This window comes from Oncorhynchus mykiss, chromosome 8 (assembly GCF_013265735.2).
Source record: "Oncorhynchus mykiss isolate Arlee chromosome 8, USDA_OmykA_1.1, whole genome shotgun sequence".
Classification (NCBI taxonomy): Eukaryota; Metazoa; Chordata; class Actinopteri; order Salmoniformes; family Salmonidae; genus Oncorhynchus; species Oncorhynchus mykiss.
In genome coordinates, this window is record NC_048572.1 from 15,665,159 (window position 1) to 15,809,337 (window position 144,179).

The 144,179-nt window shown below is 42.3% G+C and overlaps 2 protein-coding genes across 9 annotated transcripts; both read right to left on the reverse strand.

Moving 5' to 3' along the window:
* Nucleotides 1–17,413: 17,413 nt before the first annotated feature.
* Nucleotides 17,414–119,419, reverse strand: LOC110529470 (collagen alpha-1(XII) chain). Of its 8 annotated transcripts, none has more exons than XM_036984854.1 (82): nucleotides 119,220–119,419; nucleotides 118,227–118,340; nucleotides 112,306–112,422; nucleotides 111,904–112,047; nucleotides 111,189–111,248; nucleotides 109,193–109,453; nucleotides 108,843–109,007; nucleotides 107,805–107,978; nucleotides 107,351–107,641; nucleotides 106,625–107,227; nucleotides 102,968–103,246; nucleotides 102,589–102,864; nucleotides 101,354–101,626; nucleotides 89,032–89,301; nucleotides 87,309–87,575; nucleotides 86,687–86,879; nucleotides 86,446–86,570; nucleotides 81,129–81,278; nucleotides 80,838–80,957; nucleotides 80,418–80,582; nucleotides 78,923–79,069; nucleotides 77,828–77,970; nucleotides 76,597–76,729; nucleotides 73,588–73,724; nucleotides 70,121–70,250; nucleotides 69,314–69,453; nucleotides 68,458–68,590; nucleotides 68,291–68,311; nucleotides 67,543–67,682; nucleotides 63,171–63,300; nucleotides 57,799–57,938; nucleotides 57,448–57,577; nucleotides 56,866–57,005; nucleotides 56,515–56,644; nucleotides 55,943–56,082; nucleotides 55,652–55,775; nucleotides 55,226–55,368; nucleotides 54,971–55,100; nucleotides 54,462–54,604; nucleotides 54,215–54,344; nucleotides 53,910–54,049; nucleotides 52,991–53,120; nucleotides 52,424–52,563; nucleotides 50,679–50,808; nucleotides 50,198–50,337; nucleotides 49,949–50,078; nucleotides 49,560–49,699; nucleotides 49,260–49,389; nucleotides 49,018–49,157; nucleotides 48,683–48,812; nucleotides 47,211–47,353; nucleotides 45,634–45,763; nucleotides 44,490–44,632; nucleotides 43,667–43,796; nucleotides 42,915–43,034; nucleotides 42,411–42,563; nucleotides 42,117–42,233; nucleotides 40,766–40,918; nucleotides 40,595–40,669; nucleotides 39,307–39,446; nucleotides 39,002–39,125; nucleotides 38,526–38,669; nucleotides 37,976–38,140; nucleotides 37,803–37,841; nucleotides 37,470–37,608; nucleotides 35,978–36,120; nucleotides 35,260–35,369; nucleotides 29,736–29,894; nucleotides 29,365–29,442; nucleotides 27,443–27,529; nucleotides 26,948–27,001; nucleotides 26,460–26,555; nucleotides 25,938–25,991; nucleotides 24,336–24,389; nucleotides 24,164–24,217; nucleotides 23,670–23,741; nucleotides 23,508–23,543; nucleotides 23,338–23,404; nucleotides 22,990–23,175; nucleotides 21,595–21,663; nucleotides 19,931–20,101; nucleotides 17,414–18,292 (listed from the first exon to the last, which is right to left on the reverse strand). In XM_036984854.1, the coding sequence occupies exons 2-82, from the start codon at nucleotides 118,294–118,296 to the stop codon at nucleotides 18,216–18,218; spliced, it is 11,439 nt and encodes a 3,812-aa protein (XP_036840749.1). In that variant the 5' UTR covers nucleotides 118,297–118,340; nucleotides 119,220–119,419; the 3' UTR covers nucleotides 17,414–18,215. The 8 variants fall into 8 exon arrangements, with proteins under 8 accessions (XP_036840749.1, XP_036840751.1, XP_036840750.1 ...); XM_036984856.1 differs by having other exon boundaries at nucleotides 17,414–19,575; XM_036984855.1 differs by lacking the exon at nucleotides 68,291–68,311.
* Nucleotides 119,420–132,287: 12,868 nt separating this feature from the next.
* On the reverse strand, nucleotides 132,288–136,520 carry LOC110529472 (cell cycle control protein 50A). The gene is made up of 7 exons (XM_021611654.2): nucleotides 136,048–136,520; nucleotides 134,900–135,019; nucleotides 134,677–134,784; nucleotides 134,428–134,515; nucleotides 134,200–134,343; nucleotides 133,884–134,090; nucleotides 132,288–133,487 (listed from the first exon to the last, which is right to left on the reverse strand). Exons 1-7 carry the CDS (start codon nucleotides 136,279–136,281, stop codon nucleotides 133,294–133,296), a joined length of 1,095 nt encoding a protein of 364 aa, XP_021467329.1. The 5' UTR covers nucleotides 136,282–136,520; the 3' UTR covers nucleotides 132,288–133,293.
* Nucleotides 136,521–144,179: the final 7,659 nt, after the last annotated feature.

Here is a 144,179-nt window from a genome sequence, read left to right on the forward strand (position 1 = left end):
TGATTCCCATAATAAAAAAAAATCCCTGTTCAATCACAGCTGGGCCTTGCATGATGTTACTGTATTAGCATCAGGAAGCTGCCACAGAGTCAATGTGAACTTGTTAAGGCGTTCGGAGTGTAATGATCCACAGGAGACCATTGCATAATGGACATTACATGAGCCCTGCAATGGATGAGGAATTGCTCAGAACCCCCTCAAGTCTCTCATCATGTTGTGGAGAGCCTTGGAATCAATGACCTTTCACTAGTAAAACGCATAGCGGGTCGTTCATAGCCCTTAGAGGTTGCGCAAGAAGATGATAATCGAATGTGGCACTGTATCCCTGCTAGGGGCTGCATTATGTCATACCTTTGACCAAATACATTATTTATGAATGGCCATTATATGTCAAAACATCAACATTGTGAGGGCAGGAAAACAAAAGGCCTTCAACTAGCATTTAATCATGTTGTAAACGTAGTCCTTTATAGCACTGGTTCTCAATCCTGGTCCTGGGGACCATTTTTTTTGCCCTAGCACTACACACCTGATTCAAATCATCAAAGCCTTATGATGCGTTGATAATTTGAATCAGCTGTCTAGAGCTAGGGCAAAAACTAAAATGTGCACCCCTTTTGGGTTCCCAGCACCAGGTGTAGGAACCAGTCCTTTATGGGGCGATGCTTAGCCTACAACTTGGAAGTGGGGACGTTTAAATGTTTTTAAATCTCCTTTATTTAACCAGGTAGGCTAGTAGAGAACAAGTTCTCATTTACAACTGCGACCTGACCTTGATGAGCTCTTCCGCAATTCTATGCGGTGAAAATTATTATTTGGGTGAAAAATTATTCTTTACAAATGATTAATCTACATTCAGTGTCATTAATTGTAATGTGGTTATGCCAGTCTAAATGCAGATTATAATGTATGAAATACCTTGGGAAATACAGAAGAATACTCATGCCAAACATGATTTCCTTGTTTTTATTAGCATTTTGGGGGCATTAATCTGCTTCCATAGGTCCATAGGTTCAATGTACAAGAAATGAGTCAACAGAGGCGTCTCAAACTGTTTTCCTAAACAGAGGACTAAATTTGTTTGCTTAGAAGTGGCGATTAGTGAAATGGGGAGCAGACCCTTCTAGTTGGGGCAATCTGCCAATGCCCCATCTGTGCCCCAGCCCACTGAGGGCACAGTCTCAGGGCACCATGGAGGGGGAATGGCTCACACACAGGGGCAGGAATGAGTCAACAAAGACAACATAAACATTCAGAATGCCTGTCCCTAAAGAAACACCTTTTGTTTCTCACAGGGGTGTTGTTCTGAATATTTTACAGACACTCTTATCCAGAGCAACTTAACTTAACAAGCATACTGTATACATTTCTGTACTTTTTTTGTATTGGTCCCCCATAGGAATTGAACCCACAACCTTGACATTGCAAGCACCATGCTTTACCAAATGAGCCACACAGGACTTAGTCACCGATGGCGGCTTCTTGTACCAAACCAACCCAGTCTGTGACATATACAGAGCATTCGGTAAGTATTCAGACCCCTTGACTTTTTCCACATTTTTTTCCATGGCAGCCTTATTCTAAAATGGGTTAAATAGTTTTTTCCCCCCTCATCACCCTACCCCATACCCCATAATGACAAAGCAAAAACTGTTTTTTGCATATTTATGACAAATAAAAAACTAAAAAATGGACATTTACATAAGTATTCAGACACTTTACTCAGTACTTTGTTGAAGCACCTTAGGCAACGATTATAGCGTCGAATCTTCTTGGATATGATGCTACAAGCTTGGCACCCCGGTATTTGGGAAGATTCTCCCATTCTTCTCTGCAGATCCTCTCAAGCTCTGCCAGGTTGGACGGGAAGCGTCGCTCCACAGCTATTTCCAGGTCTCTCCAGAGATGTTCAATCAGGTTTAAGTCCGGGCTCTGGCTGGGCCACTCAAGGACATTCAGAGACTTGCCCCGAAGCCACCCCTTCGTTGTCTTGGCTGTGTGCTTAGGGTCGTTGTCCTGTTGGAAGGTGAACCTTCACCCTAGTCTTAGCATTCTGGAGCAGGTTTTCATCAAGGATCTCTTCGTACTTTGCTCCTTTCATCTTCCCTCGATCCTGACTAGTCTCCCAGTCCCTGCCGCTGAAAAGCATTCCCACAGCATGATGATGCCACCAACATGCTTCACTGCAGGAATGGTGCCAGGTTTCCTCCAGACGTGACGCTTGGCACTCAGGCTTAAGAGTTCAATATTGGTTTCATCAGACCAGAGAGTCTTGTTTCTCATGGTCTGAGTCTTTATCTGCCTTTTGGCAAACTCCAAGCGGGCTGTCCTGTGCCTTTTACTAAGGAGTGACTTCTGTCATTAAGGCCTGAATGGTGGAGTGCTGCAAAGTTAATTTTCCTCCTGCAAGGTTCTCCCATCTCCACAGAGGAACTCTGGAGCTCTGTCAGAGTGACCATTGAGTTCTTCCTGACCAAGGCCCTTCTCCCCCGATTACTCAGTTTGGCAGGGCGGCCAGCCCTAGGAAGAGTCTTGGTGGTTCCAAACTTCTTCCATTTAAGAATGATGGAGGCCACTGTGTTCTTGGGGACGTTCAATGCTGCAGAATTTCTTTGGTACCCTTCCCCAGATCTGTGCCTCGACACAATCCTGTCTCGGAGCTCTACAGGCAATTCCTTCGACCTCATGGCTTGGTTTTTGCTCTGACATGCACTGTCAACTGTGGGACCTTATATAGACAGGTGTGTACCTTTCCAAATCATGTCCAATGTCCATGTCAATTGAATTTACCACAGGTGAAGTCCAATACAGTTGTAGAAACATCTCAAGGATGATCAATGGAAACAGGATGCACCGAGTCTCATAACAAAGGTCTGAATACTTATGTAAATAAGGTATTTCTGTTTTTTAATATTTATACATTTGCACAAAAAAAACTGTTTTTGCTTTGTCATTATGGGGTATTGTTGAGGAAAAGCTCAAATGTTTATTTACTTACCACAGGAGGTTGGTGGCACATTAATTGGGCAGGAAGGGCTTGTGGGAATGACTGGAGCGGAATAAGTGGAATGGTATCAAATATAGCAAACACATGGTTTCCATGTGTTTGATGCCATTCCATTTGCTCTGTTCCATTTCAGCCGTACTCCCCTCAGCAGCCTCCACTGTCATTTACTCTGATGTGGTAACCCTGATGAGTCCTTATTTAGAATTATTTCTCTCATAGAGGAAGAAATCAAGAGATTTGTCCCAAATGGCACGATGTAGTGGACTACTTTTGACCAGGGCCCATATAGCTCTGGTGTACAGCCGTGGCCAAAGGTTTTGAGAATGACACAAATATTAATTTTCACAAAGTTTGCTGCCTCAGTTTGTATGATGGAAATTTGCATATACTCCAGAATGTTATGAAGAGTGATCAGATGAATTGCAATTAATTGCAAAGTCCCCCTTTGCCATGCAAATGAACTGAAAACATTTCCCATGCATTTAACACAGGTGTGAGTGTTGACGAGGACAAGGCTGGCGATCACTCTGTCATGCTGATTGAGTTCGAAAAACAGACTGGAAGCTTCAAAAGGAGGGTGGTGCTTGGAATCATTGTTCTTCCTCTGTCAACCATGGTTACCTGCAAGGAAACACGCCGTCATTGCTTTGCACAAAAGGGCTACACAGGCAAGGATATTGCTGCCAGTAAGATTGTACCTAAATCAACCATTTATCAGATCATCAAGAACTTCAAGGAGAGCGGTTCAATTGTTGTGAAGAAGTGCCATTTCGGACGCAGACGCTGTTGTGACCTGGAGATAATTATAAAGTTTAAAACTAACCGACGTTGCTGTTAAAACAAATTGCTCTGATCAATAAACATGTTCCATTTCTCTGAGGATAAATCTCAAGACTTTTAAGAGGGACAGGCACAATGAACTGTGTTGCACTGATCCTTATAATGAGAAGAGATTCAAGTATCCCCTGGTTGTGTACTGCAGTAAAGTAAGAAACACCTGTATTATTGGAAATGAGGACATTCTAACCTATATCAATCATTGTATTTCCTATTTCCTTTGAAGACCAGTATCCATAGCCGCGGGAATCCTTTTTTTGCCCGTGCTACAGACAACTATTGCGGTCCGCTAATACAGGACTAGTACAGGCCCAGTGCAATATTTTCATATTTGTTTCATTCAGATTTTTCAGGGGGTGTTGCAGCACCCTCAGCACCCCTACTTCTCACAGCTATGCCAGTATCAATGACCAGTAATCATGATTGACTTTACCATCACTCGTTCATTGGTGCCATCATTCACGGTGTGTAATCAAATAAATAAAAAATATTGGTCACATACACATGGTTAGCAGATGTTAATGCGAGTGTAGCGAAATACTTGTGCATCTAGTTCCGACAATGCAGTAATATCTAACAAGTATTCTAACAAATTCACAACAACTACCTTATACACACAAATGGGTGAATAAGAATATGTACAGTGGGGCAAAAAAGTATTTAGTCAGCCACCAATTGTGCAAGTTCTCCCACTTAAAAATATGAGAGAGGCCTGTAATTTTCATCATAGGTACACTTCAACTATGACAGACAAAATGAGGAAAAAAAATCCAGAAAATCACATTGTAGAAGTTTTAATGAATTTATTTGCAAATTATGGTGGAAAATAAGTATTTGGTCACCTACAAACAAGCAAGATTTCTGGCTCTCACAAACATTTACTTTGACATTTACTTTCTTTGCTTTGGTTCTGTTCAGACCCTTTTCCCCAAATTTACCGTGTGAAGGAATAAATTCCCTGTAAACTGTAAATTATCTGCCTTTTGTCATCCTAACTCGCACCTACAGTCCAAGTCATCTTTCACTCTACGGGGAGTTGAGTTGTAGCAGGGTGTTGTGTTCCCTCTTCCTAGAGGCGTTCGTAACAGTCGCAAATGGGTCTTCCGAATGGACAATGACCCCAAGCATACTTCCAAAGTTGTGGCAAAATAGCTTAAGGACAGCCAAGTCAAGGTATTGGAGTGGCCATCACAAAGCCCTGACCTCAAGCCTATAGAAAATCTGTGGGCAGAACTGAAAAAGCATGTGCGAGTGTAACCGGTGCTGTGCTGCACCGTTGTAACTCTGCGTTGTGTGTGGTTGATTGAGACTATAGACGTGGACTTTGGAGATCAGGTTGTTTTAATTAAGCAGAACTCACTCTCTGCATCCTGCATCTGCATCCAAAATAAAATAAAACATTTGTAGAGCCACATATGTTCCGCGAATCGTCGCCTCTTTCTACAACAGATGCACAATACAAGGGACTGGGATCATTCGAGGAGCTAGCCATCGTTCACAGATACCATAATACCCTAGCTAGCTATTAACCACATGTTGAATTCAGAATTTTGATATCATCCTAAAAGGTACAATTACAAGTGCATCTTAACAATACCATCCACTTATGAGTAACCTCTAAATATACAAAATAATTCATGAACAAAACACTGTGTGTATGACTTTGTGCTTAAAATAATCTAACTTTTCTGAAGACAACCGAAAAAGCGTGCCTACCTCTCTCAGTGCATCAAAATGATTTGAGCACAAGCACGCAGGGCAAAACATAAGTACTCACTCTCCTTCTCCCAGGATGCAGGCATGCATAACAAATCAACACAACATATTGATTATATGAACCTGGTGAAATTCACACAGTACTTTAACAACTGTTACACGAGCAAGGAGGCCTACAAACATGACTCAGTTACATCAGCTCTGTCAGGAGGAATGGGCCAAAATTCACCCAATTTATTGTGGGAAGCTTGTGGAAGGCTACCGATACATTTGACCCAAGGTAAACAATGTAAAGGCAATGGTACCAAATACTAATTGAGTGTATGTAAACTTCTGACCCACTGGGAATGTGATGAAAGAAATAAAAGCTGAAATAAATAATTCTCTCTACTATTATTCTGAAATTTCACGTCCTTAAAATAAAGTGGGGATCCTAACTGACCTAAGACAGGGAACTTTTACTAGGATTAAATGTCAGGAATTGTGAAAAACTGAGTTTAAATGTATTTGGCTAAGGTGTATGTAAACTTCTGACTTCAACTGTATATATACAGGGAGTACCAGTACCAGATCAATGTGCAGGTATACAAGGTATTTGAGGTAGATATGTACATGAAGGCATGGTAAAGTGACGAGGCCACAGGATAGCTAATAATAAGAGTACATTTATGAACAGAGTAGCAGCAGAAAAAAATTATGAGTGTAAAGTGTGTGTTTGTGTTGAATCAGTATGTGTGTGTGTGTGTGTGTGTGTGTGTGTGTGTGTGTGTGTGTGTGTGTGTGTGTGTGTGTGTGTGTGTGTGTGTGTGTGTGTGTGTGTGTGAATGTAGTGAATGTGGGTGGGTTTTTGTGTGTGTGGGTTTTGTGTGGGAGTGTCAATGTAGTGTGTGTTAGTGAGTCTGTAATGAGTGCGTGTAGGGTCAGTGCAGATTGAATGATACATTTACTATTTAGCAGTCTGGCTATTTAACAGTCTTATGACTTGGGGGTAGAAGCTGTCTCGGAGCCTGTTGGTCGAGAGCCGACGCTTCGGTACCGTTTGCCAAATGGCTTGGGTGGTTGGTGTCTTTAGCAATTTTTCGGGCCTTCCTCTGACACCACCTGATATAGCGGTCCTGGATGGCAGGGGGCTCAGCCCCAGTGATGTACTGGGCTGTCCACATCACCCTCTGTAGTGCTTTGTGGTCAAAGGCAGTTAATTTGCCATGCCAAGCGGTGATGCAGCCAGACAAGATGCTCTCGATGGTGCAGCTGTAAAACTTTTTGAGGATCGACGGGCCTAGCGGTTAAGAGTGTTGGGTCAATACCCAAAAGGTTGCTGGTTTCAATGCCCGAGCCGACTAGCTGATAAATATGTTGTTGTGCCCTTGAGAAAGGCACTTAACCCTAATTGCTCATGTAAGTCGATCTGGATAAGAGCGTCTGTTAAATGACAAAAAAATGTAAATGTCAAATTGTTTACACCTCCTGAGGGGAAAAGGCCGCTGCCGAGCCCTCTTCGCAACTGTGCGGGTGTGTGGACCAAGTCTTTAGTGATGTAGACGCCAAGGAACTTGAAGCTGTGTATTTGTGACCTGTCTGTAGACTTCACACATTGCATTCCATTTGAACACGCAAAGACTGGGCAGTCTAGTTATCTACGGTATCCATTTTAGGACATCATCAACTGAGGATGTCCTAAATGTAATGCCTTCATTTCGTAGGACAATGAGGTCACTTGAATGACCAAACACATGAGCATGGTCCAAACCTTTGATGACATGGGCTGGATGATGCTCAATTACCTTTTATTGCAATTGATTGAAGCTTTTTAGAGAGAAAATGTTAGCATGGCACTTATTCCAGCAGATGTGCTTAAACACAGCTGAGGTGCGTTCTTGTCACGCAATGAACATTACAATTGTGTTACACACTAGAGAGAATGATGTCCCATTTGTTTATTTCACAGAAATGAACAGAGCTGAAGGAAAGCTTGCATGAAAAAAATATATGTTGTTTTTATATTGTCGATAAGTGAAAGGTAGGCCTATACTTAGATCATTTGCTTTCACCTATGTTTGAACATGTAACACGAGAATATGATGCAGCAGAACATTGCTCCCGTAGGACCTAGTCAAAGACAGGGTTTGATCTCCATGCGTGATGAATTCTTTACTGTGACAGTGACATAATTAACAGGCTAGAAATGGTTCTTGTTAAACTCACACTGGGCTTATGAAGCGACTGGGACTTGAAATATGTCCCAAATGGCACCCTATTCCCTAAATAGTGCACTACTTTTGACCAGAGCGCTATAGGCCCTGGTCAAAAGTAGTGAACTTTAAAGGGAATAGGGTGACATTTGGGAAGTAGCCTTGATCTTCACACAGAGCCACAGAGGAGTGGAGATTGACACATGCTTTGCTTGCACTGAGACATTTTGATATGTCCTCTGCACATCTTGAGGTTAAGAGGCAGACAGTGAAACAGCAGCAAACTTAACTTATCCCCATAATTAACATAGACGGGACTCCACTTCAAAGACACATGGGTGGCGTCCCAAATGGTACCCTATTTTATACTTTTAACCAGGGTCCATAGGACTCTGGTCAAAAGTAGTTCAGTATAAGGAATAGGGTGCCATTTGGGACACAACCATACTAATAGCCATTCCTAACCAGCAACAGGGATTACTACTGCTGTGTATAAGTTAAAGCTGTTCTCAATAATCAAACAGACAATAAATAATAATTACATTTCTTACTGCTTGTTAGCTGTTTGTTATTTTTCTCCTGCCCATCTCTGACAGGTCCAGATTTCAGACTTCTTAACATAAAAGCTGTTCTATGTACATTCAATTATCAGATGAGGACCCTTACATTGTTAGTATCCATAAGAAATATATGACCAATGTAGTTAAGTAAAGAAGTACGTCTCTATATGTGATTGAAAGGAGGTAGGTCTCTCTTTAATCCAATGTCTGTGGATGTCATAGCAAGTTTTTTTTAAATCTTTCAAAAAAACCAATGAATATCAGGATTTTAATATAGATGATTTGAAATCTGTTCGGACTTCTGAGTCTTTCCAGTTGAATTCCTCCTATCAGAGACATCCTCACTGCATCCATCACACAGCTTAACTTTGAGATAATCACTGTTCTCATGGCTAAAATGATCAACTTTTCTCAGTAGCAACAGTCCTTGTCTAAAAACCCATGATATAAGTATACTGCCAATGGAATGTTTGCTAATGATCTCAGTGACCATTGTTCCATTGCCTGCATAAGAGATGCTAAGCGACTTAAATCCTGCCCACGCATTTTTACAAAGAGACATTTTGGAAATTTTAATAAGCAACAGTTCATGTCTGATCTGGGGATGTGTGACTGGGAGATTGTGTCATCTATATCTGACTCTGATCATTCCCTAAATTGTTTTACTTCTCTGTTTAACACTGTTGCAGATAAACATGTGCCGTATAAAAACTAAAAGTAAAGGATCAAACCCTTGGTTCACACATGAATTGTCTGAAAAATTACTGGAAAGAAATTCAGCTTGGGCTACATTGACTGATTTTCCATCGGACTGGCAGTCCTTCAAACATTTCAGAAATAGAAAAGCAAAGTCAACATACTTCTTGAACCGTGTATCTAAGAATGATGGGAATCGAGCAATTTTCTAGAAAGTGATCAAATATCTGAAACAAAACTCTGATGGCGTCAAGTCTAGTTTACTGGATATTACAGAATGTGTACCACAAGGGTCCATCTTGGGACCTGTTCTCTTTACTATTTATACAATTCATATTGGTCTATCTGTTAAAATGTTCATCTGTATGCAGACGACACTGTTATCTACTTAAATTGTTCTATTTTTTATTTAACTAGGCAAGTCAGTTAAGAACAAATTCTTATTTACAATGAAGGCCTAGCCTGGCCAAACCCAGACGACGCTGGGTCACTTGTGCGCCGCCTTATGAGACTCCCAATCCCGGCCAGATGTGATGTAGCCTGAATTCAAACCAGGTACTGCAGTGACGCCTCTTTCACTGAGATAAAGTGTCTTGGACCACTGCGCCGCTCGGGAGACCCTCTATGACATTTCCCCAACTGTTGACCAGGCTATGTTAGAGATGCAATCTAACCTTGTTGCCTTACAGAAAGCACTTGTTGGTTTAAAATGTGTACTTAATGCAGCCAAGACTAAATATATGTTGTTCTCTAATTCTCACAAATGTTTTTTAGATGGACTACATATTTATTCATTGAACAGTTCTCCCATCGATTGGGTTCCCGCCTATAAATATCTGGGCATTTGGATTGATTTGGATAGATCTTGCCTCTCAACTTTCCTGCCAGTTCATCACTATGGTGACTATGGTGACACCATCCAGTATCAAAAAGTTGTCTGGTTAAAGTCCTGCAGATCACTTCATTATTCCCTTTTTGTTCACAAAGCTCTACTACACAACTTCCACCTTACCTTACTTTGCCGTTAAAATGTAAAAACATGACATGCCAAACCGTTCACAAGGTTGGTTAAAGCTTGAGGTTCCTCGGGTCTCCACTGAACTAGATAAATCCGCTTTTAGTTTTAAAATACCTTATTGCCGGAACCAACTACAAAATACATTACATATTAGATTTTTTCTTTTTTTCTTATTAAATTGCATATACAGGACTCCCTTGTGAAAGGGTCTCAATGGTGGCCTATCCTGCGCATGCGTTTCCTACGCACTTCTTAGTTGTTGGTACTCAGACTTACCTTATGGAGGTGCGTCATAGGCTTTGCAGAGGTGGTTCCCTTGCGCACGCTGAATACATTGAATTAAACCACTGAAAACCCTCACACTTGCTGGCCAACAGATTTTCTTGTGGAGTTTTCATTCATTAGGGTTTTCAGAACAGTTATCTAAAGCCATCCCTTTAAATTTGGTGTACCATTAGTTAGAATTTTCTCAACACTCACAAGAATATATAGAGAGAATGGTTCAGAATATTATGGATCAATGAAAGCCATGTAAATACACACATATTCGTCTTATTTTTAGCACCAATTGGTAGATTTAAAAATACTCTAGTCTTGTATATTATTTAGGGCTAGGAAAGTATATACGAATAATAAAAAATATATACATATATTTTGGGGAATCAAAAATACAGTGTTTTGATTCATCCTGAAAGTTGTCATATTCAATTGTTGAAATATGAAATATTGGAAGGTGAGAAAAGTGTACAATAGGGGTTAAACAGTAGTCCTATAAATCTACCCTACTAATCCTCACTAATCATGGATCTGTGATGACAATAGCCCAGTCATTGTGAACCATGTGCCAGGCTCCAGGTTTAAACTGCTACATATGCTCTGTGTTCCATTTTGATTCAAATAGGCTACATGTCCCTTGTAATATGTTAGCATAATATGATCCACTATTTATAGTGGACTACTACATAAACGTGACAGAGGAAAGAACAGTAAACTAACGATGCAATGGAAGGATACAAAATGTAAGGAATCTAACGCTAAAGTCAGTGACAGTTATAAATGTATTTGGTTATAACTGATGGTGGCTACCAATAGTGGCTAATATTTAACACAATACACATTTTTGGGCATATAATTGAAACGTTCTAGAAATCATAAATCAACTCGGTAGGTTTGGCGCTATAGTGTCATTTGCACATTGCTACAGAAGCCTATAACTTGGGTCTCCAAATTTCATCCCAAGTTATAAGGCTAGAATTTCATCAACTTCACTGTGAAAAAGGTGATACAGTATATTGATATGCTTCAGTTTGCTGGCATATGACTGGTTTCACATTTGTCTAGAGCAATCATAAAGTAAAATATTTCTAAATGAATAATAATTTATATTTACAATCTATAGCGTCAGGTAAGACCCAAGCGCAGACTGTGTTGAAGTAACAATGTTTATTACAGCAACAGGGGCAGGCAAACAACAGGTCAAGGCAGGCAGGGGTCGATAATCCAGAGTGGTGGGGCAAAGGTACAGGACGGCAGGCAGGCTCAGGGGCAGGCAGAGTGGTCAGGCATTCACCAATATATATATTCACCAATATATAGAGTCCAGACAGGCAAGGGTCAGAGTCCAGACAGGCAAGGGTCAGAGTCCAGACAGGCAAGGGTCAAAACCAGGAGGGCGAGAAAAGAGAGACTGGAGAAAAGCAGGAGCTAAGAAAACCGCAGGTTGACTTGACATACAAGACAAACTGGTAACAGACAAACAGGGAACACAGGTATAAATACACAGGGGATAATGGGGAAGATGGGCGACACCTGGAGGGGGGTGGAGACAATCACAAGGACAGGTGAAACCAATCAGGGCGTGACACAATCCTCTTGTCCTAACGGCTTACTCATTTACTTAGCGCTTATCAATAGCTTTTATCAATTTCAAATGACAGACCATATTTATTGTGACATTGCGTGTAAGGGTGGTGGAATTATGAGGGAATAAATTGAAGGTAGGAAATACGGTATATCTGTAGACACCTCCGCCACACCTTCATTTATTTGATCTCCACCCCAAACGAATAAGTTCAATGTCAGAATACGCATAGAGAGAAAAGAGCATAAAAATGGAATTACGTTCCATTTACGCTTAACTCAGGTAGGAATTCACCCCAACCTGCATACTAAAATATTTTTAGCCTGGTTGCTCATGGTAACAGAGTAGCTCAGCATATGTCTCCTACATTGATGACCAGTAATTGTTGCTATTTGTACTAACAGCTTCTTCTCAGTGACTCATCATGAACAAAATAGCTATTTATTTGACATACATAAGTGATTGTCATGCACTTATAACACCTATTCAATCATACTTTTCAACTCAAGAAAACTACCAACAAGACAATCATAGGTGAGCAACAGCTTAATATTTGCATATTTGGACATGTGTGGGGCACGGAATTTTCCCAGATATAGAAGAAATCTGTGTTTTGAGCATCACAAAAATACATGTTTTAGAGAACTGGTCATCATTTGTTAATTAATAAATGTGACTGTTTATTGCTTCGCTCCTAAAGAACATTGACATGCACTGAGTGTACAAAACATTAGGAACACCTTCCTAATATTGAGTTGCACACCCTTTTGCCCTCAGAACAGTCTAAATTTGTTGGGGCATGGACTCCATAAGGTGTCGAAAGCATTCCACAGAGATGCTGGCCCATGTTGACTCAATGCTTCCCACAGTTGGGTCAAGTTTTTTGGATGTCATTTGGGTGGTGGACCATTCTTGATAAACACGGGAAACTGTTGAGCGTGAAAAACCCAGCAGCGCTGCAGTTCTTGATACACTCAAACCGGTGCGCCTGGCACCTACTACCATACACCGTTCAAAGGCACTTAAATATTTTGTCTTGCCCATTTTCCCTCTGAACTGCACACATATACAGTCCATGTCTCAATTGTCTAAAGGCTTAAAAATCCATCTTTAACCTCTCCTCCCTTCATCTACATTGACACACATGCACAATATTTAAGTGCCTTTGAACGGGGTATGGTAGTAGGTGCCAGGCACACCGGTTTGAGAAGCATCGCTGTGGAATGCTTTCTACACCTTGTAGAGTGTGGGCCCGACTAAATGAGGCTGTTCTGAGGGAATATGTTCCTAATGTTTTGTACACTCGGTATATATTGCCCTATAAAGTACTGGCTATAATACTTCTATATGAAAAGTGGGATTGTTATTTACTTTTTCTCTCTTTCAAAGCAAAACTCACACACAATCCCTTCTTTGAGGAACATGATAAATGTAACCATGTAGTAATGGAACAATGATCTCATCGACCTAGTGAGACACTAGAGATTATCTTCGGGTGTAACGCCAGACAAGGGGCTGTATAAATATCATGCCTAACTAGAACGTCTTAATTGAAGCCCTCTCTCTTCTTGAATATTTGCGGTCTGTTGTAATGTTGACTGAATGCTAAACGACTGAGCCTTACTAAGCATCTACTGTAAAACTGTGAGAAAATTTGACTGCTTAGCCATGTAATTCTGTACTTTATTTGTCAACAAGAAGCATCTAGAGACTTTTTATTGTAGAGGAGAAATGTGCAGTCAGTCAGGAGATTGTTACGAGTCCTTTTCATTCATCCCACTGAGAACTTGTGCCATAAAATGTCATATTTAAAACCAAATTTGGAGTCTTACTGTACGTTTTTGGCACTCCAACAGTGCATGAACAGTTATGTCATCATCATCATATGTGGAGACCGTGAATACATGAGGTATTTAAACTACAATGACGGCATGCAAGCTTATATATAATCACAATGACCCTGAGAGGGATTATTAAAGTAAACACAAAAAGGTTAAGCATAGTTTCTCTCAGATTCTCTTTTCCAAGTATACATTATCTTGCATGTGTACTCTGAATACGCTAAAACATCCCCTTGTCCATAAACAGTATTTAAAGCTTAATTGAGACTTAACTTTGATCTAGACTTGTTCATGGTGTATAATCAATACAACGACACAGTATATCATAATTTACCATCTTGTCTTGCTCTGCCATTTTACATTGTAATTTAGTATGCTCCCATACTATGATGGTCTAAAGACCAGTTTGATGGCACTGCACAGTGTATTGCTGTGTAAACGTATGATTTACTGTATGGGTAATTGCACAATTGACATACATTTTCACTTGACTTTCTCTGGAAAAGAACTGTGGCTGCATGTTTTGAATATCACATCTTAAACCCTCATATTTGCTCTCTCTCTCTCTCCTCTCTCTCTCTCTCTTTATGTGATGATGTATGTATGGATTCTGTCAGCAATTCCAATTGAACTGAGGTGACACCATGTAATTTGGAGAAAGAGCCAATGCTCCAGAACCAAGTTGAGTTATTCTGTTACTTTGAACTCCAGGTGCTCATCCGCTCTCTGATTCTGCATGAGGACTGCATGAGGAGAAGGAAACCTCGTCATAACAGGTATATGATCATCTCTGTGCTATCAGGAAATGGAGTTGCTGCTCAAGGAACACCTCATGTTGTGCAGACCAGCCCCTCTGCCAGACTCACATCTCCTAGCTGCTGCTGCCTCTTTCCATGAGGTCATTCTTGGCCAGGGAGATTCTGTGAGTTTATAGTTCTGCTAAGTGCCTCCAAAAGCCAGACAGAAGATGAGTTTTTATTCCACTTCACAGTAACGTATAAACAATGGTCTGCACCATGTTGAAAGCTGCTCTCCTTGGACTCTTTATGGTTTGTCCCAAAATGTTAGCTTCTTTGCTAAAAGAAGTTCAAATCGTATGGATACAATATTGTTTTTCACACATGACCAGGTGAAGGACGATAACGCAATGCTTTTGTTCATTCCTCTGTCCACACACTCGGGCCATGTGATACGAAAGTATTCATCACTTTGAAACTGATTCATCTGCTCGAGCCCTGTGTATGCACCACTAAAGTGCCCAAGTGCCATTAATCAGAGAAGTCCACACTGACAAATGAGGCTTCACATTAAAGTGTTTGATTATATTCTGCAGATGTGAGAGGTATGTGCGCCAACTCAAATGTGAGCCCCAGTTGCAGACCCCACAGTCCACCAGACACTGGATTGCATCCCAAAAGGCACCATATTCCCTATATAGTGCACTACTTTCCACCAGAGCCATATGGGCCCTGTTTAAAAGTAATGCACCAGAAAGGAAATAGGGTGCCATTTGGGATGCATACAGTGCACCAGGAATGGTTTGCAAATGTGCAAAAGGCTGCTATTTCATCTGGCCTGGCGTCTTTGAGACAACGTGCTGCACTCAGCCAGAGCACCTGTGCCAATAGTATCGTCTCTGACCCCAAGAGGTGAGTCACCTCTGGCTTTGAGAGGTGGACTACTTTTTATAGGCAGTAATCTTATGCCTCTATAACATAACATGCATCAAAACACGACAATGATGACACCTTCTTTTCCAATCATGTAGAACGTACAGTGTAATGACAGAACGACCATCATTCACAACTACTTCAAGGATCAAGGATACTGATACTGTTTAAACTATTTGAATTTGCCGTCCAGTCGTCCCTTTGATGAACTTTTTGTTGGGCGGGTTCAAGAAGAGTTCACATGATATTGGTTTTATACTCAGAGAAAATGGCGACTTGAGACTATTTCTGCTGGAAATCTGTTTTTAATTTTACCACCATCAAAGAGCAGCATCTTAATCTCCATGCCTCTCTAGGGAAAATCATGGATTCACTTCAAAGGCTCATTATTGATAAGAGTGGTACGCTGAGGAGCAAGGACATTCCTCCTCCCTCCCTGCTCATCCCTTTTCAATTAAATACCAGAACTGTGCTGATGAAAAACGCCAGAGCTGCATATAGACGTAGTGAACTTCCTTAAATCTTTTCATTGTACCCTTAGGAACGTGTTTTTTAGTAAAAAAAAATGGCTCCATCTGATTGAACTGAATCTAATTTAATGTCATTTCTTTGGGTAAAAGACATACAACAAAATGTACAATGTGGATCCAGAGGATAGCGCTTAAAATAATTAATGAAAACACTTGGTCCTCAATGGGAAAACAATAACACATAGGACTAATGGATTTGTACACCTCTGTGTATTCTCTAAAATCTGAACTCTTCATTGTCAGCACTCATCCATGTCGTCTAACCATCAGATATACAGTTGAAGTTGGAAGTTTACATACACCTTAGCCAAATACATTTAAACTCAGTTTTCACAATTCCTGACATTTAATCCTAGTAAAAATTCCCTGTCTTAGGTCAGTTAGGATCACCACTTTATTTTAAGAATGTGAAATGTCAGAATAATAGTACAGAGAATGATTTATTTCAGCTTTTATTTCTTTCGTCACATTCCAAGTGGGTCAGAAGTTGCATACACTAAATTAGTACTTGGTAGCATTGTCTTTAAATTGCTTAATGTGGGTCAAACGTTTTGGGTAGCCTTCCACAAGATCTCACAATAAGTTGGGTGAATTTTGGCCCATTCCTCCTGACAGAGCTGGTGTAACTCAGGTTTGTAGGCCTCCTTGCTCGCACAGGCTTTTTCAGTTCTGCCCACACATTTTCTATGGGATTGAGGTCAGGGCTTTGTGATGGCCACTCCAATACCTTGACTTTGTTGTCCTTAAGCCATTTTGCCAAAACTTTGGAAGTATGCTTGTCGTCATTGTCCATTTGGAAGACCCATTTGCGACCAAGCTTTAACTTCCTGACTGATGTCTTGAGATGTTGCTTCAATATATCAACATAATTTTCCTTCCTCATGATGCCATCTATTTTGTGAAGTGCAGCAAAGCACCCCCACAACATGATGCTGCCACTGTAACAGTATAGCTTCCATCCCTCTCCTCACCCCTACCTGGGCTCGAACCAGGGACCCTCTGCACACATCAACAACTGACACCCACGAAGCATCGTTACCCATCGTTCCACAAAAGCAGCGGCCTTTGCAGAGCAAGGGGAACAACTACTTCAAGGTCTCTGAGCGAGTGACGTCACCGACTGAAACGCTATTAGCGTGCACCACCGCTAAATAGCTAGCCATTTCACATTGGTTACACCACCCCTGTGCTTCACTGTTGGGATGGTGTTCTCCGGCTTGCAAGCCCTCCCCCTTTTTCCTCCAAACATAACAATGGTCATTATGGCCAAGCAGTTTTACTTTTGTTTCATCAGACCAGTGGACATTTCTCCAAAAAGTAGGATCTTTGTCCCCATGTGCAGTTGCAAACCGTAGTCTGGCTTTTTTATGGCAGTGGCTTCTTTCTTGATTTGATTGTTGTGAATGTGTTAAATCATATCCCTGAAAAACAATCCATTTCCAAATCCTATATTAAGCTGCAGTGAAATCATGATTGACACGAGAGCACATTTTCAGTAGTTTTATTGAAAAATGCCTCTTCTGTTTCAGAAATAAATAAGAAAATAAGGCTGTGGAATTCACAATTTGAAGTTAAAACATGAAGCAGCAATACCATATTCATAGTCTTGCACACAAATTCCAACTGCATTCGATATTAATAAAACAACAATGATAACAACTATATTCTGATTAAAAAACATACTAAATATACACCACAGACATGCAACCTTTGGTAAAATCAGCTGTGATTTGATATAAGAAAACTGATAAACATTTAGTCTAAAGATACAAAATGGAAGCCATGTTAAACTGCAGTACTGAAGATGAAAACTTTAGGTAGATGGTGAACAGATGGCCATCTTTCAAGTGAAAAACAGAGCAAAAGTATAAAATAGGAATAAGACATAATTTGATAATCAGACATTTTGAATGAACCGTGATTGGAAAGAGAAGTGTTTTTCATTGGATGCTCAACACTGTGTGAACAAACATTTGCATTGTCCAACACTGCAATTCGATGAACACTTAATGCAGATATGTTACAAGCAAAAGATACAATAGGAAAAAACAGCAAGCTCACAGATTGTCATGGAAAAATGTATAGGATTTTGTTTTTGTTTCTGAATTCACATATGATTTAAGGTACTTCCAAAAATAGATGAGGTATCAAACCTCTTTTTAGTGAAATGTGCATAGCCCTTAATGACACCATATGTGAACAAAACAAAAACAAACACAAGAAGAACAAAAAATAACCTATTTTATGACGCTATCCTTTTGGATTCCTTTCTTGATAGTGACCTCTCTCAACGCTCGTTTTGTGAGTCATCTTCTTCTTCAGGTGTTGGGACTACGTAGGTTTCAGGCTCAGGTGAATATGGCTCTGGTTGGAAATAGTGTTTTATGCCGATTGAACATGAGTGTAATTTGCAGAGTATGTCTCAACATGCACAAACTGTTGTGTTACAGTATGTTTTATTTTCAGGCTTGGACATGCAGTATACTGGTGAAATGACACAATTGAGTGGGCGTGGCCATATTCAGATAGGTTGTGATTTTGAAGGGCACTGATAGAAAGGGTTTGTAAACAATTCAGTGCATTTTCTAAATCTGTGTGATGTTAGCATTTCAATGTTAGTCCAGCTTGAGTGGTTGTGGGTGGGTTCAGTCATTTAACAGAATCATCATTGCCATTTTCTGCAGCTCATTCATTTACAAAATATCAAAAATCAAGTCATTCTAGCACCAGCCTAATCATACATTTTGTGATGTTATTCCTCATAACATAACAGAGGTAATCAGCTGGTAGTGGTAGAATATCCATTAATACTACAGCAAAATAAAGAAATGAGAACCAGAGAATGTATGAATGACGATTCTTAGAATGTGTACGTAGAGAGAAACACTACCTCCAGGAGAACATGGTAGAATATGAGCCTGAGCAGTCGGTGTGTGTGTGTAGGCTACAGAAACATCACTTGTGGGGACGTGGTACAATATGAGCCTGAGCAGTCGGTGTGTGTGTGTAGGCTACAGAAACATCACTTGTGGGGACGTGGTACAATATGAGCCTGAGCAGTCGGTGTGTGTGTGTGTAGGCTACAGAAACATCACTTGTGGGGACATAGAAAAAGAGGCATTCATGTTGGCATTCAGCAAGCAGCAGGTTACAAGGCAAAAGTGTAACTACAGGTGTTAAAACTACATTTTGTGGATGTGATTCAAACATCATTTAGTTTATTTACAGATAACACCTCAAGAGTAACAATATTAATATTGTTGAAGTTGTTGATTCTCTCTGTTACAAAATACAACCTGGTTAGTGTTTTTGTTTGTTTTTGTTTGTTTGTTTGTTTGTTTGTTTGTTTGTGTATGGTCCTCCACCCGATAGGTTTCTCTGTTCGTTCTTTGGCTTCAAGATGCAAACAGACCACTACGTTGTTGCCATCACCGATGCTTGTTTGTTCTAGTTGCTCTACAATGTTGTTAGTACCAGTCCACGTTGTTGTTCTTGTCTTTCTCAACATAGTTTGTTAATGTTATCCTTTGGTGGTTATCCTCAAACAGCTCTAGAGCGCGTGAGCAAGTATCTCAGTAAGAGGAATTTTTTTCAGGAATTCAAAGTGAAAGCAGCACAGGCGATTTAGAAAGTTTACTATGGTGAACCTGAAATAAGGTCAAACAGGGTGTTAGTCTTCAGTTGGTATGGGAATATTAACTTTCTCTCCTAATGTTAACAAATCAATTATCACAATTTATATATAGTCGTTTCTGGAATATATCCATTTGTCATCAGTCTGTACTGTACTTATATTACGTAGCAACTATGAAGCAACTATGTAGTAACTATGAAGCAACTATGAAGCAACTATGTAGTAACTTTGAAGCAACTATGAAGCATCTATGTAGTAACTATGTAGTAACTATGTAGTAACTACTCATGCTTGTAACTCACGTTTCATGCTGCGGCTTCATGCAATCATTGAGGATGTCATGCCATCTACCTTTCCAGTTTACATACCTCGGTATCCTTGTCCATTGTAAGGAATGCCGACACACTGGGAAGAGTCACAGTAGCCAGGAGTGCCAGGTTGGCCCCTAATACCTGCGAACCCTTGGCGCCCAGGAGGACCGCGGGGCCCGGTGGAGCCTGCGGGGCCTGGAGGGCCGGTCCGTGTCTCGCCTGCTGGGCCTGAAAGAAAGAAAATCACAACCAACCAATCAGAACCCATCTGAGTGTCGTCACCCTGTGACATCAGTGGGAACTCTAAGAGTAGTAACTGTTTCTGCCACAACAGCTTGGAACATTCAATTTAAAAAAAGGACAAACTGAAGCTGAAGGAAAAACCTGGATTTCTTCGTTGAACCTTTTTCCTTCCTCTGTTTCGTCTAGACGTTTATAAAAGCCTAAGCTTGGAATTTTCACCTTAACTCCTTCAGCCTTTCATTCATGCTCCTCCAAGTCCTTTAAACATGTGTTGTGAATGAGGCCACAAGAAGACCTCAGCATGTCCATCTGATTAGCCCATGAACAATCACTCACCATCAGCTAGCTTCCCCAGTAATCTGGGAAATTCCTTTCCCCCCGATTCAAGACCACTTTCCACAAGTCTTGACCTTGTAGACCTTAAGTAAATTGCATGTTTTTTTTCCAAGCTCCTCTTGTTGAAGATCAGGCTTCTGGAAGCCCAGTGCTTTATAGTTAAACATGCTGTATGGAAGTGGAAGACTGGATGGCTGTATTAGCTACACCTGTATTGTTACTCTACAGCCCCTGGCAGGATGAGCTCATGTTATTGTTGGATGTCTTGGTAGGCAGTTTGTCTGGAATCTAATGATTCTGCATTACAGGGTTAAACCAAAGGGAATCCTTGGTTTCAGTACACAAACGGTGACCTCTGTCAGCACACTGGGCCTATCAGTAACAGTGTGTAATGACTGTGGTACTGCTCAAGCCATTTGAACGGATTCTGAAATCAACTCAGGTGACTATATCCAGACAGTTTGATGTCATGTATCCGTTTGGTACAGATAAGTCACACACATAAACCTCTCTCACTCTTTTGGTTTTCACATTTGCAACTGTAACTGCTTTCCCATTGCTTTCACTCTGAACGGGCAGTTTTCTAACCATGAGGTGTCATAGGTTTCGGATGGGTCCTATCTTCAGGTGCGGTAATTAATGTTTACCCCAGTGTGAACGGAGAATTTATTTCAACATCTGTGCATTCGAGCACCTCACACACAAAGGCAACATAAATCCCCTAGAATGCAGTGTTTAACTGGGAAAACACTGGACAGCAGCGTTGATAATTTATTAAGCACATCTGGCCCAGCACAGCTTCAGGCAACACCTCTGAGCTGATCTGTAGCCTGTAGTTACTGCAAGGCACATTTTAACTGGGAGGAATGGTTCAATTCACAGTGACACACCCAGCTTACAATGAGAGATGTGGTGAGAAATGACTCCCATTACTGTAGCTAAAGTAAAGTAATGATTGATTTCCCCAGATTCAAACAAAAGAATATGATGCCATGAGAATCACATGGAGAGATTAAGTTTGCTGAATGAGCACCCTCGTGGAAGGAGATGGGTGTTGCTATTGAGACTCAGATACGATGCTATACAGGACAAAGGAGGAATGGATAGTTGTGGACCTGGAGCGGAAATGTTGTGAAACTAACCAGGTGGTCCTCTTTGTCCTCTCTGTCCGACTCCTGGTGTTCCTTGATCACCTTTCTCTCCTGCCGGGCCTGAGAAACAAACAACCAGAATCACTGACAGCAGACAAAGACAAGGACACACTCAAAGAGAAAAGCCTAATGAAACCATTATGACCACACAGGAAGTTAAATATTAATAAAGCTTGTAGGGGGAAAAATAGATGGACATTTCCCAAGCCACTGAAAACAGTCTGAGACAGGCCTACGGAAAGACACACAGAAATACAGACAGAACTACTGAGACAAATGGAATATGTTGTGAAGATGAGACTTTGGAAAAGTCCCTGAAGGCTTCATTCCATTGCTAAGACAGTAGTAAGACAAAATGTCTCGTCTATGGAAAAATGTCCAGTCTTTGTTCCAACTGTGATATGATTGATTATCTTCTGATTCCACACAGCAAGACACTCTAGCTAGGCCTACTGATATTGAACAGCTCGGTCAGCGGTGGAGGGCTGTGTGTCTGCTGGTTTAGTTTTTTCCTTTGATATTTCCTTAGTTATTTCCCTTCAATGTGTGTCCACTTAAGACCTAGACAACCAGGTGAGGAGTTCCTAACTACAAGGGAGGAGCAAAAACCAGCAGGCACACAGCCTTCCAGAAATGGAGTTTGACCCTCCTGAGCTAGACCTATTGACATAAAAAAATATTAGTCAACATATAGACCTATTGACAAATAGCTTTATTAGTCAACGTAGAGACCTATTGAGAAACAGCTTTATTAGTCAACATAGAGACCTATTGACAAACAGCTTTATTAGTCAACGTAGAGACCTATTGACAAATAGCTTTATTAGTCAACATAGAGACCTATTGACAAACAGCTTTATTAGTCAACGTAGAGACCTATTGACAAACAGCTTTATTAGTCAACATAGAGACCTATTGACAAACAGCTTTATTAGTCAACGTAGAGACCTATTGACAAACAGCTTTATTAGTCAACATAGAGACCTATTGACAAACAGCTTTATTAGTCAACGTAGAGACCTATTGACGAACAGCTTTATTAGTCAACATAGAGACCTATTGACAAACAGCTTTATTAGTCAACGTAGAGACCTATTGAGAAACAGCTTTATTAGTCAACATAGAGACCTATTGACAAACAGCTTTATTAGTCAACATAGAGACCTATTGACAAACAGCTTTATTAGTCAACGTAGAGACCTATTGACAAACAGCTTTATTAGTCAACATAGAGACCTATTGACAAACAGCTTTATTAGTCAACATAGAGCCCTATTGACAAACAGCTTTATTAGTCAACGTAGAGACCTATTGACAACAGCTTTATTAGTCAACATAGGGGAATTCTTGGGCTCCTGACACAAATGGGCATGCGGGACAACGTACCTCTCTCTCCTTGTGGGCCAGGTTGTCCAGGACTTCCTGGGAATCCGTTCCTGCCTGTCTGTCCGGGCTCTCCACGGGGACCCTGGTTACCGCTGGGCCCTGGGGATCCGGGGGGACCTGGGTTGTTGCTGCTACGGTAACCGCTGGGAATCTGGTTCAGCATTGAATTGACTCGACTCATTTGTCCTAAAAGTCGACATTGAAAAGGTAACAGACATTTAATGAAATGCAGACTCTGTTAGGATTTGATTTCAGACATTTAATGAAATGCAGACTCTGTTACGACTTTGATTTCACTGTAGTGGCAGAACTCCTTCTGAATGTAGTGCTAAAAAAAGTCCCACTCACCGCTAACTATCTGCTCGCACACTTGTCTGGCTATGGATCGCATCATGTTCTGAGGAGCAAAGTCACCCTAGAAGCAAATAAGGAATAAGGCTTGGTGATGAATATACATGACTTACTGAGATTAACTGAGGTTAAAAACTTGAAGATAGACCCTTGGGGATGTTACTCACTCTCTCTCCTCTGTCCCCTTTCATACCATTGGCTCCCTGAATTAACAGAAGAATACAAGGCCCTTACATTTCACTGTATGATGCAATAATTTTGCATTTCTGTGGTTTGCATAACATGGAGAACTGGATTATGAAATTTGGTATAATTTGATATATGCTTACCGAAACACCTCTTTCACCAGACTTTCCTGGTTTTCCTGAAGCACCAGGCATTCCAGGAGATCCGGGAGGTCCCTGAACAGTGACAAGCACAAAATCACCACTCTGATACATGTATTACACCATGCACTTTAAGGGAACACAATGGACAGTTAAAAAATGTATGTACTGTGTGTATGTTTTAAAAATGTTTTTACTGGCAGATAAAATCAATCAGTCAATACAGTAACAAACAAAGGAACCAATCAGATACGGTGACACAAACAAAGGAAACCAATCAGATACAGCAACACAAATAAAGGAACCAATCAGATACAGTGACGCAAACAAAGGAACCAATCAGATACAGTGACACAAACAAAACAACCAATCAGATTACATTCAAGAGACTTGTGGTCTGTCTTTACTACAGTTTAGGAGAGTATGAGCTTGACAGTGACATGATATACAGTACATAGATTCCTTTCTCTCTCTGACTGCATTTTGTCTGAACATACCATTGGTCCTGTTGGGCCTCTGGATCCGGCCTGCCCCTCCTTTCCTTGGGGTCCCTGCATTTGCAACACACAGACAATAGAGTTAAACAAGTTATTGAGATGGCAGGATCAAGCACATTAAACCCTAGGCCTAGATATTGTGTGATCATTAGACAATGGCCTATAGACTCACCCTAGGTCCAGCAGGTCCAATTGGGCCGATGGTCCCAGCTACCCCAGGTGGACCCTGGGGGAAAAAGACAGAAACATAACCCACTTCAGAGCTGGATATGTTTTCCCCCTCACAGCCCACATTAACACAGGTCAAGTTCCTTTGACCAACCAACTCAAACCAGTTTGTTTCACCACCAGTTTTCCGTGTGTCAGACAGTAAATCTCCCTTTTATTTCTCGTTTGCTCAAAAACCCTGCTCACTTTTTTATTGTCAATCCTCTCTGGCCTTTGATGCTTTGGCATTAGATTTACAGGGAACATAACATATTCCAGATCCATTTTATTGGCCATTATAAAACAGGGCTGCGTACTCTGCAAGTCATTAAATGCATATTGCCACAGCATCTGTTCTAGCATGGTCACCTGCAAACACTACCCACAATCACTTTGGGGATGGGTTTACCAAGGCTTTTAACTTGGAATCAATAATTATCTTACACTGGGTAATTCATTCTCCAGTGTCTTGTGGCATAAACACAGCTGCATTAATTCCGAACAGAGGTTTACTTTATTTTATTTTATATGGGAAGGGTGGGGGCTTGTTTCCTAAATCAGAATGAACTCAGCATAGAAATACTCTGAGTTTTCTAGGAGACATCTTTCAGTCACAAAAGGGGCTTCTCTTTTCTTTTCTTGAATCTATAAATAAAATGGGCTATTTCTAGAAGTACAAAGATGCCATTTTATGTATGAGTACTGGAGCTTCTATTTATTTGTGGTGCTGTCGGTCTAATGAAGACCATCTCAAAGGATCTCTAAAATACAGACGTCTGAGGACACATGGAAGTGCATTGTTGTTGTGTAAAAAGTCACAAGCTAAGCCTGGAAATCATTGAATGTTGTCAATGTTGATTAAATAGAAGAGCCAGCTTCGTTATGTAAGCAGAAGGTCATTTACCATGATGTTCTGTGTAGCTATGCCATCTATCATTGACGGTTGGTACGTTACAAAATATAGGCTCCAGGAAACCGGATTTTTCATTCATACATTTTTTTATCACCTCATCAGTTTTCTATGCACCATAGTACAGCAACTGACACAAGAAGGGAGGCACTGCAGTACAACAACTGACACAAGGAGGGAGGCACTGCAGTACCACAACTGACACAAGGAGGGAGGCACTGCAGTACCACAACTGACACAAGGAGGGAGGCACTGCAGTACAACAACTGACACAAGGAGGGAGGCACTGCAGTACCACAACTGACACAAGGAGGGAGGCACTGCAGTACAACAACTGACACAAGGAGGGAGGCACTGCAGTACAACCACTGACACAAGGAAGAAGGCCTAATGTGGACGGCCTGACTAGAACGACCTTTGTTTAACAGAAATGGTTGATCAGGCTGAATGGTTTTCCACTCACTTAACAGAGAATAAATCCAAATTGGGGAATCTCAACCTGTTGTTAGTTACTGTCTCTTTGTGAGTCCTCTTCATAAGAAATATTGTCTATGGCTTGCCACATGGAGAGAGGCCAGAGTAGTAGCATATCTGTGAATTATCCCTGGTTTCCTGTTCTAAAACACAGCCGGGGCCGCGGGCCAAAGCAGCACTCACTTTCTGTCCAGGTAGCCCAGAATCACCAGCTTCTCCTTTTGGTCCTTGTCGGCCCTGAAACAGTGAAGGGAGAAACCCATTCACACTCAGTGGATCACATAATTAAAAAAATCTGTCAATCTGTCTTTGTGTAACCCAAGATAAACACACTGTGATGAGAGTTGTGTGCGAGATGTGTGGAAGTATATTGGTGATGTCCAAACAGGCCATGGGTTAATGAGACATTTCTCTTGAGTCTGGGTGTGTTTCAGAGAAGGAAATCCCAGTGGTGATTTATGCACAGGCTGGTTTAAAGGCCCCAGATATCACGTTTAGCCCCAGACATGGAGGAATGCAGGCTCTACAGGCCCTTGCCACAATTACTCCAGCTTGTAAATTCCTTACATAATAAATGGCCAAAATGATCCCTATTTGGTGTGTGAAGTCATCATGGGATTTACGTTTAACCGTTGTAAATGAGCTGTGTGTGGCAGTGGCTGGGGAGAGGGGAGTGTGTGTAGGCGTGTGGAGTGTTCAACTCACAGCTTCTCCTGGAATAGACAGCCCACTGCGTCCTTGAGGGCCGGGGAGACCCATAGGTCCTGGCAAGCCTGTATCTCCACGCGGTCCAATTGGACCCTATCAGAGAAACAAAGACAAGAGATAAGAATCAATTAGACCTGGAAAGTATGTTAATATTGAGATCTCCAGACTAAAAGTAGTAGTGCAGTCAAATGCTACTGTTGCAATGTGTGGAAGAAGGCACCAGAAACCGTGGAATGCATGCACTGTCAAACAGAGCCTCCCTCAGTTTCGAGAAGACAAACACATTGCCAATAAGTGAATTCAGATGTTTTTCTTCCACATCCAAGCCATGATACTGCAAACAGTTTAAAGGATACTCCAATATTCCACATTCTCCAAACTGTGTCAACGACCTTGACCACTTTATGACTGACGTCAGTTATGACTTTAAAATGTAACCCTGCAGCCCTAAAGAGGGACTCTGAGAGGTGAGGTTAGGTACTTACAGCCGGACCAGTCTCCCCTCTTTCCCCCCGGGGACCTTTGCTCCCAGGTGCGCCCTGGGGAAGGAAGAGCATTAGTCAAGTTAACACTGTGAGGGATAGGAGTGTCTAGAAGCCCAGAGCGACATCTGTCAGGATGCTGTCAGGATGGATGCTCTCTCCCTGGGGGCTCCGTAGTCATAACATGCAGACTACTGTAGTTTCCTTCTGGTTTGCCCTTTTAAAAACAAATAAAGGCCAAATTGTACAGTCAGTCCTGCATAATGAATATGTTTCAGAGTGAAACTGTACAGTCATAACATTTATAGGAACGTGTCAAAAAATATAATTTTCCATCGGCAGATCAAGGAATTCACTAGAACCCCCTGGCCTGCAGCAGAGAGAGGGAAGGAGTGTGAGTCCGAAGAAGCACCCTATTGGCTACAGAGTGCACCATTATTTTATCAGAGCCAAGGTAATAGGGTGCCGTTTGAGATGCAGCTGTAGAGGATGTCTTACCACTGCCCCCTGTGGTCCCTGGAGTCCTGTGCTCTCTGAGGTGCATGTGCAGGCTTTGGGGAGGGACGGGCACTTGGACTCCTCTCTCTGATAGGGTAAGGAAACAGACAGGCACAGGAGTTGGCCAAAAACACAGACCCAGTTCTCTGTGAGTCTGCAGAGATGCTGATTAAGCTGCAGGTAATCCACTCAGCCAGTCTCATGTACGCAGAATTACAGACTTCATGACTGTAAGTTTCTCTGGGTAAGAGCATCTGCTAAATGACTGAATGGAAACATAATGTAAACAGAGGCAGGCTCAGGAGGTTACAGGATAATATGGCTTATTTGGAATGATTAGATGGTATTAGTACCAGTAGTACGGTACATGTCAAGACTATACAACAGATGAAGTACATGCTCTCTAGTTGACAGCTAATATTTCACTAGAACAGCTCAATCAGACAGCTGTGTTGCATGCAATGATCCTGTGGCAATGGACATCATGAGCTTCCAGCAAGCCAATTGTTGAAAAGCCCTACCCCCTACCCAAAAGCCCTACCCCCTACCCAAAAGCCCTACCCCCTACCCAAAAGCCCTACCCCCTAACCAAAAGCCCTACCCCCTACCCAAAAGCCCTACCCCCTACCCAAAAGCCCTACCCTCTACCCAAAAGCCCTACCCCCTACCCAAAAGCCCTACCCCCTACCCAAAAGCCCTACACACATGTTTTTACATTCTGGGTGTCCAACCAACAGTGATCGTGAGGCTCTTGAAACAAAAGCTGCTTTTACTTGTTGAAACAGAGGCGGGTTCCTGGATAACTCTGGTGGGACTAAAGTGAGAAAGTCGAGGTCGAACAGGGGCTATGAGGCATAGGACCCAGGGTCAAAACACCAGAGCCTGCGGTACAGTACATTAAAAGGATCACGTGAAACGTGTAACAAGAGTTGTTATTGACAATGTCTTCATAGCTTGGCACTGTTTGTTGTTTAATGTGCGTATTGTTGAAGGTCGTTCATAGTTGTGATGCCTTTACAGTCGATAGCCGTTGCTTCTCCACCTAATGGCGAGGCGCTGGGGAAACCGGGCAGGGTAACTGCAAATCAGTGACATATACTACTTGACAAAAGGCGTTTGAAGCTGCAGCTGGGCTATTTAAACAATTATAGCAAGGCCTAATTCATGTGCTTCATAAACATCCAATGGGAGTCTTCCAAGAGTTGGAATAATTTAAGAAGAAAAAACAGGTGGCATAAAATGTTCCTGTTCTATATAGACTGAATGACTTTCCTTTTTCGCTGCCAGAAATGTACTTGGTACTGAGGCACGTTGTCATTCTACGATGTCTTTGACATATTAGATATATTAGATAGGACAACTGCATAGGGGTGGTAGAGTCAAGTTCTAATCATGCAATGCTTCGCTGCTATCACTTTTCCATAGATTAAGTGGAATGTACTGAGCTCGCTGTCTGCACACTAGTTGACCATTGAGAAAATCAGATTTCTTCTTCATGTGTTCAGGATTATGTAAGTATGTCCTTAAGAGATGTGGGATGGGTATGCATTTGTTTACTGCAATGTTAAAAGATGAGACAAGCAATAAGCATTAGAAGCATGCGTCTAATATGAACGTGCACAAACACACACGCCTGCACACACACACACAGATGCTCAACAGGAGAACTAAGGAGATGGGTCGGTGAAAATGTTAACAGACTGTTCAGAGCTTGCTTTGCGTCTGTTAAGTTGTACTGCCCGCCTCTCCCCTCCAGGGAGGTCCAGATGTAGGGTGAAGTTGTCCCTAGACACTGATCTGTGATGAATTTTGCATTTCCCCCACTAATGGGCTAAGGTTAGGATTGGGGCAGAGGAAGCTGATCCTAGATCTGTACCTAGGGAAAGCTTCAGCGGAGGTCCACTGAGGCTGCTCTTACTCACCATAGAGGGAAGGTCACAGCATCTGTCTCTGCTCGTCCAGCCCAGGGTGCACACAATATCGAACATCTGGAGCTGGAACTGTGGAACAAGGGATAAAAAGTAAAACAGTGTTAGTTACATATGTCTTTGATACTTCCTTGTCATCCAAAAATACCAACTAAGAGCATGCAGACAGAGAGCCCACAGAGAATCATATAAGGATAACTGAGGCACACTCCAATTGGGGTAAACTATGTTGGAGACAGTACGCTTCAAGACTTCCTCCTGTCATTACAGCACTCAGATACACAGGGGTACTATAACTGACTTGCTTGTAGGCTGCTAGGTCCAGTAGGTCCATATGCCTTGACGTTGTGTGACAGTTCACTTACAGTTGCACTTTTCCCCTTGGAACCAATGGACTTGGACATTTTGCCTAGGACTTGATAGCCGTCCATGGACGTGTTTCCAGCTTCCTTAATCTCCTTGTCCGCCACCTCTTGGCAGTCGAGGTTCAGCTTGACTTTGGTGGGGGAAACAAGGATGTGGAGCTGTATAGAGAAAAGATTGAGAGTTGTTACATTCTTCGTCCAGGACATACTTTCGTCTAGGACCATCTGCTTTCTATCTTGAAACTCTGCAAATCATTGGGTTATCTGGGGTTGACAACAGAGCGCAGAAAGACACAGGGTGTATGTGGATGTGTTATTTCCTCTCCTTGATGTGGTGTTCACTGACAGCCTCCAAAAGAGGTAGACCAGAGAGAAATAAAGCCACACGATTTCAACACATTCTGATAGCTAACACTCAATTCTAAGGATGTACAGTGTCCTAAAGGTTTTCTCAGGATAAGATACATGGTTCTGGTTCAAAAAGTAATCTGTACTAATGTATTACCTGTTAATTATATATATTAGTCATATAGCATGTAATATCATCAGTAAAATGAACCTGGTGTGGTAAAACACAGTAGGAAATACCAGATCAGATGTTTTCAGCAAAAAATGCTTGCTCAATGATTTATAGAGCACCGTCATCCATTCATCTCTCTCATTTACTTGTGGTCATGGGGTTAAAGTGTATGTGGTGTACACCAAGGATGAGTCTTTCCACCGCTATGTTTCCCAGAGTCAATGTATGCATTATGTTGCTATTCCTTACTCAGGTCAACCTCACATCTTCTGATGATGTAGTTTTGTGGTGTGCCATAAGAAGTGCTCCCTTTTACGCTCTCCCTCTATTGCCAAGAGGCTAGCTGCTGTTCTGTGGAGTTCATTCACATTCTTACTTAGCAGGCAACATGCTACTGTACCAAGCCATGGAGTCAGTCCCAGAGATTTGGCAACCACATGCGGTTTCATTCATTGTGGTCAATATCGTTGGAAATGTATAGCTATGTTTTGCAAACCACTAGCGGAGGAAGCTTCTATCTCAGGATTCTTCTGGGAGAGCGAGCAGACAGACAGTGGAGCACGCTCAGCAATTTATGGAAACTGTGAGTCTGTTTTGAACAGAGAGAGGGTAAATAAGGTAAATATATACCCTAAGCAAGCAACTTGGAGAAATGATCAACTCCACTCGAGGAAATTACATCATCAGACGGCGCTCTATACAGTCTCAGACAGTCTCCAGTTCAGTTTAAGCCCAGTTAACACATAACGTTCTGAGAACCATATGTTTCTTAGCGCTTGGTGAGAGCGTGGTTATCCTATGGATATTTTACATACAACCTTCCCACAACTTTCCGGGAATGGTGTAGGATAGTTGCTTGGCTTTGAAACATTCTCAGCAAAGTTAAGGAACTTCACAAAAAAACGTTATTTAGTTAGTATTTCATTACTTTAACAGAGGATTTCCTACATGTTCAAACATGGTTTCATTTCATTTTAATGTTGGTAATGTTCTATGACCGTTCTCCAACTGGTTTGATATTGGGGATGTTCTCAAATAGTTTAAAGAATGTGTTATTCTGTGGTAATTTCTGTGGCAATTCCAGTACGTCATCATAGCGTTTCCTACAGGTTTAATCATGGTTCTATTTAAAGTCAGGTTCTCAAATTATTCTGAGAACATTAAGAAAACGTTCCAATGTTGTAAGAATGTTATTTAAAAACAATTAAATAAAATCCACAAGAAAATGTTAGTAACGTTCAGAGAAAGTTCTAAGAAGGCCAGCTCTGAGTTAGACCCAGCTATTCAAACAGAGCAATAATACAAATATCTTTGTGAACAATAAAACATCTCACAGTTTAACCTGCAGAAAAGAGATGCCAAGAAGCTATAATGACCAAAAGGTAAACCCTTGGTCAAGGTTTCCCTGTCTTGGTAAAAACGTGGTGTGCAGCAAGCAGCATTCCCTCTAAGCTCACTGACGTGACGGCCACGTTACAGATGTCGGGGTTTCCCTTGACCTCCGGTCAGTCACTGGGACAGATTACACAGCACCTTCCTATGCCAGAACTTCTACCGTTCAAGTATGATTATGTCCTCTCTCTCTCGGACCTCATGCTCACCATTGTCTAAAGCATATTAGCCTCTTCATACATACGTCTTGAGGGTTCTCTACTCATTTGGACAATATACTGTACAGATGTAAGAGCTTAATTTGAGCCAATTTACTAGGGCATGAAAATAATTAATTGACATTTTTGTAGGGATGATACAGGGAAAATCAAATCTGAAATTTCTAAGTGGAAATTTCAAACTTCAGAAGCCTTTTGAAACCTAAAATACACTACATGTTTTAAATGTTCTGCATTGCAGGAAGATTCTCCTGCAACAGGGTGATCAAATTAAGAACCTACATCTGTATGGTTTTCCTTTTGTTCATTGACTCAAGCTTCCATGACATCCATATGCCTTTGTTTGAGTATTGTTTGGTATGATAGGCATAAGACTATTATTGTATTTTCCAAACACAAGACAATGGTTTTCGATAATTAATTAAACTTTTGATACGTTCAAGTTGAATGATGAAAAGCAGAGTCGAGCAGTCAGGGTATGTCAACACTAATTTATCATCTTTATGGACATGGATATTTGCATGATTCCTAACAACTATCGATCATGGTCTAAGTAACTGCTTTAGAGTTTGAATCCTGTGGATCTGGTAAACCTACTGCGAGAACCAAGCCCTCAAACTGTCATCCGAGAAGGGCATCTAGAGAAGGTTTATACAGTAGTAGCAGTGAGTTGTTGTTTTTTTACTGGTTGATAGAATGGTATTGTATTTCAACCAAATATACCCACAGGGGGCTCTGAATTCCTTCAGAATCCTCATAGGATTTGTCCTGTTGAGTAGAGCACGTCTGTTAAACCCATTTTAGGGAGTTTTGGATTGTCGCCGGTAACTAAGACCATTCAAACTTTGAGTTAGCTCTTTCCTGACTGATTAGATCGAGGTAAATCAGCCTTGCCATGAAGCAGTGCAACCTGGCTGTTTAGAAGCCCATAGCCTTCCTCAGCATAGAACACTTTCATTATTCCTGCCAGAGATGGCTACAAAAAAACAAATCAGGACATCATTCAAATAAGGGAGTGAGAGTCTGGGTTCAAGCTAGCCTGTCTAAATCATGTTTGTTTATGCTGCATATGCTGGCAGCAGGGATGGAGAAGTGGATTCTACAAGTCAACAACTCTGTAACTATTGGTCATCTGCCTCTTAAAAAGACATGTGCATTTTGCCACTCTGCAAAATACAGTTTCAACCTCTCCACTGACAGAGGGGAAATTACACTAATCAATCCCAGCTCATTACTGTCTGTCTGTCTGTCTGTCTGTCTGTCTGTCTGTCTGTCTGTCTGCCTGCCTGCCTGCCTGCCTGCCTGCCTGCCTGCCTGCCTGCCTGCCTGCCTGCCTGTCTGTCTGTCTGTCTGTCTGTCTGTCTGTCTGTCTGTCTGTCTTGTCTGTCTGTCTGTCTGTCTGTCTGTCTGTCTGTCTATGACTGGGAGAGTCACTGTGAGAAGTGTGGTTGAGGTCCTGTCCCCAGTGAGAGCAATAAACCGCCTAGTCTCCTGTCATGTGCCATCTATTAAAGGAGACTTTGCCATTGGTTAAACTTATCAGCAGTGCTAACTCTGGGTCTTCCTATCCTGTGGTTGTTCTCATGAACCAGTTTCATCATATCGCTTGATGGTTTTTACGACTGCACAAAGTTCTTGAAATGTTCAGGATTGACTGACCTCTCTTTGCTTATTTGAGCTGTTCTTGCCATAATATGGACTTGGTCTTTTACCAAATAGGGCTATCTTCTGTATACACACCCTACCTTACTTTTACCAAGGCAATTGAGATGCATTCCAGGTGACTACCTCATGAGGCTGGTTGGGAGAGTATCAACTACTTTGAGGAATCTCGGATTTGGAGTATATTTTGATTTCTTTAGCACTTTTTTGGTTTCTGCAAGGTTCCATATGTGTTGTTTCGTGGTTTTGATGTCTTCGCTGTTATTCTACAATGTAGAGGGTGGTAGAAGTGGTGAGGGATCCTGGAATGAGTAGGTGTCTCCAAACTTTTGACTGGTACTGTATTTCTTAAATACATTCTTTCACTTTTAGATTTGTGTGTATTGCTGTGAATTTTTAGATACTACTGCACTGTTGGAGCCAGGCACGGAAGCATTTCGCTACACCCTAAATATGTGTGTGACCAATAAAATACAGCATGTACACTACCAGATACAGCATGTACACAACTGTGCTGGAACACTAGGACAGACACAGCATATAGGCCTACACAACCCTGCTAGAACACTGGGTAAACCCCAGAACAGAGTCACCCCCCCCAACAGCAGCAGCAAGAATTCCCCTGTGTTTAGCTACCAGAGGCAACAGAGGCAATACTAGGCCTGCCTCCAACATCCAGGCAGAGAAACTGCAGCAGTGCCAAAAAGGAAAGAGAAAGAGAGAGAGAGAAAGAGTGAGTGTGAGAAAGAGGCAGACAGAGAAAACCTCCCCCTAGCCTCGCATTCCACTGCCTCTCTGATGTAATTGTTTAATAGCAATAGCAGTGACCCAATATTTTCCAGACTCGCGCGCCAGCAGTGACTAGCAGTGCCTTTTAATGGTCTCCCCAAAAATACTTATAGATTCTAGTGAAAATGTGCAATAGGGTTGTCCACACCACCATTCACTGCAGTACGTCATTTCCACAGCCCCCATGAGCACCCTGCTCTGACCTTATGGTGAAGGACGCATTCCCGCTGTTAGAAAAATTCCAGTAAGTACCAGAGGGGAGTGCTTCCCTATAGCTCTTAATACACAGACAGTCTACTACATGCCTATAGTCTTTAGTGGTCTCTCTTCCTTTAGGCTACAACTCAGCGACTGAACTTAATGCTAATTCAAGTGATCAAATATGGCAACACCACTGATTTCTCTGCCCCACTAGTTCCTCTTGGAAACCAACAACCAAGGAATTAGAATTTCAGTCAGCTCCAACCTATGTGGATCACTTCAGCTTGAACCAGCCATTTGATTAGCTTTAATGTCCAAAGAAACGGCTACAAGATCAATTGCCACTTTTATCTCTCGATTACTTTGAGAGGTATTGATTGCCATCAATAACAACAATCCATGCATCATGTGACATTGGGGTTTTTACAGTTTACAGTCAAAGACCATCTGCTTGACTAAGCAGACATTGTTTTGCAGCACACATGTCTGTAGCTGTGTCGGAGGTACACCTCCTGTAACATATAACATATTTGGAATGCCAGGTATCCCTTCTCAGTGTCTGTATATCCTCGGGACATGCCAAGCTTACCGCAAGAACAAAGGTGCCAGCTGTGATTGATGTACCACACCTCCATTCTTAGTTGCCAGGCCCAGAAAGTTATATAATCCAGCCATTTACTTCACTACACCCAGTATATTCCTCCAATCCCAACAGTCACGCAGACAAGCAGTCAGTGTTTACCTTGTGGAAGCTTCCATGGAAGATTCTCTTCACTTGATCATTGTCGAAAGTGACCCTCTGGATCTCCCCCCTCGTATCCTTGTTATAATACGATATAGTTTGGCTAGAAGCTGAAAAGAGAAAAACACAATTAGAGAGAGAAAGAAAGAGGTTACAGATAGGTAGGTCTCCAACGTCACATTAGGACTTGGTGTTATGCTCCTAAACTAGAAACAGGACTCCACCATCATCAATGGATAGTTTATCATAAAGCACAAACAGATATGCTTTGTGATAGCTACAACATAAAACAGCAAGGTTGGGGCTTTATAAAGGCCAGCTGAAGCTAGCTAGTACAGGATGCTGGATGTTGGATGAGGCTGTGTGTGGTTACTGAGGGAGACCAATGCAGCCCTGGGCTCTGGAGCCCATTACCATCCATGCACTGATCCCATGAGAGGATATCAGACAGAACCACAGAAAGATATCTACAGCTGCTGGATATCTTCTCCTCACAGAGCACTACTTCATCATTCCTCTATGTAGCATACTAAATGGCACCCTATTCCCTATGTAGTGCACTTCTTCAACCAGGGCCCACTATGTAGGGAATACGGTGCCATTTGGGATGCAGCCCCAGGAACCTCTTGTAACCCTTACTGTAACCCTCCACCCTCAACCCCTTCAAATCCACAACGGCAACCATTCAGCACAAGTCAAAGAGGCTAGAATGCCTTACGATCGATGGTGACCCCGACTTCAGGCTTGTCGTCCTTGGTGGACACCTGCCAGATGTCAAAGGCCTCAGTGGGTGTGTCCGGGAGGAGACGGAACATCATGATGATGGTGTAGGAGTGAGGTAGTCCGTCAGGGTGAATCTCTCTGTTCAAACCCCCACGCAACACCAACAATTAGACTGACCATTCAAAAACTACAAAATCAACTCACCATCAAAATACAGTATATATGTGATGGGATGTATAGACATTATGGACAGTATATATACAGAAATATGTACAGAAATAGTTCAATAGGATTTCATTAGAATACAGTATAGTATATTCAGTACATATGAAATGGGTAAAACAGTATTACCATGTGTTTATGTAGCACTGTGATATGGATGAATTTGTTCCTTTGAGTAAAACACAGAGGTAAAACTATGTGGAATGTTAAGCTGACCGGGGATATTTGATAGGCCTACTGTGCAGCTGATAAAGCGCTTAGAGATGTATGATGTAGGAGATAGACAGTGGAGTTGGATGTCTCTGAGCTACGTGGGCTGAGTGAAATCAACAGTATGCCAGAACTTCAGATTGAACAATATGCCAGAACTGCAGATCACTGCTTAACACTTAACAGGATGTCGTAAATCTATTGACCTAGTTTAGAGGGGAATGGGGTCTAACAGTCTGTCTGAACATAGTTGGGCAAGACGTGTCATGTTAGCAGCCTGGGCCATATCCAAGTGCCAAACAGACGTTTATACAGTTTTTACATGATGGAAAGGACCCACAAAAAAGTAACGTTCGAAAACATATAATTTCTTAATGGTTGCCTCCCTGCATTGACCTCCATCTCCTCAGTCTTCCTCCACTTGAGCGTAGACAAGCTTTCAGTCTGAGAATATCATTAGAATCTGAACAAACAGATTAGGGTTGCGAAATCACAGCAACTTTCCCCAAATTCCTTGGTTTTACAGTTTTTACAGTGGAGTTGGAAAAAAGGTTTTGATGAAAAAAATAATTGATGTTTTTATTCTGCAGATCAAATGCTTCTCTAGGTGCTGCTTTCCTTCAAAGGTCAATCAAGCCATGACAAGGTCAGCCACAGCATATGGAATGATTAGGGAACATATTAACAAATCGTGCTCAGCTAAGTATGGTTTTGAGCTAATGTTTTCCAGCATGTTTGCCTGAGGGCATTTTAATGACATGTAATTCACTAGAGATCCACAGCAAGTGCTGGCAGTTTTTGTGCTGCAACTCAATTATCCCTTAATGTTTATTAGCTCAGAAAAGCAGCGCAGACATACAACCACAAGATGTAGATTTGACCAATCCAAGCCAGAGACGATGGTAGAGTTGCACAAAATGCCTAGGTTATCCAGAAATTCTGGTTGGATTATTATTCCCTCCTGATTCCGGGAAATTTCGAACCAGGAATACCTGGGTATTTTTGTGGAAAATACCAGAATTTTCTAATCCAAGACAATGGTATCTCAGACTCACGTGGTGGGCTGGGTCAGGAAGGAGTTCTTATGGAGTCTGTAGGCTGTGTAGCTGTTGAAGGAACCAGGTTCCATAGACACTCCCTTGATATAGCCATAGGTCTTCTCTGTCAGGTTGAACGCCTCCAGCATCCTGAAGCCTAGAACACAAGGTAAATAAGTCTTATTAAGTTCTAGGAGGTTCTAGGAAGTTCTAGACAGTTCTAGGACATTCTAAGAAATTCTAAGAAGTTCTAGAAATTCCTCATATACAATAATGAGTAAATAACGCATGCTGTTTCTGCAGTTGGTTCTAATTTGGGATGCACATAATTAATCATCTGAGCATACTTACCAGGTGATGTGAATCCATTTAGGTAGATCAGGGGACAAGCTGTGAAGATAATATCAAAGATTAGCAACAGTTGAATTTGTTTCTAGATTTGACTTTCATGGGAGATAAAGTATTTAGCAGTTAGCGATTAATTTAAGTGTTATCCAACAAAAAAAAGATCCAAAAAAGCGCACATGATGTTGCGGTTTCGCAAATGAAGGTCACAAGGTTGTCTTGGATAGTTGCAAAGGCGTCGAAGTCGTCCACAACGAAGATGTGTCTGTCGCTTGGCTTGCTGCCAATGTTCTGCAGCTCAGCATAATCCACATCGGCAACACCAACCACAAACACACTGTAACCTGGAGGAGGAACACGTTCACACTTAAGCAATAAGGCCCGAGGAGGTGTGGTATATATATGGCCGATATACCATGGCTAAGGGCTGGTCTTATGTGTGAAGCAACACGGAGTGCCTGGACACAGCCCTTAGCCATGGTATATCGGCCATATACCTCAACGCCATACCAGTGGTATACGACCTGATATACCATGGCTGTTGGCCAATCAGCATTCAGTGCTTGAACCACCCAGTTTATAAACTCATATAACCAACTATGTGTATCTGTGATTCTAATAAGTTACAGATTGTAGATACTTCAATGACAACATAGACAACACAAACAACACACTCGTTCTGATTGACGTTTTGACTGGAAGATTCCTGTTCAACTCAGTAACCCTTACCAGCATGCTGCAGTGCGGCAGCGTTTTTCTTCACCTCATCCTGAGAACGACCGTCTGTGACAGCTACCACAACCTTGGGGACATTCCTCCGCATTCCATTTTCGGACGTAAATACCTTCTCCTTGACATGCTTCAGAGCAACACCTGATCAAGAACAAAGAAAGGTCAATGAGAATTACAATTTAATTAGTGTGATATCGGATAAAATTTGAATAGACAACAATGTCTACTTAGTGGATGGATCTATAAAAAAATAAACATGTTTGGCTTGCATCCATTGAAATGTTAGCCTGAATTGCCAGTCTGTTTGTGCCATAATGCCAACTCCTTGTCACTCATTATCATGGCAGTGACAGTAATGGATTTGTTAAGAGCAGACACAGATCTGGGACCAGGCTCATGGAACGTGTTGTTGTCATTGTAACGTTTACAACCTGAGACTAGTTGGTGGGTGCTGGGTTTGGGAAGAGGCTCACCGGTCTTAGTGTTTCCTCCTCTGTACTGAATGAGTTGTAGAGCAGCGAGACCGCTGCCCTTGTCCGAGTAAGAGTTCAGCCTGAACTCGGTCTTTGCTTCGTCGCTGTACTGAACGAACGACACCTGTTTCCAAAGTAAACAGACTTGAGCATTACGAGGAGTTGTAGTATGATGCCATAGCGTGCCTGATATTCTATGTAGTATGTTATGCTAAAACGAACAACTATCACCAAGTTGACTAACAATTACAGTCTTAAAAGCATATTGTAACACAATTTATTCCTCTATTTACAGCACTACACACCTGCATTCCTGTCGATCCGATGACGTCGAAGGCTCCAATCATGCTGAAGACGAACTGCACCACTTTCCGGAAGCTCTCTTCCCCGATACTCCACGAGCCGTCGATAAGGAACACCACATCTGCCTTGGCACCTTTGCACACTGATGCAGAAGAAAAACAACTCAATCAACTGCACTACATAGATTCCATGGCAGGCCACAGACTCTGAGCTGCCTGGAACACCAGGCCACAGACTCTGAGCTGCCTGGAACACCAGGCCACAGACTCTGAGCTGCCTGGAACACCAGGCCACAGACTCTGAGCTGCCTGGAACACCAGGCCACAGACTCTGAGCTGCCTGGAACACCAGGCCACAGACTCTGAGCTGCCTGGAACACCAGGCATCAGAAAGAGAGTGGGCAACCTTAAAAATAAAAACGTCTGCAGGAATCTCAAAAACAAAACCATCGAGGAAAACAATGACATAATGAAGCTGTACATAGCAATTATTGTTTAATTGATCATACTTTCCTGAAAAAAAATGATCAAAACAAGAAACATTTGGTCACCATGAGGGCTGGAAATGAAATGCTCTTTAATGGCTTTCTCGCTTAGTACAAAAGAAGTAGTTGGCAAAACAAAAGATAATGTCTGCCTGATGTGGTAGAGCACATTTTTTTTATCTCTCGCAATCACGTCCTCCAAGTCTGAGTCCATAAACAGGTTTTACACAATATCTTATCAAACAAACAGCTTCTTTGGACACCTAGGTTATTCATTAGTCAATGGGTGTGTTCCATTGAAAAACCCTGGGGGTCTGTGTGGACCATGTGGACCATGTGGCGACCATTAGTTTAACACTGGCACTTAACACTCATTCTGATCTAGAGGAAATAAGTCTGCAGGTCTCTGCTTCTGCCAAATAATGAGATGTTGAGTGTTTTGCATATTCTCTAAACCTGCCTTTTTATTACTTTCACCTAATGGCACTAAAAACACATATAAATAAAACCATTCTGATGGCACTAAAAACAAACACAAATAAAACCATTCTGATGGCACTAAAAACAAACACAAATAAAACCATTCTGATGGCACTAAAAACACACAAATAAAACCATTCTGATGGCACTAAAAACACACACAAATAAAACCATTCTGATGGCACTAAAAACACACACAAATAAAACCATTCTGATAGTTCAGTGTGGTTCAGTGTGGTTCTGTTGGGTTATGATTGGTTCTGTGTGGTTCTGTGTGGTTCTGTGATTTTATTGGTTCTGGTGGATATGGTGCCATTTCTGCTTACCTGCCCATGCAGGGGGGATGGTAGGAGGTGGTGGAGGAGTGGGGGGTTGTGTTGGCGCTTCAGTAGGCTTGACCACTTTGACAAGGAGACAACAATAAGTAAAAATAGACAAGAATGGACAATTGACAAATCAACACTTAAAGTAACATTTTCAAGACTTTAGATACTCACAGGTTCTCTCCTTGGTGCCGACTCCGGGGCCCTCCAAGTTGGGGGTCTGAACGAACACGGTGGCGCTGTAGAGAGCGTCCGGGGAGAGACCCTCGAAGCAGTACTGGCTCTGAGCTGCAGTGATGGTGATCTCCTGCTGACCTTTACTGGAGGCTAGACAGAGACAGCACAAAGAGAAATATGAGACATGTTGACATGTGTTGAGAAGAGAAACATGTTGACATGTGTTGACTGCCGAGGCTGCTGCCTGAAACGTTACTCCTCATAAAAATCACAGGTCTTCTCTGAGTACGCAAACCAGAGTTAATGCCATTCAGCTGGGGTTATTTGACAGTTCTGCGGTTAAACAATAATGTCAAAATACATGTAATATCTGTGTTATCACACTACATGTAATTCAATATGAATTGTTTTGGGGAAAATGCAGACATATTTTGAGAATGTTTTTTTGGGGGTCAAATGAACCATGAGACCAAGACAACGGCCTTATAAAGTGGAATTATCCCCTCATACACCTCATACACCTCTCCTTTCTGCTTAAGGCTCCCATAGTCATTGCTTAGTCATTTTTGGTCAGAGACGTTTGCCATGATCCTCGCTCCTCCACCACTGTTTGCATTCCACTTCAGACAAACCATTGCCTCTGTCTATGTCTGATGCATCTTTAAAAGGTTGCTAGCTTCTCAAAACCTGGGGACTGTTTACCTTTGGGGAGTGCTTTCTGCAGCCGCTGTCTTTCTCACACAAGCAAAGCCTGCTCTAGTTTGGAAATGTGTCATGGGTAATGACTACCATGTCAATATTTAAGTCCTTGCGATACTGCTTCCTGTTTTTAACAGTTCATACCCCGGTTCTATGTGTGAATATGAAACAGAATGATTCAAAGGCAGACAGTAATTAAAAGGATGTCATATTTTCAGTCAGAGATACAATTAACATTTGGTGGACATGTGCTTTCAGAAAACGCCACATCATGCATTCTCCTTCGAGGGATAAACACAAGGGAGGGCTAAGGATAAACAGTTGTGTGAATGTCTAGACTCAATCTCAACACGCAGCACAGTGCCATTTCAATGTTCTGAACACAGAAGAGGGTGTGGCTCTGATCCGTGGAGGGTCTATAGCATCTCTGACTAGTGACTGTCTAATATATCATGTGTTGATGTCCCTTCAACATTCTCCTTTGTGTCTTCAGATTTTTTACATAAAAGGAAGCATATACTCATTTGGAATGCAGCAATTTTTCAGGGTAGAAAAAGTGTCTCATCTATCCTAGCTTAAAGGTGAAATCTGCTATTAATGTTTGGCTGAAACAGGAATTCATGATTATGGCTTTAAGATTGAGACTTACGGTCCAGAGGGTTGAGCTTGATCCTGTAGGAAGTGGCAGCCCTGTGAGGACTCCACTTGATGCAGAACTTGTCGAAGCCAACGTTGTAGGTCTCGATGTTGGTAACATTCAGGTAGACTGTGGAGCAGAACACAAAAAGTAGAGCTCAGACTGACTTCAAGACTGAGGCTACAATGGACCCTGGTCAAAAGTAGTGCACTATGTAAGGAATAGGGTGCTATTTGGGACTAAGCATGTCTTTAGGTTAGCATTGATGTTCAAGCAAGGTGATATTTCTGTTATTCAAACACATACGTGTTGTTCCCTGTCCTTCGAGGGCCCCGCTCATGCCAGCCCCATACTGGGCAAACACTTTGACATCGTAGGTGGTGCCAGGGAGCAGGTTCTGGAGGGTGTATGAGGTCACGTCACCCACAAATACGTCCAAGCTCTTACTCTGATCTTCTTCTGCAGGCAAAACACAACACAAACTCTACTTTACAACAGCAACACTACAACACAAACTCATAAGGTAGAGGAGAGGAGAGTAGAGGAGAGGAGAGGAGAGGTCTGATCTAAACCTGAAATCATCTCATTTGAAATGTAAAGGTGTGATTTCATGAAAATTATTCTGCATCATTACTTGTTCATTGTAATAAACTTTGGCTTTGTACTAGAAAGTGTGGTTGGTTGATATGGACAATGAAATATAAAACCCAGCATGACAAAGCATGATATTGAGAAGTCTTGTAACTCAGGGTGTTATGGGTCCCTTCTCATGACTGCACAGGCGTGGCCCAGAGTCTGACGTCATCTCACCCGCAGGAGTGTAGACCAGCTTGTATCCGAGCACTGGAGACGGCGAGGGGTCCCAGGCCACACGGAAGCGGGTGTACCACTCGTCTGAGACGCGCAGGCTCAAGGGCTCCAGCAGGCCGACTATAACAGAGGCACAGCACCAGCAGAGAGAGCAGACACATGTCAACATTCAATCAGTCACGGCAATTACTGCCAACAACAAGTGAGGCCATGACCCCATTTCCAGAATAGCTAGCCCCCAGTGCAGTAAGTCACCACATTACCACGGCATATCCTGGGCTCCAAGTCTACAGCAGCCACTATTGTTTTTCCTCCTCCTCAGTTTATGAAGACTATTGTGAGTAATACATGTGTTTAGACTGGATAGATTTTTTCATAGTCTTGCTGAGGGAGCTGAACTGGGTAGTGGGTAGGTTGGTTTGCGTGGGTGGTGACAACCCATTGGAGCAAGGCCCATCCACAGTGGTGCTTCTTTTAAAGCCAAGACATAAAGTTTCTATTATTTGTGTAACTCGGGGCAATTGTTCACCAGTCGTTGAGCCAGGCTACTGTGAATTCCCAATCTTCCGAACTCTTCAAAATGACTTTTTTTTTGGAATCGGTTGGACATAGTATGGCTCTTGTAAGTATTTTCCAGTTCTCACTCCCAGCTCAGCTCATCAGGCTTGGAAATTCTGTCCAGCTAGCTAGACCGTCAGGTGTACAGTATACTAGACTGAACACTTCCTGAACACTTTTCCTAACTGCGTTACCTGTGCGTCCGGGCCCGATCAGAGATGGCCCTGATCCATCAGCATAGATGGCTTCAACAGTTATGCTGTAGGGAGTGTCAGGAAGCAGGTTCTGCAGGATGGCATTGTTTCTGTTGCCAGGAACAACCGTCTGTGAGGAAAAGTACCACAGAGAACTTAGTCAGTTCATTAATAAAGGAACATAATTATAGAATTACTTTTGGAAGCTATGCACTAATTCTAGGCTTGCAGCAGGGAGCAAAAAAAAGGCTATTAATGAAAGTTCCCTGTCCTCATGGAACACTGGAGGGTTAGCTCTCCTGACCTTTCTCGTTTAGAAGCATTTGTTATGTCACTCAATGGTTGGCTTACTAGGGAATAATTATGCAGTGCTGCTGTGCTGCCCTAAAATGCTCCTGCTCTGTCTTTAAAGTCATTAATAATCCAATGTAATGTAACGTAATGTTTCCAGTGATAATGTTGATCTAATTGAGACTTTAATTCGTCTTACTAATCAGCAGTTATTTGGTGGAGTTAACCAAACAGACACTGAAGTAAGACTTTGTGGGCCTACAGCGCTTTGGCAGTAGTAACACGTTGAACAGTAAGTTAATGCGAGTGTGGAGGAGTGTATTTGATTTGCAACTCAGCCAAATATAAAACGAGACATGTTTAGGTCATGAACTCACTCGTCCCTCGAGTAAACCTTAAAGTTCCCTGCTACGTGAAAGTCTGTCGAGAGAGACTCTTTATGTGTACCAAATGGCACCCTATTCCTTACATAGTGCACTACTTTAGACCAGAGCCCTATGGGTGCCATTTGGTATTAAACCTATGAACTCACAAACTCAGTGATGGGGTCTCCTGTGGTGGGGGCGTAGGCGATCTTGTATTGCTGCACTGGGCCCTCCGCGTGGTCCCAAACGATGGTCAGCGTGTTGGTGGTGGCATCAAACACCCGCAGGTTCCTAGGTCCAACACGGGGCACTGCAACAGCAACAGCAAAAATACTGGGTTACACTCAAACACATGTACCTAGCAACGCTGCACACCACATGATCCTCAAAATGTTAAACAGCTGCACCACTGAGAGCATCTTGTCTGGCTGCATCACCGCTTGGTATGACAACTGCTTGGCATCTGACCGCAAGGTGCTACAGAGGGTAGTTTGTACGGCCCAGTACATCACTGGGGCCGAGCTCCCTGCCACCCAGGACCTCTATACCAGGCGGTGTCAGAGGAATGCCCAAAAACTCCAGCCACCCAAGTCATAGACTTTTCTCTCTGCTACCGCACGGCAAGCGGTACCGATGCACCAAGTCTGGAACCAACAGGACCCTGAACAACTTCTACCCCCAAGCCATAAGACTTCTAAATATTTAGTTAAATAGCTAACCAAATAACTACCCATACTATCTGCCCTGACCCTTTTTTGACTCAGCACATACACTGTTGCTACTGTTAATAATCTATCCTGTTGCCTAATCACTTTATTTCTAGTTACTGTATATGTACATATCTACCACAATTACCTCGTACCCCTGCATATCGACCAGGTACTGGTACCCTATAGCCAAGTTATCATTACTCATTGTGTATTTACTGTTACTTTTGTTATTACGTGTTTTTATTTGTATTTTTCTCTCTACATTGTTAGGAAGGGTCTGTATGTAAGCATTTCACTGTTAGTCCACACCTGTTGTTTACAAAGTATGTGACAAATAAAATTTGATTTGACCTAGTAACCACCACTATATATAGCTATGTGTGTGTGTGTGTGTGTGTGTGTGTGTGTGTGTGTGTGTGTGTGTATGTGTGTGTGTGTGTGTGTGTGTGTGTGTGTGTACGTACTTAAATGTAGACTATAGTATAAGCAAGTATGTATGGACGCATTAGTAACACTCATTGAGTCGAGAGTATAAATGTAAACAAGAGTCGCATGAGTCAGTAGTATCAATGTAAACAACAAAGTTGGATTCGGGTCTCACATGTTTTGCCGTCTCCCTTCACTGGTGAGCCCTCCCCATCAGCATAGAGAGCCAGGACACTGATCGAGTACGGCGTGTCGGGAATGAGCGAGTCCAGGAACGCGTTGTTGATGTTTCCCGGGACCAGGACCTTTGGAGAGGTCATAAGACATAGATCACAATGATGGCTTCCCAGAGAGGAAGATTGTTTTGCGTCCCTAATGGAAACCTATCCCCTATTTAGAGCACTACGTTAGTATAGGGCGTCATTTGGGATGCATCCTGGAAGAAGGATTCTTATTCAAATGACCTTTTTCATGCATTACATACTGCTCTGGCACTGCTAACGTACATAATGAGCTCACTGTTAATCCATGCTAGAGTCTTCTTGGAGGGAGCCTAGTGCCAAAGGTTAACATGAAGTACTAACAAAGCCCTGAAGAGGTTTAAAACGCTAAACAAATACATGAATTTAGCTAAGAAGTGATTGATAAACAAATGAGTGTTATGAAGCATCCATCGTCTGGTAAATGCAAAGACGTAACCAACACCACGAGACCGGTGCTCTGTCATTGGACAGGCCTCAACGTGTACTGGATCTATCTCACCCCTGTTTCTAACAACAGTGGAGCCCAGTCTCATCATATCACCAGGGTCACCACTGTCACTAAGCAGCACATTATCTATTAGCTTGTCTGGGGGACGGCCATTACATCATGCTAAATACCTTCATCTAAAGCTTATCTGAGGATTTAACTGAAAATCTCCTAGTTGAAAGAGTAAGACATGCAGGTAGCTGAGGTATATAATAAAGTATATTTCCTGTGAAAAGCACTCATAAGTCTGTCCTCCTTACAAAATGGAGCCTGATTGAGAATAGACAGGAGGTTAGCTGAGCTGGCGAACGCTTCGGTTAAAACAATTCTGTCTCTTAGCATGAGGCATTTTTAAGGCCTACTGCTGCATCAAAGAACATTCCAATAAAAACAGCCTCATTATCGTCCAACCAAGCCCAAAACATCAAACGTTACAATTTTCATCTATGTCTATCGCAGATGTGCATATGCACATTTTACAAACTGCTAGTGGTACTTTAAAAGCTGTTTGTAGGCCAATTAGCTCTATCTTTCTCCATTAATCCAAGATATGTGTATCGCATCGTTGCATAAAATCAATGCCGATAGACAGAGAATTAAAAGCCAAAAGGTCTGGATTTCCCCATTAGCCTAATAAGGGAATGCCATCTGTGGAGCTTCTAAACAGACTTCCTAACAAACTCTTTGAGTGAGGGTTTTCGATATCTTCATCAAACGTAGAGCCCAGCAACCCTACTGTACACTTTTATTGCTTAACTGGACTTTACCTTTCCCTCTAAGTGGTCTGAGCAGGGAGAGTAAACGGTTGAGTGAACGTGCCTCCCCTCTTAATATAATGACAGGCTCTGGTTAACAGTGGAGAGAGATCGTTTGTAAGTCCCAAATGGCACCCTATTCCCTATATAGTGCACTGCTTTTCACCAGAGTCCTATGGGCCCTGATCAAAAGTAGGGCACTATATAGGGCATAGGCTGCTATTTGGGATGCATGTAGAGAACTTACTGTCTCAGCGGGTCTGTCTCCAGACAGAGGTGCGTAGACGATGCGGTACTGCTGCACCTGGCCAGAAGCGGGCTCCCAGCGCACATTCAGGCTGGTGGTAGTGGGGTTGTAGATCTGGATGTTCTTAGGAGGGGTTCGTGGAACTGGGGGTCAAAGAGGGTCAGAGAAAGTCAAGAGAGGGGAGGGCAATTATATACACAACCTCAAAAACACAAAACAACAACTCTGATTTTACTCTAAAAACAACAACTCTGATTTTACTTTACAATGCCTTACTTAGAAGAGTACTAACTAAGTGAAGATACCACAATAAAATGTGAGAATTAATAGACTGCTATGTTTCAAACAGGATGTATCTCAGTAAAAAGGAGGGAGGGGGGACTCAAATGCTGAGGGAAGTAGTCTCTAGTAACCAAGTGATTTTATAGTGTCTATGTGAAGAGAATGTACGGAGAAGTTGCACCGTTTGGGATTATGCAAAAGCCTCAACTTCACTTTTAAACTAAAACAGATGTGCATATTCTTCTGGCATTCAGCACGTTAGCCCATTAAAGATTAGATGCAGTACGTAGACTCAGACCCAGCCACCTTATTCATAAGTAGAAACATTCCAAATAGAACCTGTTTATCCAACAGTGAGGTTCATTCTATATGAAACACATGCATATGGTGTGTTTAGGAAGACTACTCTGTCAAACATACAGTATCTTCCCATTTGTACGGACAGCAGAGCGCATCAAATATGAGTCAACGATCATAAACCTGTGTCTCTCTCTCAAGACTGACAAGGACTTAGCGAGTATTTTTCGTATTAGCCATGCACAACCAACGGAGTCTCTGGAAGCCCCTGTAGAATCATTATGCACCATATGTTCTGTAATACTGATGTGCTCTGCTGGAATCACAGCTTTCCAATTCACTTCACTGGGATGGATTTCTGCTGACTGCACATGGCAAACCATTTGAGCAGAAACAACATCGATGCACACAGCAGGGTATAAAAAAAACAGACACAGGCAGGGCAACCTATTATTATTATTATTGTTATTATTAGTAGTATTATTATTAGTGTTATTATTATTGTTATTGTTATTATTCTTGTTATTATTAGAGTTGTTATTATTATTGTTATTATTATTGTTATGGTGAGATAAACTACACCTTTTTTCCATCTAAACTTTATGGGGGAAGGGGGTTGTGCAAATGCTATCTGGTTCAGAGATTTCAATACAACATGTTCTATTTCCACTCAGTTTTGTTAAATGTTGACCTCACCAAAAATGTTTCCCTATGAGGGTATCTATTATTCTGAGACCTATCTACCGGTATCTTGATATCTGAGTTCAAACTTTGGAAAAACCAAACAGGCTCCAAATTTGAAATGCCACTGGATCAAACCAACTGAAAAGAGCACGTCTTTATCCCAATGAAAACAAAATGGATGATTGGAATTTCGTCAGTTGATAACTTACGCGTCTTTCCAGTCTCTGACTGGCGCAGGCCCTCTCCCTCGGGGTAGACAGGGACCACGGTGACAGTGTACAGCGTGTCTGAGAGAAGGTTCCTCAGGATGGTGTTGGTGGTGCCACCAGACACTTGCTCCTGTTCACAGAGAGGTGTTTGAGTTGCATTATCAGTGTTTATACCATCGATTGGTTGAATCCTATAGCAACCATATTAAGAAGTCGTCAGATTTTAGGTATATAAATTCCTAATATGGATGCCGTAGTCGACTCAAATCTGATTGGTCAAGAGATGCACCCTGTGCAGCATCAGAAGTTAAGGCATGGATAGTTGGTGGTCTTACCATGTCCTCGGCTCCGCCAGAGGCAGGGACGTAGAAGAGGCGGTACTGACGCACGTTGCCTTCCGCTGGCTCCCAGCGCACCTTGAGGGAGCTAGTAGAGGGGTCGGTGACCTGCAGGTTCTTCACCCCACCAAACGCCTCTGACAAGACACAAAACAACAAGTTTAGCATCAAATCACTTATTATATTTTGTAACTCTTTTTTTTGTCCCTGTATGGTCTGTTTTTTCAGTCATGACGTACTTGTCTTTCCATTTTCAGAATTTCTCTTCCCTTCAATATCGCCGTACATAGGCACCAATGTCACCTTGTACTCTGTGTCTGGCACAAGGTTCCTCAAAACGGTGTTGGTTGACATCCCAGAAACCATAGTCTGAGAAAAAGAGTCATCAGATTAGCAAAAATGTTGAGTAAAAAAACCCTAATAAAGAGGTAGCTTATTCAAGTATTCAACATACATGTTTATAGTGTTCAAAGTGATCAGTTCAGTGAGTCTTCACATATCGCTTCTATACCGTATGAGACAAAGTGTTGTTTTTGTACCTTCAGTTCAGGTCCTCCTGCTAGCGGGGCGTAGATGACAGTGTACTGGCGCACGTCCCCCTCAGCTGGCTCCCAGCGTACCCTCAGGGAGTTTGTTGTGGGGTCAGTCACCTGCAGGTTCTTCACTCCACCCAGAGGCTCTGAGGAAGAAGAAGACGCACATCAACATCATTCCAAGTAAATGTCAACGCTAATGTTCTTAAGCCGTTACTGAGTAAAGTTTAGTCCGATATGGAATCATACAACTGTAATACGGGATATGGAAGCTTGTAGCTGTCAAAAAGCTGTCATTTCAAAATGAAACATTTTGACAGGTATATGCTTCCATTGTGTTAGAGTATGAGGAGTATGTTCATAAGCTAAAGTAAGTACTGAAATGCTTCACTCACTTGTCTTTCCCATCTCAGACTGCAGTATGCCCTCCACGTCTGGGTAGACTGGGACAACAGAGACATTGTATTGGGTATCAGACTCCAGGTTACGCAGGATAAGGTTGGTGGTGCCCCCTGAGACTTGTTCCTGTTCAGGGCAAAGTGAAGATCAATGTTAGCACTGTATGACAATTACCCAAGTTGATTATAATGTAAACATGACTGCGTTGACAGTAAAAGGGATGGAGAGATGAATATGATACATACCATTTGCTCCCTCCCATCTGGCTGGGCCACGTAGAAGACCTTGTAGTTGCGCACGTTACCGACAGCTGGGTCCCAGCGAACAGACAGACTGTTGATGGTGGGGTCGATGACCTTCATGTTCTTCACTCCACCCAAAGGATCTGAGGCAGAGGATACAATGTTACAGCATCACACTTACTGTACTGTACGAGCTGCCAATACCTGAACAAGTAGCAGACACATTTTGTTTTTAAGAAGAAAAACTATGTTTTTATCGTCATATACACCGGATAGGTACAATTACATTTGTTGCTTTACAGGGTCAGCCATAGTAGTAAGGCCCCCATGCACTAATTATGGATAAGTGCCTTGCTCAAGGGCACATTGACCGATTTTTCACCTTGTCGGCTCAGGTATTCGAACAAGCAACCATTTGGTTACTCTAACCACTAGGCTACCTGCCACCCTTATCATTTAATTTCACCCTGTCATTTCAACCCACTTGTCTTTCCATTCTGAGACCTAGAGAGACCCTCCATCTCATGGTAGACAGGCACCACTGTCACAGTGTATTCCGTATCTGGATTGAGTTCCTTCAGAACAGTGGTGGTCGTTGTTCCAGACACCTGGTCCTGTTCAAGAAAGAAGAAGATAGAATATATATCAGTCAGAATATATATTAAATATATATCAGTCAGAATCAGAAAGCCATGTTGACTAGCTTCAGGGGAATACACCAGCAGAAAGCCATGTTGACTAGCTTCAGGGAAATACACCAGCAGAAACCATGTTGACTAGCTTCAGGGGAATACACCAGCAGAAACCATGTTGACTAGCTTCAGGGGAATACACCAGCAGAAACCATGTTGACTAGCTTCAGGGAAATAAACCAGCAGAAAGTCTTGTTGACTAGCTTCAGGGAAATAAACCAGCAGAAAGTCTTGTTGACTAGCTTCAGGGAAATACACCAGCAGAAACCATGTTGACTAGCTTCAGGGGAATACACCAGCAGAAACCATGTTGACTAGCTTCAGGGGAATACACCAGCAGAAACCATGTTGACTAGCTACAGGGGAATACACCAGCAGAAACCATGTTGACTAGCTTCAGGGGAATACACCAGCAGAAACCATGTTGACTAGCTTCAGGGAAATACACCAGCAGAAACCATGTTGACTAGCTTCAGGGGAATACACCAGCAGAAACCATGTTGACTAGCTTCAGGGGAATACACCAGCAGAAACCATGTTGACTAGCTTCAGGGGAATACACCAGCAGAAACCATGTTGACTAGCTTCAGGGGAATACACCAGCAGAAACCATGTTGACTAGCTTCAGGGAAATACACCAGCAGAAACCATGTTGACTAGCTTCAGGGGAATACACCAGCAGAAACCATGTTGACTAGCTTCAGGGGAATACACCAGCAGAAACCATGTTGACTAGCTTCAGGGGAATACACCAGCAGAAACCATGTTGACTAGCTTCAGGGAAATAAACCAGCAGAAAGTCTTGTTGACTAGCTTCAGGGAAATAAACCAGCAGAAAGTCTTGTTGACTAGCTTCAGGGAAATACACCAGCAGAAACCATGTTGACTAGCTTCAGGGGAATACACCAGCAGAAACCATGTTGACTAGCTTCAGGGGAATACACCAGCAGAAACCATGTTGACTAGCTACAGGGGAATACACCAGCAGAAACCATGTTGACTAGCTTCAGGGGAATACACCAGCAGAAACCATGTTGACTAGCTTCAGGGAAATACACCAGCAGAAACCATGTTGACTAGCTTCAGGGGAATACACCAGCAGAAACCATGTTGACTAGCTTCAGGGGAATACACCAGCAGAAACCATGTTGACTAGCTTCAGGGGAATACACCAGCAGAAACCATGTTGACTAGCTTCAGGGGAATACACCAGCAGAAACCATGTTGACTAGCTTCAGGGAAATACACCAGCAGAAACCATGTTGACTAGCTTCAGGGGAATACACCAGCAGAAACCATGTTGACTAGCTTCAGGGGAATACACCAGCAGAAACCATGTTGACTAGCTTCAGGGGAATACACCAGCAGAAACCATGTTGACTAGCTTCAGGGGAATACACGAGTCGAGGCTTGTGTCACTTTAAATCAAAGGATGGCCTCATTGTAATGGATTTCACCCTCCACAAGACTCCACTGGAGTAGACCATTCTCAGAGAATTCGGAGGGGTGCTATGTTGGTGAGACTACCAGGACGTACCACGTCCTGCTCTCCGCCTGCAGTTGGGATGTAGACAATGATGTACTCGCGCACATTCCCCTCAGCTGCATCCCAGCGCACTTTCAGGGTGCTGGTGGTGGGTTCAATGACCTGCAGGTTCTTCACGAAGCCCAGGGGCTCTGAGCACCAAGAGAAAACAGAGTAGTTTAGCCATCACTTTGATTTGAAAACCATGATATAGATTGTATGTCTGCAGATGAGCTAATATATTCATCTCTTTCACTGTACAATTTTCCAACTGTCCCGATATCTTTCCTAACTGCCCCGTTATCTGGTTTTAATGTCCATTCTAGAATGCACTTCCATACAAGAATAACTTCTGATTGGCTAGAAGGGCATTTTAGATTGGACATTAAAACCAGATAACGTGACAGTTGGGAAAGATATCCGGACAGTTGGGAAAGATAACGGGACAGTTGGAAAAGATATCGGGACACCTTGCAATCATGACGCAATGTGCACCTACATATGCAGACTGTGCTTGCTACAAAGTCACAGAAAGATATTGTATTCAACAATGCTGTGGTATAAGTCGTCGTTACTCACTTGTTGTTCCATCTTTGGCCTGGGTCTGCCCATCCCCCTCGGGGTACACTGGCAGAACAGTGACTGTGTACTGTGTGTTAGGTGAGAGGCTCTTCAGAATTGTGGTGGTTGTGCTCTCTGATACTTGCTCCTACAAAGTAGAGCGAGATGGTGTCTCACCAAAAGAAGCTCCAACAGACATACAGGAACACTATGGCTGCCTCCCAAAAGACACCCTATTCCTCACATAGAGCACTACTTCTGACCTAAGCTGGTTAAAAGTAGTGCACTATATAAGGAATAGGGTGCCATTTTGGATGCAGGTGGTATTTCATACACCAGATCCACAAGATAAGGCCCATGTACCACTGTTGTTCTATGGTCTGTAAAACTACATGAACTACAGCTTCTACTGGTCCAGTTCATCTCCCTTCTGTGGAGTTTATTTTGATGGGAGGTTTGATTGAGAGTGAGAGCTATGGCATACACCACACGGAACAGGCCAATTCTACACAGATAAACCAAACAGTGCCTTAGAGGATTTTGTTCCACATAAGCGGCCAAACCAAAAAGTCAATTGCATTATAATTGTGATCACAGAGCTGTTTCACAGACTGTTAGCTCCTACCTGGCCTGAACTCCATCGCCACTAGGCTACAACGTCACGGCGGCACGACCACTTTGCTGCAGCCTCTCATCATGCTTAGCACAGCAGGCTAACGCTAAGTCCTTAACATTAACTCCTCAACGCTAACTTCTCATGTTGGGCTGACGAAATCCCCACTCCACAAAGTATGGTGATGAAATGAAACAGGATTCTTTCTTCCCACAGGATTGGAAGCCAATGTGTTAGGCTGGCATAAATGTGACATCACGTGTCACTGTTGAGTAATAGGCCTATGGAGAGGCAGTGTGGTTAACAGTACAGTAGAGTACTCACAATGATCTCAAGGCCACCTGCGACGGGAGTGTAGATGACTTTATAGCCCTGCACATTGCCGTCGGCTGCGTCCCAGCTGGCGGTGAGGGTAGTGTGGGTAGGGTTGGTGACCTGCAGATTGGTCACTCCACCCAAAGGCACTGGGGGAAAAAATTCAACAACTTTAAGTGTGGTACTACGATTATGTGATTATTGGGGAAATCAAGTTAACCATTATTTTAGGTTTCTCAGTTTATATTTCCAATGTTCCCAAATCACTTTTCGAGATTGCATATGCTACCACTTCATTTTACATTGCTACTCACGCGTCTTTCCATTCTCAGCCTGACGTTTCCCCTCTCTGACGGGGTAGATAGGTAACACTGATATTGTGTAAGGTGTGTCAGGCTTGAGGTTCCTCAGAACGATGGTGGTGGTGCTTCCAGGTACTTGCTCCTGTTTACAAACAGGTGGAAAGTTATTTGAATTAGATAACTGATTGCAGATGAAATGCTTTATGGAAGTGTATTAGCTTAAGGCTATTTATGAGGTGATAAGGTGAAAGAGACCCACCATTTCCTCTGGTGTTCCTCCAGCCACAGGGACGAAGAAGATCTTGTACTGACGCACGGCTCCGTCCGCTGGGTCCCAGTCCACCTTCAGAGAGGTCATGGTGGGTTCAGTCACCTTCAGGTTCTTCACTCCACCCAACGGTCCTGGTGAGGAAATCAACAAAATATAGAAAACCTGTTCTATGTCCAATGTAACTCTATTATCTTACTGATAATCATCTTACATTGAGAACTCACTGTTTACAGAAGGTTATTGCTATCCAATTTTTTTTTAAATGGTCGGACAAAGAAAATGTGTTTGTGGCAGCAATGATCTTCCACACTTCCATATCGTACAGACTAAGTTCTTAAAAGGAAAATACAAAAAGTGAATACAAATATACATTATACAGCAGGTACTGATGACAATTTATGAAATGTTGGGAATTTATGCTTGGTCTGGGATCTGAGGTGTACTGCAAACATGGAAGTGCGTATTGGAATGATTGCTTGGATGTCAGCCAGTCTTACTCGTCTTTCCGTTCTCAGACTGCCTCCTGCCCTCTGTCTCTGCGAAGACAGGCACCAGTGAGACAGTGTAGAGGGTGTCTGGCAGGAGGCCTCTCAAGACAGTGCTGGTGGCAGTGGCAGCCACAGTTTCCTAAAGATTACACAAACACAACCAAAATATTAACCTCTGCCCACTCCAAACACACCCACAATTAACTTTATGGCACGCAATGTGGAAACCACACTTTCTACACTGTCAGCTCAGCAGAATCCTACCATGGCCTCAGCAGCTCCACCGGCAGCAGGTACATAGAAGACTTTGTACTCCTTGACTTTCCCTTCAAATGGCTCCCAGCGCACGTTCAGGGTGGTCATGGTGGGGTTGATCACCTGCAGGTTCTTCACTCCACCAAGAGGCCCTGAGGTAGAAGACACATCAACATCATTCCAAGTAAATGCCGTCAATATCCTCAAGCCGTTACAGAGTGGAATTGATTCAATATGAATGTATATAGCTTTTTTACAAATTCACTTTTGACAGCTATACCAAAGAAGACTTAAATATGGGGCTGTCACTTTTCACTGAATGAACTTGGTATCGCATGGAATTACAATCCACTAATGAAGAGCTATCCTCACTATTGACGATTCTCTGAAATGATCCATTTCTCGGCCCCTCATCCCAATGTCAGACTTTCTTACTTGTCTTTCCGTTCTCAGACATTTTCTTGCCGTCTCCCACGTCGTAGACAGGCACCACTGAAACGGTGTAGATGGTGTCGGGTGTGAGGCCCTTCAGGACTGTGTTGGTCCCAGCCACAGTCTCCTTACATTACACATACATAATACAATTATTAACGCCTGCCCACACCCAACTTAACAATAACTAATGATACAAATCACAAAATATGACAAGCAACTATATTCCGTCAAATAGGTACTCATACCCTTGAAAGTAACCACACTTTCTACAGTGTCAATTACCAGTCCTACCATGCTCTCAGCTCCACCGGCAGCAGGTACATAGATGACTTTGTACTCTTTGACTTTCCCCTCGGCCGCCTCCCATTTCACGTTCAATGTGACCATGGTGGGGTTGGTCACCTGCAGGTTCTTCACTCCACCAAGAGACTCTGGATACACCAACCAGGGATTCAATAATATAACTTCATACTGATTGATAATACTTATTAAAGTAATATCTTAAAGTGCTTAATAAATTATTATATTATCTTATGTTAACTTCTCTTATCTTATGGAGTTTGTATGAAGTTCAAATACAGCAGTAAAGAGTTATCCTCTCCATTGATGAAACTAATGTATTTTAAGGCCATTACTCAGTCCCTGAAACTTTATACTGATTGAACTTAGCATTGCAAGGAGTCTGTATGAAGTTTAAATACAGACTTAATGGAGAGGTATTCTCTGCATTGATGGTTATTTATGGATTTATTTCATAAATCAGCTTCTTAGAAGGCCATTATCAGTCCCTGAAAAGATCACTTAATAAGTGATCTTTAGAAGATCTTTAAAGATCTTTAGACTTAGATTGCAGACAGTCTTACTTGTCTTTCCATTTTCAGACTGTTTCTGTCCATCTCCCACTTCGTAGACCGGCACCAGTGAGACAGTGTAGAGGGTGTCTGGAAGGAGGCCTTTCAGAACAGTAGTGGTGGTAGTGGCAGCTACAGTCTCCTTTACATTACACAAAGACATCACACCTATAAACGTCTGCCTACTACCAACTCTGTTTGACTGAAGATAGTTGTTTGTCATATTTTGTGATTCATAAAACAAACAACTTCAAACAATACATGAATATGCTATTTCTCATTTAATTTTGAGATGTGAACTGTTGGAATATTTTTTTACACAGTCAGCCAACAGAAAGCTGAGAGACTTCCTGCCAGTCCTACCATGCTCTCAGCTCCACCGGCAGCAGGTACATAGATGACTTTGTATTCTTTCACTTTTCCCTCGGCTGCCTGCCATTTCACGTTCAGGGTGGTCATGGTGGGGTTGGTCACCTGCAGGTTCTTCACTCCACCAAGAGACTCTAGATACACCAACCAGGGATTCAATAATATAACTTCATACTGATTGATAGTACTTATTAAAGTAATATCTTAAAGTTCTAAATAAATTACTATATTATCTTATGTTACTTCTCTTATCTAATGGAGTTTGTATGATGTTCAAATACAGCAGTAAAGAGTTATCCTCTCCATTGATGAAACTAATGTCTTTTAAGAAGGCCATTACTCAGTCCCTGAAACTTTATACTGATTGAACTTAGCATTGCAAGGAGTCTGTATGAAGTTTAAATACAGACTTAATGGAGAGGTATCCTCTGCATTGATGGTTATTTATAGATTTATGGATTTATTTCATAAATCAGCTTCTTAGAAGGCCATTATCAGTCCCTGAAAAGATCACTTAATAAGTGATCTTTAGAAGATCTTTAAAGATCTTTAGACTTAGATTGCAGACAGTCTTACTTGTCTTTCCATTTTCAGACTGTTTCTGTCCATCTCCCACTTCGTAGACCGGCACCAGTGAGACAGTGTAGAGGGTGTCTGGAAGGAGGCCTTTCAGAACAGTAGTGGTGGTAGTGGCAGCTACAGTCTCCTTTACATTACACAAAGACATCACACCTATAAACGTCTGCCTACTACCAACTCTGTTTGACTGAAGATAGTTGTTTGTTATATTTTGTGATTCATAAAACAAACAACTTCAAACAATACATGAATATGCTATTTCTCATTTAATTTTGAGATGTGAACTGTTGGAATATTTTTTTACACAGTCAGCCAACAGAAAGCTGAGAGACTTCCTGCCAGTCCTACCATGCTCTCAGCTCCACCGGCAGCAGGTACATAGATGACTTTGTATTCTTTCACTTTTCCCTCGGCTGCCTGCCATTTCACGTTCAGGGTGGTCATGGTGGGGTTGGTCACCTGCAGGTTCTTCACTCCACCCAGAGGCTCTGGATTAAACCATAAAGTACTTTAATATGGTGTTTTAAACATTTTACTTTATATTGAGTGAACTGAAATCAAAATACTTCACAAAAGAGTTATCTGCTTCATTGAATGTACTCTAAAATTATACATCTATTAACACTTCTTATGGCTGGGGGCAGTATTGAGTAGCTTGGATGAATAAGGTGCCCAGAGTAAACTGCCTGCTACTCAGTCCCAGTTGCTAATATATGCATATTATTAGTATATTTGGATAGAAAACATTCTGAAGTTTCTAAAACTGTTTGAATGATGTCTGTGAGTATAACAATATGACGTTTTCGTCTTTTGAGCTTCTAGTCGTGAAATCTATGCAGCCTACTCAATCACTTTTTATAGCTACTGTTTATAGGCCTCCTGGGTCATATACAGCGTTCCTCATTGAGTTCCCTGAATTCCTATCGGACCTTGTAGTCATAGCAGATAATATTCTAAATTTGGTGACTTTAATATTCACATGGAAAAGTCCACAGACCCACTCCAAAAGGCTTTCGGAGCCATCATCAACTCAGTGGGTTTTGTCCAACATGTCTCTGGACCTACTCACTGTCACAGTCATACTCTGGACCTAATTTTGTCCTATGGAATAAATGTTGTGGATCTTAATGTTTTTCCTCATAATCCTGGACTATCGGACCACCATTTTATTATGTTTGCAATTGCAACAAATAATCTGCTCAGACCCCAACCAAGGAGCATCAAAAGTCATGATATAAATTCACAGACAACACAAAGATTCCTTGATGCCCTTCCAGACTCTATCTGTCTACCCAAGGACGTCAGAGGACAAAAACCAGTTAACCACCTAACTGAGGAACTCAATTTAACCTTGAGCAATACCCTAGATGCAGTTGCACCCCTAAAAACGAAAAAAAATTATCGTAAGAAACTAGCTCCCTGGTATACAGAAAATACCCGAGCTCTGAAGCAAGCTTCCAGAAAATTGGAACAGAAATGGCGCCACACCAAACTGGAAGTCTTCCGACTGGCTTGGAAGGACAGTACCGTGCAGTATCGAAGAGCCCTCACTGCTGCTCGATCCTCCAATTTTTCCAACTTAATTGAGGAAAATAAGAACAATCCAAAATGTATTTTTGATACTGTCGCAAAGCTAACTAAAAAGCATCATTCCCCAAGTGAGGATGGCTTTCACTTTAGCAGTAATAAATTAATGAACTTCTTTGAGGAAAAGATCATGATTATTAGAAAGCAAATTACGGACTCCTCTTTAAATCTGCGTATTCCTTCAAAGCTCAGTTGTCCTGAGTCTGCACAACTCTGCCAGGACCTAGGATCAAGAGAGACACTCAAGTGTTTTAGTACTATATCTCTTGACACAATGATGAAAATAATCATGGCCTCTAAACCTTCAAGCTGCATACTGGACCCTATTCCAACTAAACTAGTGAAAGAGCTGCTTCCTGTGCTTGGCCCTCCTATGTTGAACATAATAAACGTCTCTCTATCCACCGGATGTTTACCAAACTCACTAAAAGTGGCAGTAATAAAGCCTCTCTTGAAAAAGCCAAACCTTGACCCAGACAATATAAAAAACTATCGGCCTATATCGAATCTTCCATTCCTCTCAAAATTTTAAGAAAAGGCTGTTGCGCAGCAACTCACTGCCTTCCTGTAGACAAACAATGTGTACGAAATGCTTCAGTCTGGTTTTAGACCCCATCATAGCACTGAGACTGCACTTGTGATGGTGGTAAATTACTTTTTAATGGCATCAGAACGAGGCTCTGCATCTGTCCTCGTGCTCCTAGACCTTAGTGCTGCTTTTGATACCATCGATCACCACATTATCTTGGAGAGATTGGAAACCCAAATTGGTCTACACTGACAAGTTCTGGCCTGGTTTAGATCTTATCTGTCGGAAAGATATCAGTTTGTCTCTGTGAATGGTTTGTCCTCTGACAAATCAACTATAAATTTCGGTGTTCCTCAAGGTTCCGTTTTAGGACCACTATTGTTTTCACTATATATTTTACCTCTTGGGGATGTCATTCGAAAACATAATGTTAACTTTCAATGCTATGCGGATGACATAAAGCTGTACATTTCAATGAAACATGGTGAAGCCCCAAAATTGCCCTCGCTAGAAGCCTGTTTTTCAGACATAAGGAAGTGGATGGCTGCAAACTTTCTACCTTTAAACTCGGACAAAACAGAGATGCCCGTTCTAGGTCCCAAGAAACAAAGAGATCTTCTGTTGAATCTGCCAATTAATCTTAATGGTTGTACAGTTGTCTTAAATAAAACTGTGAAGGACCTCAGCGTTACTCTGGACCCTGGTCTCTCTTTTGACGAACATATCAAGACTGTTTAAAGGACAGCTTTTTTCCATCTACGTAACATTGCAAAAATCAGAAACTTTCTGCCCAAAAATGATGAAGAAAAATTAATCCATGCTTTTGTTACTTCTAGGTTGGACTACTGCAATGCTCTACTTTCCGGCTACCCAGATAAAGCACTAAATAAACTTAGTGCTAAATACGGCTGCTATAATCCTGACTAGAACCAAAAAATGTGATCATATTACTCCAGTGCTAGCCTCCCTACACTGGCTTCCTGTCAAGGCAAGGGCTGATTTCAAGGTTTTACTGCTAACCTACAAAGGATTACATGGGCTTGTTCTTACCTATCTCTCTGATTTGGTCCTGCCATACATACCTACACGTACGCTACGGTCACAAGACGCAGGCCTCCTACTTGTCCCTAGAATTTCTAACAGCTGGAGGCAGGGCTTTCTCCTATAGAGCTCCATTTTTATGGAATGATCTGCCTACCCATGTGAGAGACGCAAACTCTGTCTCAACCTTTAAGTCTTTACTGAAGACTCATCTCTTCAGTGGGTCATATGATTGAGTGTAGTCTGGCCCAGGAGTGTGAAGGTGAACGGAAAGGCTCTGGAGCAACGAACCACCCTTGCTGTCTCTGCCTGGCCGGTTCCCCTCTTTCCACTGGGATTCTCTGCCTCTAACCCTATTACAGGGGCTGAGTCACTGGCTTACTGGTGCTCTTTCATGCCGCCCCTTGGAGGGGTTCGTCACTTGAGTGGGTTGAGTCACTGATGTGATCTTCCTGTCTGGGTTGGCGCCCCCCCTTGGGTTGTGCCGTGGCGGAGATCTTTGTGGGCTATACTCGGCCTTGTCTCAGGATGGTAAGTTGGTGGTTGAAGATATCCCTTTAGTGGTGTGGGGGCTGTGCTTTGGCAAAGTGGGTGGGGTTATATCCTTCCTGTTTGGCCCTGTCCGGGGGTATAATCGGATGGGGCCACAGTGTCTCCTGACCCCTCCTGCCTCAGCTTCCAGTATTTATGCTGCAGTAGTTTATGTGTCGGCGGGCTAGGGTCAGTTTGTTATATCTGGAGTACTTCTCCTGTCTTATCTGGTGTCCTGTGTGAATTTAAGTATGCTCTCTCTAATTCTCTCTTTCTTTCTCTCTCTCGGAGGACCTGAGCCCTCAGGAATACCTGGCATGATGACTCCTTTCTGTCCCCAGTCCACCTGGCCGTGCTGCTGCTCCAGTTTTAACTGTTCTGCCTGCGGCTATGGAATCCTGACCTGTTCACCGGACGTGCTACCTGTCCCAGACCTATTATTTGACCGTGCTGGTCATTTATGAACATTTGAACATCTTGGCCATGTTCTGTTATAATCTCCACCCGGCACAGCCAGAAGAGGACTGGCCACCCCTCATAGCCTGGTTCCTCTCTAGGTTTCTTCCTAGGTTTTGGCTTTTCTAGGGAGTTTTTCCTAGCCAACGTGCTTCAACACCTGCATTGCTTGCTGTTTGGGGTTTTAGGCTGGGTTTCTGTACAGCACTTTGAGATATCAGCTGATGTACGAAGGGCTATATAAATAAATTTGATTTGATTTGATATGGCAGGCAAAACCCTGAGAAAAAATCCAACCAGGAAGTGGGAAATCTGAGGTTGGTATTTTTTCAACTCATTCCCTATTGAAGATACAGTGGGATATTGGTCATGTTGCACTTCCTAAGGCTTCCACTAGATATCAAACGTCTTCAGAAACTTGTTTGAGGCTTCTACTGTAAAGGAGGGGCTCATAAGGGCTCTTTGAGTCACTGGTCTGGAAGAGTGCCACAAGCTCGTGACGCTCGTTCATGTGATAGGTAGCTCGCGTTCCATTGCTTTTCTACAGACAAAGGCATTCACCGGTTGAAACATTATTGAAGATTTATGTTAAAAATATCCTAAAGATTGATTCTATACATTGTTTGACATGTTTCTACGGACTGTAACAGAACTTTTTGACATTTCGTCTGCTCCTAGTGAGTTTGGATTTGTTTACAAAACGCGCTAACAAAAGTAGCTATTTGGACATAAATGATGGACATTATCGAACAAATCAAACATTTATTGTGGAACTGGGATTTCTGGAAGTACATTCTGATGAAGATTATCAAAGGTAAGTGAATATTAATAATGTTATTTCTGACTTCTGTTGACTGCACAAATATGGTGGATATCTTTTTGGCTTGTTTGGTCTCTGAGCACCGTACTCAGATTATTGCATGGTTTGCTTTTTCTGTAAAGCTTTTTTGAAATCTGACACAGTGGTTGCATTAAGGAGAAGTGTATCTAAAGTTCCATGCATGATACTTGTATTTTCATCAACATTTATTATGAGAATTTCTGTAAATTGATGTGGCTCTCTGCAAAATCACCGGATGTTTTTGGAACTACTGAACATAATGCGTCAATGTATACTGAGATTTTTAAAAATATCAATATGAACTTTATCGAACAAAACATACATGTATTGTGTAACATGAAGTCCTATGAGTGTCATCTGATGAAGATCATCAAAGGTTAGTGATTCATTTTATCTCTATTTCTGATTTTTGTGACTCCTCTCTCTGGCTGGAAAAATGGCTGTGTTTTTCTGTGATTTGGCTCTGACCTAACATAATCGTTTGTGGTGCTTTCGCCGTAAAGCCTATTTGAAATCGGACACTGTGGTGGGATTAACAAGAAGTGTGAAATACTTCTATGTTTGAGGAATTCTAATTATGGGATTTCTGTTGTTTTGAATTTGGCGCCCTGCACTTTCACTGGCTGTTGTCATATCAATCCCATTAGCGGGATCTCAGCCCTAAGAAGTTGTTTAAGAGAATGTTGTAGGTGGTTTCTGGCCTTTTACAGGTCTGGTGGTTCCAGGTCCACTTACTGGTCTTTCCTTGGCCTGAGATGTCTTTGGCCTCTCCGCTGGGGTAGATAGCTGCCACGGTGACAGAGTAGGGAGTGTCAGGCGTCAGCTTCTGGAGGATTACACTGTTCTTCTTTCCTCCCACCTGGGTCTGTTTGGGGGACGACAACAAAGTCAGAGGCTTTTTTTTGTCTGTGAGAGGAGAAGTAAAGTGAGAACATCTCACATCGATGTTAAAACAATAATTTATTAGAACAGGGTGACAGATGGATGGCAAGCTATACTCTTTTAATGGTCAGGGCTGTCCTCTTTCTGAAGACGTGGATGTCGATTAAGGCAGCCCTCCTCACCTCTCTGATTCAGAGGGGTTGGGTTAAATGGGGAAGACACATTTCAGTTGAATTCATTGAGTTGTACAACTGACTAGGTATCCCCCTTCCCCTTTCCTCGGCTCAGAGACAAAAAGCCCTGAAGTTCATTAGCTCACCACTGGGAACAAACTGGTGAAATCAACATTTTTCAACGTAATTTGTCACTTTATTGTATTGTGGAATCTACATGGAAAATACATTTGCATTTGAAATTAGTAATCAAACTGTTGTTTTGAGGGTGATATTTCAACCACAGGATTATGTCATCATGGTAACCAATTTTCAACATTGACAAACCTTGTATAAAATATGTTGAATTTGTCACTTTGAAACAACATCAGATCTTCAACGTATAAGAAAAAAAACTAAAGACTGAGCAGTACCTCCTACTGGAGAATGTATCTACCTACAGCTACACTTCAGTATCCCATCCAGGGTTTTAAACCAAGCCCAGCCCTGCTTAGCTATGATATTTGTCACAGACTGTTTCCAATGTGCTATCTTGAGAATAACCATTGACAATTCTCAACATAATAGATTCACTGTTGCTATCAAAGTCATTTCCAAAGGGTAGATCTAACAGAGCAAATTAAATGTAATCATACTTTATCAATCCTGTATCATCAATGATGCTATTTTAGCCTACAGTATATAGCATTTGGACAGTCATCAACAGCTATTGTGTAAATTCAACCATGGATTCAACTAAAAATAGACAATACTGTACATACAGGACTAGGGTTTAAATCTTTGGTAAATTTAGTTTTAAAAAACATGTTGGATTCATGTCTCCATCTAAGAAAAACGAATCTAAATTATTAAAGAATTACTAAATTAAGTCAAACTGTATTTAAAGTGCATTTAAAGTTTGATTTGATTGAGTCCTACTAATTGAGTTCTCCTTCAAAATGGTTGCTAAAAAAAATGGAGATGTCATCAATGGCATCTAAACAATTAACTTCATTAAAAATGCAAAGCATTAACACATTATTAACATGATAACTTTGACGGTCCTAATAAAAAAATATATCTAACATTGTATTCCCATTGGAATTTGGTTATACTTTTAGATGGTTGAAAGCATAGTGATAAAACATTGAGTATTCAACAAACTATTGACTGTCTTTTTGAGTAGGTGAAAAGAGGTTGTAATCTCATTGATTAACATATCAACCAAATATTACCCAATTGGGGTGGTTGGGGCCAAGCAGAGTTCTTCTACACTGTCACAGGGAAGCCATCCAAACATGACCAATGTAAACTCCAAAGCTCTTACATCAATTTGGACTTTTACGAGGCTGTGGAGTACGAACACGGTTTCTCCCCGAGCCCAGGGAACTCTCTAACTCTCTCATCAGCCAATGCCTTTCCCCTCCTTTCAGTCTAGCAGAAACAAAAGCGGGGTTCCCCAAGGATGAATTATTTACCCATTTGTGTGAACAGAGTTGCTCATTCAAACACCTTATAAGAAAGAACAATTGCCTTTCTTTCACTACTGTGTTCATAAACTAGTAGTGTATAAAGGGAAGATTCATTGATCTTGAGGGACACTAGACATCATGGAAGAACAATTTCGTAATACTACAAGCCAATATTTTAAATGTATCCTGTCATTTAATGGGAACTACAGATGTAGGATCTTAATTTGAGCACTTTTTTGATGCTGAGAATTTTCCTGCACCGCAGGAAATGCAGATGAGCTTTGTGATTTCCATAAATTCACAGAAAACTCGCACTAACACACGGTTATATTAACAGTATTGCACTTTTCATTTAACCACATTTTTTTCTAGCTAATAGCCTAACCACCGTACAAGCAACATTATGGACTAAAAGGTTAAATAAGATTTAAAATAATCTTGCAGCGACAATACTGATCAAATTAAGATCCTACAACTGTACAGTAAGCAACATCTACCAATGGCATGAAACGTTATAGCCACGGAATGGACAACATACAATACATTTTCCATTGTATTCGCTTGTCTGACATATTAATTTAGCAGATCACCTAGACTACACATCCACTTTTTGTATTTCGACATCACTAAACCATTATATAAGAGACAGGTAGTGGTGGAAAAAGTACCCAATTGTCATACTTGAGTAAAAGTAAAGATACTTCCGAGAAATGACTCAGATAAAAGTGAAAGTAACACAGTAAAATCCTACTTGAGTACAAGTCTAAAAGTATTTGATATTTAAATATAATTAAGTATTAAAAGTAAATGTAATCGCAAACATTTACTTAAGTATCAAAAGTAAAAGTATAAATCATTTTAAATTCCTTATATTACGCAATACAGGCAGCAGCATGTTCTTGTTTTTGATTATTTAAGGATAGCCAGAGGCACTCCAACACTCAGACATCATTCACAAACAAAGCATTTGTGTTTAGTGAGTCCGCCAGATCAGAGGTACTGTAGTAGGGATGACCAGGGATGTTCATTTGATAAGTGCGTGAATTAGACAATTTTCCTGTTCTGCTAAGCATAAACAATTAAATAGTACTTTTGGGTATGTATGGAGTAAAAAGTACATTATTTTCTTTAGGAATGCAGTGAAGTAAAAGTACAAGTTTTCAAAAATATAAATTATAAAGTAAAGTACAGACACCCCCAAAAATGACTTAAGTAGCACTTTAAAGTATTTGTACTTAAGTACTTTATACCACTGGAGACAGGCACTTGAGGGTCCCACGTGTGAATGTCATGCCTGGCTTATATGGCTTATGTTAAATCAACACGTCTGCAGACCACAACATCCCGACAGCAGTATGTCTCCATACTGTTTTAAGTGGACAGCGATACTATAATATAATTCCAATGATGTGCTATGATGGGATTAGATAGACATGTAACAGCTCTGTCCGATGGTGTCATGTTGAAATCATAGTTTAGAGAACTGATACAATGTTTGGGGTACCCTGTCATAACTTCTCAGACACTTAAAACATTTTAAACTAACCAAATTATTTTCATATAAGCGCATCGTCAACCGAAAAACAAAAAAAAGTATTTCCTAACATTTTCCGTAGCAGGTCACAATTAAGTTATCAGTTAAGAATGTGGTCTTGGCTGCTAGATACAGACCTCCTTTAAGTACACAAACAGACTGGATAGGAGGACCATGTCATAATTCTAACGTCAAACTAACAATGTGGAGAAAGACAAAATAGCGGGGAGGACACCAATTGTACTTAAGCATTTCTAAATTGGTTTATTGTAATATGAAATCCCAAGAGGAAAGGGATTTCATATTACAATAAACCAATTTAGTGATGCTTAAGTATTTTTATGAGAACGGAATTAGCCATTTGACTTTAAAGGTTCAATGCAGACATTTTTATCTCAATATCAAATCCTTTCTGGGTAACAATTAAGTACCTTACTGTGATTGTTTTCAATTAAAATGGTAAAAAAAATTACAAAAATATCTTCTTAGCAAAAAGCTATTTCTCAAGCTAGAATTTTGCTATGATTGTCTGGGAGTGGTCTGAGTGGGGAGGGGAAAACTAAAAACTAGCTGTTATTGGCAGAGACTATTAATTCATTTACCACCTGGTGATTTCACCAGGCAGGCCAAAACTCCATCCCACCAGAACAGGCTGGCATATCATGCAGACTTTTCAAACTGCTCTTACACTAAAAGGCCATTATGTAAAAAACACAGGAAAATCAAGTTTTTTACTGCACTGGGAAGTACTTATGGTTTGATCATTGGGGTTAAACTAGCTCCGGCACGTTGGAGAAAACCTCACACAGATACTGACGCATCACACTGATAACAACTAACGTCACCACTCAGTTACAGACTAGAGAGCAAGAACCACTTCCTCTATATTATAGGTAAGTGAACTGAGAGATGTCATACCAAGAGGGCATAGGATTTAGAAGTTAGTTCTGGGTAGACACTACTTATCAGTTACTCACAATACACTCATAGTCATTGCAAAACAGTCTGGGAATTGTTAACAGATTACTGCTTTCAAGAAACTGCTGGAGGGTGTGTGTCGTACTTACCGAGAGAGCTTTTCCTCCAGCCACAGGTTGGAAAGAGATCTTGTAGTTCTGAACGGGGCCTGGGGCGTGGTCCCACTTCACTGTCAGAGTGACCGTGGTCGCATTGAACACCTGCAGGTTCTGCGGAGGTCCAGTGGGAGCTAGGAACACATTACAATCAATACACTGACCCAAGACAGTGGTGGTTTATATAAAATAGCTGCAGGGAACATTAGGCAGCCTTTACCAATCCACAATCACATGGTGGTCAGGAAGCTGGATGAAACGATGATGATGAGGATAGGGGGTGAGGTGATGAGAACACATGATTTGGTGATGAAGTACATGTAAACGACATGATGGAGAGTGAAGCAGCCAGTAAGGTTACTATACTATATGACACATGCATTTCCAATGATGGGGACATTGATGGGGAATGACATTGTGACATGATGATGATTGACATTAACGACACGAGGAATGACAATGTTATGACATGAAAAACGACATTCATTTAATGACACGAGGAATGATATTATGACAAATGGTTGACAATTAGGTGTCTGTTGTGGAACGTCCGGCCGCTGCCGGGTCAGTAGTCACACTTTTGCATTTGCAGCTCTTTCAAGGCACAGCAATGCACATGCAGATGTATTTTATAAAAGTGTGTTTTCCATCAACAACACTTGAATTATCATTCGCATTACCATTATAATCATAATCATGAACATTTCAATGATAATGTCCTTCTCCGTTTCAAATAACATACCAGCTGTAGTCATCTTTAACACTGGAAAAAGAGAACGTCATGAGAACAACAGGGAAAGAACAAGGTTATTTCAATACGCTGTGGACCACATCTGTGGTCTAAATGTAAAACATGAATGTTAACTGATAGGAGAATGAGAGAGGAGAAGAACAGAAGGGTGAACCTACATGTGCGCTGGCTGCCAATCAGGTCCTCGCTCTCTGACTCGTCTGGGTAGATGGCCGTGACGGTGACATCATACAGGGTGTCCGGGTCCAGGTTCTCCAGATAATGGGACGTTTCATCACTGTTCAGGATAGCCTGGAGAGATGGATGGTGAGAGAGAGGGGGAACAGGTAGAGTGGGACAGTGAGAGAGAGAGGGGTGGGCAGAACGAGATGGAGAAAGAGGGAGACGAAGAGAGAGGGAGACAAAGAGAGGGAAGAGATTGAGAGAGAGATAGAGAGAAAGAGAGAAAGAGAGAGATAGAGAAACAAATAAACAGAGACAGAAGGAGAGATAGAGAGACAGAGAGTGAGAGCGAGGGAGAGAGGGGGAGAGAGAGAGGGTGAGAGAGGGAGAGAGAGACAGAGAGAGAGAGAGAGAGAGAGACAGGGAGAGAGAGACAGAGAGAGGGAGAGGGAGACAGAGAGCGAGGGAGAGAGGGGGAGAGAGAGAGGGCGAGAGAGGGAGAGATAGAGACAGAGAGAGAGAGGAAGAGAGAGACAGAGAGGGAGGGAGACAAAGAGAGGGGGAGAGAGAGAGGGCGAGAGAGGGAGAGATAGAGACAGAGAGAGAGGGAGAGAGGGGGAGAGATAGAGAAAGAGAGAGAGGGTGAGATAGAGACAGAGAGAGAGAGAGAGAGAGAGAGAGAGGAGAGGGACAGAGAGAGAGGGAGACAGAGAGAGAGGGTGAGAGAGAGGGTGAGAAAGGGAGAGAGATAGAGACAGGGAGAGAAAGAGAGTATAAACAGACCTAGTCCACTTCATAGCAGTAAATAGACCAGAATCACCAAACACCATCGGCTGGAGTAGATCAACATACATATTGGAAGTTGTTCTCTCCCTTCTTGGTCCAGCCGATTCGGTAGAGGGCCACGTCAGGGGCCCCGTGTTCCCATGTGGCCCTGAACGAGGTCTGGGTCACCTCGGACAACTTCAGGTTCTGCGGGGCAGGAACAACATCTGTACACATGGACGGAGATGTGAGAGAGGGAGATTATTATGATTATTATGAGGAAGTCCTGAGAGATGAGGCAAGGCCATTTCGTTCGTCAGAGGGGCTGCGAACCATGTGAGGAACAGTTTAGCTGTGAGTCCATATTATAGATAAATGGCCAACAAACGGGTTTTGAGTGTGTGTGTGTGTGTGTGTGTGTGTGTGTGTGTGTGTGTGTGTGTGTGTGTGCTTGTGTGTGTGTGTGTGTGTGTGTGTGTGTGTGTGTGTGTGTGTGTGTGTGTGTGTGTCTGTGTGTATGGAAAACAACATTTCTTCAAATCATCTGGGATTAATGATGAACAAGGCCCCATGCAGTGAGCGATACCAGACTCGCACACAAACACACACACACACACACACACACACACACACACACACACACACACACACACACACACACACACACACACACACACACACACACACACTTACATACATACATACATACATACATACATACAGTCTCTGGGAACAGTGACTTGATGTTTGGGCTTCATCTAGAAAGACGAATGACTGAGGAACAGGCAAAATCCAAGGAAGGCCTGCAGACTCAACCCTCACCATCAAGATACACTCATATATCTAGTCTACAGTTCATCAGCCAAATGATAAATCACACAAACGGTTGTTTACCTGTAATGGCTTGTCCAAGCATTGGGTTTCCAACACCTGCGTCGTAAACTGGGGTGACAGCAACATCGTACTCAGATTGAGAGATGAGGTTGGCAAGAGGCAGGGATGTTATAACTCCATTGACTTCAACCTGGCAGAAAAGAGATAAACGGATAACGGTTTTAGGAACAACAAACAATTAACAATATTCTTTTTGCTGAAGAACTGGCATGAATTAGCACTACTACATTAACTATGATTTGTGGTATTACTATTGAATTTACAGCTAAATCTTGACAACTGTAGTATTTTGAACATTGATGTTAACCAATAAAACGTTGGGAATTGTTTTCTCCCCCTCCAAGTTTCCTTTTTATTTCTAAATGTCATCAGAGAATTTGAGAAAAGCCATATGAATAATATGCCGTGTCCTTAAAAAAAAGTATTGAGGCTATATTTGTAATTCCAGAGGATATTTGATGGTAGGAAAAACTCTTGAAGTCAAAAAGCTTCCAGCAGAAATGCTGAGAAATGTCTTACCTCAGTTTCCACTTCCAACTTCCAAGAAAAAAAATCAAGAAAAGGTATCCATAACAGAGATAGTTCTCCAATATCAACGCAGAGGAATAGACCTTAGAACACAAGTCCACAGAGAGAGGCTCCATGAGAGGATCTGGGTAGGGATCAGTGGAGGCTGCTGAGGGGAGGACGCTCATAATAATGTCTGGAACAGAGTGAATAGAGTGGCATCAAACACATGGAAACCATGTGTTTGATGTATTTGATACCATTCCACTAATTCCGCTCCAGCCAATAACATGAGCCCATCCTCCCCAATTAAGGTGCCACCAACCTCCTGTGGTGGAGATGTATTCAGTACTCCTGTGGTAGAGATGTATTCAGTACTCCTGTGGTGGAGATGTATCCAGTACTCCTGTGGTAGAGATGTATCCAGTACTCCTGTGGTAGAGATGTATCCAGTACTCCTGTGGTAGAGATGTATCCAGTATTCCTGTGGTGGAGATGTATCCAGTACTCCTGTGGTGGAGATGTATCCAGTACTCCTGTGGTGGAGATGTATCCAGTACTCCTGTGGTAGAGATGTATCCAGTACTCCTGTGGTGGAGATCTATTCAGTACTCCTGTGGTAGAGATGTATTCAGTACTCCTGTGGTAGAGATGTATCCAGTACTCCTGTGGTGGAGATGTATCCAGTACTCCTGTGGTGGAGATGTATCCAGTACTCCTGTGGTGGAGATGTATCCAGTACTCCTGTGGTGGAGATGTATCCAGTACTCCTGTGGTAGAGATGTATTCAGTACTCCTGTGGTGGAGATGTATTCAGTACTCCTGTGGTAGAGATGTATTCAGTACTCCTGTGGTAGAGATGTATCCAGTACTCCTGTGGTGGAGATGTATCCAGTACTCCTGTGGTGGAGATCTATTCAGTGCTCCTGTGGTGGAGATGTATCCAGTACTCCTGTGGTAGAGATGTATCCAGTATCCAGTATCTTTGAAGTGCTGGGGTACTGGGATGCTGGGGTGCTGGGATGCTGAGGTGCTGAGATGCTGGGATGCAGGGGTGCTGAAGTACTGGGGTACGGGGACACTGGGGTGCTGGGGTACTGGGGTGCTGAGGTACTGGGGTTCTGAGGTACTTGGGTGCTGGGGTTCTGAGGTACTGGGGTGCTGAGGTACTGGGATACTGGGGTGCTGAGGTACTGGGGTGCTGGTATGCTGATGTACTGGGGTGCTGAGGTACTGGGGTGCTGAGGTACTGGGATACTGGGGTGCTGAGGTACTGGGGTGCTGGTATGCTGATGTACTGGGGTGCTGAGGTACTGGGGTGCTGAGGTACTGGGATACTGGGGTGCTGAGGTACTGGGGTGCTGGGATGCTGAGGTACTGGGGTGCTGAGGTACTGGGGTGCTGAGGTACTGGGATACTAGGGTGCTGGGATGCTGAGGTACTGGGGTGCTGAGGTACTGGGATACTGGGGTGCTGGGATGCTGAGGTACTGGGATACTGGGGTGCTGAGGTACTGTGGTGCTGGGGTGCTGAGTTACTGGGATACTGGGGTGCTGAGGTACTGGGGTGCTGGGATGCTGAGGTACTGGGGTGCTGGGGTGCTGAGTTACTGGGATACTGGGATGCTGAGGTACTGGGGTGCTGGGGTGCTGAGTTACTGGGATACTGGGGTGCTGAGGTACTGGGGTGCTGAGTTACTGGGATACTGGGGTGCTGAGGTACTGGGGTGCTGGGGTGCTGAGGTACTGGGGTGCTGGGGTGCTGAGTTACTGGGAAACTGGGGTACTGAGGTACTGGGGTGCTGAGTTACTGGGATACTGGGGTGCTGAGGTACTGGGGTGCTGGGGTGCCAGTATGCTTCTTTCAGCATGTCGTTCTGGCCATGCCTGCCCATGGAGTCAAGATCGCAGTCTACTGAATGTGCAGCTAATATAACACCCTGTGACATCAATGACTTGTGACTTTCCCTTGATAAACTCTGTCCCCTATTTAGAGGACTTTGAGCGGTTCTGGACCATTTCCAACCAACATTTTTGTGTACAGGGCCCTCAGTGAACGGCGCAACATCAATTGTTGTGCACTTTGTGACAGCGCTGGTAGTCCCGCTTCGCATGCCGTTCTCCGCTCTCATCTGATATGCAGTATGTGAGCATAGGCAGCGACAAGTCACATTTTCTGGCCTATCCAGACAAAGGATCCAACTCTCCTGGTGATGAATCTTGCAGCTTCACTTACAATAATGCATATGAAACATATGAAAGTGAGTATCTCACTTTGATGTTCTCAGATAGATTTAGTGTTCTCAACATGAAAAAATTATGAATAATTTCATAGAATTTAAACAAGACCACTTTTCTTGGTCACAGCACCCCGTGCTTAAAGCTGAAGTTGTAATGAGTCAGCAGGGATTTGAATGGTGAATGGTGCTGGGCAGAAAATGCTCAGTCACCATGAAATGGTGGCAATTTTGTACACTCACTAAGTATGATCATATCTATTTATTATTTAAGAAAGGTTAAATATTAGATAAGTTGTTTATAATTTGATTGTTACTATATTTAGAAAGCATTTCAATTATTTCAAACCCTAATCCCCACTTTTGTTGAAAAGGAAATATATATTTTTATCATATTTGTACTGTGTACGTGAGCTTGTGTCCTCAAAAGTGACTACACCTCAAAAATGTATAACTATTTTTACTAGAAAGGTGAGATTTTAATATTTCTGGCGGTGTAAGCATTACTAGGTATTGTTTATGGCCCTCTCATGATAAATAATTACTTTTGGGTATGTCTATTTAGGCGTAAATCTACATTATAGCCCATATGGCTCTGGTCAAAAGTAGTGCACTCTGGAGGGAACTGGGTGCCATTTGGAACACACACAGAAGTAACAGAGTTCTTCACTAACACTTTCCCAATGATGTCAGTTTGTAAATGTTTGGTGTTAGATAGTGTCACCTCTTTGAGCTCTCCGTCATCTGGCTTGTAGGTGATGATGTACTTGAGGACTTTCCCCGGGGAGGCGTCCCATCTGAGCTTCATGGTGCTATGGGTGACAGCAGTGATATGCAGCTTACCCGATAGTGGCAAGGGTACTGGGGAAGAAGAATGACAGAGAAAGGGAAAGAGAGGGAGAAAGGAGAGTGTGAGAGGGGGGCAGGGGAATGAAAGTGAGTGGGTCTTATAACCATTGGTGTTGTGAGGGAAAACAGTTTTAGAGAGGGAGAGAAAGAGGGAGAGAAAGAGAGAGAGAATGAGAGAGTGACAGAGAGTGAGATAAAGAGAGAGAGAGAGCGAGAGACAGAGACAGAAAGAGAGGGGGAGTGTAGAGACATCCTCAACCACAGTTACCACCTAACTACTAGTGTAGACATCCTCAACCACAGTTACCACCTAACTACTAGTGTAGATACATCCTCAACCACAGTTACCACCTAACTACTAGTGTAGACATCCTCAACCACAGTTACCACCTAACTACTAGTGTAGACATCCTCAACCACAGTTACCACCTAACTACTAGTGTAGACATCCTCAACCACAGTTACCACCTAACTACTAGTGTGGAGACATCCTCAACCACAGTTATCACCTAACTACTAGTGTAGACATCCTCAACCACAATTACCACCTAACTACTAGTGTAGACATCCTCAACCACAGTTACCACCTAACTACTAGTGTAGAGCCATCCTCAACCACAGTTACCACCTAACTACTAGTGTAGAGACATCCTCAACCACAGTTACCACCTAACTACTAGTGTAGACATCCTCAACCACAGTTACCACCTAACTACTAGTGTAGAGACATCCTCAACCACAGTTACCACCTAACTACTAGGGTAGACATCCTCAACCACAGTTACCCCCTAACTACTAGTGTAGAGACATCCTCAACCACAGTTACCACCTAACTACTAGTGTAGACATCCTCAACCACAGTTACCACCTAACTACTAGTGTAGACATCCTCAACCACAGTTACCACCTAACTACTAGTGTAGAGACATCCTCAACCACAGTTACCACCTAACTACTAGTGTAGACATCCTCAACCACAGTTACCACCTAACTACTAGTGTAGACATCCTCAACCACAGTTACCACCTAACTACTAGTGTAGAGACATCCTCAACCACAGTTACCACCTAACTACTAGTGTAGACATCCTCAACCACAATTACCACCTAACTACTAGTGTAGAGCCATCCTCAACCACAGTTACCACCTAACTACTAGTGTAGAGACATCCTCAACCACAGTTACCACCTAACTACTAGTGTAGACATCCTCAACCACAGTTACCACCTAACTACTAGTGTAGACATCCTCAACCACAGTTACCACCTAACTACTAGTGTAGACATCCTCAACCACAGTTACCACCTAACTACTAGTGTAGAGACATCCTCAACCACAGTTACCACCTAACTACTAGGGTAGACATCCTCAACCAAAGTTACCACCTAACTACTAGTGTAGACATCCTCAACCACAGTTACCACCTAACTACTAGGGTAGACATCCTCAACCACAGTTACCACCTAACTACTAGTGTAGACATCCTCAACCACAGTTACCACCTAACTACTAGTGTAGACATCCTCAACCACAGTTACCACCTAACTACTAGTGTAGACATCCTCAACCACAGTTACCACCTAACTACTAGTGTAGAGCCATCCTCAACCACAGTTAACACCTAACTACTAGGGTAGACATCATCAACCAAAGTTACCACCTAACTACTAGTGTAGACATCCTCAACCACAGTTACCACCTAACTACTAGGGTAGACATCCTCAACCACAGTTACCACCTAACTACTAGGGTAGACATCCTCAACCACAGTTACCACCTAACTACTAGTGTAGACATCCTCAACCACAGTTACCACCTAACTACTCGTGTAGACATCCTCAACCACAGTTACCACCTAACTACTAGGGTAGACATCCTCAACCACAGTTACCACCTAACTACTAGTGTAGAGACATCCTCAACCACAGTTACCACCTAACTACTAGTGTAGACATCCTCAACCACAGTTACCACCTAACTACTAGTCTACGGACCTCCACAACACAACCCAGCCACCCACATCACATCCAGCCTCTGTGTTTATGACAGAAGCATGATGATCCTACTCACAGTGCTTGTTTAAAATGACAAATAAAGGAAACCACAAGTGAACTAACACTACAGTGGTGGTGTCTAAGTTGCGGCCTACAAAACAATAACAATGCTTTATGACAGTGAGAAATATCTTATAACGTCCACCATAAAAATCTAAGCCCTGTGTACTTAACCATCATGTGGAATTATGTCAGTTTTCTTAAGACACTCTTAATGAAGCCAAGAAGGAGAGGATTATGGTTATTCTCCCCATAAGGAACCTAAACTTCTGCATTTTCCAATGGGAAACCCTATGGGAACTTGTTGTTGTTTAACACTTTACTGCCACCAATCAGACCCAATATATCCCTGGTTGTGTAAATGACCTTGTTTAATAGGCCTACAAGAGCAATATAAACAAGTTCCATCCCTGTCTAACCCATTTAAAACAGCTCAATGAGCATGGATTGGCAGGGGATGTTGTTTATTTCAGCATTGTGTACCGTAATGAAACAGATGCGCTCCCACAAGAGTGGAAGTCATCAGAGCTGCTATCTCCACATTAAAGTTTCCTTTTAACCATCTCTGTACCCCTGAGAGCAACCGAATAGCATCGTTGTGAAACTCATCTCAGTACACTTCCTGTCTATCACTGTAGCTCTTCTTACATAATTCGACATCCAAATAAGGATATTGGATTGGCTGAACCTGGACACCTTTATAGGAGGTGACTTCAAGGTTTACTCTGGGTAATTGGGATGAGGTTGTGTGAGGAAACTGACGAAGAGGAAGACAAACAGAAAGGAGAAGAGGAGAGGAGGCGAGGGAGCAGAACAGCTGCAACGCTTACAGGTGGTTTCAGTGCCCTTCAGCGGCTCTGCGCTGGTCTCTTCTCCAGTCACGGAGAAAACGTTGACCACGTACTCGGTCAGAGGTGTCAGCTTGGTCAGGACCACAGTGGTGACCGTCCCATCGACAATTATCTAAAGAGACAGAAAAGGGCATGGTCGTTACGCAGGAAACCCCAAGCTCAAAATCCAAGTACTTTAAACAGGAGGTAGACCAGAAGATAGACGGTGACCTCAAGTCACCCCTCTGTACTGCTGTCTGCCAAGGAGTTTCAAATTTGTCATGGGATAATATTGTAATTACAGCAGGTCCAAATAAAATGTTCTTAATACGGCACACGTTTAGGAAACTCAAAACAAAGCTGACATCTTCTAGAACACGTACTCTCGCTTCTATGTTTCAGAGGGATATCCAAAAGAAAGGACCACATATCAGCAAATTGAAAGCGAAATCTGATTTATTTGTGTGAATAAGTGTTTAGGGTTCCAATGCAAGCAATAAAGATGGAGAATGGTTGGAAGGCCAGGATTCTCATTCCAGCAGGAGGAGTTATGCAACAAGTCTAAACTAACTGGGTCTGGTCTAAGGTTTTTGTCCGGCCAAAACTGGACAACACTGGGCCAAGGTTGGGGCCTGGTGGAAAGTCTTTGGTCTTGCTTTCAGACAGGGCTCACTAGAACCACCCATACCCTGACCAGGGCCAATGAAAATACAATGCACGGAATAGACCCAGTCCTGTATTTATGAGGACATAAGTGACAGAAGGCTATAATAAGTGTAACTGAAAGCAGGTCTGCCTCAGCCACTGTAGTCCACTTCTCAATGCTGAGAAGAGCGCCAGATAACTTGAGCTTAATCTGAATGAATCAGATCCACAAGAAATGGATCGAAGATGGGAACTAGGTGGATTTAAGCAACATTTTTACACTGGATACACTTGATAACTGTGAAATCTCCAGCGAGGCTGCATATAGGGCAGTTCCTACACCAGAAACTCCTGGATAAACAGGCTAAAATTAGACCGTTGCCATAGTAACCAGATCACCTCATGGCAAGATGAACCATGGAGGTCTGAGAAAGGAATTCAGACCAAAAGGAATCATTCAGCCAATTCTCTGTCAAATCCAAACCAGGTGTGACGATGAATAGCTGATGCTCTTAAAATGCTATGACCTTGAAGAGGTGAGGTGATTGAGTTGTGGGGAGGTACAGTACTATAGGCTATAGGATACCTGTTCAGTGATTCCTCCCGCCACGGACATGTATTCGATGCGATACTTTTCCACTGGACCTTCGGGCCCTGTCCAGGTGGCACGGAACGAGTGGTGGGTCACCTCAGAAGTCACTAGGTTAGTAGGCGGCTCCATGCCTCCTCCTGGTCGAAGAGCAGAGGGAATGTGAGCCGACACGTCAAATATTTCACACACTCAATTCTCCAACCACAAATATGTCCCTTTCACCTCAGCCTCACCGACACAGGGCTGTTAGGGCAGTTTATATAGCAAGTTGACATTTATTGTCATGAATCTTGCCTTGGAGGCAGAACCGAGCAATTTCCGGTAGCTGGGCCAGCTGCAAAATCAAAATTGTCTATATCGTAAAAATTAATGAAAACAAACATTTGCTTTTTGGTCTTAATTTAAGTTTAGGGTTAGGCATTAGGGTTGGCAGGGTGGCTAAGTTTAGGGTTAAGGTTAGGTTCAAAATCAGATTTTATGACAAGATATATTACAATAAATGCGAACCTGCATTTCTATATTTCACCATTTAAAAAAAATAATTTTTTGTGAAAAAGTTTCCATCCCCATGGAGTAAATCACTATTTTGTCTCCTCATAAATTTGAATGAAGGACAAGAGTGTGTCCAAAAAACGAAAGTTTCCATCAACTGGTTGGACCTTATCTAACTTAAGTCAATAAACTAAATGTATCAAGTGTGTTCGGCAAACTAGTGACAGTTTCGAGGCAATATCCACACGTGTTGGCATTTGTTCTGTCTTTTCATTGGCTCATCTCATAAATCATGCTGTTCTTATTGCTATTCTCCACCTGCTATGCTAATCCATGTATTCAACTGATGGGAGATATCAGTACAGCTTTTTTCTGGCTTAGAGGTTAAATGGCTTTTTAATGCATTTTCCTTGCCATCTGATGCTGTCTTAGATTAGAAATACCACTAAACCCCTAAATGCTGTACCAAGTACAATACCCAGCGTACAAAGAACTAGCTTACTGTGATTTGAATGAGAGAGAGAGAGAGAGAGAGAGAGAGAGAGAGAGAGAGAGAGAGAGAGAGAGAGAGAGATAGATAGATAGATAAAGGCTTACCTGGACCCTTCACACTGTTACAGAGGTTGATGGTGAGCTCATCCACTATATCCAGCAGAAAGGAGAAGTCATTCACATTGTACATGTGAATCTCATCTGGGTCTGAGGCAATGGACCTCAACTCATTCTCATCAGCGTTCTTCACACCTAGAAACCACATAACATCACAATATTTACTTCTGTTGAGATCATGACAAAATAAACTCAACTGTCTTTTGTTTATGATACAATCACAACACAAAAATCTGTTTATTATAAAATGTCTATTTTCATTGTCCCCCACAATGAAATTGATGAGAGGACTGTGGATCTGTCTCTGTCCATTAGTAAGTGCATACATTTGCACGTTCATCACACGCAATATCTCAGACACCACTAGCCAATTTTGACAAAACATAGGTGAATGATGCGTCTTGCCATAGTGATCTGGCATTTACAAAATTACACCGATTGGCCAGATGGTGGCGCTATAACAAGCGATCGAAAATGCTAACTCTGAAAGGTAACGCCCCTCACCCCATTTGACCTGTCATGAAATTCCGTACATAGGTCCCTCTCCCCTAAGGTCCGCCATGATGGAATTGCAGGCATTTAACATTTTGTGAAAAACACTTCAAACGCTCCTCCTCTAGCACCGTATGATCGATCTGCACGAAACTGTCAACGTAATAATGTTCAGACCACTACCTAAAACAACATGGCCGCTATTGACCAATAAACATTCATGTGGTTGGGATCTGGCACATTAATGCATATAAATCAGTCAAGGAAATTCATATTGTAACAAAATTCAGTACATATGTTGCAAACACTGTCAAGACTTAACCTATGCAAGAACATTCATATCGACCACACAATGGCGTCATAATACGCACATGTTTATATCTCTTGATCTGTTTGAGTGCTGAAATTTGGCACACATAGGGATATGTTTACCCACACAATATCTCAGACACCACTGGCTCAATTTATTTTTAACTTACATTTTTATTATCCTTTATTTAACTAGGCAAGTCAGTTAAGAATAAATTCTTACTTTTAATGACGGCCTAGGAACAGTGGGTTAACTGCCTTGTTCAGGGGCAGAACACCAGATTTTTACCTTGTCGCTCAGGGATTTGATCTAGCAACCTTTCGGTTACTAGTCCAACGCTCTAACCACTAGGCTACCTGCTTCGGTGAATGGGTGAATGATGAATGATGCAGCTTACCATAGAGATCCGGAATTTACAAAATTACACTGATTGGCCCAAGGGGGGCACTATAGTAATCAATTTAGTCACACACAATATCTCAGAAACCACTGGCCCGATTTTAATTAAATATGGGTGAATTATGCGACTTGCAAAATTACACTGATTGGCCGAAAGGGGGGCGCTGCATCATTCTTGACGGATGATAAGTTTACTGTTGCCTTGTTTGACATGGTCACAAACTTTGATGGTTAACTGAAACATGCAATGTTGTTCGGTTATACACTAGGAGGGTCACTCACCGATGGCGTAGAGCTCGATGTTTTCGTCCCTCAGCACCTGGGAGTTGGTGATAATCTCATCCTGCGACTTGCCGTCAGTGATGAGCACACCGATCTTGCGTGAGTCTTTACGCAGTCCCACGTTGGGCTTGAAGTTGTTCTGGAGGATGTAGTTCAAGGCCATACCTACAGAGACATTAGAGAAAGTTGACTTCAGTTACAGATGCACTCCAGGATCTTAAGCACAACAAATCCACAAAATATAGTCCTAATTGGATTCGTAACATATCATACGAATCGCAAAAACAAAAAGGACGTAACATATCATACGCAATGGATGACGTAGTACTACTGGCTGAAATTAGACAAAAGTTTGAGAGTGCATCTTTAAGTTAAAAAGATGACAGTTTGCAGTTGGCCCTTTATTTCATGATATGTCACCTGTCATGGTGTTTCCCCCTTTGTAGGGCAGGTCAGCCACAGCTTTGAGCAGCCCGTCACGGGTTGGGTGGGCATTCAGATGCCACTCAGTCTTGGGGTCTCCACTGTACTGAACCATACCTGGAGAGAACAAATACAACCACAGTATGACACCAGCGTGATTGATCAGAATCCAATATGCATTTCCATTTCCAGTACCAAGTCCAGACCCAACTTAAATAGAATGGGCTGGGTGATAAACCTATGCCACATTACACATCACCAATGGGATTTGATCAAAAGAAAGATTACCGATCATGACTCTCTCAGGGCTGATGTCAAATACACCAACAATGCGAGCGATGAAGGCTCGGATGGTTTTGAAGTTGAGACGGCCAATACTCCAAGAGCCATCGACCAGCAGGATGATGTCAGCCTTGGCCTGGCTCTTACACTTGGCCTCTGTAAGGAGTGGAGGAGAGGGCCGTGAGAGGGAGTCCTGATACCATGGACACCCCTCGGATGTGTACAGTCCATGTAGTGTGATAAATGAGAGGATGTGTGTCAGAAGGGGCGAGAAGAGTGCCAAAGAACAACAGAATAATATAAACACTTTCAGACAGACATGCACAAACAAAATATGCACACCAAACACAGAGATGAACAACAAGCAGAAAGACATCACCAAAATCCCAATAACACACTAACATTGAACGTTTTTATCTACAATAAACATGTTTTGCTACAACTCGTTTGGCAGCAGTATGTTTCTCTTCTCTTGAAGATGGGATGAACTCTTGTTTTCCCCTTGGGTCTTGTTCTTTTTTGTCTTCTTCTGGTCTTTTTCTTCTTCTGTTTTCAGTCCTGTTGTACATCCTCAAGGCCTTTTCGTGGCCTGCAGCCTTCTTGATGTACTGTATGTGGGGCAGTCATTGGGTTTGTCCCCTGCCCTGAACAACTAGACCGACCCTGCTGACAGATGATATACGACAGACTCCTCTTTCCCAGAGTTACTGCAAATTCCTGCTGTGCTCGCTATTTGCTACACCAGACACCTGTGGGGGTGAAAGGGGGTTGATGCTTGCTCGTCCTGCAGCCGAGCAAAAAGACCCTGTGAATTGAAAAAAGGTTAGAAGAGAAAACAATTATTTACCCACTTTTCTTTATTGAAACATGGAAAAATAGATGCTTAACGACGTGTGGGGGATCGCCCCTTGTAAAATGTATATCTGATTATATAATGGACCAGTGTGTTTGAGTTATAACACTAGTAAACAAGCACTTTTCCGTAAGCTTAATGTACACTACTGGTCAAAAGTTTCAGAACACCTACTCATTTAAGGGTTTTTCTTTATTTCTACTATTCTACATGTAGAATAATAGGGAAGACATCAAAACTATGAAATAACACATATGTAATCATGTAGTAACCAAAAAAGTGTTAAATAAATCTAAATATATGTTATATTTGAGATACTTCAAATAGAAACCCTTTGCCTTGATGACAGCTTTGCACACTCTTGGCATTCTCTCAACCAGCTTCATGAGGTAGTCACCTGGAATGCATTTCAATTAACAGGAGTGCCTTTTAAAAAGCTAATTTGTGGAATTTCTTTCCTTCTTAATGTGTTTGAGCCAATCAGTTGTGATGTGACAAGGTAGGGGGGTATACAGAAGATAGCCCTATTTGGTAAAAGACCAAGTCCATATTATGTCAAGAACAGCTCAAATAACCAAGAAACAGTCCATACTTGAAGACATGAAGGTCAGTCAATACGGAACATATCAAGAACTTTGAGCGTTTCTTCAAGTGAAGTCCGCAAAAACCATCAAGCGCAATGATGAAACTAGCTCGCATGATGACCGCCAGAGTTACCTCAGCTGCAGAGGAAAAGTTTATTAGAGTTACCAGCGTCAGAAATTGTAGCCCAAATAAATGCTTCACAGAGTTCAAGTAACAGACACATCTTAACATCAATTGTTCAGAGGAGACTGCGTGAATCAGGCCTTCGTGGTCGAATTGCTGCAAAGAAACCACTACTAAAGGACACCAATAAGAAGAAGAGACTTGATTAGGCCAAGAAACACAAGCAATGGGCCTGGTTGGCCCTGTCCGGGGTATAGTCAGATGGGGCCACAGTGTCTCCTGACCCGTCCTGTCTCAGCCTCCAGTAATTATGCTACAATAGTTTATGTGTAGGGGGGCTAGGGTCAGTCTGTGATATCTGGAGTACTTCTCCTGTCTTATCCGGTGTCCTGTGTGAATTTAAGTATGCTCCTTTTAATTCTCTCTCTTTCTATTTCTCTTTCTCTTCTCTCGGAGGACCTGAGCCCTAGGACCATGCCTCAGGATTACCTGGCCTGATGATTCCTTGCTGTCCCTTGTCCAACTGGTCGTGCTGCTGCTCCAGTTTCAACTGTTTGACCTGCGGCTATAGAACCCTGCACTGTTCACCGGACGTGCTACCTTGTCCCGGACCTGCTGTTTTTGACTCTCTCTCTCTACCGCTCCTGCTGTCTCTAACTCTGAATGCTCGGCTATGAAAAGCCAACTGACATTTACTCCTGTTGCACCCTCTACAACCACTGTGATTATTATTTGACCCTGCTGGTCATCTTTGAACGTTTTAACATCTTGGCCATGTTGTGTTATAATCTCCACCCGGCACAGCCACAAGAGGACTGGCCACCCCTCAGAGCCTGGTTCCTCTCTAGGTTTCTTCCTAGGTTCCTGCCTTTATAGGGAGTTTTTCCTAGCCACCGTGCTTCTACATCTGCATTGCTTGCTGATTGGGGTTTTAGGCTGGGTTTATGTAGACTTTGTGACATCAGTTGATGTAAAAAGGGCTTTATAATTACATTTGATTGAATGGACATTAGACCGGTGGAAGTTTGTCCTTTGCTCTGGAGGCCAAATTAGAGATTTTTGGTTCCAACCGCTGTGTCTTTGTGAGACGCGGTGTGGGTGAACGGATGATCTCCACATGTTTATTTCCCAGTGTAAAGCATAGAGGATGAGGTGTTATAGTGTGGAGGTTCTTTGCTGGTGACACTGTCTGTGATTTATTTACAATTCAAGGCACACTTAACCAGCATGGCTACCACAGCATTCTGCAGCGATACACCATCCCATCTGGTTTGCGCTTAGTGGGACTATGACCCAACACACTTCCAGGCTGTGTAAGGGCTATTTTACCAAGAAGGAGAGAGATGGAGTGCTGCATCAGATGACCTGGCTTCCACAATCCCCCGACCTCAACCAAATTCAGATGGTTTGAGATGAGTCAGACCGTAGAGTGAAGGAAAAGCAGCCAACAAGTGCTCAGTATATGTTGGAACTCCTTCAAGACTGTTGGAAAATTATTCCAGTTGAAGCTGGTTGAGAGCATGCCTAGAGTGTGCAACGCTGTCATCAAGGCAAAGTGTGGCTATTTGAAGAATCTCAAATATAAAATCCACGTTTAGAATTTTTCTGGTTACTATATGTGCTATTTCTTAATGTTGATGTCTTCACTATTATTTTACAATGTAGAAAATAATAAAAAATAAAGAAAAACCCTTGAATGAGAAGGTGTTCTAAGACTTTGGACCGGTAGTGTAAGTCTCAGAGACATTCATCAACAAAACCACATGTCATCAACTGAGACAGTGTACACTGTCTGAGAGGCATCTGATAAAAAACAGATGACACTGACTTTGTTGTTTAGAATGCATCACAGGATACAGTGTCACATTAAGCAAATACATAAAGCAAATAGATTCATCTATCTATGTTGACTGGCTAGTATGTGGTCATTTAAAGGAGTGATTCATTCTGTAGTCTGTTTATAATGTCATCCAGTGGTGTAAAGTACTTAAGTAAAAATATTTAAGTGGTTTTTGGGGGGTATCTGTACTTCACTATTTATATGTTCTACGACTTTTACTTTTACTTCACTACATTCCTAAATAAAATAATGTACTTTTTACTCCATCCATTTTCCCTGACACATTCCATTTTCAATGCTTAGCAGGACAGGAAAATGTTCCAATTCACACACTTATCAAGAGAACATCCCTGGACATCCCTACTGCCTCTGATCTGGCAGACTCACTAAACACAAATGCTTTGTTTGAGTGTTGGAGTGTACCCCCATCCATCAGAAAATTGTTAAAAAATCAAAAAAATTGTTCGGCCTGGTTTGCTTAATATAAGGAATATACTTATATTTTATTTTTGTATATTTTAGCAATTACATTTACTTTTGATAATAAAGTATATTTAAAACCAAATACATTTAGACTTTTAATCAAGTAGTATTTTACTGGGCCACTTTTACTAGAGTCATTTTCTATTAATGTATCTTTACTTTTACTCAAGTATGACAATTGGATACTTTTTCCACCACTGGTTTCATCCTAGTTCTAATTGGCTCTACCACATACAGTCACTATGGATACATATATACAGTACCACGAGGGCTATTCCACCCTCTGAGCCAGGGAGAAAAAAAGAATAATTCCACCCTATAACCACACTAGCTTGGTCATTATTAAATTCTAGGGCCAAGCTACTGCAGTAGTTTTAGTGTCAGCGGTGAACGCCCATGGTGTGTGCGTGTGCGTGTGCGTGTGCGTCCAAGGTCTGGTCTGGGTGCATGGTGGACTGGAACATCCCTTGCTCTGCTCCGACTGGTGCGGTGGGCAGTCTGTTACTGTGTGTCAGTGTGTCTGCTCCCCATTACTGACACTAATTTATGCCCAGGGTCACCAGCTTTCTCTCTGGGGTCTTATATGAGAAACATAACATTTTCCTAGCCGCATGCAGTTTTGTTCCACGGCAGCCCGGTTGGCACTGCGTAATCTCCTGGTTGTAAAACATCTCTAATTGCAAGCAGAGAAACTTTTTTCCATTATACTAACTTTTTATGCGATGTAAAAATGGGAAATATTAACTTTTGCATGTCAAGAAGTATTAGGGATGAAACAATATGGCTGCTGGGCCAAATGGGCACGGTGATGAGAAATATCAGCAACGTAATAGGTTTGGCATGTTGAACGTTTGTGGGTGGGGGGGTGTAACCTGAATAATCCTTCACTGGCACTGGAGCAAGAAAAAGGAGGTCAAAACACCCGTAGTTAATCATGAAAATATCAATGTCCCACTTATCAATACACCCCATCACAGTCTTAACATGATATGAGGCAGAAAAGCCCATTAAAGCCAAACAGCTATAAATGATTAGTACTCATTATAATCAATGGATGTATAATGTGGTGTGTTATTCTAATGGTTGTGATGTTGATTAGTTTAGACAAACACATAATTCACTAGTGGGATAATTAGTACCATGTCTCTCACAGTGGGAAGACCCCTCCTCTGCTCTAATGGGGGTGGGAGCAGAGGTGGGGGCTGTGGCTGGGACGCTGTGTGTCTGTGGTTTGGTCCGTGTGTCTATCGGAGTGGCTGTTCTGTGGCTGTTCTATGGCTGCATCCCATATGGCCCCCTATTCCCTGATCTCGATATAGTCCTCTGCTCTGGTCAAAAGTAGTGCACTATGTGGGGAGTAGGGTGTCATTTGGGATCGAGCCTAAGTCTGGACATATGTGTATTATAGTCAGTTATGTTATGGTATTGTAAGGTTTTACCGTTCCAAGATTCCAATGGCACATCGGGGGCGTCGGAGAGGGTAGTCTTCTCCTCTCCAGCCAGTGCTGCAGAGTGGCCTCCATCAAACATTCCAAACACAGTCACAGAGTACTTTGTTCCGGCCCTGATGAGATGGAGAGATGAGATTTAAAGTTACTTTTATCCTCACAATGTCCTATGTAACCGTCTAAGAATGGCAGATCAACTTTCTGTCTGAAGATAGAACTTCCTGTGTCTCACCTGAGCTCCTCAAGCACCACAGTGTTGTCATAGGGCCCAACCAGCAGCTCTCCCAGGTCGATATCATTGCCACTGGGGTGGAAGGTGACCTTGTAGCCACGAACATCTCCTGGAGCTGGGTCCCAGGAGACTCTGAAACTGTTCTTGCCGGGCTCTGAGGTCTGTAGGTTTCTGGGAGCTTTGTAAGGTGACACTACAAGACGACAGACAAATAGGAAAATCAGTTCAAATTCATGGGAGCAAAGTAATAACGTAATAACTTCAACTTTGGCAACACTAGTCTTTTTTCATTGAGATCAGCCAACACACATTCCAGTCAGTTTCTCATTAGTCCATAATACAAGTCTTAAGTCCTAGCCTACATCCAAAATTGCACCTTATTTCCTTTATAGTACACTACTATTTACCAGGGCCCATAGGGCTCTGGTCAAAAGTAGTGCACTATACAGGGAGTTCCAGTGTCTTAGAACCCAATGGTATGCCATGTGTTAGTGGTATGCTCTCTGTATTAACCAAGTGTCTGAGGTTTTGTTAGTGAAAAGATACCTTCTCCACCTACAATACTCCCATAGCGTGTCCTACTGTGTCTCATATCATGGGGTTGAATTATGCACCAACGTACGTGTCGTTCCTACTCCTTGCCTTGCTTTTCCTTCTCCCCGCTTGTAAATGGGGTGCACCTTGATGCCATAGGTGGTCATGGGCGTCAGGCGCTTCAGCACGGTGGAGGTGGAGGTGCCGGGAACCCTAGCGACCATCTCTTTGCCCCCAGCGGTGGGCGTGTAGGTCACTCTGTAGTTGATGACTTTACCCGGCGCGGCCATCCACTTTACCTTCATGCTTCGCTCAGTCTCGTCGGACACAGTAAGTGCCTCAGCAGCAGCAGACACTAAGGACAGAGAGGAGGGCAATATTTCATAAAACATCTACCCTTCGATACGTAGCGAGGATGCTGAGAAAAACGATCTAAAAGAGAGTTAGGCTCTTATCCCCAAATCTGGTCATCTTAACTTTCCCTTTTCCCATTCTGAATAGAGCTAAGCTCCATGTACTATATTGTCAAAAGGTCTGATTGTTCCACTATTTCTGCAAACAGACTAGTCAAACCAAAGTCAATCCTTCCAAACACTTAATGATCCCAGGAAAGAATGTCAGACTGATATTGGCCTCCAACTTCTCAATGTGTTGCTTGACCTGAATGGACCTGTGACACTGTTACTGGAGATCCATTGGTTCCGCTGTGCGAACGTAGCGAGGTAAGCACAGATTTGAAAGAGGCGAGGCCTCCCGAGGATCTCTCAAGAATGTATTCTGTTCAAAATGTGGTTGACTTGGCCTGCCAGAGTCAATAAACGAAATGGCTTTCCATATCTACATGTCTAATCAAACCATCACTCTGGTTCCTCAAGATTTTGAGGAAATTTCCATCAATATGATTTCCCATGTGTGCATGAGTAGGATAGGAGGATGTGTGGTCAATTTGAGCCTGTCTTAAATTCTGCTCCCATGCACCCTAACAGGCAGCATACAGGACATATTACGCCATGGGCTGCACACATGCATTATAAAAATTTAAAACATCCCCTCCACAAAAGTGACGTTATCTTAGATTTTAGAACACATAATGCATCATAACTGTCACCACCCCCAGTTTTCCACTGCAGACCACAGCTTAAAAGGGAGTCTTAGAAATGGCCTTTTTCCACAATACCCGACACCAAGATAAAAGGGTTTCATAGAGTGACGATGATGAACACTTGGATGGGAGTTTTTCATTTTTTAGAAGTTTTTTCCTTTGGCACTGGTATACCATAGTGCTATTGCATGAAAATTGATGTGATGGCCTGAAGAGAGTTTCAAACTGTTCTACAGATCTACAAAACCATTCAAGTACACCTCCAAACCTCAGCAACTAACAACACCACTTCAGTGATATTGTTAATCCCTAGCAGTGATGAGACATCCCAAATAACACCCTATTCCCTACTTAGTGCACTACTTTCAACCAGATACATGTGGGTCTTAGTCAAAAGTAGTAGGAATAGGGTTCCATTTGGGACACACACATTGTGTCCATCTCTGAAATCTAACACATAGGTTTCCCTGCCAGACTAAGTCAGTGGCACAGATCAAGAAGAAAGGAAGCAGGAAGTTGAGCCAGCACTTTCCCAAGGATTCTGAGGGGTTGGGCGAGCAGAGTTGGAGAGTGTACTGATCGGTCTTCAGCATAAAATGACGAGGCAGATGCTGGCTAACCAAGGAAGTAATCAGATTACGCTTGTCATTTTGAGTAATCCTGTGGATTACATTACGAACAGAGGATGACGTGTAATAAACAGTAGTACCATCAGTGGTCTCCTGTCCAGTCAGCGGGCTTCCATCTCCTCTGCCATAGGAGGCCAGGACAGACACCTGGTAGAGGGTCTCAGGGGTAAGGCCCTCCAGCACGGTGTTGGTGACGTCTCCAGGGACCATCTTCTCCCCTGACTCGTCACTGTACATGGACTTCCAGCGGATGCTGTACATCTTCACGTTCCCAAGGGCAGCCGTCCAAGACGCAGCGAAACTGGTGTCCGTCACGTCGCTGGTGACAAGGTCCCTGGGGGAGCCCAGTTCTGAAACAAACATGGAGGAAAACATTCGATTTCTGGGTAAGAATTTGGGAGAGGATACAGAATACAGTGATTGGTTGCTGATAATCAATCAACGTGCCAACACACTATCTGGATCAACACTGCTCAGTAAAGGAAAAGAATGCGTTCAACACTAAATCGTCTTGTGTAAACAAGTAAAAAGGGTACTCAGAACCAAAAATCGTATGCACTTCTGCAAACAACATACGTAGTTATCAGTGCTTCTGACTGATCCCCACACCCCTGCTGTAGCTCAGAATACATTTGTCTGACAGCATCTGGACTGATTGGATTATTCAAAATGGAAACTATTGAAACTGTGTCCAGAGGACAGCATAGTTTGTATAATTTGTTTTTTGTTTGTACATCGTTGTTTTCGAAATGTGTGTGACTTTTCTTGTCTATCAGTGTATCAGTGTTTTGTTACTTGTCAAGTTTTGTGTTGTTTGCAGACCCCAAGAAGAATAGCTGCTGCTTCGGCAAAAGCTAATGGGGATCCACATAAACACATAGTTGAACAGTTAGTCATAGTTAAAAAGACTAGAGAGCAGGAGAGCAGCACAGATACACACAACTACCCAGACAGAGAGACCACACAGTAATCTACCCAGACAGAGAGACCACACAGTAATCTACCCAGACAGAGAGACCACACAGTAATCTACCCAGACAGAGAGACCACACAGTAATCTGTGATGCAACTAATTCATTCGATTCACAGATGGAGTCAGGTACCTGCAGGTAGGGTTGCAAAATTCCGGGAACTTTCAATAAATTCCCTGATTTTCCCGAAATCCCAGTTGGAGGATTCCTGGAATCAGAAGGAAAGAAGCGGGAAATCCAGAACAGGATTTCTGGAGAACCAGGGAATTTATTGAAAGTTCCTGGAATTTTGCTACCCTACCTGCGGTAATGGATCCCTTTTGAACCCTGATGTCCTTCATTTCAGAGGGCTAAACTAGGATTGCCAACATGCCTCTCACCGTGAGATATGAGCCCAGCTGACATATAGGAGACTCCCAATAAACTAAAGCTCCACCACATCTGCTTCGCATACTGGAGGGAGGGAGGGAGGGAGGGAGGGAGGGAGGGAGGGAGGGAGGGAGGGAGGGAGGGAGGGAGGGAGGGAGGGAGGGAGGGAGGGCACTGACAGGAGCTATGGGTCTATGGGAGAGAACGGTCATCTTGTGTGATCTCACCACTTTTCCCAACTGCATTGTTGGGTTTGGAGCTTGCCAGAAAGGCATTCCTTGTGCACGTGACATTAAAAATGTGAAACTTGATAATGCAGACAAGGGAAGCCTTTTTGCCATAACATATAGATTTGTTTAACAAAACAAGACCAAATGTAATTTTCCATGCATATGTTACGGCAATAAGACACATGGATCTTGTACTGCACAGAGCCAGTAGACTATAGGGATTATAGAGATGACAGATTCAGTAGAAGGTTTGTGAACGACGGTGACGATCTCCATTGTATCTGTTACATTGTATGTTTGCGACGCAAAAAGAACACGACCAATGGACACACCCTCAGCCTTGTTGGTCATGAATTGAACAGAGGTAAAACAATGCATAATGAGGGGGTTGTAAACTAAATGAGTGGTTAAGATCTGTCTGTCTGTTTATGATAATAATACAAAATGTGATCCAACTAAACAAGAAAACTGAGAGAGTAGCATTTAGACATTACAACACTTCACTTTCTGCCAATGGGTATATTGATATTGTAATGGATAGTCCACTGCACAGTCAACTGATTATAGTGGACCACAGCCAGTATAACTACTGATTATAGTGGACCACAGCCAGTACAACTACTGATTATAGTGGACCACAGCCAGTATAACTACTGATTATAGTGGACCACAGTCAGTATAACTACTGATTATAGTGGAGTACAGCCAGTATAACTACTGATTATAGTGGACCACAGCCAGTATAACTACTGATTATAGTGGACCACAGCCAGTATAACTACTGATTATAGTGGACCACAGCCAGTATAACTACTGATTATAGTGGACCACAGCCAGTATAACTACTGATTATAGTGGACCACAGCCAGTATAACTACTGATTATAGTGGACCACAGCCAGTATAACTACTGATTATAATGGAGCACAGCCAGTATTACTCCTGATTAACCACAGCCAGTATAACTACTGATTATAGTGGACCACAGCCAGTATAACTACTGATTATAGTGGACCACAACCAGTATAACTACTGATTATAGTGGAGCACAGCCAGTATTACTCCTGATTAACCACAGCCAGTATAACAACTGATTATAGTGGACCACAGCCAGTATTACTACTGATTATAGTGGACCACAGCCAGTATTACTACTGATTATAGTGGAGCACAGCCAGTATTACTCCTGATTAACCACAGCCAGTATAACTACTGATTATAGTGGACCACAGCCAGTATTACTACTGATTATAGTGGAGCACAGCCATAATTACTCCTGATTAACCACAGCCAGTATAACTACTGATTATAGTGGACCACAGACAGTATAACTACTGATTATAGTGGACCACAGCCAGTATTACTACTGATTATAGTGGACCACAGCCAGTATAACTATTGATTATAGTGGACCACAGCCAGTATAACTACTGATTATAGTGGACCACAGCCAGTATTACTACTGATTATAGTGGACCACAGCCAGTATAACTACTGATTATAGTGGAGCACAGCCAGTATTACTCCTGATTAACCACAGCCAGTATAACTACTGATTATAGTGGACCACATCCAGTATTACTACTGATTATAGTGGACCACAGCCAGTATTACTAATGATTATCGTGGACCACAGCCAGTATTGCTACTGATTATAGTGGACCACAGCCAGTATAACTACTGATTATAGTGGACCACAGCCAGTATTACTACTGATTATAGTGGACCACAGCCAGTATAACTACTGATTATAGTGGACCACAGCCAGTATTACTACTGATTATAGTGGACCACAGCCAGTACTCTCCCATGGTACAAGATTACATGTCATGCAATCATCAAACCCTCTGTTTGGTTTCTAGTAGTTTGGGTCTGAGACAGACTCTAGAGTAATTCTAGGAGCACAATTACTGTTGGCTATTTCCTGTTAAGACACATGATCAATCTGATCATGTCACCACAAGCACGTGAGGCAGATTCTGACTCACATCCATATGCCTTCTGTTATTCAGTCTTTCCACCGAAACCAAACAAGCTAACCGAAAAATGCAAATGTCTGGTTCCCCATCAAATCAACATGTGAACATGTATCCTCTTTCATATTGAAACATAAACATATACTTCAGGGGGAAATAAATACTTATTTTTTTCTAATTCAAAGTCATAAGGAGAGAGAGCTTAACTTTAAGCAAGTGTTAAATTTTATAGATCAACAAGTAAGCTGTGTCTGATGTCAGGAACAGTCTTTCCAACTGTCACGCCAGAAATAATCTATCAAACCTAATATTGCTCTGAAGCAACCCATTCCAGTCCTGGATAAATTCAAATTTCCTTCATTTTACTGCACAAGTGCTGCCTCGGTCCACATGGGCAGGCTCTTCGTCTCCACCATAGAGATTCAACAGCCTCTATTAGCTGGGACCCCTCCACGGCCATTTTTTATCTGTGAACAAGCTAATTTTCAATTTTTTTGAGTTTTTGTCTATATCCCAGGCCACAGACAGCTCTCGAATGGAATCTGTTGCTCGGCAGCCCGACCTGAAACACACTCAACCCCATTTTTCCATCGCCCATCATGAAGAGAAACTGAACAAAACCACAGTAAATTCAACACCCCTCCTCGAAGCGTCGATACATGCTGTCTCCCTTTCTCTCCCAAGCACTCTCCATTTCTCTCTCACACTCGCTCTCTTCCTTTCTTTTAAACACTACACTTAACCTTTCCATTTCTCTACAAAGAATATACACTACATTGGCTTGGAATATTTTCTGAATAAACAACTATGTGATTTTATGGCTGCCTGCATAAGCCACTCAAATTAATCAATTATTGAAACGTAACAAACTATACACACTATTTGTCATGTATTGTCATGTTGTGTCTTTCTGTCCTTTCCTTTCACCCTGTCTCCCTCTGCTGGTCGTATTAGGTTACCTTTTCTCCCCCGCTTTCCCCCAGCTGTTCCTTGTCTCCTCCTGACTACCTCGTCACCCCTTTTCCCACCTGTTCCCTTTTTCCCTCTGATTAGTCCCCTATATCTCTCTCTGTTTTTGTTCCTGTCCTTGTCGGATTCTTGTTTGTTGTGTTTCATGCCTGAACCAGACTATCGTCATGTTTGCTGTAACCTTGTCCTGTCCTGTCGGAATCTGCCGGTCTATCTGAGCCTACCTATGTTTGGTTATTAAAGAAGCTCTGTTTAAGTTAGTTCGCTTTTGGGTCCTCATTCACTCACCGTAACAGAAGAATCCGACCAAGAATGGACCCAGCGACTTCGGATCCTCTCCACTCAGCCGTCGAGATCCAGGGAGTGATGCTAGGCAGACACGAGCAGGAATTGTCTGCTGCTCGACATGCCGTTGAGACCCTGGCCACCCAAGTCTCCAACCTCACAGAACAGGTTCACCATCTCCGCCTCGATCCACCGGCCACTTCCAGGGCTTTTGAATCTCCGGAGCCCAGAATCAATAACCCGCCGTGTTACTCTGGGGAGCCCACAGAATGCCGCTCGTTCCTCACCCAGTGTGATATTGTGTTTTCTCTCCAGCCCAACACTTACTCCAGGAGCACTGCTCGTGTCGCCTACGTCATATCTCTCCTTATTGGACGGGCTCGTGAGTGGGGCACGGCAATCTGGGAGGCAAGGGCTGAGTGTACTAACCAGTATCAGGACTTTAAGGAGGAGATGATACGGGTTTTTGATCGATCTGTTTTTGGGGAGGAGGCTTCCAGGGTCCTGTCTTCCCTATGTCAAGGTAATCGATCCATAACAGACTACTCTATTGAGTTTCGCACTCTTGCTGCCTCCAGTGGCTGGAACGAGCCGGCTTTGCTCGCTCGTTTTCTGGAGGGTCTCCGCGCAGAGGTAAAGGATGAGATTCTCTCCCGGGAGGTCCCTTCCAGCGTGGATTCCCTGATTGAACTCGCTATTCGCATTGAGCGACGGGTTGATCTTCGTCACCGAGCTCGTGGAAAGGAGCTCGCGTTCTCCGTTGCCCCCCTCTCCGCATTACTACCATCTTCCTCTGCCGGCTCGGGTGCTGAGCCTATGCAGCTGGGAGGTATCCGCATCTCGACTAAGGAGAGGGAACGGAGAATCACCAACCGCCTCTGTCTCTATTGCGGTTCTGCTGGTCATTTTGTCACTTCATGTCCAGTAAAAGCCAGAGCTCATCAGTAAGCGGAGGGCTACTGGTGAGCGCTACTACTCCTGTCTCTCCTTCAAGATCCTGCACTACCTTGTCGGTCCATCTACACTGGACCGGTTCGTCAGCTTCCTGCAGTGCCTTAATAGACTCTGGGGCGGAGGGCTGTTTTATGGACGAGACCTGGGCTCGGGAACATGACATTCCTCTCAGACAGTTAAGGGAGTCCACGGCCTTGTTCGCCCTGGATGGTAGTCCTCTCCCCAGGATTCAGCGTGAGACGCTACCTTTAACCCTCACTGTTTCTGGTAATCATAGCGAAACCATTTCTTTTTTGATTTTTCGTTCACCTTTTACACCTGTTGTTTTGGGCCATCCCTGGCTAGTTTGTCATAATCCTTCCATTAATTGGTCTAGTAATTCTATCCTCTCCTGGAACGTCTCTTGTCATGTGAAATGTTTAATGTCTGCTATCCCTCCTGTTTCCTCTGTCTCTTCTTCACAGGAGGAGCCTGGTGATTTGACAGGGGTGCCGGAGGAATATCACGATCTGCGCACGGTGTTCAGTCGGTCCAGGGCCACCTCTCTTCCTCCACACCGGTCGTATGATTGTAGTATTGATCTCCTTCCGGGAACCACTCCCCCCCGGGGTAGACTATACTCTCTGTCGGCTCCCGAACGTAAGGCTCTCGAGGATTATTTGTCTGTAGCTCTTGACGCCGGTACCATAGTCCCCTCCTCCTCTCCCGCCGGAGCGGGGTTTTTTTTTGTCAAGAAGAAGGACGGGTCTCTGCGCCCCTGCATAGATTATCGAGGGCTGAATGACATAACAGTTAAGAATCGTTATCCGCTTCCTCTTATGTCTTCAGCCTTCGAGATCCTGCAGGGAGCCAGGTTTTTCACTAAGTTGGACCTTCGTAACGCTTACCATCTCGTGCGCATCAGGGAGGGGGACGAGTGGAAGACGGCGTTTAACACTCCGTTAGGGCACTTTGAATACCGGGTTCTTCCTTTCGGCCTCGCTAACGCTCCAGCTGTCTTTCAGGCATTAGTCAATGATGTCCTGAGAGACATGCTGAACATCTTTGTTTTCGTTTACCTTGACGATATCCTGATTTTTTCACCGTCACTCCAGATTCATGTTCAGCACGTTCGACGTGTCCTCCAGCGCCTTTTAGAGAATTGTCTTTTTGTTAAGGCTGAGAAGTGCACTTTTCATGCCTCCTCCGTCACATTTCTCGGTTCTGTTATTTCCGCTGAAGGCATTAAGATGGATCCCGCTAAGGTCCAAGCTGTCATTGATTGGCCCGCCCCTAAGTCACGCGTCGAGCTGCAGCGCTTTCTCGGCTTCGCGAACTTCTATCGTCGTTTCATCCGTAATTTCGGTCAGGTGGCAGCTCCTCTCACAGCCCTTACTTCTGTCAAGACGTGCTTTAAGTGGTCCGTTTCCGCCCAGGGAGCTTTTGATCTCCTCAAGAATCGTTTTACATCCGCTCCTATCCTTGTTACACCTGACGTCTCTAGACAGTTCGTTGTCGAGGTTGACGCGTCAGAGGTGGGCGTGGGAGCCATTCTTTCTCAGCGCTCCCTCTCTGACGACAAGGTCCACCCATGCGCGTATTTTTCTCATCGCCTGTCGCCGTCGGAACGTAACTATGATGTGGGAAACCGCGAACTGCTCGCCATCCGGTTAGCCCTAGGCGAATGGCGACAGTGGTTGGAGGGGGCGACCGTTCCTTTTGTCGTTTGGACTGACCATAGGAACCTTGAGTACATCCGTTCTGCCAAACGACTTAATGCGCGTCAGGCGCGTTGGGCGCTGTTTTTCGCTCGTTTCGAGTTCGTGATTTCTTATCGTCCGGGCTCTAAGAACACCAAGCCTGATGCTTTATCTCGTCTCTTCAGTTCTTCAGTAGCCTCCACTGACCCCGAGGGGATTCTCCCTGAGGGGCGTGTTGTCGGGTTGACTGTCTGGGGAATTGAGAGGCAGGTAAAGCAAGCGCTCACTCACACTCCGTCGCCGCGCGCTTGTCCTAGGAACCTTCTTTTCGTTCCCGTTCCTACTCGTCTGGCCGTTCTTCAGTGGGCTCACTCTGCCAAGTTAGCCGGCCACCCTGGCGTTCGGGGTACGCTTGCTTCCATTCGCCAGCGTTTTTGGTGGCCCACCCGGGAGCATGACACGCGTCGTTTCGTGGCTGCTTGTTCGGTCTGCGCGCAGACTAAGTCCGGTAACTCCCCTCCTGCCGGCCGTCTCAGGCCGCTTCCCATTCCCTCTCGACCGTGGTCTCACATCGCCTTAGATTTTGTCACCGGACTGCCTTCGTCAGCGGGGAAGACTGTTATTCTTACGGTTGTCGATAGGTTCTCTAAGGCGGCTCATTTCATTCCCCTTGCTAAGCTTCCTTCTGCTAAAGAGACGGCACAAATCATCATCGAGAATGTTTTCAGAATTCATGGCCTTCCGTCAGACGTCGTTTCGGACAGAGGTCCGCAATTCACGTCTCAATTTTGGAGGGAGTTTTGCCGTTTGATTGGGGCTTCCGTCAGTCTCTCTTCCGGCTTTCACCCCCAGTCTAACGGTCAAGCAGAACGGGCCAATCAGACTATTGGTCGCATCTTACGCAGTCTTTCTTTTCGCAACCCTGCGTCTTGGTCAGAACAGCTCCCCTGGGCAGAATACGCCCACAACTCGCTTCCTTCGTCTGCGACCGGGCTATCTCCTTTTCAGAGTAGCCTCGGGTACCAGCCTCCGCTGTTCTCATCTCAGTTCGCCGAGTCCAGCGTCCCCTCCGCTCAGGCTTTTGTCCAACGTTGCGAGCGCACCTGGAAGAGGGTCAGGTCTGCACTTTGCCGTTATAGGACGCAGACTGTGAGGGCTGCTAATAAGCGTAGAACTAAGAGTCCTAGATATTGTCGCGGTCAGAGAGTTTGGCTCTCCACTCAGAACCTTCCCCTTAAGACGGCTTCTCGCAAGTTGACCCCGCGGTTCATTGGTCCGTTCCGTATTTCTCGGGTCATTAATCCTGTCGCAGTTCGACTTCTTCTTCCGCGATACCTTCATCGCGTCCACCCGGTTTTCTATGTCTCCTGTATCAAGCCCGTTCTTCGCGCCCCCGCTCGTCCCCCCCCCCCCCCCCCCCCCCCCATCCTTGTCGAGGGCGCACCCATCTACAGGGTCCGCAGGATTTTGGACATGCGTCCTCGGGGCCGTGGTCACCAGTACCTCGTAGATTGGGAGGGGTACGGTCCTGAGGAGAGGAGTTGGGTTCCCTCTCGGGACGTGCTGGACCGTGCGCTGATCGAGGATTTCCTCCGTTGCCGCCAGGTTTCCTCCTCGAGTGCGCCAGGAGGCGCTCGGTGAGTGGGGGGGTACTGTCATGTATTGTCATGTGTCTTTCTGTCCTTTCCTTTCACCCTGTCTCCCTCTGCTGGTCGTATTAGGTTACCTTTTCTCCCCCGCTTTCCCCCAGCTGTTCCTTGTCTCCTCCTGACTACCTCGTCACCCCTTTTCCCACCTGTTCCCTTTTTCCCTCTGATTAGTCCCCTATATCTCTCTCTGTTTTTGTTCCTGTCCTTGTCGGATTCTTGTTTGTTGTGTTTCATGCCTGAACCAGACTATCGTCATGTTTGCTGTAACCTTGTCCTGTCCTGTCGGAATCTGCCGGTCTATCTGAGCCTACCTATGTTTGGTTATTAAAGAAGCTCTGTTTAAGTTAGTTCGCTTTTGGGTCCTCATTCACTCACCGTAACACTATTGTTCTGTCTATTTGATCTTCCCCTCCCTGTTGCCTCACAACATCAGGCGGGATTGATTTTGTTCATGCATTTTACATTTCAAATAGCCTTGAAATTTCAAGCACATTGCAATGTCCTACGCTCAAGACAAAACTCTAGCCTAGGGATAAAATCTGCCGTTCGTTCGCATCCAGCACTAATACTATTAAGCCAAAAGAGCCTAAAGTTCTGTACCGCAGTCAGAATAAACTGTAGCTTTATATTTGAAGTTGGGATCATGTTCTTTAGACCCTGGTCCATTGGAAGGGAGAGTGTAGGTGCTGAAAAGCCGTGCAGTCTGCCCACTGCAGGTTTGTCTTAATGACATCATAATGACATCCCTAAGGGTCAGACAACAGCAGCTTGAAACCTTTATAAACTTTGACAAATGCCAGATACAAATGTGGGATCTTAATTTGAGCCGGTTTGCTAAAGCAGGAAAATAATCCTGCAGCAACAGGACATTTGAATTATTATGTGGATTATACAGTATTTAATGGACATTTTTGTAGGAGTTTCAACATGGAAATTACACACTTCAGAAGCATTTTTAAACCTCAAATACACTACAAGTTTTACATTTCCTGCACTGCAGGAAAGTTCTCCTGCAACAGAGTGATCAAATTAAGATCCCACATCCGTAGGAGAGGGGCAAAGGGGGGAACCATTCATCCCAACGAGAGGGGGGATTCTCAGGGGCTATATCCTGAGGGAGGGCAGTTACACAACTACTACTAACTACAGAGCCTGAGTCACAGTAAGAGTAAACCACCTCTTGACTTGGCCTGTAACCTTTATGATCGTCGTTGATTCAATTCCCATGATGGACCTCTTTGGTTATTTTTTATTCCTAGCACAGTCTTGGCTCCACATCATCACCCCTCCCTGATGGAAGTGGCTGGTAAGTGCTCAGTATGGAGGCGGCCAGAATACATGCAGCTTTGAAGGTTTTTCACAGGTAACACTTTCCATATGCCTTCTCTGTCTTTCACATTCATCATCTCAGCACTTTTCATTTGTTTTGTTACAATTATTCTGTCCTCCTGCCACATCAACAGACTGAATTAATGAGGGAAACGCACTGTATGCTCACTCAATTGATTTCCTTGGTGTGAGAATAGAAGGAACGTGAAGTCCAGGTCATCTAGACTGTCATCGTTTCTGCAACAGGGACTTGAGGTGAGCTGTGCTGGAGTGAGTTCCTCGCCATACTGGAGGCTCCACAAAAACGGCCAGCAGCATATGCAGGCCTAGGGCACGTCACACCATACTGAATATAGTGCACTACCTTTGACCAGTGCACCATTGGCCGATGGTCAAAAGTAGCGCACTATATAGGGAATAGGGTACCATTTGGAATGCAAGCTGCGGGTCCAGGACGTGTTAAGGACCTGACAAATAATTTAAAGATACATTTTACATGTACATTATTTAGCAAATGCTCTTATCCAGAGCGACTTACAGTAGTGAGCGCATACATTTTCATTCGTACTGGTCCCCCGTAGGACTTAAACCCACAACCCTGGTATTGTAAGTGCCATGCTCTACCAACTGAGCCACACGGGACCGTAGTCTCTCCTTTGTGGTTGAAACCCTAGCCTCCCAGCAGAGCCCAGCACAAAGTGGTCAGTGTGTGTTGGCTTGGTGGAGTGAAAGCTGAGAGAGTCCTGGATGCTATGTCAGCAAACTCAGAGATTCTGCTACTCCATGTCCATCAGGGGAGAAGTCAGCCGGCCGGCAGGGGCTCGGGCCTCCCCAATCAGCCTAACCTCCATGACAGGCTGAGATGCGTTCTGGGACCAGGAGCCATTCCCAATCGCAGCGCAAAGTCAAGGACAAGTCAAACATGTACCATTGTCCAAATCCTGGGGAAAGAATGCTGGCTAAAGTCAAGCTCCTGTCATTTTTTAATGAATGTAAAAGGGATGGATTCAGTGGAAAAAGGTGAAAGGCTGAGATTTTCACAGTACAAGACTCCTCTTTTGTTCCTGCCTGTACTGTATGCGTGACTGTTTCAAAAACAGTCTAATAGAGCCTAGTGGTTCTGCTTCATGGCAGCTCTGATGCCACTTCAAAGTCCATTCCATTGAAAGTGGGCCACAGTAAAGAACTAGGTCTGCACAACTCCTTGCACTCAGAAGTGCAACAGAAGGACACAATTATTGTGGACAAGAATATTAAATTACAGGCAAGCCCTCAGAAACAAGGTACAGGGCGAGAGGAGAGAGAAGAATGACTTCATACCCCCCACACCCCCTTCCAGTCCTGTGTGATCAAAGACCCACGGAAGCAGCTTTGACTAGCTGACTAGCACTGGCCCTAACACCGTTCAGCTTGGTGACCTCTCACCCTATAGCTGGTGATTTCATCAGGTGATGCAGTAGCTGCGTTATTGGGGCAGCACTCTGGAGAAAACAGCTTGACCCCAAGACAAAGCACAATCACACAACATGATTACCAGCCTCCAGAGGGATGGAGCTGAGCTGAATGCTACTAAAAAGGCTATAGGAGAACCAGATATCTGACTCATCGCTCTCTCTCCTCTCTCTCTCTGTCTCTGGTTGTTTATTATTGCTGTCTTTCTAAAGAGAAAGCTTTTTGAAGAATCTCTCAGAGAACTGACAGAAGAGCAACTCATTACTTTGAAAGTGCCATGTTTTTATTCGAAGCACCATTCAATGATTCAGGTATAGACCCAGGTTTTGTCATAGTACAGTTAAAAGCACTAAAGGATCTGAGTTTTAGGCCTACTGTGCTGTTGACTCTTAGGACTGGTTCCCCAGACCCAGATTAAGCCTATCCTCCTGGCGCATTATGGTCAATGGAGAAAATCCATAACAAATGGTTTTAGTCAGAAACCAGCCAATACAGTTCAAGAACAATGTACCTATTTTGGGAAGTCTCTGTTCTGCTTACCTTCCAGTGTGGTTCCTTTCCCCTTCAGAGGGTCTCCTAGGCCAGAGGAGTAGCGTGCGCTGACGGCCAGGTCGTACTCAGTGCCAGGCTGCAGGTTCTTCAGGAGGACGTTGGTGTTCTCTCCCTTCACTGACACCTCCTTCCTCTCGCCACCCGCCGATGGAAGGAAATTGATACGGTACTGGAGGACGCGGCCCGGTGCCGCCGCCCACGACAGCTTCATGCTGGACATAGTCTCGTCGAAGACCCGCAGGTCCCGTGGAGATCCCTGCCCTAAAAGAGAAGAGGCGGGAAAAGACGCGCTGTCAATGAGGAGTCAATCAAGTTTGAAGTTGTTGGGCACAGTGTAGGTTCTGGTATATGACCAATTAACTCAGGTGTCTGTTATTACACTAGACAGATTGGAAAGACCACAAGTCTTCAAGTAATATAAAGGTTTTTGGAAAGGTACACGGTGAATAGCACAACAAGGGCATCATTGAAAAGAAGATTGAGGACAAAACATAAACCCATCTCGGAGTCAGCTGGGTGCTGGATGGGAAAGAGCCACAGGCGGGGATACGTTCTCCCCTTTAAACAAACAGCTGCTTCATTTAAAAGAGCTGGAACTGCTTTGAGTGCTGATAATCACTGAGAAGAATGTGGTTGCCGTGGTGAATAGGAGTAATTTTCGGTTCATTTTTCCGTCAGCCTCCCTTGCACCTTTGGCTCCGGCACTGTAAACTCCTGCATTTCTGATCAACATTTCACCACAAACACACACTCACACAGACCTCTGGTATGTATCAAAAAATACCCCCCTTAGAGGCCAACCCCTTTGTGATGTCTTCCATTGACTTCTCGCCAAAATATAATGACACAGTAAGATTTGGTAGAATATTAGCTCAGTAGATCATAAAGTAGAAAGAATTATCACTGGTTTGATGCAATAGGCATGCATGTTCACACCCCTTGACGATAAGTGTAACCGAGTTTGATTCGTAGTGTCACTCGCCAGCTTGAAATGTCTTAAATAGCTAGCGTAATTGTCTAAGAAGTTGTCAAGTGGGCGGTCATGTTTGTTAGCAATCACACTAATGCTAGTTAGCAGCTTTCTTCAAACTAAACCCAGATACATAAAAATGGTATCCACAAATTCATATGACTCTGAGGAAGTAGATAAAGGGCCTCATTGCCAAAAACTATCCCTTTAAGCAAGCACAGTGTGACTGCTTCATAAGCAGATGCCTAGTCACCTTCTTTGGTGGTGCCATCGATCTGCATCTCTCCGCCAGTGTCTAACTGGTACTCTGCAGCCACCGTCACACGGTACGTCGTTAAGGGGTTGAGCTCCGGCAGCACGATGGTGGTCTCTTGGCCGACAGTGACTGTCTCTAGTCTCGCGCTGTCGCCCCTTACTGGTTCATAGGTCAGACGGTACCGTACCACCGCTCCTGGTGCCGGCGCCCACGACACCAGGAAACTGTCTGTTGTTTCCTCGGACACCCTCAGGTTACTCACTGTTCCTTGTTCTATGACAAAGATATAAGAGGTCATACAAATATTAAAACAGAAGTTATGGCATTTGCTTCAAATAATTTCTCTGTTGGTATCTGTTGGTCTGATGGTACTGACCATCTAGTGTGGTCTCAAATCCATTCAGAGGGAAGCTGTCTCCTTGGGCGTACTGGGCAAAGACGTTGACCTCGTAGAGGGTGACGGGCGTGAGGTGAGGCAGCAGAGCGGTGAGCGTGTCCCCGGGCACGGACATGGACACAAAGTCCCCGTTGGTGTCAGCAGCCGGTCTGAACTGGATCAGGTAGGACAGGACGTTGAAGACATCGGTCTCCCAGGTAGCTCTGAAGCTCCTGGTGGCCACCTCAGAGAACGTTAATGACCTCGGTGGCAGTAAGCCTTCAGGAGATAGAAGAAGACTAAACATTAGGTCACAACACTCAGAATGCATCCCAAATGGCACCTTAATTCCTGTGTCCCTATTGGCACCACATAGGGCTCTGGTCTAAAGTAATGACCTGTATAAGGAATAATAGAGTGCCATTTGAGACGGAACCTGAAAAACACAATAACATGATCTATATTCCATTAGTGAAAATCCCTGTATTGTTTTCTATGTTTACGGTACTCCATGTTGTCATAATAGATTAGTATATAAAGATTATATCACAGGTAATCAAACCTTGTGTGAGTTGCACAATATACTGGCAGAGCTGAATGCTTTTTGGCAATGTAATGCAGAGTGACTAATATTTGGCATTATATTTCCACACGGGAGTCCTCTTACTAACCCTGAGAGAGCAAGAGGTTGTGTGTAACACATTGCTAAACAGAAGATGACAACTTTGGAAAAGGGTATTGTGACACAACAGAAGTAATTGCAAGCATATGCTGTATACTCATAGTATTTTGTCTTCTATTTCTCAGGTCAAGGACCATCAAGGCCAAGGTAGAGTGGAGTTATCTTCAAGAGATATTCCCTCCAAAATGTCCAAAAAGGAGCAGTTGATCAAAATTTGATTGACTAAAAAGTTGTAAAAAAGGTGAACAATTATGCCATAATTAATCAAATGAGCCAAGTATATGGTATTTCAAAACATGTTATTTGTTCAAAATCAAGAAATAATCAAAAACCTGAAAACTGACCAATGTTTAGGATGTAAGTTATACACTGGAAAACTTCTCTGCCTACTGCCATATGGAGCTGTGTGATACTGTGCCAAGTGTAAGCTTTACATTGATCCGTTTATATACAGTGTATCCCACTCTGGTGTAAATAGCTTGGCATATGAATCATATGAAACAAGATACGTTGCCTACTGTAATTCAAAGAATGCTAGCACTTACTTTAGTATTGCAAAAATACTTTCTCTAAGCACTTCCATAAACATCTTAGACTTCGGTAAGATTGGGTGCTGGGCCATTATCTACTGTGAGAATCTATGGCATTCATAAATCTCCCCAATATTTATTGTTTGCAAGATATTCTCTTTGGCTAAGGAATTTAACTTACTTACTGTGTAAACCATTAGCTTGTAGGGCTGGGAATTACCAGGGACGCACGATACTATATTATCGACATTTTTGTAATTACTTTTTAATTGTATTTATTTAACCTTTATTTAACTAGGCAAGTCAGTTAAGAACAAATTCTTATTTACAATGACAAATTCTTATTTACAACGATACCTTGGTGCCGATACGATACGTATTGCAATTTTCACTATTCTCATGATTCTATATATACAGTGCCTTGCGAAAATATTCGGCCCCCTTGAACTTTGCGACCTTTTGCCACATTTCAGGCTTCAAACATAAAGATATAAAACTGTATTTTTTTGTGAAGAATCAACAAGAAGTGGGACACAATCATGAAGTGGAACGACATTTATTGGATATTTCAAACTTTTTTAACAAATAAAAAACTGAAAAATTGGGCGTGCAAAATTATTCAGCCCCTTTACTTTCAGTGCAGCAAACTCTCTCCAGAAGTTCAGTGAGGATCTCTGAATGATCCAATGTTGACCTAAATGACTAATGATGATAAATACAATCCACCTGTGTGTAATCAAGTCTCCGTATAAATGCACCTGCACTGTGATAGTCTCAGAGGTCCGTTAAAAGCGCAGAGAGCATCATGAAGAACAAGGAACACACCAGGCAGGTCCGAGATACTGTTGTGAAGAAGTTTAAAGCCGGATTTGGATATAAAAAGATTTCCCAAGCTTTAAACATCCCAAGGAGCACTGTGCAAGCGATAATATTGAAATGGAAGGAGTATCAGACCACTGCAAATCTACCAAGACCTGGCCGTCCCTCTAAACTTTCAGCTCATACAAGGAGAAGACTGATCAGAGATGCAGCCAAGAGGCCCATGATCACTCTGGATGAACTGCAGAGATCTACAGCTGAGGTGGGAGACTCTGTCCATAGGACAACAATCAGTCGCATATTGCACAAATCTGGCCTTTATGGAAGAGTGGCAAGAAGAAAGCCATTTCTTAAAGATATCCATAAAAAGTGTTGGTTATAGTTTGCCACAAGCCACCTGGGAGACACACCAAACATGTGGAAGAAGGTGCTCTGGTCAGATGAAACCAAAATTGAACTTTTTGGCAACAATGCAAAACGTTATGTTTGGCGTAAAAGCAACACAGCTGAACACACCATCCCCACTGTCAAACATGGTGGTGGCAGCATCATGGTTTGGGCCTGCTTTTCTTCAGCAGGGACAGGGAAGATGGTTAAAATTGATGGGAAGATGGATGGAGCCAAATACAGGACCATTCTGGAAGAAAACCTGATGGAGTCTGCAAAAGACCTGAGACTGGGACGGAGATTTGTCTTCCAACAAGACAATGATCCAAAACATAAAGCAAAATCTACAATGGAATGGTTCAAAAATAAACATATCCAGGTGTTAGAATGGCCAAGTCAAAGTCCAGACCTGAATCCAATCGAGAATCTGTGGAAAGAACTGAAAACTGCTGTTCACAAATGCTCTTCATCCAACCTCACTGAGCTCGAGCTGTTTTGCAAGGAGGAATGGGAAAAAATGTCAGTCTCTCGATGTGCAAAACTGATAGAGACATACCCCAAGCGACTTACAGCTGTAATCGCAGCAAAAGGTGGCGCTACAAAGTATTAACTTAAAGGGGCTGAATAATTTTGCACGCCCAATTTTTCAGTTTTTGATTTGTTAAAAAAGTTTGAAATATCCAATAAATGTCGTTCCACTTCATGATTGTGTCCCACTTGTTGTTGATTCTTCACAAAAAAAATACAGTTTTATATCTTTATGTTTGAAGCCTGAAATGTGGCAAAAGGTCGCAAAGTTCAAGGGGGCCGAATACTTTCGCAAGGCACTGTATTGCGATCCAATACTGTGATTTTTTTGCGATACAATGTTCCAAACATATTGTTCACCATATGTCTGCTGCAGAGGGACAAGAGAGAGGATGAAAAAACAAGTTCTGATCAGTCATGGAAATAAGTGCTAAAAACAAATGAGCTCCCTATTTAAAAAGAAGATGGAGAACAAGCTATGAAGGAAAAATACTGGAGTTTTGGTGCAGGTATAGCCAACTAGCGCAAAATAAATATTGCGATATTGTCAAAACAATACGATACAATATATTGTCAAAAATAGTATCCCGATATGTAACTATATAATTTTTTTATCCCATCACTATTAGCTTGACTTGAGTACACTTGGCCTGGGTTTACTGATTAACAACAGTGGCTCCATCATGCTGATATAGACAGGGTACTACTCACTTCTCTTCTTGATGTTGAGGAGCTCCTGCTCGATCCTCAGGCAGATGGACTGGGTGAGCTCCTTGGAGATCCTCTGAAAAGCATCAAAGTCTTCCACTGTGTACACATGGGTCTCCACGGGCTCGTTAGCAATGGCTTCCAGCTCAGATCTCACGGCATCCTTCACGCCCACGGCAAATATCTCCACGTCCGCTTTCTTTAGCTTGGTGGCAGGGTCCTTGAAGGAGTCGGATGATTTCCCATCAGTGATGAGGATGGTGACGCGGGGCACGTTCGGCCGTGATCCTCGGTTGGCCAAGAAGACCTTCTCCCTGACGTAAGTCATGGCCCGGCCGGTGTTGGTGGAGCCGCCACGGTAGGGGAAAGTCCGGACGGCCTTGACCACAGCGCTCAGATCGCGGTGGGTGTTCAGGTAGAACTCAGTGTGAGCGTCCCTGCTGTACTGAACCAAGCTGATCTGAATCTTGTCTGGTCCGATGTCAAAGGAGTTCACCAGCACCTCCAGGAAAGATCTGACTTTAGCAAAGTTGGACAGTCCGATACTGTATGAGCCGTCGACCAGAATGACAACGTCGGCTTGCACGTCCACTCCAAGAGAACATTCTAGAAGAGGACACAAAAACATTTGTCATGCCATGACAAAATCAGACACTGAATGACTATAACATTGACTGACATATTCCTTACTAAAAGACCAAAGGATGTATTGTTGTAGGGTATACTCACCAAGGGACACCTTGACTGGCTCAGTCTTCTCCATGGCCATGATGGGCTCGCTGGGCGTGAGGCCCTTGAGGGCGAACAGGCTGATCTGGTACTCTGTGTCTGGAGACAGGCCTGTAACTGTTGCTGAGGTCTGGCCGGGGCTTACGTACAGCTCCTGGCGCTTGCTGCCGGCCATCATGGGGATCAGCTGGATCTTGTAACCCGACACATCTCCAAAGGAAGCGTCCCATGTCACCCTCATAGACTTGGAGGCCACCTCCACCACTTGGAGGTTTGATGCTGGTTCAATAACTGTAAATAAACAACCCCAAAAAATTGAATCAAGACAGAAGTTTGTTAGTAAATAACCATCCTCTCACCACCTGGAAATATTTTGATCATCCATCTCTAAGCATTTATAAGTTATCCATGCCAAAACCACTTCCAACATTCAAGTCTTAAAACGGCATTTTACCTTCCTCTCCGCTGACGAGTGAGTTGAGTTGATCGTCCACCCCCGAGCACACATTGGTAATGAGCTCTTTCTGCACATCCTTGATAAGGTCAAAGTTTAAGACTTTATAGACGTGCATCCTGTAGGGGGTCGAAGCCATTTGTTTCAGCTCCTCATCATCTGCTCCTTTGATCCCTAAATTGGACAAAGAACCAAAAAAGGGGTGTAAAATGTATACGGCCTCATAAAACTGAGGAAAATGTTCCATATCACCATTATAATTCTGATCTCCTGCCCATTTCAGAAGGTTTACTCACTCATAGATAAGAGTCAACACCTATAAAGCCCAAATAAAGTCACCCCTATGAAGTCAATGACGGCAGATGAAAATTATCCAGAATGTAGGAATTATTGTTTTATAGTTTCTTAGGTCTGAGTGCTATAAATGCTGAGTAAAACAAGTGATCTAAAGATATATGAAATGAAGCAGGAGGTCTCTCCTTCTTTTCCATATTTAAGAAGAACCAGCTGGATTCACTATGGAACATAGAACCATGTCATGACTTTAGCTGGAAAGAATGACAACGTGGGCAACATGTGGAAACCCCATCTGATACCATTCTAGCTGGTAGGTTTCTTAGTTTTCTTCCTTTCCTTTGTGATATGAATACTTCAACTTACTCTCATGACTATGGAATACATATAGACAGGATTATTAGTATTTATAAACTGGGTGGTTCGAGCCCTGAATGCTGATTGGCTGACAGCTGTGTTATATCAGACCGTATATACCATCGGTATGACAAAACATGTATTTGTACTGCTCTAATTATGTTGGTAACCAGTTTATAATAGCAATAAGGCACCTACGGGGTTTGTAGTATATGGCCAATATACCACGGCTAAGGGCTATATCCAGGCACTCCGTGTTGCGTCGTGCATAAGAACAGCCCTTAGCCATGGTTTATTGGTCATATACCACACCTCCTCTGGCCTTATTTCTTAAATGTAACACATCAACAGGGTTAGATGATTGAAAGGTAGCCTGTAGTCACATACCCAACGTGAAGATCTCCACCCCCATGTTCTTGAGTTTCTTGGCGATCGCCTCCACAGGGTCTTGAGACTTCCCATCTGTGATAATCATGGCCACCTTGGGAAAGCCTTCCCTAGCACCATTTGCCTCAGTGAATGTGTTTTTCAGCAGATAGTCCATGGCCTCGCCTGTAACACAATGGCATGACACCCCTTTCAGTTATTACATTCTTAATTTGATTCACTCTACCAACTGCAAAGAGTTATTAATAAAGAACTACAGCTTTGTGAGTTAGTATTATGCAAGAGGTAATGATATGATTATGTATTGTATAAGAGAGTGTAACCAGGTACTGATGGGACGGGTTAGGTACCTGTCATGGTGTTGCCACCCATGTAAGGTAGTGTGTTGATGGCTCTGAGAAGTTCGCCCCGTTTCATGTGCTGGTTGAGGTTCAACTCTGTCCTGGTATCAGTATGGTACTGGACCACACCTACCCTGGTCTTGTCCTCCCCAATCTCAAAGGCTCCCGCCATGGCAGAGATGAAGCTACGGATGTATTTAAAGTCTCTTCCAACGTTCCATGAACCATCAACCAGGAACACCAGATCTGCGATAGCACTGTAAGAACACTCTGAGAGAGAAGGAGTGGTAGAGGAGAGGAGTGAGGGAAAGGAAAGGAAAATGAAAAAAAATGGAAGAGGTAAACAGTTTGACCTGAAGACACATTTTTTTCCCAGAAGCCATATCATTGAGCAAAGAAAACAGAGTAAAGTGTGCTGTTGGTCAAATATACACTGAGTATACAAAACATTAAGAACACCTGCTCTTTCCATGACATAGACTGACCAGGTGAATCCAGGTGAAAGCTATGATCCCTTATTGATGTCACCTGTTAAATCCACTTCAATCAGTGTAGATGAAGGGGAGGAGACAGGTTAAAGAAGGATTTTGAAGCCTTGAGACAATTGAGACATGGATTGTGTATGTGTGCCATTCAGAGGTTAAATGGGCAAGACAAAACATTTAAGTGCCTTTGAACTGGGAATGGTAGTAAGTGCAAGGTGCACCGGTTTGAGTGTGTCAAGAACTGCAACACTGCCGGCTTTTTCACGCTCAACGGTTTCCCGTGTGTATCAAGAATGGTCCACAACCCAAAGGACATTCAGCCAATTTAACACAACTGTGGGAAGCATTAGAGTCAACATGGGCCAGCATCCCTGTGGAACGCTTTTCAACACCTTGTAGTCCATGCCCTGATGAATTGAGGCAGTTCTGTGGTCAAAGGAGTAACAACTCAATATTAGGACTGTTCCAGCGAACAGTAAAAGTAGCCTCCGGGGGAAAACTGCAGTCCAGCATTTTTTCCCCTTTGCAAAATGCATATCGTTATTGTACAATGAAAATGACCCTCTTAACACTTGTATACTACACAGGAACTATGGAATATCAATTCATATATGTCAGATATGACACTAAGGTGATGAAGAGTGAATGCAATGAAAAATGTTTGTTATTGCCATCTTTTTTTGACAGAATACCACTGTCACTACCAAAATCGTCACTGTATTCATCAGGCTATTCATCCGACTTTTGTCTGACAGGCTGGAGGACATACACCACCCGCACTAGACCAGAGGATGGTGTTAGAGATAGTGGCATCAACAGATCAAGTGCAGTCGACAATAATCAGATTGATGTACTTAACTACTGCAAGCTAAGGTGGTACTTTGAGATAGAAGCCATCATAGTGGATAGTCTATTCCCTGTGTAGTGTACTACATTTGACTAGAGCCACAACGTGTGCTCCTTTGGGAATACTACATAAGGTACAGTGACTGAATAGCGTTGGTTACCCTGGAGGATATTTTCCAGCTCTGTCTTTCTGGATAGGAATAAAGTCAGAGAGAGAGGTTTTCCAAGCAGCAGTAAGCATGCATCATCTGTAGGGAGGCCACATTGCTCTTGTAAACAGCTGTATCTGTAATGGTTTCCACTTCTCTCAGCCTGGCTGTCTCAGGACCGGGCAGGCTACAGTACTCTTCAGCACCAGCACCAGAGGCCCTGCCCCCCTGAAACAGCTGTTAGCTCCACACCCCTGACCACCACACTGAGCATGTTCAAACTCCCTCACTTGGCATGACTTACAGCCTGGCTCTATGACAGGCAGCTTACCAACTTAGTTACCAATATTTTTCTAGATTTATATAGAATAACATGTCGAAACACCCTCCAATGGCTGTTGACCACACATCAATGAAAAGAGCCCAGGCACAGTAAGATAAATAAAAAAAGATTGTAGCCTATGAATAAACTGGAAAATGTTAACTGTTTAGGTTCAGAAAAAGCCAAGCAGGCAATGGACTTACTGACAGAGTCTGTGACCTGTGGTTTCCTGGGACCTCCTTGCGCTGTGCCACTTGATTGGACTGAAACACAAGATTAAATAAAGTCAAACTTGAGTCAAACAAACTACTGTATTGAACCATAAATTCCCTAATGGGAGTGAATGAATCAGCTAGTAGCATGAAACATTTTTTAAATAAACATATTGTCGAATTTATACATAAAGATAAACATTGTGAAAGATTTAATGTGGGTGTCTCTAATAACCTCAAATCCACTTGCGGTCACAACGAGCAGGCAAGCAGCCGGCTCCCAAATTATAATGGACTGATGCAATTAGTTCCGGCAATTCTCTCAGTAATCCCTAAAGACCCTGGCTGGGCTGCTTAGGACTGTAGAATCAGAGGGCCGGTGCCAAAGAGGCTTCCCCGTGAAGCAGTGCATATTACATTACAGCATACTCTAATCACTGTTAGACATGGGAGGTGGGGTTGCCTGTTAGGACCTATGAATTGTCATTCCTCTCTCTATACAGTCTGAATCATTCATCATTAGACTAAATAAGAAGCTGGGTCTGTATCCTAAATGGCACCCTATTCCCTATTGGCCTTGGTCAAAAGTAGTACACTACATAGGGAATATGGTGCCATTTTGGACACAACCTGGGTATCGGTTCTTCATTCACCAGTAGTCTTCATAAGATAATACATGTACCAGATGTGATGGTAAGTGACTCACTTGTGAGCTGTCCTGAGGTGGGCAAACTTTCCTCTGAGCCAGAGTATGAGATGATTGTTACTACATAGTCCATGTCTGGAGTAAGGTCTGTAATGGATGTCTTAGTGGCTGTGGCAGGGAGGGTTAAATCTTTTGTTGGTTTGTCTATGGAAATAACAAAGTACCAAGTTAGGAATAAAGCGTTATAGAGAATTAATATAGCAACATATACCTTAGAAATCTTAGGCTTGGTGTGCAGTAAATGTTTAATTGCGGAGGATCCCACAATGAATTGGTCTGAACAGTCATTTCAGGTATTTTGTTGTGTCAATGGCATTGATTGCTTGTTGTAAAGTACACAGATAATGTTGCAGTGAAGGTAGAAATTAAGAGAGATTGCCTGCAGCAATACAGACCACACACCTGTGTCTGAGGCCACCTGTATCCTGAATCCTTCTATCCGTGTTAACGGCGCTTTCCATGTCATTTGCACTGTGTTCTCATTTAAAATCTTAAATCTCAAGTCTGAAGGTGGTTCAACTGCGAAAATAAAAAGTAGCCAATGTTAATTCCAGCATTTGCTAAATAAGTGTATTTATGATGAAACACAAGTTGTAGGTAACTCATATCCCAACGATTAACACTTCAAGGTTGAAGTTATCCTGTTCATTGTTGGGGCAAACAGCAAGAGATGACAATAACGACAACAAACATAACATTTGAGACTCGAGCAGCCATTTTCGAGAAAAATGACATTCGTTTGAGCTGTCCGGCCGTGTTTGTCCAAACACAGTCGACAACTCAAACACGTATAGTGGCAAGACGACAAACGGTGGCAAAAAAAATATCCAAGGGCACAATAAAAAAATGACATTGACAAACTAAGATCTTACATGCTGATAAGGTCAACCCAACTCATGCCTAAACTGAGTCGACCGACAAAAACATACACCTTCCATAAAACTTGGTTGTGTAAAGGCCTACATGCAGTCATACATAGCCTTCAGTACATTGTTTATTTTTGAATGACCCATGTGTATGACTCCCATCCACTGCAAACCTCTTAAAAGAGTACACAATGCTCTTTATGACGCTTTGGACATATTTCCAAACCCCTCTAGCACTAAGTAGTGACAATCCACAATGGAAATTTTTTTTACAAAGAAACAAATCAAATAGACAAGCCAAACAAACCATAAATGTGATTGGTCACAGTGAATGGACTGTCTGAAGATCATGCACATGTACATGAAAAGTTGTTTGTAACAACTTATGGAACCGGACAAAAGTTTCCATGTACAAGACGGACCAGAGAACATATTTGAGAAATATTTTTTAATGATATTCGTCTGTTGGGGGGATGGGGTAAGTTAATGCTCTTTTGTCATAATAGCCTAAGAGTGTTATGAAGAGTAAAGTCTTAAGTAGCCTATATTGTAATAACAGAATGTCAAAAGAGATCTAAAATCACAAGTAAAGTAAATAAGACCACTGAATGTGTAGTGGCTAATGGTGATGAATGATGAAATCTGCTTGTTGGTGAACTTTAACAAGATGGTGTATCAGTGCATAGTGGTGCATATCAGGGTTAGAATAGGATTGTAGTCTATATAAGGGTATTTTAAATAGGGAAGCCTGTGGGGATCAGGAATATCATTCTAAAATATTATTGAAAAGCCATGACTCGGGACAAATTCAATGCAAATTTGCATAGCAAATGACCTGAGTGAAGCTTGTCCAGTACAGGATATCAAAAATGAGAACCACCAACCTGGCAGATCAACTCAAGGGCCATGGTCTGCTCCTTCTGTTTCCAAATGGGCCCATCATAATCATATAGTACTACCCACATTGTCCTCCTTAAGAAGCTCTTAATTAAAACACTTATGAACACAAAGTCACACGCAAATACTACAAGCAAGTGCACGCAAGTCCTGCAGGCTCTTGTTTTGTCTTATCTTGATTATTGTCCAGTCATGTGGTCGAGTGCTGCAAGGAAAGACCTAGTTAAGCTGCAGCTGGCACAGAACAGAGTGGCACGTCGTGCTCTTTATTTTAATCAGAGGGCTAATATTAGTACGATGCATGCCAGTCTCTCGAGGCTAAGAGTTTAGGAAAGACTGACTACATCACTTCTTCTTTTTATAAGAAATATTATTGTGTTGAAAATTCCAAATAGTTTGCATAGTCAACATACACACAGCTCTGATACACTTACCCCACCAGACATACCACCACCAGGGAGGGGTCTTTTCACAGTCCCCAAATCCAAAACAAATTCAAGAAAGCATACAGTATTATATAGAGCCATTATTGCATGGAACTCCCTTCCGTCTCATATTGTTCAAATTAACAGCAAACTTGGTTTAAAATAACTGATAAAGCAACACCTCGTGGCACAATGCCTTTCCCCTATTTGACCTAGATAGTTTTTGTGCATGTATTGATATGTACAGTAGGCTACGTGTGCAGTTATTTTATTGATGTAGTTCTGTCCTTGAGCTGTTCTTGTCTATTAATGCTTTGTATTATGTCATGTTTCATGTTTTGTGTGAACCCCAGGAAGAGTAGCTGCTGCTTTCTTCAACAGCTAATGGGAATCCTAATAAAACACCAAAAAAATACAAAATACCAACACACAACACACACACATCATCTCAATGATGAGCGAAAAGTTCATGTTCACACTTTATTTGGATTGTCCAAATAGTCCATCAACAAACTATCTGTTGATGGGTTATATTATGGGTTAGGGTAATGATTAAGATTAGGTTTAGGATAAGGATAAAGGTAAGGATTCAGGTTAGGGTTAGGGTTAGGTTTAGGATAAGGGTTAAGGTAAGGATAAAGGTTAGGTTTAGGATAAGGGTTAAGGTAAGGATTAAGGGTTAGGGTTAGGTTTAGGATAAGGGTTAAGGTAAGGATTAAGGTTAGAGTTAGGTTTAGGATAAGGATTAAGGTTAGGGTTAGGTTTAGGATAAGGGTTAAGGTAAGGATTAAGGTTAGAGTTAGGTTTAGGTTTAGAATAAGGGTTAGGGTAAGGATTAAGGTTAGGTTTAGAATAAGGTTTAGGGTAAGGATTACGGTTAGAGTTAGGTTTAGGGTAAGGATTAAGGTTAGGGTTAGGATAAGGATTAAGGTTAGGGTTAGGCTTAGGATAAGGGTTACTGTAAGGATTAAGGTTAGGGTTTGGTTTAGAATAAGGGTTAGGGTAAGGATTAAGGTTAGGGTTAGGTTTAGGATAAGGGTTAAGGTAAGGATTAAGGTTAGGGTTAGAATAAGGTTAAGGGTAAGGATTAAGGTTAGGTTTAGAATAAGGGTTAGGGTAAGGGTAAGGATTAAGGTTAGGGCTAGAGCTAAGGTTAATAGATCGTTGAAATGTTACTGATAGTCTGTAGAGCATCTACAGATGGATGGACTATCCAAATAAAGTGTTACCAAAATCATCTCAGTGACAAAATGAAAGTGTTTTAGTGTTGTTGCTGTTATGACTCTTTCTCTTCATTTCTGTTTTTTCCAAGTAGGTCAAGATTTTGGAAAATACCAAAAAAGAAGGCTTCTCTTAAAAAATATGATATTCTAACAGACTATTTTACATTTTATAGTCTGATTGACCACTGTAATCTGTAATTTATATGAATGGTCTTGGGAGCTTCAGAATAATGTTCTTTCTCAGTCTAACAGTTTCTGGAAAATAATGTTAGAGACACTTATATTTTGTGTTTCCGTTTCATCAGAGAAAAGGACAATTGGCTTCAAGCCCCGTTTTTCTCCGAATGAAAGTGGAGACATACAGTCGAGGTCTCGGTTAATTTTGGAAAAAAAATACATCGTAGTTATAGCTTATCTATACATCCCTTACGGGCATTTATTTTTTACCTGGTTCCTTGATCATGACCTAGTTCCTTGATATTTAACTAGTTCCTTTATCATTACCTAGTTCCTTGATCATTACCTAGTTCCTTTATCATTACCTAGTTCCTCTATCATGACATAGTTCCTTGATATTTACCTAGTTCCTCTATCATGACCTAGTTCCTTGATCATTACCTAGTTCCTTTATCATGACCTAGTTCCTCTATCATGACATAGTTCCTTTATCATTACCTAGCTCATTGATCATTGCCTAGTACCTTGATCATTACCTAGTTCCTCTATCATGACCTAGTTCCTTGATATTTAACTAGTTCCTTTATCATTACCTAGTTCCTTGATCATTACCTAGTTCCTCTATCATGACATAGTTCCTTGATATTTAACTAGTTCCTTTATCATTACCTAGTTCCTTGATCATTACCTAGTTCCTCTATCATGACATAGTTCCTTGATATTTAACTAGTTCCTTTATCATTACCTAGTTCCTTGATCATTACCTAGTTCCTTTATCATTACCTAGTTCCTCTATCATGACATAGTTCCTTGATATTTACCTAGTTCCTCTATCATGACATAGTTCCTTTATCATTACCTAGTTCCTTTATCATTACCTAGTTTCTTGATCATTACCTAGTTCCTCTATCATGACCTAGTTTCTTGATATTTAACTAGTTCCTTTATCATTACCTAGTTCCTTGATCATTACCTAGTTTCTTGATCATTACCTAGTTTCTTGATCATTACCTAGTTCCTCGATCATTACCTAGTTCGTTGATCATTGCCTAGTACCTTGATCATGACCTAGTTCCTTGATCATTGCCTAGTTCCTCTATCATGACATAGTTCCTTGATCATTACCTAGTTCCTTTATCATTACCTAGCTCATTGATCATTGCCTAGTACCTTGATCATGACCTAGTTCCTTGATCATTGCCTAGTTCCTTGATCATGACCTAGATCCTTGATCATGACCTAGTTCCTTGATCATTGCCTAGTTCCTTGATCATGACCTAGATCCTTGATCATTACCTAGTTCATTGATCATTACCTAGTTCCTTGATCATTACCTAGTTCCTTTATCATTACCTAGTTTCTTTATCATTGCCTAGTTCCTTGATCATTGCCTAGTTCCTTGATCATTACCTAGATCCTTGATCATGACCTAGTTCCTTGATCATTGCCTAGTTCCTTGATCATGACCTAGATCCTTGATCATTACCTAGTTCATTGATCATTACCTAGTTCCTTTATCATTACCTAGTTTCTTTATCATTACCTAGTTTCTTTATCATTACCTAGTTCCTTGATCATTGCCTATTTCCTTGATCATGACCTAGATCCTTGATCATTACCTAGTTTGTTGATCATTGCCTAGTTCCTTGATCATTACCTAGTTCCTTGATCTCATTACCTAGTTCCTTTATCATTACCTAGTTTCGTTCTCATTGCCTAGTTTCTTTTTCATAGCATAGTTCCTTGATCCTGACCTAGTTTCTTGATCATGACCCAGTTCCTTTATCAATACCTAGTTTCTTGATCATGACCTAGTTCCTTTATCATTACCTAGCTTCTTCATCATTACCTAGTTCCTTTATCATTACCTAGTTCCTTTATCATTACCTAGTTCCTTTATCATTACCTAGTTCCTTTATCATTACCTAGTTCCTTTATCATTACCTAGTTCCTTTATCATTACATTGTTCCTTTAGGCTACTTCATTTTTGTACAGCTGAAATTCTTCCCGTCCCCAGAGAACTGCTGTATGCATACTAGATAAACTAAGACAGAAATTCCTAATAAAAATATCAAGCAAGTGCCCCTCCTAGCGTAAGAAAGACTTCACTGCAACTATCCATGCTTAGAGTTAGCCTTTCACTAACTTCCAGACCACTATGATGGGGCATGTTCCACTTTGAACTTTTAGATTTAAAAGAAATCTATTTGAAACGCACTTTTTGATTGAAAAATATAATGTTGCATTCCTCAGAGTGTTTCAATATCCTACCGTAAACTAGTTGTTTGAGGTAATTCAACCTGTCCCAATGAATAGACAGACAAAATTGGATAAAAAGACAATTGAAATAGCCAACCTATAAAAACACAACAAAAAGACAAGAATACATAGGTCTAGAAATGAATATATAGGTATACCGATGAATCCATAGGCCTACAGATGAATCCATAGGCCTACCGATGAATAATGTAGACATTTTCTTTCAGCAAACATTTATTAACAAAATGTAATTAAATGTGGTGAAAGTATTGCAATTTCACCATGAAGAGCTAAAGAACCGACACCATTAGCTACAGTCGGAGGGAGAGAAATGGGGGGGGGGGGTAAAGAGAGTGAGAGAGAGAGAGCGAGAGAGACGGGGAAGATGCACATTTTCATTCAGTTGTGTTTAATTAACAGTAGAAAAAATGGAGGTGAGGAGGGGGAAAAAATGGCAGGTGAGGGATAACTTTACCTTGGGCCTCGACGGAGGATAGTAGCACTGCAAGGAAGGCAGCCGCTGCCAGAGACAGCCTTATCTTCATTTTGACTCGTTTTCTCTCTCTGGTTCAGCAGAACATGAATGAGGCTACAAAAAGAACGTGCAATTACGCACGCATCTCAGCAATGCTCCAACATTCCACATTGTACTTTTACCACAAGCATCAAACATTTAAATGCCATATAATCCCAAATAAACTATAGATGTGTGATATAGCAAGTGCATTCAAAGACAATGGAAAGACAATTGAACATCTAAACTACATTGTCTTATCATATTGGTCCAATTTAAACAGGGATTAAAAACAACGTAAGAAAACTCACTATCAACTTTTAATCGAAAATTGTCTCTTCTACACTTTTCTATGGGATAAACGTGCTTCCTATTGTAGTCTATCTGATAAAAAAAAGGCGGTCCCCGTTCAGTCAAGACTTGCCTTGATGGAGATGGGAGTAGGCTAGAGCATGACTCAAAAGCTATAAACTATCCAACATGTACAAACTATATGAAAACCCAACCCGTGTCTCCAAGCACAAAAAACAATATCGTGCAATATCGAACAGAGTATAGACCACCAGTCCTAAGTGATAAATGTTTCCTTTCTTCTAAAATTAAATTCTAATTTACTTCACACATTAGGAATTAACCTGCATGTTTAAACCGCGAAGAATATTCCAAAGCCAACCTATATGCCCAATGCACATGAGTCCAAGACACACGGCATTTATGGAATGGTTGTTGGGGGATAATTACGGGCAATAATTCATCTCAAAGACACCTTAACATAAAGACACCTTGACGAAAATGATCACTAGGCAAATACTAAATAGAAAAATTCAGAGCACAATATTGGGATTGCCTACTTCCCTGGTCTCCAGATGAGCATAACTAATCTCCCTTTACCTCTCAGATAGCCTAAACAGTAGTCCAATCCATAATTCCATATTCAATTAATTCAATACTGACCTGTGGAAATGAAGTTGTGCTGTCGCTCGTTTGATTTCAGAATACAAAACAGTAAAGCCTCTTTGGATATGCCCCTTCTGGTAATGATCGATACAAGTTTTAAGGGAGGAGAATCAATATTCTAAGCACAGACGAAAACTCAGTTCTCCTCTTGCGGAGGTCACAGATCAGAAGCCTTTTTCCAAGTGGGAAGACTCTCTACAATCTGCTACTTAATAGGGGGCTGTTCCCAACTCTCCCTTTACTATCGTAAGCTCTTACGACACTCAGCAAGCGTGGAACCCAGCCACAGATTGATAAATGCAGCCTCTCAGAGTGTGGCGATATACTTTTGGAAATTTAGCATAGTTTTCTGCATTCCTTTTCAATGATGCTTCTCTAAAGGTTTTATACTCAAGTTCATAGCATCTGCGTTTGGAAACCAGGAGATGTGTTGTTATTGGCAACCGTTGAGCCGTTTTTTTTAGACAATGGAAAAATCTTCAACAGCCCATTAATTCAGTGACCACTTAAGAATCAGTAGGCTTAACTACGTCATTTTAATTTAATGGGATTTATGTCAGTAGATAAATATTTATAAATATATTGTTATGTTATTGAACTATTTAATAAGTCTTTGGATTCCACTCAGAAAATGTCAAGACATACTTAACACTGTCCAATCATAATTATACAGGTGAAGCATGAGTAAAGGGTGATGCTTTCTATATAGTCTCGTTATTGTTGTCATTTTCTTGTGTTACTTTTTTATTTTTTATTTTGTTTCGTTTTTTCACTTTAGTTTATTTAGTAAATATTTTCTTCAATCTATTTCTTGAACTGCATTGTTGGTTAAGGGCTAAGGGCTAAGGGCTTGTAAGTACGCATTTCACGGTTAACCTGTTGAATTCCCGCACATGTGACTAATATGATTGTATTTGATCTATCAAATACGTAGGCAATATATTATAGCCCTACAGATCATTTGAAAGCAGAAACACTTTTACATTGAACGTTTTATTGATAAACGTGATAATAACATTAAAACATTTTTTAAACACTTTTTCAGATGACAGAATTCAGTTTCCCGACCATCGGCCTGTTATGCGAGACCCAATCAATTCCCTCGAAGACATAGCCCTCTAGTGGCTCAAGAGGCAAAACGCATCGCTGGTTCCTTGAGCATTAGGTTCTATTTAATAAAGTATTCCGATAAAACTCGGTAAAAAAAAAACGTTACTAACATTTTCACAAATGTCTGATGGCACTTTTTTATAATCTATTCACATTGTAAAATGTGCACGCATAGCGTATCAAATCACTCCCAAAAAGTCAACTATATTGATTCAATTGCATCTCATGACATTTTCCCATGATCTAGTAGTTATTTCTGTGTAGAGTTCAAGGGACATTCCAAAATAGGAACGTCATATTCTAATTGTAGATATATTCGTAATTTCTTTACAAAGTATCATTTGATGACAACATTATGACTGCCCTTGGCTTAATGTGTCCTCCTTGGTTTCTAATAATAAGGTACTAATCTTACAGACTGGCTTTAAAGGAGAAAGACAGTGAAAAATTGAGGAATTGTGGTCACATATATTAGATAAATTACATGATATTACTACTTAAGTAAATACCAGTGTTTTCCCCATTGTAATGTTAAAATAAACCATTGGAATTGGAGCAAGATACGCTAGACAAGGTGGGATCTTTTTTGTTTTTGTTTTGTTTGGTTAATTATGCGAATAATGTCGGTGGAAACAGTTTTATCCGCCAATATTGATATAATAACAATCGAAGTAAACTTGGAGTCAGGCCATAACATGTGAGGTCCACTCACAACTCGTCGAGAAAGCATGCAGTTTATTAGGCTACAGATTAAATAAATTATGATGACGCTCACAGGGTGGTGATAGTCTTATTCTGGTGACATGATAATCGATGCTTGCCTGCAGTTTGACAAATGAAAATTATCTTGCTCTTTTGTCCACAATAATAATCTCATCATGCAGTCTATATGTAACCGGTGTGAAATGGCTAGCTAGTTAGCGGAGTGCGCGCTAATAGTGTTTCAATCGGTGACGTCACTCGCTCTGAGCTCTTGAAGAAGGTCATGGTGCTTCGTGCCAGCTGGCTGGCTGACGATACTACAACTTTTTCTGAAAGATTCCAAATTCCCTTATCGATCAATGTGATACAATCCTTTTCCAAAGCGTCTGGTCTATATCTTAGCATTAATAAATGTGAACTCATGGCTGTCAAAGATTGTGTGACACCTTCATATTATGGTATTCCAGTAAAGAAGAACTTACATATTTAGGCATAACCATTACAAAGGATCAGAAGTCTAGAGGCTTGCTAAGTTTTAACCCTCTTGTTTAAAAAAAACTAGAAGCTAAATCAATGGCTACAGAGGGACTTATCTTTAAAAGGTAGAGTCCTAATAACCAAGGCTGAAGGTATCTCTAGACTACCATATGACACTCTATCTTTATATCTTGACAGTAAAATAAGCAAGGAGATAGACCAGATGCTTCTCAACTTTCTGTGGAGAAACTGTACCCATTACCCTTTGTTTTTTGAATATTGGTTCTGAAATAATATCCTATTGGTGAGCCAACTGGTAAATGCAGAGGGTCTTTTTACTCAGTTATAAGGAATTCTTATCACTTTACAAGGTCCCTGTAACACCTAAAGATTTTGCAATTGTTTTAGATGCCATTTTTCTCAGGTGTTGCTTTATTATTCAGGAACGTGTCAAGACCTGACCCTCAGAGCCTACCTCCCATTACCCCTGTTGACTCATCAGTAGGAAAGATTTATTTATCTTTTGGTTCATTCAACAACAGAGCGATACGAACCTTGTTTCAACAGGATGTTGTATCTATACCTTATGTCATGCCTTATTGGAATGGATTTATTGATAATATCTGTTGGAAAAAAGTGTGGATGTTGCCACACACATACCTACTTGTTAACAAAATTAAGGAAGTTTCCTTAAAAATGATTCATAAATATTATCCTGCCAACCACTATATGAAGAAGTTTAAGGAAAACATCAACTCAAATTGCTCCTTTTGTAATGACCACCCAGAAACAGTGTTACATCTTTTTTGGCATTGTATGCATGTAAGAAAACTGTGGCAAGACATCAGTAGATTTATAATTGAATACATTTATAAAGATCTTACACTATTGTGGAGAGATACTGTTTAGATTCTTTACCTACGATAGAAATAAGCTGAAACATTTTTATGTAATTAATTTCCTTATTCTTTTGTCCAAATTTCATATTCACAAATGTAAATTTACAACAACAAAAAAAATATATTTTCTTACTTTACAAAAACAAATTGAACTATATTTTAAGACAATGAAACACTCTACTAACAAAAAAGGTTAGAATAATAAGTGTCTGTATGTCCTTGTGTAATGTGATTTTGTACCCCCTAGCCCCGCCCCCTATCCCCCCTAGCCCAATTGTCCTTTGTATATTATTTATATATACTTGTGTTCCCCCATGTACTTCCTGTATTGATTTGTTAAGAAAAAAAATAATAAGAAAAAGGTAATGGTGCTTCGTGGGAGGCAGTTGTGTTTTTATGCAGATTTTAGAATATTCGCATGAAAATCTGTCGCCATTTGGAAGGAAACCTACCTACTGGTAATAATTCCCATCATGAGAATGGTATTAGTAGCAAACTAGACATGAACAAGATTAGCTATGTTTCCATTAACTTGTTCAGGGAGGTTTTGTCAACATTTAGAAAGGTTGCATGGAAAACAGATTAAACAATTGCCTGCTAGGGTACATTTCCATTTATTTTCCTAGGCAAGTCAGTTAAGAACAAATTCTTATTTTCAATGACGGCCTGGGAACAGTGGTTGACTGCCTTGTTCAGGGGCAGAATGACAGATACAAACCTTGTCAGCTTGGGGATTCAAACTAGCAACCTTTCAGTTACTAGCCCAACACTCTAACCACTAGGCTTCCCTGACTTAACTATCTTGTGTTGATAAAAACAGCTGGACGTAATGATGTCACACTCAGTAATGACAACACTGCCCATCCCTTCCTTCAGGTTATGCTCAAATCCTACACCCCAACCCGAGCATTCCGTTCTGCCACCACTAGTCTCTTGGCCCTCCCACCCCTACGGGAGGGCAGCTATGGCGCAGCCCAGTCCAAGCTGTTCTCTGTCCTGGAATGGAGAAGCTAGGACAGCAGAGTCCCTGCCCATCTTCCGAAAGCACCTGAAACCCTACCTCTTCAAAGAGTATTTTACATAATCCCATCCCATTCTCTCCTCAACCCCTCCCCCTTTCTAGCTCTGACTTTGCTGTAACTACACTCTAGACCCAAACTGCTACAGACCTATATCTATCCTACCCTGCCTTTCTAAGGTCTTCAAAAGCCAAGTCAACAAACAGATTACCGACCATTTCGAATCCCACGCACCTTCTCCGCTATGCAATCTGGTTTCAGAGCTGGTCATGGGTGCACCTCAGCCACGCTCAAGGTCCTAAACGATATCTTAAACGCCATAGATAAGAAACAATACTATGCAGCCCTATTCATTGACCTGGTCAAAGCTTTCGACTCTGTCAATCACCACATCCTCATCGGCAGACTCGATAGCCTTGGTGTCTCAAATGATTGCCTCGTCTGGTTCACCAACTACTTCTCTGATAGAGTTCAGTGTGTCAAATCGGAGGGCCTGTTGTCCGGGCCTCTGGCAGTCTCTATGGGGGTGCCACTGGGTTCAATTCTTGGGCCGACTCTCTTCTCTGTATACATCAATGACGTCGCTCTTGCTGCTGTCCAGCTGTCCAGCATCACTACTCTGGACGGTTCTGACTTAGAATATGTGGACAACTACAAATACCTAGGTGTCTGGTTTGACTGTAAACTCTCCTTCCAGGCTCACATCAAACATCTCAAAGTTAAATCTAGAATTGTTTTCCTATTTCGCAAAACAAAGCATCCTTCACTCATGCTGCCAAACATACCCTCGTAAGACTGATCATCCTACCGATCCTCGACTTCGTCGATGTCATTTACAAAATAGCCTCTAATACCCTACTCAATAAATTGGATGCAGTCTATCACAGTGCCATCCGTTTTGTCACCAAAGCCCCATATACTACCCACCACTGTGAACTGTGGCTGGAACCTCGCTTCATACTCGTCGCCAAACCCACTGGCTCCAGATCATCTACAAGAGCCTGCTAGGTAAAGTCCCCCCTTTTCTCAGCTCGCCGGTCACCATAGCAGCACGCGCTCCAGCAGGTACATCTCTCTGGTTACCCCCAAAACCAATTTCTCCTTTGGCCGCCTCCCCTTCCAGTTCTCTGCTGCCAATGACTGGAACAAACTACAAAAATCTCTGAAACTGGAAACACTTATCTCCCTCACTAGCTTTAAGTACCATCTGTCAGAGCACTGCACCTGTACATAGCCCATCTATAATTGAGCCCAAACAACTACCTCTTCCCCTACTGTATTTATTTATTTTGCTCCTTTGCACCCCATTATTTCTATTTCTACTTTGCACATTCTTCCATTGCAAATCTTCCATTCCAGTGTTTTACTTGCTATATTGTATTTACTTCGCCACCATGGCCTTTTTTTGCCTTTACCTCTCTTATCTCACCTCATTTTCTCACATTGTATATAGACTTATTTTTCTATTGTATTATTGCCTGTATGTTTGTTTTACTCCATGTGCAACTCTGTGTTGTTGTGTGTCGAACTGCTTTGCTTTATCTTGGCCAGGTCGCAATTGTAAATGAGAACTTGTTCTCAACTTGCCTACCTGGTTAAATGAAGGTGAAATAAATCCCACCACCCCTGTTCATATTGAGGAAAAGTGTAGCCTACTTACTATGCCTGTCATATGTGGATGTCTCACTTAGCTATCTGAAGTCGCTCTGGATAGGAGCTCTGCTAAATTACTAAAATGTAAAAACAATTTTTTTTCACAAAAACCGTGTTGAAAAAAATAAGTGTTTCTATTACTCTTTTAGGCTAATTCCACATTGGTGACAGCCTGTAGTCTACCCTCCCACCTATCTGTTTCATGTCTCAGGTAGCCTGGGAAATCCAGCATGGATGGAATGCAATAATTGACTAACATTTGCCATATTCTAATAATTCTCATGTGCCTATGTATCACTAAGGTCTGTGCCATGGTGAGACTTGCACTCCTGTAGATCTGAAATAATTTAATGGTGAAACTAGCTAGCCAACTAGAAAGCAATGCAAAGCAATTCAGCCATTATTGAAAGTCAGGACAATCCTTGTCTTGCAAAGATATATTTTTATAGTTGATAAAAATATATTTTTTCAAGCACTGGGCCTAGGCATTTAGAATAAAATGTGAAGTTGAGTTTTATAGTCACGTAATGACACGTACACTGCATACTTCAAAATTAATGTGGCAATTATCATTTAATCAGTTTCCATCATTGGTCACAATAAAAAAAGTTAAACAAATGTTGTAAATCTATAGAAAATGTTTCCTACACAATTTTCCTGCCATTTCCACCACACCTTTTTATTGCAACAATTTTGTCAAATAAACTTGGGTCAATGGGTTCTACTTCACAAAGCCGCACGCGGCCAACATTCGTTATGGTGTCTACTGTACTTAAAATACAGTTACACACATACAAAATAAGGACTATTGACAATTTGTTATGAGAGGCATATTTAATCATCCTCAGCTCCAATAAATAAATATTGATCCCATGAACTTGAAAAAGAAACCATTATGACAGGACAAATCAACCCCGAGGACATGGAGACGTTTTACATCTAACAGGATGTATTGTAGAACATGTGAGCCCAGGAGCTGCAGTCACTCCTTCTTGGGGAAACCTGCACAAACCAGCTCATATATGACTTATGCAGATCCTGCAATGAAATGTAAGAGGTTATTAATAATTAAATAGTCTTATTTCAAAAGGCACTGAGCAACTTAAAGTGATATTGTACAACCAGAATTGTGTCTGGAGTTTTTGGGGCTACTGGAGTAGCCTATTCCATTCTCATCTATCAAATACATAGGCTATAGATTATAGCCTAACAGATCATTTTGAAAAACAACTTTTTCAAATGAACGTTATTGATTATTGACGTGTTATTGAAATTAAAACAGAGATGTCACAACTTTTACAGATGAGAGAATTCAGTTTGGTCTATCATAATGTGAGACCCAATCAATTCCCTTGAAGACATTGCCCTCTAGGGGCTCAAAAGGCAAACTGCACATGCGAAAGCCCTGCAGCGATGCTTTCTGGTGCATTGCTTCAGAAAAAGCTCTGTAATTTAAAAAAAACTAACATTTCATAAAAGTCTGAAAAAAAAAAAAAAGTTTTATCTGCTATACAACACTGTAAGATGTGCACGCATATCGTATCAAATCACCAACAAAAAAGTCAACAATAGAGCAAATTGCATCTCATGACATTTTCCCATGACCTAGTCCGATTTCTGTAGGCTAGAGCTCAAGGACATTCCAAAATAGGAACGTCATTCTAATCGTAGATATACTCATTTCTTTACAAAGTATCATTTGATGACAATATTAACACTGCCCTTGGCCTAATGTGCCCTTGGTTTGGAACTATAAGGTACTAATCTTACAGACAAGTTTTAAAAACGGAGCCACACTGACAAAGTGGGGAACACTTGGTCACATGTAGAAGATAAAATCAATTGTATTACTACTTAAAACAAATACCAAAGTGTTTTTCCACTGCAATTTTAAAATAAACCATTGAAGTTGGACCTTAAATAGTACACTTGTGTTTATAAGATCTGTACGTACAGTGCATTCGGAAAGTATTCAGACCCCTTGACTTTTTCCACATATTGTTACGTTACAGCCTTATTCGAAAATGTATTCAATTTTTTTCTTCCTCATCTAACACAATCAATACCCCATAATGAAAAAGAGAAAACAGGTTTAGAGATGTTTGCAAATGTATTAAAAATAAAAAAATAAACTGATATACCTTATACACTAAGTATTCAGACCCTTTGCTATGAGACTCGAAATTGAGCTCGGGTGCATTGATCACCCTTGAAATGTTTCCACAACTTGGAGTCCACCTGTGGTAAATTCAATTGATTGGACATGATTTGGAATGGCACACGCTTGTCTATATAAGGTCCCACAGTTGGCAGCATAAATAAAGTATATCAGTTTTTAATACATTTGCAAACATCTCTAAACCTGTCAGAGAAAAAACCAAGCCATGAGGTCGAAGGTATTGTCCGTAGAGCTCAGAGACAGGATTGCGTGGAGGCACAGATCTGTGGAAGGGTAGCAAAACATTTCTGCAACATTGAAGGTCCCCAAGAACACAGTGGTGTCCATCATTCTTAAATTGAAGAAGTTTGGAACCACCAAGACTCTTCCTAGAGTTGGCCGCCCTGCCAAACTGAGCAATCGGGGGAGAAGGGCCTTGGCCAGGGAGGTGACCAAGAACCCGACGGTCACTCTGACAAAGCTCAAGAGTTTCTCTGTGGAGATGGGAGAACCTTCCAGAAGGACAACCATCTCTGCAGCAGTCCACCAATCAGGCCTTTATGGTAGTGGCCAGCCAGAAGCCACTCCTCAGTAAAAGGCACAACAGCCCTCTTGGAGTTTGGCAAAAGGCACCTAAAGGACTCTCAGACCATGAGAAACAAGATTCTCTGGTCTGATGAAGCCAATATTGAACTCTTTGGCCTGAATGGCAAGCGTCACGTCTGGAGGAAACCTGGCACCATCCCTACGGTGAAGCGTGGTTTTTTTTCAGGGGCAGGGACTGGGAGACTAGTCAGGATCAAGGGAAAGATGAACAGAGAAAAGTAGAGAGAGATCCTTGATGAAAACCTGCTCCAGAGTGCTCAACCTCATACTGGGGCGAAGGTTCACCTTCCATCAGGACAACGACCCTAAGCACAAAGCCAAGAAAACGTAAGTCTCTGAATGTTCTTGAGTGGCCCAGCCAGAGCCTGGACTTGAACCCGATCAAACATCTCTGGAGAGACCTGAAAATAGCTTTGCAGTGACGCTCCCCATCCAACCTATCAGAGCTTATGATCTGGAGGGAACGGGAGAAACTCCCCAAATACAGGCGTGCAAAGCTTGTAGCGTCATACCCAAGAAGACTCTAGGCTGTAATCGCAGCCAAAGGTGACAGGACCATTGACAGGACAAATCAACCCCGAGGACATGGAGACGTTTTACATCTAACAGGATGTATTGTAGAACATGTGAGCCCAGGAGCTGCAGTCACTCCTTCTAGGGGAAACCTGCACAAACCAGCTCATATATGACATGTGCAGATCCTGCAATGAAATGTAAGACATTATTACTAATTAAATAAAGTGTTATTACAAAAAGGTACTGAGCAATTTAATGTGGTAATGTACAACCAGACTAAACCAAGATCTTATGTCTACATGGATTAGTTTGCCATGGAGTCCATGTGTACTCACCCAGAATAGTGAGTGCCATTGTTGTTCTGTATTAGTATAGCATCGCTGACACCCCCTTTCAAATGAATTGGATTCTCATTGTCCTCCTGGTGAAGAAAAATATACCGTATTAAATTCATGTAATGCACAGCAACATACAGTACAAGCATCCTGCATCCTTTAAGCTCACCAAGCTGTGGTGTACTCTTTCTGAGCATTTCCAATGAGGATTCACTCCAGTGTTATAACCGAAAGGCTCAGACAATGTTTCCATCTACACAGGCCGGCACCCTATGTCTCACTGAGCCATAACTCTGGCGGACCTGCTCTGACTTGGAGCCAAAGGCAAGGCCCTAGGTACTTTTCAGCTTGCATTTACGTAGCAATGCCTAACTGTGAACTTTAACACCATCTCACAAAGCAAAGGTTGTTGATTCTGCTCATCACAAGTTAAGTGTCACACTCCTGATAAACACAATAATACTAGAGCTTACATTAACATAAAACACTGGCGGCCCACTAGTGTGGGGGTAAGTCAAGGGAAAAGCATCATTTGAGTGGACAGTGACTTACTTGAATTGATCTTTTCATCTCCTAGTAGAGCAAAAGGATTCAACAGTGCATCTCCAGAGAACTCTATCTGGGTGGTTGAGTGGTCATTAATGCCCACAAATTTACCATTCTAACTACAGAATGCAACAAGTACATTCCAGCAATCCAGCCATTACACTTTTAATGATTTACAGCAAGATATACACCAAGTTTTAGAAAGCATTTAAAAGCAACACAGTTTGCACAATCACTTATTGAAAAGCAGCCAATGGTGAGGCAGTGGCATCACTCTCCCCCGATCAGTTGCCAGTGGTAATTAGAGTCAGACATGGGTTTCTCATCTCACAACATTGACACTGTCCCAAATGGAACCCTTTTCCCTATTTAATGCACTACTCTAGACAAGGGCCCATAGTGCACTACTTTTGACCAGAGACCTATGTATGGAATAGGGTGTCATTTAGGACACATTATTTGACTGTTTGACATGCATAGCATTAACATCAACCCAATGAGCTTCTGTCAATCAGATATACTTATCCGTCAACTATATGTAACTCAGGCTTCATTGGAGGGGAACTACAAGTGGACAGGTGGACATGTCACCAGTCATCAAAACATAAATATCACTTTGTCAACAATCATTTCAAGCTACATTTTCCATGACATTAAACTAAAAATTAAAGAGTAGATTTGAACGTCATATTTTAAGGACATTGCCTATTAAAGCCGTCAAGCCATATAAACCCTGTAAATGACCTGGAAATGCTTCTGCTTCTGTGTGACCTTGTTCTCCAACTGCCTGCCGCGAAACATGCTGGAGCACCTGTCAAACTACGAAAAAGAAGAATACATTTCAAACCCATCGGCACTGTAGTTTTACAGATATATTTCAAGATCAGCGCTGGCTTGGAATATGCCGCTGTCTACCTGTGTATTTAACCAAGTTAATTTGCCATAAACACAAGTAAATAAATAAAACGTTTAGTAGATAACGTTAGCAAGCTTACTACCTGTAAGTTACAGTGCCTTGCGAAAGTATTCGGCCCCCTTGAACTTTCCGACCTTTTGCCACATTTCAGGCTTCAAACATAAAGATATAAAACTGTATTTTTTGTGAAGAATCAACAACCAGTGGGACACAATCATGAAGTGGAACGACATTTATTGGATATTTCAAACTTTAACAAATCAAAAACTGAAAAATTGGGCATGCAAAATTATTCAGCCCCTTTACTTTCAGTGCAGCAAACTCTCTCCAGAAGTTCAGTGAGGATCTCTTAATGATCCAATGTTGACCTAAATGACTAATGATGATAAATACAATCCTTGAGACTTGTGTAATCAAGTCTCCGTATAAATGCACCTGCACTGTGATAGTTTCAGAGGTCCGTTAAAAGCGCAGAGAGCATCATGAAGAACAAGGAACACACCAGGCAGGTCCGAGATACTGTTGTGAAGAAGTTTAAAGCCGGATTTGGATACAAAAATATTTCCCAAGCTTTAAACATCCCAAGGAGCACTGTGCAAGCGATAATATTGAAATGGAAGGAGTATCAGACCACTGCAAATCTACCAAGACCTGGCCGTCCCTCTAAACTTTCAGCTCATACAAGGAGAAGACTGATCAGAGATGCAGCCAAGAGGCCCATGATCACTCTGGATGAACTGCAGAGATCTACAGCTGAGGTGGGAGACTCTGTCCATAGGACAACAATCAGTCGTATATTGCACAAATCTGGCCTTTATGGAAGAGTGGCAAGAAGAAAGCCATTTCTTAAAGATATCCATAAAAAGTGTTGTTTAAAGTTTGCCACAAGCCACCTGGGAGACACATCAAATATGTGGAAGAAGGTGCTCTGGTCAGATGAAACCAAAATTGAACTTTTTGGCAACAATGCAAGACGTTATGTTTGGCGTAAAAGCAACACAGCTCATCACCCTGAACACACCATCCCCACTGTCAAACATGGTGGTGGCAGCGTCATGGTTTGGGCCTGCTTTTCTTCAGCAGGGACAGGGAAGATGGTTAAAATTGATGGGAAGATGGATGGAGCCAAATACGGGACCATTCTGGAAGAAAACCTGATGGAGTCTGCAAAAGACCTGAGACTGGGACGGAGATTTGTCTTCCAACAAGTCAATGATCCAAAACATAAAGCAAAATCTACAATGGAATGGTTCAAAAATAAACATATCCAGGTGTTAGAATGGCCAAGTCAAAGTCCAGACCTGAATCCAATCGAGAATCTGTGGAAAGAACTGAAAACTGCTGTTCACAAATGCTCTCCATCCAACCTCAGCTCGGGCTGTTTTGCAAGGAGGAATGGGAAAAAATGTCAGTCTTTCGATGTGCAAAACTGATAAGAGACATACCCCAAGCGATTTACAGCTATAATCGCAGCAAAAGGTGGCGCTACAAAGTATTAATTTAAGGGGGCTGAATAATTTTGCACGCCCAATTTTTCAGTTTTTGATTTGTTAAAACATTTGTAATATCCAATAAATGTCGTTCCACTTCATGATTGTGTCCCACTTGTTGTTGATTCTTCACAAAAAAATACAGTTTTATATCTTTATGTTTGAAGCCTGAAATGTGGCAAAAGGTCGCAAAGTTCAAGGGGGCCGAATACTTTCGCAAGGCACTGTAAATGGCTAGCTAGTAGTAGCCACTACCTTTCATCCCATAACCGCTAAAGGCTTGTGACGTTACTCGTCACTAGCCTTTAAAAGAGTCAAACCGATTCCGTTGAATACAGATATTAACTGCAATCAAAACATTACTAAATCGATATCTTACTTGAATGTGTCGGTACATCTTTTCCCCACGTCAGTCGTCGTACAAGGACACAGTAACACCACGTTTCCGCTAGTTTCTTTGGAGGATTTACTGACGCATATTGCCACATACTGGGCAGGAGTGTTAACTTGGAGAATAACCAAGCCAACACCAGCTACTGTATTCTGGGCTATAAAAGTACTGCCAAAAGTGGCTCAAGATTCAAACATTATATTAAGTATACATTCACTTTTTCAATTTTGAAACACTTTTCCAACCATTTTCAAATACAATTCTGGTTAACAACATGAGTTGTCCAGATATTATTTTATTTGTCAAGCAACAGGCGTATAATCTCCAGGTAACTCGTGCAAAACATATTTCACCAATTTGCAACAATCTTAGTAAGAAAATAAATAAGGATGTTTTTCCATAGAATAAAATGAATGCTAGACTGGTCCAATGTATGTCTGTGTTCTTGCCTACTTATTTGTAATGCTAAACATGTTTTACATAATGAATTTGCAAGAATGCAGAAAGACTGGCACCCAGGCTACATGGAGCTTTGGTCCCTGAAAACCTTGAAATGTACTATTTTCATTTGTGTTATGTTACTTAAACTTGACTCTGCATATTTTAGACAGCTGAACAGAACGACTATTTATACACTGAGAAAATGAGTTCTAAAGTACATTGAAAACATTGCAAGCCTTCCATAACGCTTGACCTGAAAATCTGTGCACATCCTTGTGCAATCTATAGAGACCTATCTGTAGTGTAAACAGACCAGAAATATGTTCCTCAAACTACTGTAATGTATGTAACAAGAACATACTTGTATGAATAAACAGCCTTGACTCAAAGCAATTCAACATTTAGCCTAATGGACTGTTCCGATTCGCTTGACCATCTTCAAACATTATTTTAAATAATTTATTCATATAGAACTAATAAACATCTATGACAGACACACACATATTTCTGAATTAAAACGGTACTATCTGCACATTGATGTAGCGTCATTACATTTCAACTTACTGTCAATACAACATCTTGACAGAAAAACCTACGTTAACTGCATAGCTTTCTGACCATGAAAAATAAATATGAGTGAACTCTCCCCTGACGTCTTTGCGCTTCCAATACTTGCACAGCACTTTTGACAAGCAGGCCATTCTTACACACAGTACACAAGCCAGACACAAGAGACCACCAGTGCTTGTAATTAGCCACTGGTTACGCCCATGCCTCTGCTAGCCAGCATGCAACATACATACAAGATGTCTTTAGTTAGGTATGTCAGCGGTGTTGTTGCGGCTGCCATATTTGTGGTGGATAATGAGGAGGACCACTCCCAGGAAGAAGCAGACAGAGCCCACAGTGATGTAAGCGATGCCCAGGAAAGGGTTCTTGCCCCCCATCCAGGAGATGGTGCTCAGGATCACACGCTTTCGGCCTTCAAAGCTACGAACAGGATAGTCTAGGATCAACTCATTAAGGAAGACTCAACAAATGCTCAACTTCAGACCCATTTAACATTTAAGTTACAAAATAACTCTAGCAAGAAGTATCTTAAAAGTGAGTGGCTCCTGATCCACGATTGGATCATTTATTTCTGAGGCTCAGACAGAAAAGATACAGTCATGGATCAGGAGCCACTGCCATCATAAAAACGTATCATACAATAACAATGTGGACTGGTATTATATAATTTGTAGTCTACTGAACACGGCCCAACATTGACCTGGTCTGTCTGACCTATTATGACAATAACTGATTTGAACATTCCTATTACATCAGAACATACGCTATCATTCTACCACCCCAAACTCCCTGTACAGCTGTATCATTTGAACAGCTGTTAGTGAAAGGATACTGTAGGTGACTTCCAGGGTGTAGTTGCCACGGGGAAGTGTCGGCGTCATGTTGTTCTTCTTTTGGATAATACGGTACAGCTTACGGAAAGTGGGGAGGGCAGCTGTACGCATCCACACAATGAAGTCCTCATTGATGAAGCCGTTATTCTCAGCATCTGTGTCTAGTTCATAGACAGGCTTGCGCCAGTTGATCGGCTTGGTTGTACCTGGGTGAGGAAATGATAGTGAGATTCCTAGGTAAAAGACAGTGAGATTCCTAGTAAAAAATGTTTGACTCATCTTCAATAGTAACAATTCTGCTGAGTGCTTGCTCACCTTGAAAAGCACTTGTGAGGTTGGGGTTGCCTCCAGGATTCCTGAACTTCACATGCTTATCTGTCCACCAAGCGATCCCCTTCTTCATCAGAGGAATTTGGATTCTTGTGCCATTAGGGTCAATGTAATACAGATCCAAAGTGTCTGAGGAAAGAGATCATGAATAAACAGAGCTGCTCTTATTGCAACTCTAGTAATGCTGGTCTAAGAAGGACATAACGGTCTTACCATTAAACATGCTGTTGGCGATTGCACCACAGGGAGCAATTGGCATTTTTTCATTGCGAGCATAGGGCTCACACTCTTTACTGGGGTTCTGTGGACATTGCAAGCAGACATGTAATGTTAGATCATTGCACAGAACATCTTGTCAATTTGATGGAAATGTCAGATAACTAAAGATGTAAAAAAGTCATTGCAGAGATTCAGGAATGCAGTGTGAAAACAGGTACCCTGTTTTAAAGGCATAATATGTACCATTAGAGAGGTGGTGTCACCATTCAGTTGACTGTCATCCCTGGACTTGACATAGCGCCTGTGATTTTGGTAGAAGTTGGACAGGCCATAATACATGAATACGTTGCTCTGTTGAGACAAAATGATATTCAGTTGGTAGGAATAGTAACCGGAAAAGGTTGGTAACCACTGATGTAGTGTATAGGTTGCTATTTGAGAGGCAGACATCATGCTTCATACTTACTTCAAAGGGCTGTTCCAGAGAGAAGGGCAGTGCACAGGTACATGGTCTTGTGCTGTTCCAACTAAAGCTCTGGGAGCAGTTGAAGCATGGGCTGGACATGTCAGTCCCAGTATAATCAATCTGTAATGACATGTGTACATCAAAACAGCATTTCCAAATGGCTGGAAATCTGCTGCCTAGCATTATTTCAAATGTATTTATTTATTTAACAGGCAAGTCAGTTAAGAAAAAAATCTTATTTACAATGATGGCCTACTAATCCACAAATGGTGCACCTGTGACCTGACATCAAATACAGTACATTAACAAGTAGATTCCGAGCCTACAGTTACACTTGTTTACAGTGAGATGCACTGGGGTCTGAACACAATCATGGTTAGATTAAGACACCACGGCCAATAAGCTCCTTTGTTATTCAACGTGACATGCCAATTCATAATGGCTGATATGGCTACTGCTAGCTAGCATGAAGACAAAAGGGGCAGTTTTTCAATCTTCGATGTATCCGTTTGAATATAGGTACAATTTGGAATACAGTGGCACATCCCTTCTGACGCAAGTGCAGCGAAGAGAGAACAAGCGTAAAGCGGTAGGGTCAGAATCTGTTGGCTACAAATACATAAACCATGGTCTAATTAAGCAATAAGGCACGAGGGGGTGTGGTATTTGGAAAATATAACAAACGCTAAGGGCTGTTCTTACACGCAATGCGGAGTGCCTGGATACAGCCCATAGCCGTGGTACTGTAAGCACAACCCCGAGGTGCCTTATTGCTATTATAAACTGCTTACAATTGTAATTAAACTAGTAAAAATAAATGTCATACCCGTGCTATATGGTCTCATATACCACGGCATACAGCCAATCAGCATTCAGTTTCTAATGGCCTTTTTTGTTTGCGTTTAGGCTATATTTTCTGTTGATACCGATCATCATGAGAAACAACATTGGTGGGAGTACATATACAAGCAAATAGTGATTTTGAGGCCCATGGAAGTGGCGGGATCAGGCTTCCCCATACACCTGTCCCATCCTCCTCCCTAGTACTAAATGTGCCCCCTCCCTAGTGATACTGGTGCCTCCTTTCTCTTGGACTTATTGAGTATGGCAGACAGCTAGCTAAGGATCCCGGATAGCACGGGCCTTACCTCGAACTCCTTGATGTTGTTGGACGTGACGTAGAGGCCGATACCAATGGGGATGAAGATAAGCCCGATAACGAAGAAAGCTGGAAGAACTGTGCCAGCTGTCAGGATGGGTTGCCAAGCAGGTAATCGTTGTTGTTTAAAAGCTGTGTTATCGGGCTTTTTATTCTGGATGGTCCCACCACCAGGTACGGTGACGTGACCGTCTTCCTTCGCGTTGTAGCTCGACGCCATCATGGCTTCACTCAGAACGGTTCTGTTCTAAAATAAAACAACCAGTAGCAGCTATTATAGCGAGACTCGCTGAAGAAGCTAACAATTTAGCTGAGACAAGTATGATAATGCTCTGATACATAAGGTATAACTGTGGTCGCTTTCTATAGGTTATTTCGCAAGATAACTCATTTTAATGAAATATAGCTACCGCAGCGTTACGAACAGCCAAGTCAGGAAGTTTTTTTGGTTTTCTTTTAACCTACGTCATGACGTCATCAAATATGATGAACGTTTCACCAGTGACAAAACCTAATTTTCATTCAAAATATCATTTTAATTCTAATTATTTTCTAATGTAAAAAAATATGTTTTTGTTTTTCCCAGTAAATTGATGTTGAACATTCTCGTGACCTGAATTGACCAAAACCATGTTCTTGATTTGTCTACTTGGAGATCAAATGATGAATCCTCATATAATGACAAACATCTGTTTGAATATTCAGATTTATTGAGGCAAATAAATAACCAGCTGATATAGCATACATGGGTCATCCTTGGACAACTGTGCCTGATTACCTGGATTGATATCATAAATTACCTTTTCAGGGCATATTATCTAGACTGTGTGCATGCTATAAAATGCACACAATGCTCTGTATGTTGTCCATAAAGTTCAGCATATAGCCATGGTCAACTGATGGTGTCTGGTAGCATGTTTTTATCTGCTTTATAGTAATGCATAGCCTATTAATCCAATCCTAGTCTCTTAATAATACAAATCATTTGGTGGGTGCTTATATTTGTCCTATTTCACACATGTACACGTGTGTATTAATATGTATGTGTGAATTGGAATTGTGTTTTTTGCATATCCCAACTCTCCCTGAAACACCCTCGGAGAGTTGGGTCAAGGCCAGGGTCTGTTTTCACAGACGTAGTGCGCCATGAGTCTGGCAAACCGAGACTGATTCTAGCAAGTGATGATCTCATCATATAGGTCAGTCTACCATAGACAATGTTAGGGTAGGTGGTGTTTTTCTTCTTTTTTGATATCTAAAATCATGCTTCTAAGAATTTAAATAAAACACAGTGCACTCCTGATCTGAGGTTAAACATTTGATCATCTTGAAGTGGATTTTCTATAGGTTTTCCTCATATACACAAAATAGTGGGAATAAACATATTACTGTATACATTTGGTGTGACCAGTATTGTGTTTCTATCCCACATACAGTATATGGTGTACACTGAACAAAAATATAAATGCAACATGCAACAATTTAAAAGATCTACAGTTCACATAAGGAAATCAGTCAGTTGAAATGAATTCATTAGGCCCTATTAATCTATGGATTTCACATGACTGGGAATACAGATATGCATCTGTTGGTCACAGATACCTTTTAAAAAACGGTGTGACCATCATTTGCCTGATGCAGCACGACACATCTCCTTCGCATAGAGTTGATCAGAATGTTGATTGTGGTCTGTGGAATGTTGTCCCACTCCTCTTCAATGGCTGTGCAAAGTTGCTGGATATTGGCGGGAACTGGAACATGCTGTCATACCCGTTACTTATGAGAATCCCATTGGTGACATGTCTGGTGAGTATACAGGCCATGGAAGAACTGGGACATTTTCAGCTTCCAGGAATTGTGTACAGATCCTTGCGACATGGGGTGGTAGACAACGATGCCATACACGCAGTCTGCCATCTGCCCAGTACAGTTGAAACCGGGATTCATCCGTGAAGAGCACACTTGCCCAGCGTGCAAGTGGCCATCGAAGGTGAGCATTTGCCCACTGAAGTCGGTTACAACGCTGAACTGCAGTCAGATCAAGTCCCTGGTGAGGACGACGAGCATGCAGATGAGACGGTTTCTGACAGTTTGTGCAGAAATTCTTCGGTTGTGCAAACCCAATGTTTCATCAGCTGTCCGGGTGGCTTGTCTCAGACAATCCCGCAGGTGAAGAAGCTGGATGTGGAGGTCCTGGGCTGGCGTGGTTACATGTGGTCTGTGGTTGTGAGGCCGATTGGACGCACTGCCAAATTCTCTAAAACGACATTGGAGGCAGCTTATAGTAGGGAAACATAACATTAAATTCTCTAACAACAGCTCTGCTAGATGTTCCTGTAGTCAGCATTCCAATTGCATGCTCCCTCAACTTGAGACATCTGTGGCATTGGGTTGTGTGACAAAACTGCGCATTTTAGAGTAGCATGTTATTGTCCCCAGCACCAGGTGCACCTGTGTAATGATCATGCTGTTTAATCAGCTTCTTGATATGCCACACATATCAGGTGTATGGATTATCTTGGTGAAGGAGAGATATTCACTAACAGGGATGTAAACACATTAATGCACAACATTTGAGAGAAATAAGCTTTTTGTGCATATGGAACATTTCTGGGATCTTTTATTTCATTTCATGAAACATGGGACCAAAACATTACATGTTGCGTTCATATTTTTGTTCAGTATATTTCCCCAATTGCACATCATCCTGTTAAGTTGTTTCTCTAATTTGTTTTTATTCATCCATCTCTACACATAGTTATAATATAGTTTATGCAGCGTTTATAGTATATATCATGTTTAGCGTCTGTGTACATACTGTCTTCCCTTGACCAGCACAAAAACATCCTGTGGTGTTCTGCATTAGCATCGAATAACCCCCGTGATATGTAACTTTTCAGGGAAGTTAGGAACAAATATACACAGGCAGTTAGGAGCGCTAAGGCTAGCTTTTTCAAAAAGAAATTTGCATCGTGTAGTACAAACTCAAAAAAGGTATGGGACACTGTAAAGTCCATGGAGAATAAGAGCACCTCCTCCCAGCTGCCCACTGCTCTCAGGCTAGGAAACACTGTTACAGCCGATAAATCCACTATAATTGAGAATTTCAATAAGCATTTCTCTACGGCTGGCCATGCTTTCCACCTGGCTACCCCTACCCCGGTCAACTGCCCGGCACTCTTCACAGAAACCCGCCCAAGCCCCCACTATTTCTCCTTCACCCAAATCCAGATAGCTGATGTTCTGAAAGAGCTGCAAAATCTGGACCCCTACAAATCAGCCGGGCTAGACAATCTGGACCCTCTCTTTCTAAAATTATCTGCTGAGATTGTTGCAACCCCTATTACTAGCCTGTTCAACCTCTCTTTCGTATTGTCTGAGATTCCCAAAGATTGGAAAGCTGCCACGGTCATCCCCCTCTTCAAAGGGAGTGACACTCTAGACCCAAACTGCTACTGGCTTACATCTATCCTACCCTGTCTTTCTAAGGTCTTCGAAAGCCAAGTTAACAAAAAGATTACCGACCATTTCGAATCCCACCGTACCTTCTCCGCTATGCAGTCTGGTTTTAGAGTTGGTTATGGGTGCACCTCAGCCACGTTCAAGGTCCTAAACGATATCATAACTGCCATCGATAAGAGACAATACTGTGCAGCTGTATTCATTGACCTGGCCAAGGCTTTCGACTCTGTCAATCACCACATTCTTATTGGCAGACTCGACAGCCTTGGTTTCTCAAATGATTGCCTCGCCTGGTTTACCAACTACTTCTCTTACAGAGTTCAGTGTGTCAAATCGGAGGGCCTGTTGTCCGGACCTCTGGCAGTCTCTATGGGGGTGCCACAGGGTTCAATTCTCGGACCGACTCTTTTCTCTGCATACATCAATGATGTCGCTCTTGCTGCTGGTGATTCTCTGATCCACCTCTACGCAGACAACACCATTCTGTATACTTCTGGCCCTTCTTTGAACACTGTTTTAACTAACCTCCAGACGAGCTTCTATATCATGCAACTCTCCTTCCATGGCCTCCAACTGCTCTTAAATGCAAGTAAAACTAAATGCATGCTATTCAATAGATCACTGCCCGCATCTGCCCGCCTGTCCAGCATCACTACTCTAGACGGCTCTGACTTAGAATACGTGGACATCTACAAATACCTAGGTGTCTGGTTAGACTGTAAACTCTCCTTCCAGACTCACATTAAGCATCTCCAATCCAAAATTAAATCTAGAATCGGCTTCCTATATCGCAACAAAGCATCCTTCACTCATGCTGCCAAACATACCCTCATAAACTGACCATCCTACCGATCCTCGACTTTGGCGATGTCATCTATAAAATAGCCTCCAACACTCTACTCAACAAATTGGATGCAGTCTATCACAGTGCCATCCGTTTTGTCACCAAAGCCCCATTTACTACCCACCACTGCGACCTGTACGCTCTCGTTGGCTGGCCCTCGCTTCATACTCGTCGCCAAACCCACTGGCTACAGGTTATCTACAAGTCTCTGCTAGGTAAAGCCCCACCTTATCTCAGCTCAGTGGTCACCATAGCAGCACCCACTCGTAGCACGCTCTCCAGCAGGTATATCTCACTGGTCACCCCCAAAGCCAATTCCTCCTTTGGTCGCCTTTTCTTCCAGTTCTCTGCTGCCAATGACTGGAACGAACTGCAAAAATCACTGAAACTGGAGACTCATATCTCCCTCACTAGCTTTAAGAACCAGCTGCCAGAGCAGCTCACAGATCACTGCACCTGTACATAGCCAATCTGTAAACAGCCCATCTATCTACCTCATCCCCATACTGTATTTATTTATTTATCTTGCTCCTTTGCACCCCAGTATCTCTACTTGCACATTCATCTTCTGCACATCTACCATTCCAGTGTTTAATTGCTATATTACTTCGCCACCATGGCCTATTTATTGCCTTACCTCCCTTATCTCACCTCGTTTGCACTCACTGTATTTAGACTTTTTGTTTTCTTTTTTCTACTGTATTATTGACTGTATGTTTTGTTTATTCCATGTGTAACTCTGTGTTGTTGTATGTGTCGAATTGCTATGCTTTATCTTGGCAGTTGCTATGCTTTATCTTATCCAGGTCGCAGTTGCAAATGAGAACTTGTTCTCAACTAGCCTACCTGGTCAAATAAAGGTGAAATAAAATTTTAAAAATGAAATACTGTATGTGGATTGTGTAAATTCTGCGTCTGTATATTGGGGCGGCAGGTAGCCTAGTGGTTAGAGCGTTGGGCCAGTAACCGAAAAAATAAACGACAACCTCTGTCGTTCTGCCCCTGAACAAGGCAGTTAACCCACAGTTCGTAGGCCGTCATTGTAAATAGTAATTTGTTCTTAACGGACTTGCCTACTTAAATAAAGGTTAAATATATATATATTTTTAAAATGTGTATATATTTTTTTTACAGTCTGTAACTCTGTAGCAGCACCATTTCACAGAGTCAAATTCCTGTACATGGAAATGTATTTGGCGAATAAAGCTGATACTTCTTTAGCACTGCTGCGAATATGTATCACCACCATCACAATAAAATGTCTTCTAGACAAATAACTGGCCCACTACCCCTCCTCTGGGATGTTAGTTTAGGCATTTTGGAGATTAACTTCTTACTCTTCTTTAGTCAATTTTAGCCATGTATCTTTCCTCACACACAAACCGCTGCAGAGTTAGCTCTGATCCAGGGTGGTACGTGTGGCTTGAGTCTACTTCAAGCCTTCCATTGAAGAAGGGTCAAGCAGCATGTAACACCCTGGACCAAAGCTACTGCAAAGTACACTTTTCATACCTCCTATACAACTCCATGTGGCCCTACTTCGCATTGTGGTGTAAGCCAGAATCCAGTGGTAATGCTATCAGAAAGCCCACAGAATTGAAAAGAGTGCCTTTTGAGGTGCTCCCAATGTTAGAAATCATCTCCATGACAGCCTGCTAAGTGCTGACTGTCTATTTGCTGATCAGTTGGCCGTATGGTTGCTGTGCAGGCCACTTGTCAGAGAAGGTGAAGGAAGTTCCACATCACTGTCTTGTCTGGGCTCAACTATCACATGGTGCACAACATTTCCTGTAGGGACAAGAAATCATTAAAAGAACAATGAGTAATACTGTGCCATTGTATCCTCACTCTGACCAACCAGTGAATACGGGCGGCATTACTCAAATCAAGGTACAGGTTGCATCCCAAATGGCACTCTAATCGCCTTTATAGTGTACTACCTTTGACCAAGGCACATAGGGTTATATAGTGCACTATATAGGGAATAGGGTGCCATATGGGACACAGAGATTAGAGTCCTCTAATAACCTACTGATACTATTATTTCAAGGTTAACTTTATACAGTGCCTTGCAAAAATATTCAGCCCCCTTGAACTTTGCGACCTTTTGCCACATTTCAGGCTTCAAACATAAAGATATAAAACTGTATTTTTTTGTGAAGAATCAACAACAAGTGGGACACAATCATGAAGTGGAACGACATTTATTGGATATTTCAAACTTTTTTAACAAATCAAAAACTGAAAAATTGGGCGTGCAAAATTATTCAGCCCCCTTAAGTTAATACTTTGTAGCGCCACCTTTTGCTGCGATTACAGCTGTAAGTCGCTTGGGGTATGTCTCTATCAGTTTTGCACATCGAGAGACTGAAATATTTTCCCATTCCTCCTTGCAAAACAGCTCGAGCTCAGTGAGGTTGGATGGAGAGCATTTGTGAACAGCAGTTTTCAGTTCTTTCCACAGATTCTCGATTGGATTCAGGTCTGGACTTTGACTTGGCCATTCTAACACCTGGATATGTTTATTTTTGAACCATTCCATTGTAGATTTTGCTTTATGTTTTGGATCATTGTCTTGTTGGAAGACAAATCTCCGTCCCAGTCTCAGGTCTTTTGCAGACTCCATCAGGTTTTCTTCCAGAATGGTCCTGTATTTGGCTCCATCCATCTTCCCATCAATTTTAACCATCTTCCCTGTCCCTGCTGAAGAAAAGCAGGCCCAAACCATGATGCTGCCACCACCATGTTTGACAGTGGGGATGGTGTGTTGCTTTTACGCCAAACATAACGTTTTGCATTGTTGCCAAAAAGTTCCATTTTGGTTTCATCTGACCAGAGCACCTTCTTCCACATGTTTGGTGTGTCTCCCAGGTGGCTTGTGGCAAACTTTAACCGACACTTTTTATGGATATCTTTAAGAAATGGCTTTCTTCTTGCCACTCTTCCATAAAGGCCAGATTTGTGCAATATACGACTGATTGTTGTCCTATGGACAGAGTCTCCCACCTCAGCTGTAGATCTCTGCAGTTCATCCAGAGTGATCATGGGCCTCTTTGCTGCATCTCGGATCAGTCTTCTCCTTGTATGAGCTGAAAGTTTAGAGGGACGGCCAGGTCTTGGTAGATTTGCAGTGGTCTGATACTCCTTCCATTTCAATATTATTGCTTGCACAGTGCTCCTTGGGATGTTTAAAGCTTGGGAAATCTTTTTGTATCCAAATCCGGCTTTAAACTTCTTCACAACAGTATCTCGGACCTGCCTGGTGTGTTCCTTGTTCTTCATGATGCTCTCTGCGCTTTTAACGGACCTCTGAGACTATCACAGTGCAGGTGCATTTATACGGAGACTTGATTACACACAGGTGGATTGTATTTATCATCATTAGTCATTTAGGTCATCATTGGATCATTCAGAGATCCTCACTGAACTTCTGGAGAGAGTTTGCTGCACTGAAAGTAAAGGGGCTGAATAATTTTGCACGCCCAATTTTTCAGTTTTTGATTTGTTAAAAAAGTTTGAAATATCCAATAAATGTCGTTCCACTTCATGATTGTGTCCCACTTGTTGTTGATTCTTCACAAAAAAATACAGTTTTATATCTTTATGTTTGAAGCCTGAAATGTGGCAAAATGTCGCAAAGTTCAAGGGGGCCGAATACTTTCGCAAGGCACTGTATTTCTATAACACAGCATTTTGAAAACATGAATGATTCTTTGTGTTCAAAATTTGGTCATTAGAATCATCCATATACGCTTTATTCCACCAACATCTCAGTCAAATAACCCCAGGGAAGTGAAGGCAGTCAAACAACCCCA

Excerpts from the sequence above, each read along its gene's own strand:
- LOC110529470 (XM_036984854.1), bottom strand. The coding sequence starts at position 118,296 with ATGAAGATAAGGCTGTCTCTGGCAGCGGCTGCCTTCCTTGCAGTGCTA. Across the intron at positions 57,578-57,798 it reads CCGGTGGAGCTGAGAGCATG|GAGACTGTAGCTGCCACTAC; the intron begins GTAGGACTGGCA and ends TGTAATGTAAAG. Across the intron at positions 35,370-35,977 it reads AGTCGGGGTCACCATCGATC|CTTCTAGCCAAACTATATCG; the intron begins GTAAGGCATTCT and ends TTCTCTTTTCAG.
- LOC110529472 (XM_021611654.2), bottom strand. The coding sequence starts at position 136,281 with ATGATGGCGTCGAGCTACAACGCGAAGGAAGACGGTCACGTCACCGTA. Across the intron at positions 135,020-136,047 it reads ACAACATCAAGGAGTTCGAG|ATTGATTATACTGGGACTGA; the intron begins GTAAGGCCCGTG and ends ATGTCATTACAG. Across the intron at positions 134,516-134,676 it reads GTGACACCACCTCTCTAATG|AACCCCAGTAAAGAGTGTGA; the intron begins GTACATATTATG and ends CAATGTCCACAG.